This window comes from Triturus cristatus, chromosome 7 (assembly GCF_964204655.1).
Source record: "Triturus cristatus chromosome 7, aTriCri1.1, whole genome shotgun sequence".
NCBI lineage: Eukaryota > Metazoa > Chordata > Amphibia > Caudata > Salamandridae > Triturus > Triturus cristatus.
The window spans coordinates 497,889,380-498,033,558 of record NC_140590.1 but is presented as its reverse complement, the minus strand read 5'-3'; positions in this window follow the sequence as shown (position 1 = coordinate 498,033,558).

Sequence of the window (144,179 nt, the reverse complement as noted above, 5' to 3'; positions counted from 1 at the left end):
GTGACACAGCAGACGTAGCCAGGATAGATCTTAAGCGTAATTTATTAAGTTAGTAAAGTCCATAGATTAGCCCCACCAGGAGCAGCTTGCTAGCTGCTCAGCCCATCCTCTCAACTGTCTCACACCACACCAACCTCCAACATTCCAGTCACGTCAACATTCCACATGGAACTCTCACACTGGCTGAGCAGCTAGTTACAAGATACAGGAGAACAGTAATAACCTTACATGAAGATACTACACTATGCCCGTATGTGGTGGCACCTGGGAATAGGTGCGGATTTGAAGAAAAAGGGGGTTGTTCATGTGGGGGCAGAAGATGCATCCTAACACAAATTGGGCCCATCAGCAATGAAATGAAGTTGGCCCAATGAAGGGTGTAGGTAAATGGGGTCCATAGAGTAGGCGGCTCATGTGGGGGCTCCCCAAAAATCGCGGTCAGCAGTGAGCATGGCGCATGAGCAGAGAGTATAATGACTGCATGCAAGAGAAAGGGAAAGACTTGCATTGGTGATCAGGCACCGCTAGGAGCACGCTGGGTGCCAGGGGAGATTAGTGTGTTTTTGGGCGCAGTGACTCAGGATTGCCTGATAGGCGAGGGCACAGCGGAAGGGGAGAAACTCACATGAGTAAGCGGGTAGCGTAAGGAACTGGGCAAGCAAGCAAGAGAAAAGTGGGGGAGGGGGGATTCAGAAATTAGGGCGTGATCGCGGCTTAGGTCTAACGTGAATTGAGAACATTATCCCAGAGTGTGGGGCAAATAATATCGAGGGAATATGTCACAGGGAGGGAAAGTAGAAAAACAGTTAGTCTGGGTGCCGAGCATGGTCATGGCATGGATCTAAACACAGCACGAGCATGTAGCTTGACGGTGGGGCACAAAGTTAGGAAAAACAATACAAGGGAGTAGAGAAGCCGAGCGTGATCTCCGCCAGAGTAAAAGAAAAGATGTCAGCAGGGGGTCCGAGACCTGGGGCCGGGCAGAGTCAAGTTGTGGGAAAACCAGCAGAGAGAGGACGTACCTGAATAGCTAGCAGCAGCCGCCGGCTCCGTTCATTCGAATGGAGTGCCGGTGTAAGAGGCTGTAACTTATATGTGAAAAAGCACGGGGAAGTGTCAGTAGCATACGTGATGTAAAGGAGTTTAGTGGGAGAGGGTGATGTGAGGTCTACTAGTGGGTAGAGAAGAGGCGGATGAGTCATGAACCTGCAGGATTATATGGGGGAAATATCACGCCAACTAAGTGACCAGCAGTGTTATGAATTTATCCAACACAACCCCATCAACACATTACAAACTTTGATTAACACCAGACTCACAGAATGGAGGGAGGAGTGTCTACTCACTGAAAATGAGTACAGATACCTACACGTCAAGAATGCATGTCACCCGTGCATCTACATTCTGCCCAAGGTACATAAGGGTGGCCCATTTCCACCAGGTAGACCGATCATCTTGGGTATAGGGTCCCCCACTGAGCGCCTGTCAGAGTTTTTGGATTTAGCATTTCAAAAACACGTCACTAACTTACCAGCTTACCTGAAAGACAGCAAGGACATTCTGGCCAAATTGGAAGGGTTCACATGGTCAGAGGAGCTCAGATTTGTCAGCTTAGATGTTGTGGGACTTTACACATACATTTGCAAAAACTATGGCATGATGGCAACACGTTACTACTTAGACGGTGAGGGGGCAGATGCATACAACAACATGATTATGGACATGATAGAGCTGATGCTCACCAACAACTTTTTCAAACACGACAACAGGTGGTACCACCAACTACAGGGGACCGCCATGGGATCAAGATTCGCGCCTTCGTACCCGGGGCTCTTCATGGGCTGGTATGAGAAGGAGCATGCCTGGGCAAGACGTGCCTCTCCCTGGACCAAACACATTGTTTACTGGGGGAGGTACACAGACAACATAATCTGCCTATGGTCTGGTACGGAGACAGTCCTTCTAGAATATCTCCAACACCTCAACGACAACCCATTCAATGTCCAATTAACCATGCAACACGATCAAGAACATATTGAATTTTTGGACATCTACTTTTTTGTTAAAGATGGAGTGGTTCAGAGCTCACTACACCTCAAACCCACCGCCTGCAACAGCATACTACATGCAGACAGTGTCCACGCCAAATCAGTCTTTAGAAACATCCCCTATGGAGAAATGGTCCAGGCACGACGCACATGCAGCGAAGAGGAGGGTTTCAGGGAGAATGTATCAGACATTAAAGAACGCTTCAAATCGAGGGGTTATGACCAAGGAGTGTTAGATAAAGTGGAGCAAAGAGTACTAGCGCTGCCAAGAGCGGACACAATCATTAACAAGAACCCACAAGGGGCGGGCAAACATCACAAGAAAGAGTACCACAAAGACAAGATAGCCTTTTTTACTAACTACACGGCACATAGCGATCGAATATTCAAGGCCTTCAGAAAACACTGTCACCTACTGGTCGAAATACCAACACTATGTCCCCATATCAATGACCACCCTTCACTGATCTTCGGAAGAGGGCGTACCATGAGAAGCTCTTTATGTCCCAGTTACATTACAGCTAGCAAAGCAACCACCAACACATGGTTACCAAGTCTGCCTGCAGGCTTCTTCACCTGTACCAACTGTAATGTTTGTTGTCTAGGACAAAATAAGCGCAAGGAACTAAGTTACAACTCCAACTACACGCATAAAATCAAATATCACATAAACTGCAACACACAGTTTGTCATTTACATACTGGAATGCCCATGTGGCATGATATACGTGGGCAGCACGGTCCGCAACCTCAAAACAAGAATACAAGAACATCGGAGGGCCCTCATCAATAGGGATGATAGGTACCCCATGACAGAACACTACCGCACAACACACACTGGCCCCATCAAATTCAGCTTTTTCGGCATTGACCACATTCCACCAAGTAACCGAGGAGGAAACAGGGAACTGACACTCAGGAGGGTGGAGGCCAAGTGGATTTGTAGATTAGATGCAGTTAAGAGGGGACACAGCACTGACCATGAGTTCCACTACTGTCTTAGATAACATCGCCTTCGCCGATTAGGGGGCAAACAACTCGGTAACGTGGCCCAGGGCGCTTCTGTTTTTCTGTATTCCACTGTTACCCAACTGGGGTACGTGCACGGAGATCCTCTGTTTATGTTGGCCACTCCTACCCATTGGGGCTGTGTGCCATGGTATAGCATGTGGGTCCCCAATGTCTTCGTTTGGGGTACATCCACTTGGGAATGTGGCCTCTGTGGCTAACATAACCGGGGTCCAAACGGTGTGTCTCGAACTCTAGGCCTTACTCCCGCCTGGGGCTGGGATTCTTTTGCCCGGAGTGAGTCCTTTTCGGACCCACGCCAGTGCGTTGGGTTCACATCTCAGCCATATATTTGCATCTCATCATGGTGATGCCAACTGACCACATCTTACGCTTTGCCTGGCCACTTTGTTTTGCCCCACACTACTCGAATCCCATCGTGGTGATGCCAACTGACGACATCTTACTCTTTGCCTGGCCACTTTGTTTTGCCCCACACTACTCGCAGCTATCGTCACACTGGTTGAGAACCTTTGGGGTCTCTTTTCACCGAATCTTAATATATTTGCCAAGGAATCTCATGGATTGCCCACTGACTGGTGGCATCTAGCATTTACACCGATGCCAAAACTCACAGCACTGACAGAGTCCCATATTCTGACCAGTGCTGCCTCTACCGGGTCACCGGCCCACGAACCTCGCTGTGGCTAACTGACTGGTGGCATCTAACACCAATGCTTTATTTCATAGCACACACATAGTCCATTTTTTTGACTTGTGCTGCCCCTATCGGGTCACAGACTGGTGACAGCTAACATTCACACCGATGTTTTATTTCATAGCACACACATAGTCCATTTTCTGACTTGTGCTGCCTATACCGGGTCACAGGCCGATTCATGCTACTCCCTTCTAGTCACCGCGTTGCCTGCCCAACATTCCCCTTGTGCTGACGCTGCTGATGCACAATCTGAGCCGCTGACCCATCCCCCTCTCCTCTAGCCACTAGTAGACCTCACATCACCCTCTCCCACTGTGCTCCTTTACATCATGTATGCCACTAACTGTTCCCTGCGCTTTTTAACATATAAATTACAGCCTCTTACACCGGCACTCTATTCGAATGAACAGAGACGACGGCTGCTACTAGCTATTCAGGTATGTCCTCTCTCTGCTGGTTTTCCCGCAACTTGACTCTGCCCGGCCCCAAGTCTCGGACTCCCTGCTGATATCTTTTCTTTTACTCTGGCGGGGATCACGCTCTGCTTCTCTACTCCCTTGTATTGTTTTCCTAACTTTGCGCCCCACCGTCAAGCTATATGCTCGCGCTGTGTTTAGATCCATGCCGTGACCATGCTCGGCACCCAGACTAACTATCTTTATACTTTCCCTCCCTGTGACATATTCTCTCGATATTATTTGCCCCACATTCTGGGATAATGTTCACAATTCACGTTAGACCTAAGCCGCGATCACGCCCGACTTTCTGAATCCCCCCTCCCCCACTTCTCTCTTGCTCGCTTGCCCAGTTCCTTACGCTGCCCGCTTACTCATGTGAGCTAGTCCCCTTCCCCTGTGCCCTCGCCTATCAGGCAATCCTGAGTCTCTGCACTCAAAAACCCACTAATCTCCCCTAGCACCCAGCGTGCTCCTAGTGGTGCCTGATCACCAATGCAAGTATTTCCCTTTCTCTTGCGTGCAGTCATTATACTCTGTTCACGCGCCATGCTCACCGCTGACCGTGGTTTTTGGGGAGACCCCACATGAGCCGCCTACTCTATGGACCTCATTTACCTACACCCTTCATTGGGCCAGCTTCATTTCATTGCCGATGGGCCCTATTTGTATTAGGATGCATCTTCTGCCCCCACGTGGACGGCCCCCCTTTTTCTTCAAATCCACACCTATTCCCAGGCGCCACCACATACGGGCATGGCTGCTTTGTAGGAGGCATTCCTTATCAAATACAGACAGCGGATGCTGCCTCTTTCTTGCCTCCACTTTCCAAACCCCCTCCCTCTCTCTCTATTCTAGTGTAGCATTCTTCTATATTCTACCTTTCAGCTGACTCTGCCACCGGCATCGCCAAGACCCCACACGCACCCGCCATCTCATCCTCTGTCTCGTCCCCATGTCCCCTCCCCACACTTCTTTCGTGAAGGTGGACCTGGGCTCATACTTATCCTTTTCTCCACCAGAATCAGCGCATATTGGCCCTTATCAAGGAGGCCTAGACAGTTACTTTAAACTGTGCTACTGCAACTTCAATGTGCCACAACACCTGTTTCTGGACCAAACCCACACTGTACTCACAGGATAGACCAGGGGGAACTCGGCACTTTCGCCCTCAAGACCGTACCTCACATTAATGGTATGTACATGTGCTGAGCACACCTTTTGATCGTTCTTTCCTTCTACCTTGCTTTATGACATTGGTATCGCCTGGAACTGTCCGCAGACTGTATAGGTTCACTGTAAATAGGACTAGAAACTAACACAAACACAGGGGCACTATGTTTTATCAAGCCCGAGCTCACACTCCCAACAATTGTACTCACACCCATGTAGGCGGATGACTTATAGTCAGAACACGTTCCCCAACCAGGGTTAAATATTCTCGCACACGAATGAGGGCGGATGACTTATTGTCAGAACGCGCTCCCCAACCAGGGTTAAACATTCTCTCTTGTACAGGCAGAGTACTTTTTAATCACACTTGATATCACACATGTTTTTATATGTTTTTATATGTAATATGGCACTGTGCTTTTGAGAGTTTTTGTATGATCACACACTCACTGTATTCATATTGTGTTCATGTTGTTATGTGCTTTGGAACCTAACGTGGTCTCACCACAAGGGTTCCCTGCTCCCTCCAGCCCCCTACCTCCTCCTTTACAACTTACGTTTCCCCTTCCCCGCAGTGTTTCTTTCCCTCGCAGTCACAAGAGTCCTGTGCCAAGTATTTTGTATTTTTTATTTGATCTTTTATTGTTTATTTGTGTGCATGTGTATCATATTGTAATTTACAGCCCTGAAGAAGTTCATTGTATATGAACGAAAGACGTTGGCTGGTAACTTTAATTGTGTGGATACCTATGAAAATAAAGGATTTATTAAGACAAAACAAACAAGACTATATGACTTATTGAGAAACAAACTTTGCTTCAGACTAGTGCACCACTCCAAACTTTCGGTTCATTTTCCCTCTGCCTAGTAGCTGGCACCCAACGACGGCAGGTGCTGGAGTTGTTTGTGCACACCCGTCTGACCATAGCAACAACACAACTATGAAGGGAACACAGCAGGGGAGTGCAGTTACTAAGTCCGCCGTCGTCCGCAACTGTTCTTACATATGTTGCAGCACTTGTCCCAGAGAATAGAAATATTCAGGTGCATCTGTATTGGCATGGAGAGCTATGTCACTGGCCAGAGTTAGCAAATTGTGCATTGCCTGTTTTGGCATTGCCCATCTCAAGTGCCAATGTTGAGAGGGATTTTTCACAGATAAAAGTTTACATGGGAAGGAAAGAGTGTGCATGCATGATCAAAGACTCACTGAATAAGTATTGTACGGTGTACTACAATAGGGTTGATTTGTAAAAAATGTATTTGGACCACATATAAACTGTACGTATATTGTCTATAAACCATGCACTATCAGAGCAGAAAGCAAGTAATAATAAAAGCAAAACATTTCATATACACTGGAAAAACAGTTTCTGTTGTTTATAATGGCGCGCCACTGATAACCACTGTTTTAATAAAGTATTGAGATCACTGGAAAACACTGGGGAAAAAACACCAGCACTTAACCAGAAATTGAAACTGGAAATAGAAAAACCTATGTGTAGACCAAAGGAAAATAAATCTCAAGTGCAGTTGACAAGTTTGGGAATTAATTGGAGATGCGGCCTAGGATTCTCAAAGGTTCTTTTGGTGGGCATAATAGGGCATTGCACTTAGACTTTGTTCAATTCCCTTTAGACTCTAAGAGGTACAGACCTCTTTATGACCTCTCTGTTATCTGGCTTAATGCTATACAATGTACTTTACTTTTGAAAACTTCTTGATAAGTTCTGCTATGATAACAACTTTCTCTGCTTCCCCAAATTCATAGGATTTACCTGATTCCATGTTAGAGTAGGGTTTGGTAGGTCTTCGTAGATAACCTCATGTATAGGCAAGAGGATCAAAACGTTCAATCAACACATCAGACTGTATTTTTCATTCTTTGAATTGCAGCTACTGAATTCCTCAGCTGTTTTCTGTTACTGGCAGCAGAGAGAAACAGGAGTACGGGTGCACAGAGGTGTCCCCCCACACTTAAATTAAAACACTTGGAGAATGGGGGAGTAATGTGGGATGGGCAGAAACAGAAGCGGGCCTGGGAAGCCAAACGCATTGGCTTGATGGGCCCACTCAGAGTAACAAATTAACATACTCAAAAGCTGGAAAAATGACCGAAGTTACAGTGGAAGAAACGATGAGTGGGTGACTCTGTGATTGATTTTGTGTTGTGGTGACTCCTTCACTTCAAGTTTGAGCCAGCTGCAAATATGAGGCTGATCTGTGCCTGCCTCAGGTGCCCTCCTCAGGCCCTGAAATGCTCTTTAGGCAGTACAATGGCATGAGAGAGGCAATGCTGGCATGTGTGGGCAGAACTCGGGATTGTGTTGTGCAGAAGGATGCAAGTCACAGCTGGGGTGGGTAACTCCTCAGTCTGTTCGTCCTTGGCACACAAGCCTCTGTGATGCTGACATGACACATGATGCACGGTCTGTGTTAAATTCCGGCAGATGGCTGGTGGTGCAGGTAAGGGTTCCGGCAGGGCCACGACATTCCACAGCCAGGGCTCCACAGCAGCTCCGGTCTGAGCTCCTCCTGTAATAGAAAGTGGTCTGAGAGACTCCTAGGGGAGGAAGAGGAGAGTTGGTTGCACCCATGCACAGTCCTAAGGCCTTGGCAGTCGGCCCTGGCTCCAGGCATCAGGACCTGTGAGCCCCCTTGCAAAGTGTGGGTGCCAGGGGCATAGCTTTCATTGGTTCAGCAGGCTGTAGGGGTACGTGCTCCAAATACACCAAAAAGTCAGATGTCACACAAAGTTAGGAACATTTAGCCAATCAGGACACAACACACACAGTACACACAGTGATCACATGCACCCGATGCTCGACATCTGGGCACAATTTCCACTGGCCTCATTATGTCCATTCAAGGTCGAGGCCCACCTAGATTTCCAAACAGATACATTAATTTACATCTCCAAAACAGCGGTTCACATTCCTTACCAAAAAAGGATCTACGGAACTGATTATGACATTCAATACCTTTTATAATAACCCATTTAATATTTAATATTGATTGTAAGTTGAGACAGTACTACGGCCCCATGCCTGTAATCAGCCGCACTTGTTTAATTAAACAATCTGTTCCTATTTTGCCAAATGCCTCTTGTCTCTTGTTTTTTCAAGGTATTTCATGCTCAAGCAACACTCTGGAGATTTTGTAGTTTTATTCTATGTTTCTAAAACTGATTTATATCAGCTTGGTTTTAAATTTATAAGAAATCCATACTTAACCCCATCAATCGATTCTGCGCTTTACTGTGTTGCCAAATGGGTTACACTGTAATTGGTAAATTGTAGCTGATCCTAATTCCTTTTATTCCTCAGGCACCTAGCACCTTCCATTGCAGGGGGGCCAGGAAGAAGGAGTCCACAGTCTATGCGTTCTCAGAGACATACAACAAAGCATATCATAAGTCTCTGGGCCTTCTGACGTGCATTGCAAACATCGTCACCATCTTCTTGAAATTTCAGTGTGAACCAAGGGCAAATGGGCTGCCCAGATAGTGGATGATAAAGTAGCCCATCAATCCATTTTTAAGGATTATTCTAATCATAAGCAGATTGTTCTTCACTCTTAACCTGCAGTGAAAATCAATTATGATTGAACGTGGTGATGTTGATCTGTTACTAATATGTGGAAGCAGGAATGCGCTTAAATATTTCAGCACTCAATTGCACGCACATTGAAATTAAGCACACCTCATAGCCAGCATAATTCCCAGATGCCTCATCTCTCTTAAAGGGGATTTAAAGAACTTCTGCCTTCCACAAGTACCTGGAGACCAGGTACTCCAATTAACAATTTGCTGCATAGCCCTCACTTGTGCAGAAAGTAATAACAGCTTGGTGAATACTTCAAAATAGAAGCATCATAAAATATTAATATGATAGGCCAGTAATCAAGTTCTATCCAGAAAGCAGGATGTCTGCAGTGAGAATACATATCTGCGTTCTAACTCTCTGATGGCAGCACAGAATGCTAGTGTCCTCTCTGCACTTTAAGGGCATCATTTATGAGGAATTGGCATAGGGAAGCACCACAAGTCTCCTTGCTGTGCTGTTTATGCCAAGGTGAAAGGGAAGGAATGCACCATATTTATTAAATACAATGCATTCCTGACCTTTAGCCCTGTGCTGGCCCAAAATCTGCTGCCTAGTGCCAACGTAGGCAACCATGCACCATGGTGCAAAGGTGCCTTCATTGCAGGCAGGATTGTTTTTTGCAGACAGGGGCACCTTCCTGCACAAAACAATCCTGAGAGGCATTTTCCTTCTTCTATGTCTGCTGCAGAATGGAAAAAGGAACAAAATAGGAGAAATTAAAAAATATTTCTCCTCATTCAGCCTGCTCTGGGGAGGTGTAAGGTTTACATGATTAGGAAAATCTGGGGAAGTGCCAAATCAATGGGTGTTGCATGAGAAAACCAGCCGAAACACCCATGGAACGCCTTTTTGAGACAGAGTAGGGCAGGGCAGCGACTTGCGCTGTTTTGTGCTACTCATATCCAGGAGGCCATGCAGAGTCACGCCGAGTGGCTTTGTGTCACCCCGGTCCATCAAAAAAAATAATGCTCTGGCTGCATAAGCCACTCATTAATAAGCCCTAGAGTGAATTATGTGCATTCAGTTCAACTGAACAGCTGTTAGGTGCAGATAAACCCTTATACCTGATTCAATGTGTGCCTTGCTGAATTGCTACCTCCATCTCTAGTCAGCATTTTGTCGGTCCAAAATACAAGAAAGATCATTAATGCCTATTTAAAGAATGGTGTTTTTGCTGGAAATAGGTGTCAATGGTAATTGGAGCTTCACTAGGAACAGCGTCATCTATGTTTTAAAACTCAGCAGCCCACTACAGGGAAAAAAGATGCATTATGATTTGTCATTTCAAAGGTTATCAAAGAAATAAACCAGTAGATGAAAGCATTTTACAGTACTAAGCACTAAAGAAAAAATAAAAGATTTCCAAACCAAAAGCAAAGAAAATGTTTGCCATAATAGTCAGAGGGCAACAAAATATCTTGTACTTAAGATAGTGATGAAACATTATTGAAGGTAAAAGAAGGGAGGCTACCCGAAACCCACCCATGTGCTGCTCTGCACAATGAAAGTATCAACATTTTGCCATTGAATGTTACCAAGCAACATCGGGCCACCAAAGCCCTCATTTACTGGATTTTGGCATAGGGCTTCGCAGAAAAGCACATTGCTGCGCTGTGTAATGCCAAAGTGAGAGGGCAGGAATGCTCAGTATTTATGCTATATGTTGCATTCCTGTCCTTTCTCCCTGTGCTGGCACCTGTTTCGGCAGCCTAGCCCAACACAGGCACCCTTGCACCATGGTGCATGCAGGATTGTTTTTCTGCAGGAAGGGGCACCTTTTTGCACAGAAACAATACTAAGAGGTATTTTCCTTTTTCTGTGTGTGCTGCTGAATGCAGCACACATAGAAAGAAAAAAACATAAAGAAATCACAATATTTCTCCTCATTATGCCTCTCCTCGGGAGGCGAAAGGACTTGGCACTTCTCCGGGTTTACATGATTTTTTAAATCTGAGGCAGCATCAAAATCCATAGGTTTTGCGTGGAAACACCCACTGCAATACCCATGGAATGCCTCCTGAGCACAGAGTATCAAGATTTATGAGGCCACTCATAGCCATGCAGGGTGGCTTTGCATGGCTTCATAAATCTGATTCAGAGCCCTGCATCACGCATGTATCACTTCACATGCTGCAAATGTGATGCAAGGCTCTCGTAAATTACCCCCTCCATCTGTAGCCATTGATTGAGCTCAATATCTCTTACCTTCAATCTTTGTTTGTCACTGGTATAGGCATGGCCACACCAAAGGGTCAGCAGCAACCGTGAACATGGCTACAGACTGCTTGGCAGTGAGCCCTCTCATTGGTTCATGAGCATCTACAAGTCTACAAATGCCTAAAGGAAAAGACAGCCTTCCAAGATCGTGTGGCCAGTCTTAGACTACCATGTCATGGTACCAGCACTCTGTTGGGTGCACAACATCCGCCTGAAGAATTCTCAGAAGAGTCTTGTGCATTGGGATTGACCTCTGATACCACTGTATGACTCAACCTTCAATGCATCATCGTAACCAAGGGCAACCAGATCTTCAACATTATGTCTACTTTAGCAAACACTCCACACACAAACCAAAGTAAAACTGTATCACTTGCTTTTGCTTCTCCTGAAATGGATAAACTTGTACTCAACTCTGATAATTCATCTAGCTGTATTATGCAGCTGTACAGATTATAGACTCTGGGGGCGCATGTAACAGATGCTATGGGTGAGGTGGATTAACAACTGCTTCATGGAACAAAGCCAAGAACATCAAGCTGAATACTACAGTCATTGGGAAAAAGAGAAATGGGGTGCACAAACAATGACCAGCCTGATAATTGCTTTGAGTAAACCTCCTCTAAAGCCAACCAGAGAAACAAAAGTTGGATCAGTGATACATTGAGTGACTCCTCCTGACAACCTGGCCCCTTTGGAAGTTTCTAATGACAGTAGCATCAACAGGAAGAACGCAGCTTATAGTGCTGAATCGAGAACTGGGGCAGAAAACACTTAAAAAATGCTAGGTGCCCGGTCCAAGACGTTCACCATCAGAAAAGGGGCAATCAAACTTTCGGACAAAGGAGTTGGTCAAGCGGCTTATGATAGAAAAACATAGCAAGACTATGTAGGAAGCTAAAGAAGGATGGGTTATAATCTAGGAATATTGCTAACAAAAGTAACAGAAATACACTAGGGTAGAAGTAATGGGAGGGGCTAAAAAGCCATCCATTGTCACCAGCACCTGACGCTTTCAACAACATGTCATTAAGTGTTCAGAATGAATGAGTGATGGATGCTTTCCTTGTATAGAAACTGGGAGGGCCATAAAAGTGAACAATAAAGGACAAGTGGAGGAACCTCATTGGGTGCCATATTTCAGCTGGTTAAAACACACAGAGATGAGAGGCAAGCACACTGTATACAGGGCGAGGCCGATAACCAAAAGACATAACAGTCTATAGCTGAAGTCCCTAGCAAAAATTCTTGCATTGAAAGAGTGAATGGTCAACCTTGACAAATGTTTTGCTGACACAAAATAGGAAACAGCACATATGGCAGCGAAGGCACAAGACATGGGCATCAAATACAAGATATTCAATGGAAAGAGATGATCTAAAAAATCAACAGCAACAGGACAATTCATGTGTGCTGGGGATGCCAAAGTGGGCAGAAAGGAATTGTCATTGACAGTACATTATTCATTGGCTTATTTTGAAAAGCATTCCCCAACATAACTGACTGGAAATTTGACTGAGAAGATCAGCGTGCGCATCAACTTCCCAGCCAAATGGACATACAATCTAGTTCATATTCAGCCACTAGACTCAGACCAATCTTGATTAACATTGGCAATTTTTACTACGCCAAGCAATTTCTTTGAATGCATACCTAACTACCTTGTTTATTGTAGGTCCTGCACCATTTTTTGTTTGGTACGATTTCTGTCATTTAACAGTAGAACAATGATGGCAGCTGCGTCAAGTGATTGAGCCACAAAAGTAAGACAAGGCCCAGGTATTCTTACAAGAAACAGCAAGGCTGGAGTTTTTGAGATACAGCCACACTTATTTCAGTTTATCGGAAAAGATAGCAATGGATGTGCTGAAACAGTGAGAAAAGAACCAAAACAGTTCCCTAAGGAATAAGCATGGCCATAATATCAGTGATATAGTATAGGAATATGAATACATGCTAACTGCACTGTGGAGACCTGCTTTAGGAATGGTTAAAATTTGGCTGACAAAATCCTGCACATATGTGCTATGTTACGCTATATTGGTTTGTATTGTGCACTATTCACACAAGAAGGTACCAAGACACATAGTGTGGACTGGTCGATGGGTGGATTTGGGCACATATACTGCCTATACCTGCCTATACCAGTTAGCAGCAAAAAAGTCTGATATTTGTTCCCTATGATTTGGGGAGGGGGCAATGAGAGAAGGGAGAAAAGAGAGAGAAAAAGGTTTTTTGTTGGCTGACAAGTGGGGTTGGAGGGTTGCACAGCTTGAAAAGTAGGGCCAAGCAGAACAAGACAGCAAACAAGTGGACATGCCTGAGAGCTGTGATTTATATGAATGGATTGGTTGAGTGGCAAAGCAACAGGAATAACAATATGGCCCCTATGAGTTTAACATTTTGGAATATATGTTGGCTAAATGACTCCCTGACATGGTGTTTGATCAAAGCAGAATAGAGAAACTCAAGTCAAGTCAAACCACATATAGCTGACAAAGAGCGTGCAGTATATTGTCAGGGACGCTCTGATCTGATTGTCTGTGTGACACAACATTCCCCCTTTAAGTTAGTACAAATTTTAAGGCAGAGATCAAGCACATTGAGAGAGATTAAAACAGCAACAAATTGGCTAGGGACATGGGTCATTGGTCAGCTAGAGATTGACCAAACATTGTAATGCTTATGTGCAGTCTATGGCCCCAGATTGGATGACCATCAACTGTCTATTAAACTAGCCCTCAAATTGTTTGTTTGAACCGAGGAGATACTAATTGTTGCCAATTTCAATTGTGTGATGGATTCTAAAAGTGATTAGATCACATATAAATCTCCCCTAGATGCTGAAAATCACAAATGCCATCAATGTGATGAATTTGATGAAGATTCATGATGGTCTTTTTCATGAGCAACAAATTGAAAAAAATGGACCACCCTGGTTACACATAGTTCTCTTATGCTTATTAAAACGACTCTCTTATTGACATGCTCCTGGCTGCTCATAAAGAATTCCTACTAAAATATCGCACTTTGTCCTAAGGTGATCTCAGATTATATTCTTTTACTAATTAGGATAATAATGCAGGATACAACTGCATATTAGAGGTGCTGGAGGTGTACATTTGAGTGATTCTTACTGCTTGATGTGGAATTCAAAAAGGTGACAACTATCTCCTTACAGGAGTATTTTCATTATAAATACAGGCACTGCCCCGGGTGAAATTGTTTGGTATACCCTCAGTTATATGTTAGGGAAATACCCATAAAGTTTGCAGATAACTGAACTAAAAACCAATGTGACAAAGAAAGACAACAGCATACTGACTTTAGAAACAAAACTTGCCGGTTTAATCCACATTAGGGATTTAGGGATAAGGGACACCTTTTTGTAAATGGCTGAATGTAAGATTGGGTGACCATTCAGAAAGAAAACTGCTGCCACTTATAGGTCTAGAAAGAGTTTAGATTATGAGTATGGTGAATCCATTGGTTAAGTCCTATCATATAAAATCAAAGAAAGGTCTAATAAAATGGTCCTATTAACCATCAAGAACAGTAACAGGTGCTGTACAGACGAGCTGATAGAGATAATGCAGCAGTTTATGATTTTATTTAAATAATTATATAACGAGGATATTTTTTATTCGCAATGGAGACATATCTAAAAGCAGTACATTTTAAGTAGCTAAATGAGTCACAGGGCACTCTCTGATGCACAGATATTTCATTAGAGGAGGTTATGAAAGCTATAGTATCTTACGATCCTGCAAAGCATCAGGAAAAAATACTCTTTCGTCTGGGAAAGCTGCAGGAGCGGATACTTTTCCTTTTGAGTATTATAAAACATTTAAAAGATCTGATAGCTCCTATTCTTTTCTAAATAATTATGAGTATGGTTATATCTGCACCATAGAACTTCATAAACATTTTTAGTAAAAAAATGGGAAATCTGCGAATGAAAGAGGATCATATCCTGCCAACATATACGCATAAATCTTAGCAACACACCTTGCATCTGCTATTGGAATACATGTTTGTGCACAACAACATGGTTCTATACATGGATGTGATACTACCATAAAAACACACACGGCAATCTCATTATTTGATGAGTCCAATGCTTCACAAAATATGGTGGTCTGATCCTCCTAAACTCTGAGAAGACATTGGCAAAGTCTCTTAGTATTTCTTATGGGGCATTATGAGACTTATGGGAATTGGCAAAATGTTTTTAAACCATGTTCAGGTACTTTCTAAAAATACGGAGGCTAGATTTATATTTTGTGATCAGATTTCTGAAACGTTTCCAATTAGACGAGGTACTTATCAAGGATGTCCATTATCCCAACTGCTGTTTGCAATTAATTTAGAACCCTATCTACAGCACTAATGAACAATATATGCATTATTGCCATGCAGCTTAATGGAACAGAGGATAAAATCACAGTTTATGCTGATGATGAGACTGCATACTCCTCAAATGCTATACAAATGATCTTTCATTTTGAAGCTGCAACATTGAGCTTTAAAAAGAGATGTTGGCTACAAATGAACACTAAGAAGACTCCGCTCATTTTGAACTATAAGCCTGAAAACAAGGATAGTCATGTCACGGAGGTGGCAACCTATTTATGCATCAAAGTAACCCTCTATGTGGGGCACATAATTCTGCTAAACAATGAGCTAAGCATAGTTTCGTACGCCGATGACAACCAGCTCATTTTCTCCCTCATGAAGAACCCTGAAGACACCAGACTCTGCTTCCAAGGAAGGAATGAAGGACGTCGCAGCCTGGAGGAAAAACAGCTGCCTGAAACTCAACTCGGAGAAGACTGAGATCCTCATCCTCAGACCTTCCACCTCCGCTTGGGACAACACCTGGTGGCCCGCCGCCCTCGGGAGCCCACCCACCCCTATTGACCATGCACAGAACCGTGGCATCATCCTGGACTCCTCCCTCACCATGACACGCCAGATCAACTTCCTTACCTCCACCTGTTTCAACTGCCTTTGCATCCTCTGCAAGACCTTTAAATGGATAACCCCTGAAGTCAGAAAGCCTGTCACCCACGCACTCATAACCAGCAGACTTGACTACGGCAACGCCCTCTACGCCAGAATCAACAGAACTTTCTTACACAATCTCCAAACCATCCAGAACACCGCAGCCAGACTCATCCTCGGGACCCCATGGCATGAACACATGACCCAACACCTACAAGACCTCCACTGGCTCCCCGTCAAGAAGAGAGTAACCTTCAAACTGCTCACCCAAGCCTACAAGGCCCTCCACAACATTGGACTGAAATACCTCAACGAGAGAGTCTTCTTCCACATACCCAAAAGAAACCTCCACTCCACAGACCTCGCCCTGGCAGAGACTCCCACATCCTCAGAACAGGCGGAAGAGCCTTTTTCTATGTCACAGCCAAGGCCTGGAACGAGCTCCAATCAACATCAGACACTCCTCTACCCTGCACATCTTCAGGAAGAAGTTCAAAACCTGGCTCTTCGACTGAACTGGAGTTCCCCCCCCCCCCAGCACGTTGAGATACTCACGAGTGAGTAGCACACTTTAAAAAACCCTGATTGATTGATATATCTCATATTCAACACTGATGCTGATTTCCTACCTGGCTTGTTGGGTGATGTAGCATGATGAAAATGAGTATCCTTCCTAAACCATTATACCTTTTCTTGGAAATCCTCCTTCATGCCTCTAATTCTTCTTTTAGACTGCTAGACTCTGCTATTGGTAGTTATATATGAGGATACCAAAGTACAAGGAGATCTATGCAGCTAATAAAGCTTAACCCTTACCTCATTTACCTCGACCTACCTCCTTATCCTTAAAACACCCATACTTCACTTTACCTCTACCCACCCTCAACCCTAAAATTTGCCTTGCCCTCCCTTAACCTCTACCTACCCCTTAACCATAAAATCATCCTTACCTCCCTTTACCTCTTTCCACCATTTAACCATAAATTCATCCTTACCCAATTTACCCCTAAATTTACCCCTACCTCCCTTTACCTCAACTGTCCCTTAACTCTAAAATCACCCTTACTTTCCTTTACCTCAACTATCCTTTACTCTAAAACCACCCTTAATTTCCTTTACCGTGATCCACCATTAACCTTAAAATAACCCTTACCTCCTTTAACTCTAGCCACACTATTACCCCTTACTTTTCTTTCACATGAAGTTAAAATAATGTCATTTAAAAAAGTACTGCATGGTAAACGATGTGGTGTAAAGGAAATAATTAATTAGCATTGCTTGCCTACATGATACTTACATGCATGGTAAAGATTGTGGGATATATATCATGAGAGGTAAACACCGCTGGGTGAAGGTTGCATACCTCTCTCCTATTCATTCTGCAGTGGCTGTGCCTTAATTTCTGAGGTACAAATATTAGACAGTTGATTTTTAACTATCATAGGTCTAGCTGATTTCTGAAGAGAAACCTGAGCAGGGAGGCTTTGCAAGGGATAATCATCACCCTTATTATCAAAGCCTTTCCACAGTGCTGTGGCAAAAGTCACATACTTAAATGGGATTATGTGGACATGCCTTCTGAACAATTTGCTGGCCTCAGAAGAAAATAGGTATTTATCTGGGTCTTGGAGTTTCCTAATCTGTGCTGGTGGCTGCCTTCTGTGATTTAATATACTTTAATGGGAAGCAGCAAGCACTCTTTAAGCTCAGTAATAGCAATTTGAAATTATCCTTTAACATCTTTCTTTATATTGAGGATAACAAGAGTGTTTATTCTTTGCAGATTTTCAAAAGCTTCTGTCTTCCATTGTATATCTGCTAATTATCTCTCATGGTCCTCAACTACCAGTGAATCCTGTGTCAAGCTGTCTCAATTAGCTTGGTCTTTGCTTCCATCTGGTTTTTTTTCATTGCCATAGCTCGAAAGAACCTATGTATCTTTCGTACTAAAGCTTGTGTTTTTCAATTGACATTCTTCAGGGCCGTATAGTTCCATTCCGTTTCTTCCCTTAATTGTGGTAGGCATCAGCTGATATATAGTCTAAAGTGTAACCTCCACTTTTGCTTATTGCCCCCCTTCAAGCTGGAGGAACATGTCCTAATTGCCTCCGGTAGGCTGGCTTAAAGAGCAAACTTTGATGCTGAGTGGTCCAGTTTGAGAGTGTCTATTTGTTCACTGCCCTCACATCTGTCTTCGTCAATATCTAAGAGTGAATCTCCTCAAGATTTCTTAACCTCCAAGAGGGCCTTCACTGTCCATTTACTATCGCCTATAAAACTTAACTCACATGCACACTGAGGTGCTCATTTCATGATTACTGAAGCATCGCTGCAGCAAGGCAGTGATGTGTCAGAAAACGTTGTGCTGCGGTACAACAGTTTCAAACACAATGGATGCACCATATTTATGGTACTGCACACCATGTTGTAAAGTCCCAAGGTGCATCAAAAATATTGACACATTTGAGGGATGGATGGCGCAGCAAAAAGTGATGCATTTGCAGCCAACGTGGTGCTAAGATTCTTTGTGGGTCATGAAGCTCTGCTTATGTCCTGCATATCACGTTGTGTCACAATGGAGTGCATCATGTGTCAAAATTCACTCAAAAAGCAAAGCACTTGGGGCGTGGCCAGCCAAGATGGCTGTGTGGACGTAAACCACAAAGGCTCCGCTACCATTTCTCAAAGAAATGTGGGATTCTTACCGATAGGCCTAAGTTACGGGGCAGAATCGTTAAGGAACGCTCAACGACCCTAAATTGAGTTGCTTGATGGCACATTTACTAAGACAAAGCACGGATGTGGGTGGATGCGGGCAGGTGAGTCCAGAAGCAAGGCAGAGAAGGAGCAGACACCGCGGCCAAGGCACAGGAAGCCGATAAGGAGTGGGCACTGTGACTGAGACATAGACACCAGGAAGCCTCTAGCAAAGCACAGTTCTCAGACCCCATGGGGCGCTGAGGGTACAACACTGGTCTAGGAGAGCCACAACACAGATAACACAACCCCAAGAAACTCACACCGAGGGTGGACCAGAGGCATAGCAGAACAGGATGCAGAATTTGCCCTCACCTCGAAGAAAGTAGGTGCTAAAAAGACCGGAGCTATTGAAACCTGACAGGAAACGGAGTGGAGGCAGCAGGAAAATCGAGGCATGAGAAACTACCGGAGGCACTAACGGTAAATAGGTGACATGCCTGACTTAAAGATGGCAGATGGAGGCAAAGCACAGAGGTGACGAGCGGAACAAGGATTACAATTGTGGGGGCAGAGGTGATCTGAGACCCGTGAGGAAATGGGGAGAATGCTGAGACCTAACAGGATGCTGAGGGTACTGTAGTTTAGTTCCTATATCCCTGATAGGCTCTGCGCATTGGAATAATATACACTATAGATTTGACATAGGACTGAGGTCAGTATGTCTCTATCGAGTACATTAAACTTAATTACTTGTGTGTGCCAGCTAACTCAGAGGTCACTAGAAACTTCTCAAATATTCAAGAAGGGATTAGTTTCTGACAACCGCATAAACAAGTAAACATTGTTTCCCTTAGAGTCGGAACAATCTCAGAACCGTGGAAACAATAGATAACAGTTTCACTCAGTCAATCGTGCATGCTTCATTTCTACAAAGTTGCACAGAAATAGAGAGACGGGCGTTTCAATAAAAAAGGTTTATTGAACAGTCTTATTTCTCATGCAAGAGATATGAACTGCTACAATCGTAAGACAGGCTGCGAAGTACAATATGTTCAGAGTTAGCAGTAAAATAAAATAATACTGCAATAGCATGGTTTGTAGCTATGACATATATTAACTAAAATACATACATAAATAACACAGGCTAAAATGTGGATACTCATCTGATGCTTCTAAATAGTTTTACCCCAGTGTACCTAACCTAAGTGTAGTACGAGATAAGAAGTAGGTGCTGTTTTCTGAAGTATAGCTAGCTTTAGCTATAGTTTTAGTTCTGCCAAGAGTTGCCAAAAGTTTCTCTATGTTCTAGTCTGCTCCATACCTTAGAATGTGTGAGGTTGGAATCTCTTTTCCAGGACTCGATATCTTATTATTATTATGGAATTTTGTAAAGTGCATGGTTACGCGCCCCGGCGTGTCCCCACGCTGAGTGAGAAGTATGAAGTGGCCAGAACAGGGAGGTTACATCAGTATTGAGCGAAAGAGGTGAGCTTGTAGAGCTCTGCGGAACTTGGCCTCAGAAGGTTCGAGGCGCAGCTCCATCGGAAGCATATTCCAGCTCTTGGCTGCAAGAAGCCTGAAAGATCTGCCCCCCATTCGAGCTTTATGAATTTTGGGGACGACTACCAGTCCGGTGCCAGAGGATCTGAGCATCCGCTCCGGTCTGTAGGGGGTGATGAGGCTGTGTAGGGGAGCGGGCGCCCTGCCCCCGATAATGCGGTGACACATGCATAGTGCTTTGAAGGTAATCCTTTCTCTGATCGGAAGCCAGTGTAGGACTTCAAAGCAGCTTTAGAGGCCATTCTCCTAGGAAGCCTCAGCACCAGCCGGGCTGTGGCATTTTGAAGTACCTGGAGACGATTGAGGCTTCTAGCTGTTATTCCCAGATAGAGGAGGTTAGAGTAATCAAGTCTAGATGTGACCAAGGCATGCACCAGAGTCTGCCTGGCACTAACTGGAAGTAGGTCCAGGATCTTCCTTAGACTCTTGAGTATACCGAAGCACATTCCGACAACCCGATTAATCTGGGGAGCAAATGACAGGTCGGAGTCAAACATCACCCCAAGATTTTTGGCCTGTTGACAAGGCACTGGAGTGGAGCCCAGGCATGCTGGCCACCATGCCAAGGACCACACATTCGGACCACCTCCCACCACGAGCACTTCAGTTTTGGACCCATTCAGCTTCAGGCAGTTAGACATCCAGGATGCAAGCTCCTGCATGCAAGCACTGAAGCTGGATGCCGCAACATCAGGTGCCCGTGACAGCGAGATGACCAGCTGTGTGTCATCGGCATATGACACTAGTTGGATGCCATGATTTTCCACAATGGTGGCTACAGGGGAAGCATGTAGGTTAAACAGGGTGGGGCTCAGGGCGGAGCCCTGGGGAACCCCTTGATCAAGATTGAACACACAAGAGTAGTGTTCTCCCTGTCTGACCTGAAAACCCCCATCGGTCAGGAAAGATTGGATCCACCTCAGCGCTGATCCAGTGACTCCACCTTTGTTGAGACACTGTAGCAAGGTGAAATGTGCTACAGTGTCAAAGGCTGCACTTAGGTCAAGTAGAATGAGGGCCATAGTATGCCCCTCATCTACCCCTTGCCTGATGGTCTCAGTGGCCATGAGCAGCACAGACTCCATGGAGTGGCGTGCACGAAAGCCAAACTGAGTTGGATGGAGCAGGTTGGCTTTCTCCACAAATGCCATAAGTTGAAGATTTGCCACCTTTTCTGCTACTTTGGCCAGGTAGGGGAGGAGTGAGATAGGACGGAGATTGTCCAGCCTGTCCCAGCTAAGATTCGTTTTTTTTTTAAGCGGAACTACTACAGCCTGCTTCCAACTTTTGGGTACGGTGCTGGATCTGAAGGAAAGATCCAGAACATCCCTAATATAGGGTTCAAGGATCTCGATGCTCTCTCCAAGAAGTTTCGGTGATGCCGGATCACGGGGGGATCCTGACTTAATGGAGCGGCAATTCTGCTGGAGCCAGTTAGGGGATGGAGTGAAAAAGTTGTCTAGGCTATTAACACTCACATCCACCAATATACTCTCACTGAACTCTGTTCCCTTTTTCTTTCCTCCTGAAAAAGTGGAGTAGATGGTGGCCACTTTATCAGAAAAGAAAGCAGCAATGCGGTTACAGGATTCCTCTGAGACCGAGGACGGGTCAACAGATGAGCCACAGAGAGAGATTTCCTTATAAATTTTGAATAGCTCCTTGGTAGAGTTTTTAGCTTCTCCTATCCTACCTGAAAAGTAAGTTGTTTTGGCACGCCTGATCAAGCTATAATATACTCTGCGTTTGTCTATATACCTCTGTTTTGCTTGATCGAGGTAAGCCACCCTCCACTGTCTTTCTAGTTGTTTGCATTCCGCTTTAGCTAGGCGAAGTTCATCGCTGTACCAGGGGGCGGATCTCTGGGGTCTACTACAGGGATTTTTATGACAGAGAGGGGCTATGTCATCTAAAGCATTATTAATGCGGCCTTCTAGTCTATCCGATGCAGTATCAGCATCCTCACCTCCTGGTCTGCCGCCTTTAGTCAGAGCAGTATCGAACTTGGCTTTGGAAAAAGCAGTCCATTTACGGCTCATATATTTAGAGTTGGTACGCTTTTGGATATTGCTAGCAGGGATATTTATTATAAAAGGCACTAAGAAGTGGTCGGACCAAGGGACTGGGACGGGGGCCTTAACTTCAATGTCTTCCCAGTTGGCAAAGATAGGGTCCAATAAGTGGCCCTTTTGGTGGGTCAGGGCCTTAGATCTGATGTGTAATTGGAGGGATTGTAGTTGCTGACAGAAGTCAGTGGCTCCTTTGTCCTGTTGGTCATCCAAATGGATGTTAAGGTCACCTAAGAGCATAAACTTGTCCCTACGCAAAGCGGCTTCTGTTATACCTTCGGTTAAGCTGGTAGTAAAGTGGGTAAAAGGACCAGGAGCTCGATAGACCAAGAAGCCCTTCACCGTGTTACCAGCGTTAACCTTAATGGAAAAGGCTCCTGTCTCACTGTCAGCGATAGCGAGAGGTTCAAGTTGACAACATAGTGGCTGCTTAGATATTATAGCTATCCCACCACCTCTGCCCACAGTTCTGTCCAGTTGTACCATGGTATAGCCAGCTGGGAGAGAAGCAACTATATCCGGTTCTGAGTTGGAGTCAAGCCAAGTCTCAGTAAGGAATAGGAGGTCGAGTTTCATATCTGTGAGCAGATCGTATATATCAAGATTATGCTTCCGCATGGATCTGGTATTAAGTAGTCCGCATGTAAGCCTAATGTTCTCAGCCTTAAGCGTAGATCTATTGTGCCAGTTATACTGACACTCTTTACAGTTGTTAGTATCTTCCGCATTAAGACTATGGAGACAGACTTTAGCAAATGCAGGACAGAGGGCACGAAGTTGTTGCGCGCTCCAGCATATTACTGACCTATTTCCGCCAGGGGTCGTGGCCCCTGTCCCCGGCCGGCTGCGGACAGGCGCAGATGGGCTTGCCTTAGGCGCGCCTTCAGCGCGCTGTCGGCACCCCCGCTGCGCTCGCCCGCTGCACGGTCGAGTTGTCAATACCAAATATAGGAGGCTAGAGGAAGTGATGCAGCAAGGGGGAGGAGTCGCGTCCCTCCGTTCAATCGGCACAAAATCGCCGTGACGGGGCGGGGACTGAATCAGGTGGGTGCCAAGTGCAGACCAGAATGACAATATCAGCACACAAATTCACCCCCCATTAGAAGTATTAACACCCCGCAAGGGGAGTCAGAAACACTGGAGCTCGATTCTCTGCGAAGAGGATGACAGAGTCTGGTCAGTGCGTCAGGCTGGAACTCGATTTCCTTCCGAACTTGCCTTGACAAACCGCAAGTAGGCAGTCGAGCTGGATCATGCTGGAACCATGGTTTGCCAGGGCAAGTGCAGGTATGTTTATACCTTGAAGGTGTTTAGGAATGCCTGTATTGACGTAAAAGTCGGGCATCGGAACGTCATGAATGAACCCCTAAGGAATAGATGTTCATGCATACTAAATGAGTTCTTGGAGAAATCAATATCCAAGCAAGGGAAATTCCTAAAGGCTTAAGAGTCCGGTTTTCCAAGAACTCGTTGTAACATGGATGGACAGATGTAGGAGACCATGCCTGTATTTGGTTAGCATGGACAATGCCTAAATAAGGGCTGGATTTTCTATGCCTAATTAAGGGCAATATGAATTGTACCTATATAAGGGCATAAATCAGGAAACCTATATACGGAATCTAAATCTACACACAACACGCACTCCAGTTTCGTATGAACGACATTACTAAATCCTAAACATACTAAACATGTCTAAAAGAGAATATCGCATGATAATCGAAACATGCTAAAACATATCTAAAAACATATGTCCTAAAATGTATTACAAACCTATTTCTATGCATAAGGTGCTGTACATATTAAAAGCAATGTTTCATTCTAAGCACATGCGTGCATTGAAAATGCCAACAAGAATGAATCATAAATATATACATATGATGAAATGGCTTGTTAATACAGATGAAAAAAGGGCCGAAACCAGGTCAACACAAATCAATTGTTGATGTGAGAAGTTGGCATAATGTCTTTGGAAGTTCTCAAAGAATTCTGTTCTCTATGAATAGTTCTACTATAAGCAGATTACTGTGCCAAAAATGAAAAATACAAATTTGGAGAAAAAAATTAATCATAGGAAAAAGTTCCAAAGTCAGTCCATTGTTTGAAAAGATTGAAGGCCAAATTTAGAGTCTCTTCGGAACACTGTGTGCCTAAACCAAAAGTCAGTGTATGGGTCTGGAGAAAACATGAAATCTTCTATTTCTGTTGACAAAACTTTTGTCTACCGTTGTAGGTGAAAGTTGGAATACCTTGTTTAGAAGATTAACTGCACATAGATGTGAACTATCGCCTTCAGCATTGGTCGCATCAGTAATGTTCGAATCAGATGTTACCTGCGTGCCTGTTGTTTCCTCACGTACCTCAGCAGTAGCAATTTGCGTCTGTGAGATCTCAATGAATGCTGTCATCAGGATTGGTAGCCGCTGGAGACAACACAGAGCATGGGCCGTTACTGGGTCCAGCTGATTTTCGATATCCGTAGGCATGACTGATGGGAGTGTTAGAAAGATGTCTAGCATGCATTCTTCACCGCAGAACAGGCAGCGTAGAACAGTTAAGATGCAATCTTGCCAGATTGGTCTGAATGACAGAAACCATGTGGTGTTTAATTCTCATAGACGAGGTAAACCCCAAATTTGGACGATGCGCTCATGACACTTCATCTCCAATAGAGCTCTCTCTGTGGTGCCTGGAGTGACACTGGTGATGAGGCTTGCCATATCATAGCAGGAGTAAAAATAGAATCCCTGCAACAAGTGCTAAAAGGAGCGGCAGTCCGCCAAACACAGAGTGCACGAAGTTTGGAAAAATTCCGAGGACTGCTTGAAAAGGTACTAACAGTCCTGCACACACGTTCTTAAATACATGTACAATACCGCTCGTATCAGATATGTGTAAGATACGACCTAACATTTCTGAGAAATGTACAGGGCAGTTTGTATACAAAAGGGTATGTATCTCCGCAGAAGTCCTTACAACTTTGAGACCATAGGTTTCTTTGGCCGAGGTCAGTGGCACTGTTGTTTGTAAAAGAAGGGCTTTCATTCTGCTTAGAGTATCAATTTGTATAGAAGAGATGATCAGTGAAGGCCACAAAGGCAACTCCCTGTCTGTGTCTATTTGTGGAAACAAGACTTGCATACAGCAAGTGACCTTGGATGTAACCGTAACTAGATATGGAATACCTGGCAACATGCCACAGCAGCTGTGTTCATTCAACATAATGTAACTCCCATTAGAAAGTTGGCCAAAAATTGGATTAATCACTGCTGCCGGTGATCCTTGCAGGTGACAGGACAAGTTTGTAGTGGAACCATCACAGGCCCGTGTAAGTTAATACCTTGACAAAGGAGAGAACCGCTTAGTGTGTGTTCACAGTTTTCACCTCTAAGAAACACTTCACGTTCCCCACTCCAACATATATGTGTGTAAGGTAATTCCCAGGATGTCTTGATGTATCCTTTACCCAACCTTTCATATTTGCCAACTGGTATATGTTTTAGGCAATACTGAAATTGGAAAGTTGTAGCAGGCAGAGTAATTTTACCATGTATGATCCACTCAGTAGCTGGTTTTGCCACCACCGTGAATGGTAATTTTTCCAGTTTTTCAATGCTCAGCATAGTGTAGTCTGCTCCCCTTTGTGGCAGTCTGATCTGTTTATCAGTGAGATTGAGTTCTGAAAACAGTGACGTAGTATTGATTAAACGCCAAGGCACATAGCCTGCACGCAAGTTTTGTAGCGTCCAGCCTAATAGCATGATAGAACGTAGCTGAGACTGACCATGTTGCAACACGACCAAGTCTTGTTCTATGATGTCTATGACAGAAGACACAATGCTGTCCAATGAATATATTCTGGACGACAGAGTCGTTAACCCATTGTCTACTACAGAGAGAGTTTTCTCTAAATTAATACGATCAATTTCTCATATTCGTTCTGCAGTTTCTGCTAGGGTAACCTTCCATCCTTCATTATAAACAGGGTAGATACCGGGATATATGAAACTTTTTTGACACGGTTTTGTTGGTCCTAGCAAGAATTCCCTAAGGTCTGCACCTTCTTGAAGTAAAGTTAAGTGTTGTTTAACATCCTTCAGTGTAGCTTTCTGTAGCCAATCAAGGCAGAGTTTCCCTACACTGTATGCAGTTACTACCCCTGGATGCTGTCTTTGAACATAGCGTGGGTCTGGCCTAACCCTGTGTTTTATTCAGGAATCGATCTTGACAGTTGTTTGTGTCAGTGGGCCAGAGCAACCATTTTTTCCATTCTGGATCTGATCTGTTGTGATGCAAAATATTATGTACGTAGACCTCCCCCCTTGTAGTGCTATTTCTTGTAGGTATAGGTATAGTCGGTGTGTTCATGTCTTTGATCCTGGCTAATCCAAGGCAAGACGTTTACTGGACAGTGTCATTCAAAAATATAATTTGCTCAGGGATGATACAGGCTCTAAATAAAGCTTCTACCCCCGGTACTTGCCAATCTTTTGTACTCCAGACAGTTTTTGTCACAATGTTGTCTTTCCAAAAGTCGAAACCCTGTCTAGACAGTTGGGCAATAAAGGCTAAAGAATAAATCTGTTTTGTATTGGTTAACATATTTTTCGTTCCTGTCTTGTTCACAATTTTAAAGTAAAACGTTTCTGGTTTAGACAAATTGTAGCCTGAAAAATATGGAAACTTCATTGCAAAAGTTTTTGAGCTACCCTTTGGAGGTGTAGGACAATGTTCCCATTGGTTATACAAAAATATATTTCTAGGCGCTGCAGATTTATGCAAGAAATGATGACCATAGTGGTTATAACAATACATTTGTACATAGTCCGATGAACCCTCTAAATATTCATGATTTGTGAATACAGTAGACATCTCCAGATCAAACATCATGTTATTAAGAGTCTCGAAGTCCCAATCATCAGAAAAGGTACAAGAGGTAATAAAGTCACTTAATGAAATCTCGAATAAATGTGGAATCGTTAAAAGCTCCGACGGTCCAAAAATGTCATATTAAGTTTGGCCCCAAACTATACCATCATGTATAGGAACGGCTGTGATATTCACTGCTGTCTAGTCTCTTGCTTCACGATGGGATGATTTGTGTGACTGGAGAAGTAAGTTCACTCTTTTACTTGCTGCGTCCATTTGAATATATCTTCCATTGATCAGCATACCCAAAGTCAATACCAGAGCTAACCAAAGTACAAAGAAGAATATTCCCAAAACAATCCATAGTTCAATCCATGGGGAAACCAGATAAGTCTTTTTCAGGAGAGGAAAAAAGTGTGTTGCTTGTTCTTTGAAAGTTCTTTTCGCTGGCGTCGTTTCTGGTTCACTTGGATCCTCAGAAAGCTTATCAAAGTTCATGAAATAGCCAGAGGCAGTTCTGTCAATGGTTGGAATTGCATCAGGATTTGTTGAATTCGCTGGAACCCGTTGATCACTTGTTACTTCGTTGTAGACATGTGTATCACGACAAACTGTTATTTGGGTTTCAAGAGGGACAAGTTCCATAGCTTTGTTGCTTAGTCCTTTACTTCTCACTGCAGAATCTTCAAAGCTGATGAGTCTCTTAGTTTGAACCTCTTGGATTGTAGCCAGCGGAGTGCGTCTGCTACATTGGCGGAGTCCACTTGGTCTACTGCTTAGTATCGGCCACATAGTGTGGTTTGATCAGGTCAATGGACACAAATCTTTTCTCCTTTTTACCAGCAAGAGGCGGCAAAAGTACTATTCTTGATCCGTGGATTGCTAGGACAGGTACTGGTTGTCTGTAAGAAGGCCCAAATTCCTTCTTGTCCGTGATCTTTTCTCTGACTAGGTCACCAAGCTTTGGGATCCAGACAGGACTTGCTGGGACGGCCGGTTTTCCCTCAGTGATGGTTGGCTTCAGGAGCACGTTGCTTTGCTTTGCTTTGTTCTTAGTTCATTTAAGTCCTGTAAAACAGCCAAATGATCTTTGATATCAGATGTCTTATTTTCCATCACTGTGCCTTGCATATGAAGGTACCACTATTCCCCCTAGAGAACTTCTTGGCAAGCTATTTAGTGCGCGTTGGACCCCTTAAAGGTGTTTGACCCACCCATCACCTGAACCTAATACCCTAGCTATTATAGACTGCTTTATGTCCCGGTTTTTTCTTTCCACGACAGAATTTCCCTCTGGATGGAATGGAGAAGAATACCGCAATGCTACTCCCAAACTGGCCATGGCTTCTTTGTAAACGCAGGATCCTGGTCACAATGTAGTGTGCCAATTGCATATGTGCTGATAAAGACTGAGGCACTGAGGCCACATCCATAGGAACCTTGATTTAGTGTTTGTGGAACTGCATTTGTCCAAGAGGACGCCTGCACCTAGATAATCTAATGCTGTCTAATAATGGTGTCTGAACTGGGCTGGCTATGTTGTAGTCCGGTATCTGGTGGCATTCTGTACTGCGATCTCTATTGCAGTCTACGCAGTTATTGATCAAGATATGAATCAGTGTATTAATTCCTAGCCACCAGTACATCTCTTTTAGTTCTAGAATTGTTTTAGAGATCCCTTGATGTGTCAGACCCTCTCCCAGATGTGCTTTGTAAATCAAAGCTGCTCTTCGATCCATGTTTGGTATTACCCTATCCCCCACAACAGGGATTCGAGCAAACGGAACATCGTTCACATCAATTATATATGAGTATTTGAGTGGAAATTCTTTAGGTAATGCTGCACCGCTGCCTTTGCTTGAAGCATTGACAGCCAACATTATTTCACTGTCTATTTTTGTTTTTGAACGAGTGATTGCAGCTACGGAAGCCGTTTGCACAGTTCAAAGTGAACGCCATCACGTTGATGGCTCAGCGTGTGTATCACGTGAGACTTTTGTAGTCCATTTCGCAACTGAACTACTTGTTCCCAAAGCATTTTATGCTTGATTGTGCCACCTTTTGCATCTTTGAAACCATTTTGCAGCCAATTCTGTAAATATTCATTGTAGGATTGAACACAGTAAAAAGAATCGCACACTATGAGTGTGAGGAATTCGCGATCCGTGTTTTCAAGTGCCATCTTGAATGCTTGTAATTCAGCTCGCTGAGCTGTACAATCTCCTAGAGATTGCGTTTTTGCGACCATTGGTCTGAATTTGCCATTGCCCATAAGACCTTTAACGATCGCCCATGCTGCACTGTAAGCTTGTTTACTCTCCGTAGCGGGTTGTGCAGATCCGTCAGTATAAATTATAAATTCGTACTGATCAAGAGGGAGAATTTAATTAGGCAGAGGACATTCGTGTTCATATTGCAGGAATGCTTGTGTTTTCAAATAAGGATCAAAAACATATTCAACATCAGTTGCAGCAAGAGAATTAACCCATTGTATCCATCTTGGATGTAAAGCTTTTGCATTCGGAATGCTAGCTTTAGTAACTGCCTCTAAGGCTGGTACAGGGGTGATGACCATTATTTGCTTCCCCTGTGCTAGGGCTCTTTCTTTTGCAACAGCGGTTTGAGCTGCTGTTAGAATCTTTTCTGTAGAAGTGAATTTCATATCTGCTTGTGTATACAAGTGTGATTTGTATGCAATGGGTACTTTTTCACCATTGTTAAAAGTTTAGTAGGTGAATCCGCATTGAGCCGGAATGATTCGGATCACTAAGTTCCGTTCATTTACACGTGTTTGCAAGTGTTTAGTTGCTAATATTTCTGTTTGAAGTGAACGCAGAATTTCTGTGTGTTCTTGTGTCCCAGTAGTGGCTTTGAAATCAGGTTTGATTAATTCGTAGAGAGGTTTAACCCTCTCTGCGTAGTTTAGAATGTATGTTCTTCCAAAATTCAGGAAATCTAGAATCAACTGTAAGTTTTTCAGCGTTTTTGGAGGTTGGAGCAGCGCACATTTTTTTAAAAAGTTGGCTGCCAGGCTTTTGCCTTCACTTGAAAGTTCATATCCTAGAAAAAGGACGTTGAGATGGGCAATTCTGGACTTTTTAAAGTTGAATTTGTAACCCTCAGAGGCAAAGCCCAATATAATGGTGTTCACCCTGTTGAAGTGTCTGTCCTGGACATCGTCTGTCAGATAGATATCATTGACATATGACAGTGCCTCATCATCATAAATTAGTAGTAACTCTGTTACTCTTGCTGAGAATAATCCCTGGCTGTTTTTCAACCCCTGTGGTAGTCGGAAAAATTGACGGTGGGTCCCAATTATTGAGAAAGCTGTCAAATATCTACTTTCAGGTGCAATATTTTGACAAAAGAAACCATTTGAAATGTCTAATGTGGTTTTGTACTTTTTACGCACAATGTTATTCATTAATGCTGTACTGTGCGCATTTTGCACTGCAAATGTTTTACAACATGAGTTTAGGTGTCTGTAATCCAAAACTAGATGATATGTATTGTCTGGTTTGGAAACAGGAAATAAGGCGAAGCCCCTATCGCCACAGGATTGTCAGAAAAAGTGACATTCCTGTGGCGATAGAGGCTTGTACATATGCCCCTAAGTCTTTTCAAAAGTTCATACTGTTCCTCCTTTGAGCACTCTTTGGCTCTGTCTTCTGTGAATTTGCAAGTGTCTGCAGTAATGACCAAATCGCTGCAATAAAGCAGTCCACAAGCACTCTGTCCTAAATCGTTTATCAACCAACAAACAAATAAATTGCTAAATGTGTGGTTCATCCTCACACGTCTACTGCTAGGAACTGCCTGGTTATTGGTCAACAGTGCAAAATGTGTGGCGAAATAGAGCTTTTTTTAGTGTTGCGATCTTGGAAAAAGCAATGTGCGTTGTGTATTAGACAATATGGATGGGTGTGAAGAAAGAGTGGACCAACTGGTGGAGATAGATTCATCGGGAAGAATAACCATAATATCCATGGGCAAATACAACTTTTGGAATAATTCATTGTTGCTTGGAATTTGAAGGCAGAAGAAATGACCTGATTGCGTAGTTTTGGGATGTTCTGAAAATCCTGGACAAGAAAATTAAAGGCATGTTCCATGTCAGTTATCTTAGCACAGACCCTACTCTCCAAACCCCGCACAGCTGTATCTCTTATCTGTTTTATTAAAATTTGTTAAAATAACGTCAAAGCGCCTCTGTTTTTTGTCACTGGGATCCATGAAAGGATTTACAAAGTAAAATAAAAAATCTGGGCAAATGAAAAAGTTAAAAAGAAAACAAGTGACCTTGGGACTTCAAAAAAACAAACATGAACATTATGAAAACGTCAAAAAATCAAGTGAATCTATATCAAAGTTCTTACAGCAGAATGCATTGGTAGGATAAAGAATGAATGGGTCAATCAGCTTTGGACAGAGGCACCTGCACTCCAGTACCTTGATTGGACCCCTATCTCACCGTCTGCCCGTGACGAAAAACAAGATTTCACACCAGAAGATAAACTGTTGCTTTCCCGAGTCAAGCTAGACATGAAACCAAGACACACTAGCTATTCCTGGTGGATGAAACAAGACAAAGCTGTTATATCCCCCAGAGACGCATCTGATCATCCCATACCCGGCTATGTTAGCAAAAAACGGGACACTTCAGTCCATCCTTGACTTTTCCCTCAGGTGCCCTCTACAGATAGAGGTCATTCACGGTAACAGTCAAAGACCATGAAACCCTTTGCGCCAGCTGTGCGATAACAGTTTATTTCAGATCGATGGAACTTGGCTCGATCAGATTCCCTTTTCTCTTGTTTCGGATCAGCGACCCGAAGAATGTGCATGGTTGAAACATTAAGGTTTTAGAGTTGGAATGAAAGTACAACGTCCCTCAACCAACAGAGAAAACAGTATCTCATGTAGGCTTAGAACACAGGCCGTAGACAGTTACTATTTACAAAAGGCATTTTATTTCCTCATTTTTACAAAATTGCATCTTTTTTTACGATTGCAGGTGTGGCTAAACCTATGAAGTCTAGCGAAGAAACAGACCTGTTCTCCTATCAGGGCGGCTTTAGCGCAGGTAAAGCTCAGTGCAACAATCTTTTTTGGTGCCCCCAGCCATGACCACCTCCTCGCATTTCCTCACTGCTACCCAGCAAAAGTGCCCGTCATCTCTCCATAGCCCCTCTCTCACATACATTTAAATTGTGTGCACTGGTAAAGGCTGGCTCCACCAATCCACTCAGTGATCACCGTAAAATACAGATCTGTTCTTTGCATCAGGCAGATTAACCCTCTGGCTTCTTCATGGCTAGTTATTGACCCCCCAAGGTCAATCCCTGGCCCCCCGTGCAGCCCCCCTACTGGTCTCACCACCCAAAAGCCAGCCCCGTCTCCTATAAAATCTTTCAAAAATATGCTTCTGGATTATACCTCCGATAAATACGGAACTGAAGTTCCAGTGCGAAAATACGAACCTGTACCCAAAGCTAAATGCCAACTTATTGATTAAAGCACCCGTCACAAATTCACAATGAACGGTTAAATGAATCAAAATGTGGACACCGAGGGGCATATTTTAGGGCTGGGCTAATATTCCGTTCGCTCACGGACATTGCGATAATTTGAAATGTTCTCGTTCCGCGGAGAGCGCGATCTGCATCTTACCGGAAATTTTTTGCTTGTTCGCGCTGTAAAATAATACATTCTCGCGTGCGCGCGATCGCCTTACCTAAATCTCCGCGTTCGCCGACAAGTTTTCCCGATCCGGTCGCGTTCTCCACGAGATGTTGGATTGTTGGTAGCAATTTGCGCTGTCTCGTGACAGTTCGCGCCCACAGTAATGTCATTCGTCGCGCGATCACGTCTTTCTTCTCGCGATCATGCACCGCGAGACAAGTGAAAACAAGATGGCCGCGCCCGCGTGCAACCACATGGGTAAGTTGGCGAGCCGCGACCACGCAGAAAATACCGGGAACGGGCGGGAAAAAAACTTCCGTATCTTCGTGATATTTCCACGTGTTTGCGGAGATTTTTTACATTTTCGCGATAATTTGCGAAAGTGAATTTCGCAAATTCCGCCCACCCCTAGCATATTTGCAATAAATGGCGCATCCCTGCATATCAGCATGGATGCGCTAGTTATTGTGCGCCACAGCTCCGCCACCATGGATGCTCCACATTTACAATGCGGCGCACCATGGGGCAAAACCGGCACAGATGCGTGACGCATCTGTGCCGTAAAAGTGGCGCATTACTGAAGTTGCGTCGCAAGCGTGACGCAGCTCCAGCAATGTTCTGGGGGGCCCTATCTTGTTAATGCTGCGTCAATCCTTACGCCTGCTTCAGGCAGGCGCAGGGTTTTGACGCAGCATCGTCCTAAAAGTGACTGAGTGAAATCTTGTAGATTTCACTCAGCCACTTTTAGGAGGCTTTCCTGCGCCGGAACGCCCGCCCTGCGCAGGAACGCCTACATGTGGTGCAGTGCTTTACAACGTGATGCATCTCCCAGATGCGTCACTTTGTAAGTACCCCGCACTATGGCGCAGGATTTGCGCCGCCGCTGCGTCACAAAAGTGACGCAACGGCGGCGTAAATGAGGCGCAAGGGGCTCGTAAATCTGACCCACAGTGTGTAGAATCCTACGGCTCGTGGCTATCCACTGAACCTTTTATTTTAATTCGATTTCTCAACCCCAAGAGACACTTTTCGCACGCAAGAAAGGCAAACCTCATCTCCAAAAAGGTCAAAGCCCTGCAAGTGAACTGGTTTAATTAAGGCAGGTAATCAGACTACCTCTGTTTTAATTCCAAAAGACGACTCTCCAGCGCTGAACATGTTCTGATATTTACTCACTTCAACTCACTTTAAAATGCTGATGATGGAGCATTAAACCCCTGACCATGACACACTGACGAAGACACCGCTCCGTGTTCAGTACTGCAATGACACCTTAAGGGATCCCCTGTACAGTGAAGTGACGACCCACCAACAATCTCCAGAGCACCTTCCATGGTCAAATTATCTTATTCCGAGATATAAGCAGGAGTATTAGTGGCAAATTCTTATTAGTGCTTGTGAGGAATACTGTTTGGGTAATGTAGGAATTTCAGAGGTCACATTGTGATTACTGAGGCATCATAGAAGTAGCTGTACCCATTCAAACACCGCCTCACTCAACTATGTCCATTCAAGCAACTGCTTCCTCCAGTCACTCAACTCACTCTCTCTCTTTTTTGCCTTCCAACACAGTGCAGATAGAGTGAATCAGTGCTTCTAAAGCCACATTAAAAAGATGGACAACATTGCCAGTCTCCGCAAGCTAATCAACTTGCTCCCTGTAGGAGAGTAGGATCTGCACTTATGTTGCCCCCACTTTTTTTCTGATGTATACACTGGTTTCTGGCTATAGTCTGGCTCGGTCCCTGCTAATCAGGGCCCCGGTCTCTCTGTTCTCTCTAAATGACTTTGTGAGCATATTAGATGCACTAGTGATTGGATACTGTGGTACCTTATGAGCCCCTAGTATATGGCACCTCAGGTACCTAGGGCATAGGGCATAGGCACTTCACAGGCCTACCAGGGGCTGAAGCATGTATTATGCCACCCCTGGGAAGCAGACTAAATCTGACACCACAGGCATGCTACTGCAGCCTGGGTGGGGTAGTGTTAGCACGCCTCACTGAGGTATGGGTGCCTATATCTCACCATACACACACATATAAACCTATCAGCCACCCCGAAGGCAGGCCCAATCAATCCTGAGGGCAGGGTGCTTGGCTTACAATGTGAGGGGGTGCCTCTGCATGAGCAGGGCCCCTCTGCAGCTGGCAGCGTCTATTCCTTGTGGCTGTTTGTGGATGCGGTTAAACCATATACTCTAGTGCATTATAACCTCCCGGTTAATGCTAACTTTGGAATGACTGCATCAAAACATGTTGTGTTTGGTGTCAAACAACTTGGAATCATATCCCCACACCAGTAACTGGTGTGGGAGTATGATCCCACCCTTCTAGAGGGGACGACATGTACCTACTGTGGTAACACGGTAGAAATCTGAAAGAGCCCTGGCATCACAACATGGATGCCACCAGCACAGACACTGGGCTGCCCTCCTGCTGCTGACTGAAACTCGCAGTGGAGGAGGCCCAACAATAGGCATCCTATCACAGGGAGGTGTCACTACCTTCCAGACAGGATTTAGTGTATTGGGGCTGGGTGGGTGCACTTCTAGAGTGCTTTGAAGTCCTGCACTGGGGGAGCAGTAGGCTCCTCTGTGCATATGCCAGCTCAAACCGGTTCAGGGGCTACCTGTCCCTGCTCTGGTGCAAAACGGGACAAAGGGAAGTGGGTGTAACCACCCCCTTCCCTGACCCTCCCAGAGGAGTGGTCTTAGAGCTAGCCCTTACCTATCTTCAGTATAAGATAGGAAACCTTGCCATTGCAAAGTAGATAACCCTGGATGATGCTCTACAAAGAAGAATCCTGGTCCTTCGACATTCCCCTACCTTTGGAAGACAATAGAATCTCCCTTGGAGTCAAGGAGTGACTCCCCTGCTTGGCAGGCACCAGAAACTCTAATCAACAATCGCAAACTTTCCCGCTCCCGCCATAGTCCAAAGTCCCTGCAGCCCCAGAAGTAGATTTCCTGACTTCTGGATGGCCATTGTGAGTCCCCAGCAAAGCTAAGGCGAGTGGACTCCACGAGTGATGTGGAACAGCAATACACGGGTACCGTGCACTATTGTCAAGTACAAGCCCTTCACGACAATCTACGAAATTGTGCTTTAGACCATTTGTGGCCCAAGCCTGCAGCAGGTTTTGCAGTGAAAATCAGAGGCCTACCCTGTCCCGAGTGACCGTGGGCTCCTGTGAAGCATTTCCTCAAGATGCCTCTTTGCGATCCCTTGACTGTTGGCTTGTGGGTCCCCCGAAGACTTTCTTATCGACTCAAAGTGCTCTCCTGGCTGCTCCAGTCCTACCCTCACTCACCCTTGCTGGGTGAGTCCCTCAGACCTTGCTAGTCTGCACCATCGACTTTCTTCACTCTACACAAGACTTTGCTGTTGCCAAGGCTTGTTGGCTCCAATCCAGTTGCTGACACTGCAGTCAGCTGCAGACGTTGTGGGACACTCCGAATCCAGCTGCTGGTCATCGTCGATCTCTCCTGGACCTCGTGAGCGAAGAGTCAAAACACCCTTGATCACCTGAAATCACCCGACATCCGTAGGCATCCATCTTCATGGCCAAGGGTCACTGGCAAGTGACTGTGAACACTGTCCCTTCAATTTTCAGGTCATCTGCATCTTGAATCCAGCCTTGGATTCCACCGGACACTTCTTCAGTCGCCGCAAGCAGCAAGTCTTCTTTGGTCTCCATAGAAAACAGCGACGCAACCCGACACCAAAAGACACCTATGCACCCGGCTTCCCTGGGTGAGGTAACTCGTGCTCTCCGGTGCTCTAGTGTGTGTTGGCACTAGAATTACTTACCTTGTAAGTGGCTTGCTTGTAGACTTCCTCGAAGTACCCTAAATCTTTAAAAATCAAACCGCGACTTGCTCCATTGTAATCAGTAGGGAACCGGCTACAGAAATACCAGAACGCTAGAACACTCAGATCTAACAATCTTAACCTCCTGGTTACTCCTCGCTTCAAACAATCAAGGACGGGAGGGCGTGATTTCTCCGTGAGAACTGCGACCTTGTGGAATACAATGCCCAATGATCTGCGGCAGATAGGGGCGGAACTGCCTTTTAGGAAGGCCCATAAAACTTGGCTGTTTGGCCTTCCTTAGTGACAATTTCGCCCTTTAGTCTTTCTCTCTGACCCCCTCATTGGATGGATGCTAGCGCCGGTACACCTCCGTAGGAGGTAGCTGTTGCACACTATAAATGTAAATGATAATAATAATAATAACCCGCGGATGTGTTCACACACTGCATGCGTCTCCTGTGGGTCTGTTACTACTTTCACTGCAGTAGTAAAGCCCCAGCGATTCTACAGGCCCTAGACCTTGTCATTCTGCAAGGCGACTTTCCTAAACCTCTTTTTTAGTATATGGTCTGTTACGCCCCTAGGGCCCCAGCCATATTTGTGCTTAACTTATTGTGAAACGTTGATATTTGAATGTGTTCCTGGCTTCTAATCTCATAAAGAGATTAGTAGAGTGTGTCTAGAAATAACTACATATATATTTGATATATACCTGTGTGGTGTCCATTCATTTGGTAATTCAAGAGATTATAAGGTAAAACAAGCCGCTTTACATTCCTATGAGACTTAGCCTGAGGGCTGCTCTCCACAGCTACCACTAGGATAGCTTTCTTTAAAAGGTTGTCTTAAACCTATCTACCATAAGAGTCGAATTGGACCGGTGCAAGGTGGCCACTATAACTAGTGACCAGCATATGCTAGGCCAACTTCTCACACTCCCTCTTTTTCCCGCCTTCCCACCCAGTACAAATAGGACCAATCAGCAAACGCTATGATAAGACACACCCCAGAAGCCACCATGGCAGTCCAATACCAAAGCTAAGCTATCTTCGCCAATAAGACCACTGTTTCCCTTTCTAATCCTCTAAAATGGCTTCTTCCTGTGCTTGTCTTGCCTGTACATCATCACCAGCTTAATGACAAGGGTGCTTCCTGTTTGGGCCTTTTACGGCTAGGTAGGGTGCAGGGCTAGAACCCCTACCTCCAGATAAAGTAGCCTCACTACATGCCTCAAAAACAAGCACTTATACCCAGCCCATGCATGCACTCACATGATACTCTCCTTGCAAACTTCCAGATTTATATCCACATCCCACACCATCATGCAGTCCCAATAAGCACAACATAACCAGCTTCCACTACTCATCAATATACATTCGGCAGTTTTCTACACCTCTGGTATCAGAAACATCAACACACAATTAATCCTTAATGAACTAAAAAACAGAAAAACAGAAAAACAGAAAAACTATAAAACATGTCGCACATTTCACTTCACATACACCTTAGACATCCTCATCCTTACAGGCCACAGCATCCAAGCACTGATCACACACTAGTGACAGGTGAGAGTACTACCGTTCAACTCAGGTCCACCTGGCCCTGCAACCTTACAAAATCTTTTTCACTAAAATGATTTGAATACCTCACCTTCAATTTAAAGTCTGTGCATCCAGGACTGCAACATTCATCCTGATCTACAGACTAATCTGGCCTTGAGGACTTCCAAAGAACTCTCTGACCTTATCACCTCTACCCCTCTAAGTACAAATCAGTCACCCTTATAAGCCAAAAGGGACAGGGTAGGTAAACCAGTAAACAAACAATTTCTCTTTAGTGCTATAGAAAATCAATGCAACCTCAGTATATCAACTAGTAGTCCAGGAGGTCTGCACTGAATGACTTACAATATTTAACATGTCTATCTGTGTTACCACTTATGACTGTCTCCTTATATTATTAAAAGATAATTATTTATTTGAATTGTTCAAAAGGTTTACAAAATACAAATCATTATTCAATAAAAAAGACTAAAACCATGGAAGAATGTGACTGTAATCTTAATATACACCAAATATAATCGAAACATTGTACCAGAGTTGCAGAATTTCATGAACAAATCCTCCGTTGTTCATAGTCACACTTTATACATCCCACATAAAAACTAGGGGTGGGCGGAATTTGCGAAATCCACTTCCGCAAATTATCGCGAAAATGTTTAAAATTATCGCAAACAAGCGGAAATATCGCGAAGATGCAGAAGTTTTTTTCCCGCATGTTCGCGAGATTTTCTGCATGGTTGCGGGTCGCCAACTTACCCATCTGGTTGCTCGTGGGCGCGGCCATCTTGTTTTGAGTTGTCTCGCAGTGCATGATCGTGAGAAGAAAGACGTGATCGCGCGACGCATGACGTCACTGCGGGCGTGAACTGTCGCGAGACAGCGCAAATGGCTAAAAACAATACAACATCTCATGGAGAACGCGACCGGATCAAGAAAACTTGTCGGCGAACGCAGGGATTCAGGTAAGGCGATCGCGCGCGCGCGAGATTGTATTATTTTACAGCGCGAGCAAGAAACAAATTATCGCCAAGCTGCGGAAAGCGGAAATTTTGACATTTTCGCGCTTTCCGCGGAACGCGAAAATTTCAAATTATCGCAATTTCCGCGAACGGAACTAAATTTTAGCCCAGGCCTAATAAAAACACACAAACAAGAGAGTCCAACCGACCGAGTACGATGCATCCGAATGCTTCCAGATACGATTTGGTTGGACTCCCATTGACTTCAATGGAAGCCTTTGTGCCGACCGTATGCATAGGCTCCCGTTGAAGAAAGGGTGGCTGGGGAAAATCGGGCATCCTGTGATGGGCACCCCCTGGTGCCTGCCACACTGTGCATGGCTGGTAAGGGGGGACCCATGGGTACCCCCACAGGCCCGGTTGGGAAGCCTCTGGGTGCAGGCTTGCCCACTACTGGCCCCAAAAGTCTGCTTTCGACTGACAATTCGAGTCGGACGGCACGATTCAGAAAGACTGTCCAAACCCAGCATTGAAATCAGGCCTCTAAATATTTATTATTGATATATAGATTATATATATTTGCATAATGGTAATTAAAATGTCTATTTTGAATTTGATTTTTTTTGTAATGTTTTATAAATAATACACTCTCATTTTGGATTTTATACAGTTTCTGATTTGTGTCTGAATTATAATTTTTTATATATTTTGAAAATTGTGTGAATATTTTTCCTTTTTTGGCTTTCTATGGGATCTGGGTTGCTAATATTATAATAACTTTTAAATGTAAAGTAACATTTTGAATTTGAATATTGTGTTTTTTAAATATTTTGGCAATACTGTTAAATTTTGTGATGTTATGGTAAAAGTTGTATAGATTTAAATATACTCAAAACATTTTTAAAAATATATTCAATTTATTAAAAATGAATCATATATTGTAATGAGATTTTAATAATATATGTAACTTCCATAGTGTTCACAACCTTCCCCAAAATAGTTTAGATGAAATTGGGAATAGTAAACCTAACCCCAATAGTGTCCAACACATCCCCTTTTTGATTCACATTGGAGTAGGAATAGTATTTGAAACCACTTTAGTGTCCTACACCTTCCCCATTTTGGTTTAGAATGGAGTAGCAATAGTACATCTGATCCCGGTAGTGTCCAATGACTTTCTCAAAATGGTTTACGTGGGAGTGGGAATTGTAAATGTAGCCCCTTTAGTATCTAATACCTTCCCCTAAATGTATTAGATTGGAGTGGGATTAGCAACTGTATCTCCTTTGGTTTCCAACACCTTCCTCAAAATGCTTTAGATTGTAGTGGGTTTAGTAAATCTGACCACAGTAGTGTCCAATGACTTTCTCAAAATGGTGTACCTGGCAGTGGGAATAGTACATTTTGCCCCTTGAGTGTCCAATATACCTTCCCCTAAATGTATTAGATTGTTGTGGTATTAGCAAATGTATCTCCTTTGATGTCCAACACCTTCCCCAAAATGGTTTAGATTGGAATGGGAATAGAAATCTGACCCCGGTAGTGTCAAATGACTTTCTCAAAATGGTTTACCTGGGAGTGGGAGTAATAAATGTAGCCCCTTTAGTATTCAATACCTTCCCTACACTTTTTAGATTGGAGTGGGATTAGCAAATGTATCTCCTTTAGTGTCCGACCCCTTCCCCAAAATAGTTTAGCTTGAAACCCATCACCTTACCCAAAATGGTTTGCCGTGGAGTGGGAGTAGTAAATGTAACCCCTTAAGTATCATACACCTTCCCCAAAATTGCTTGGAATGGAGTGGAAAGAGTAAATGTAAAGCCTTTAGTGTCCAACACCTTCCCCAAAATGGGTCACATTGGATTGGGAACAGTAAATGAAGCACCTCTAGCTTCGACAACTTCAACACAATTAATTATATTGGAGTTGAAATAGTAAATGTATTAGGGGTGAGCAGAGTTTGAGGAGTTTTACTATGCGGTATTCTGTGGCATCGTAAAAAAACTCAGCCATGCTATGGGGAGTTCCGTGTTCGGGCGGAGTTTGCCAGCTCACCCATTCACGTTGCGTTGGGAACATGGAGTGCGTCGGAGTGCACCAAAATCACACGCGAACACCACTACATGGTCCTGAAGTGTTCTTACATTCTAAATCACGCACAAACAGCACCACGCAGTCAGCATGGGCGCAGCCGTTTTATTTTTCTACTCTCTGTTATGGTGCTGGGCCTAATTTTTAATCTCTTGTTAATCTTTTTCATCCTCCTCCTTCATTACTTTTCTACATTTAATTTTTACTTTTTACAATAGTATGCATCTTTATGGTTTACCTGGGAGTGGGAGTAATAAATGTAGCCCCTTTAGTATTCAATACCTACCCCTACACTTTTTAGATTGGAGTGGGATTAGCAAATGTATCTCCTTTGATGTCCAATACCTTCCCCAAAAGGGTTTAGATTGGAATGGGAATAGAAATCTGACCCCGGTAGTGTCAAATGACTTTCTCAAAATGGTTTACCTGGGAGTGGGAGTAATAAATGTAGCCCCTTTAGTATTCAATACCTTCCCTACACTTTTTAGATTGGAGTGGGATTAGCAAATGTATCTCCTTTAGTGTCCGACCCCTTCCCCAAAATAGTTTAGCTTGAAACCCATCACCTTACCCAAAATGGTTTGCCGTGGAGTGGGAGTAGTAAATGTAACCCCTTAAGTATCATACACCTTCCCCAAAATTGCTTGGAATGGAGTGGAAAGAGTAAATGTAAAGCCTTTAGTGTCCAACACCTTCCCCAAAATGGGTCACATTGGATTGGGAACAGTAAATGAAGCCCCTCTAGCTTCGACAACTTCAACACAATTAATTATATTGGAGTTGAAATAGTAAATGTATTAGGGGTGAGCAGAGCTTGCGGAGTTTTACTATGCGGAATTCTGTGGCATCGTAAAAAAACTCAGCCATGCTATGGGGAGTTCCGTGTTCGGGCAGAGTTTGCCAGCTTACCCATTCACGTTGCGTTAGGAACATGGAGTGCGTCGGAGTGCACCAAAATCACACGCGAACACCACTACATGCTCCTGAAGTGTTCTTACATTCTAAATCACGTGCAAACAGCACCACGCAGTCAGCATGGGCGCAGCCGTTTTATTTTTCTCCTCTCTGTTATGGTGCTGGGCCTAATTTTTAATCTCTTGTTAATCTTTTTCATCCTCCTCCTTTATTACTTTTCTACATTTAATTTTTACTTTTTACAATAGTATGCATCTTTATGGTTTACCTGGGAGTGGGAGTAATAAATGTAGCCCCTTTAGTATTCAATACCTACCCCTACACTTTTTAGATTGGAGTGGGATTAGCAAATGTATCTCCTTTAGTGTCCGACCCCTTCCCCAAAATAGTTTAGCTTAAAACCCATCACCTTACCCAAAATGGTTTGCCGTGGAGTGGGAGTAGTAAATGTAACCCCTTAAGTATCATACACCTTCCCCAAAATTGCTTGGAATGGAGTGTAAAGAGTAAATGTAAAGCCTTTAGTGTCCAACACCTTCCCCAAAATGGGTCACATTGGATTGGGAACAGTAAATGAAGCCCCTCTAGCTTCGACAACTTCAACACTATTAATTATATTGGAGTTGAAATAGTAAATGTATTGGGGGTGAGCGGAGTTTGCGGAGTTTTACTATGTGGAATTATGTGGCATCGCAAAAAAACTCAGCCATGCTATGGGGAGTTCCGTGTTCGGGCGGAGTTTGCCAGCTCACCCATTCACGTTGCGTTGGGAACATGGAGTGCGTCCGAGTGCAACAAAATCACACACGAACACCACTACATGGTCCTGAAGTGTTCTTACATTCTAAATCACGCGCAAACAGCACCACGCAGTCAGCATGGGCGCAGCCGTTTTATTTTTCTCCTCTCTGTTATGGTGCTGGGCCTAATTTTTAATCTCTTGTTAATCTTTTTCATCCTCCTCCTTTATTACTTTTCTACATTTAAGTTTTACTTTTTACAATACTATGCATCTTTATGTTTGTGTATTTTACAAATTTGGTGACATTTTTGTGTGTGTTTTTGACTTAGTTTATTTTCCCCTACTTCTTTCCTTATTTCATTGTTTTTTATTTTCCCTTCCTTTCATGTCTCAGTTTATTTCCCCACTCAGCGCCATGGCAGAGGGGCTTCTTCCATGCGTGCTGTGCCGCTGCCCAGGTATGCATCAGCAGGCGATCTTTGGAGAGGAGGAGGTGGCAGCCTAGTTTTTTTGTTGCAGTGCCAGCTCCCCACTTTGCCGGCAGAGGGGGCAGGCCCGGTAGTGGCTACCCCCTGCAGGAGCATCAGTGATGACGGGGGTAGTGGCCAGTGCATGCGATGCACCAACCAGGTTTGGCGCACTGCTGGACAGACAATCTCGACTGGGAATAGGACCTGCTTGACCTGCTAGGTATTGATATTCCGGGGCTCAGTGAGTATTAATTATTTGTTGTGTTTGTGTACTACAATGCTAAAAAAAATTCTGAATAGCGTGCTGCTCACACTCAGACGTAAGTTATGTTTAGTAAAGTTTATGCTGGTATATTATCATTGTGTAATCCAGTTTCTAGTTTCTGCTAGGCAGATGCCGCTACCTATTCGCATTCATCAGTGTCTCGCTTTGGCTGATTAATTGAGAAGCCATTCCAGGCTGTTTCTTCTGTCACTATAGTGAATCACTGAGTAGTGCGTTTTCTCTGTGACTTTGCTTATGTAGCGCATACAGTTCCTGGTTATTTAATTAAATTCACAGTGATGATGTGAAGCATGCATCTATCTATTGCAAAAAAGGGAGAACGAGTTGGCTCATCAAGGGTGTTAAGAAATGGAAATAGAGTAAAATCAAAGATAATTAACTGCAATAGGTTAGTTCCAAATGTAGTTTTTGTTAAGGAGATTTGGATTATGGAATTAACGATAGCCGATAGACTTGAATCGAAAGAACCTAGTAGTACTATAGGTGATCTGTTTTACTGACTGCATTTGCTGTTAATAAAACATTATGTGGAGATTATTAAGAGAATCACTAATCTAAGGGGAAGCACCCAAGGGGAAGAAGAGGGACAAGGGTCCGGGGCAAGCTGGTCAGTCGGCGCCAACCACCAGCGTCGCTGCAGATTCCAGTAAATTCTTTTATGATTGTTGTGGACTTCTTAGGGTAGAAGCGTAGAATCTTGGGGTATTTTGTCTATTGGAATGTTGGTGCTATCTATCATGATTTGTGAAGATTCAGATAGTAGGCCCAAGCAAGCTAGTATTTTAAATAAAAAATATCACCAATGATGTTTGTTCAGAAAGCTTTACTTTTCCTCCTTATGCCTAGCTCTAACACACTTCAGTTCATGAGAAAGTGGTCATAGTTATCATGGACCACGCCCCACACCCAGTGAAGTGTGCTGTAGATCAGTTCATTTATAGTTACAGTGCACCACCAGTTTTCAATGACAGTGCAGCAAGGCTAGAAAATAAAGTATCAGGTCTCACTAGGATTGCATTTGCCACACAACTCCTTAGGTTATTTATTCAGCTATATTCCATGCCTTGCTTGTCTAACTTTTGAACCAACTGATCAAATGCCCAGAGTGATATTTGGAAGATATATGCTAACTGAGCTGTAGTGCGGCATTGTTGCTGTATTTGGGGTTGCGTATCTGGGATCTAAATTATGTGTAATGTTTTATATTCTAGCCACACAGAACATCTGTGATGCTAGCTCCAGTGCCACTGCAGGTAAAGACGGAGATGGCTCAGTTACAGGGGGAGAAGTGGCAGCAAGGACGGGCACTGGTAAGTCATATATTTCTTGCAAAAACTATGCTCACTAGCTGCTGCCATGGCGTCGCTCATCATCGAAAATGACTGTGAGGTAAAACCCCTCCCCCAGCTTTACCAGCCACAGTGATCGTTGTTATGGACTCTTCTATCTGCAATGCAGCAAAATCTCACATAATGCCCTTTGATGGTTTCAGGGAGACATGAAAGGACGGAAGGCAACTGAAAAAAAGAGGAAATGGTATATGAGTGAAGGGGGGTGAGCCATTCTTGGCATGTGCCACATTTAATCATGCGATACCCATGTGAAGTGATTCCAGAACATATCGTGGCTTCCCATAACAGATTAATTTACACTTGTTCAGATCCTTCCCTTGTTTATTGAACCGTGACTGAATAGGCCAAAGATGAAGAATCGATGAGCAATGTAGTGGCCCCTCTATTATATATATTTAAAAAAAAGGTCTCACTCTACCCTACCCCTTGCAGTAGAGAAAATCAAGTTTTTTCTTTCCTTGGTTGTTGCCCAGCAAATGAATTTGTTGGAAAACGTGGTGGCGGGTGAGACCACAGAGTAAAGTGGGACAAAGTGCATGATTTCATATCAAGTTTGGCATTTGGGATACACAGTGACGAATGTGCCAAATATAATCTATATAATCTGTTCCTTTACCTGTAGTACAGTCCATTAGATTCATTTTCCTCAATGTCTACTTACGACAGACAGGACAATATATTAATATCCGCATTCCATACATGAGGTTTGTAACTGATATAGTATTTTATTTATTAATCATCAGCATCTTTGGAGACAGGGTAGAAAGAGAAATGCATTTGGCGAAGACCAGGGCCATTGGAATTAGATAATGCGTGAACTACAGCTGCAGCCAATAGCAAACTAGCAGAGGCCCTGGCTAGCAATGAGCTTGGCTTTATTATTTTAGCACCACACACACCTTGGACTCCAAAATAGTGCATAATACTGTATTCATCAATGAGAAGTAATTTACTTTTCAACTCAAAGTGCCTGACTTTGTTTATAGTTACTTGAAAAGCCTTTAGAAAAAAAAACGAGTCCAATCACTCTTTTTATAATCCTGTGATGTTATTCTGTTCCAGTCTACCTGTTACCTTTTTTGCCACACAGTCACTGCTTTTTTATGTTTGGCAACATGTGCGGCTTAAAGAAAACATAAAATTGAGCTTGTGATTATCAATGTACTGCTACTGTGCCACTCAGTAATTTAAAACAATTGTTTGCACAGAACATTGCTTATAACATTTGCGGCGGCAGAGGATGGAGTGTATCCAGCAGGAATTTCAGCGGCTGGTGGTCCTGGAAGAGGAGGAGGAGGAAATCAATGCACAGTTCCGGGCCCCAGTGCAGCCGGTTCCCCTCATCCTCCAGCTTCCCGGCCATCTCATCGCCGACGCTGCCAGCAACACCGCCAGCCAACTGCTGCCACCCCCAACTAAAATGGCAACAGGCCATTGCTGCACCACATCCTGCAGCAGCTGGACACTATCAAGGGCTGGCTCACCTCGATGGAGCAGAGCATGGACCAGCTCCAGACTGACGTCCATAATGCCCTCTTCTAACCCTTTTTTGATATTTTGTTTTAGTGGGAGGGATTTGTTGTTTATTGGGGCTGGGTGGAGAAGGTGGGAAGGGAGTTATGAGTGGGACTCAAGAGACTTTCTTGAACATTTTGAGTTTTGGGGCTTGGGTCAGTTTTGTTTGGGAGAGGGGTGGGCATGTTGTTTGGGTAGAGAGTGCGGGTTGCTTTGTAAATAAATAAAGGGTGAACCTTTTGTTTATAATCTAAATTTATGCATGAAGTAATTTATTTTAATTTTACTTTGCACTGCTGCAATCAAGTAGGTTTATGCAGCCTGTTTATGAGCTTTTAACTTAAAACTAGAGATACCGTAGCACTTAGTTATAGAGTCTAGGTTTACACTTCACTAACTATCTGGACCATATGAGATGACCTGGGCTACATTGTGTCGAGGGTCTGAACTATCTAGATAAAAAACTGTACAAGTTAATGTATTTCTTTCTAAGTTAAATTACATCCATACTAGTTGTCTTCCCTGAAGATACGTGCAGCAATAACAGTGGAGGCATCATAACTTCACAAGCGAGGTCCGACTTCCATTTCCACCCAGGTGAGCTCCAACTGCAGGATTGTTCTGAATGAGTGATTGATGATTATTTATTGTAGGCAACTTAATGGAAGTAGAAAGACTAAGTGAGTGGGTTATATATATTTATCAAAGATTTGCAAACAATTGATACCGCCTAAGTGCTACGTGATGATGATGACACAATGAGAATGCCTGATTATGTTAAAAAAGAAAATATAGCAATACTAGTACATTTGGCTAATGTGGAGCTACCAGTATTATTTGTGAAATCCACAAGTTATCAAAAATAGACTCAAAGTCTGGAGTCCACAGGCAACACAAGGCCTTAAGGATGGTAATGTTGATGACTGATCTTCTTCATTTAATATCTAAAAACTATAGATAATTTTTAATGCGCTGGTCGGTATTGGCCTGTGCTGGTGTGGGCCACTGCTTCGAAGATTCTAAAGTAATTTGGTGTTGCTTTCACCACACATCATCCCCACCAAGTGTGTGATCGATTGATGGTATAATTTAAGTCACAGCTCAATAAATCACACAGCTCAGGGGAAGAGGGTTAGGAGTTTGATGAATAGATGAGTAGTTGCCTTTGGGGAAATGTTTGACAAAGATAAACACTATAACACAAGGCCAGCAGGGAAACAGACACATTGCTTTGAAATCCAGGGAGCTGCATGTTAGCAGCCCCCTGGGTCTCAAAACAATGCCGGCTCACGCAGGAGGCGGGGAACCGACAGGGACAGCACGGGCCTTCAGGCTTCCCCACAGTCCGCAATGTTAGAATGTGGGTGCCGGGCGGGACGAGGACATCCACACTACTGGCTGGGCCCCGGTATGGGGTCTCTGGGGCCAAAAATGGCCTGGGATGGGGGACACGTGGGCCTCCTCCCTATTTAAAAAAAATAAGGAACAGGACAGGAAATAGGGGTGGGCCTGGGTCTGTCTTAAGTGTCATTTCCTCTTTTAAGACAAGTTTGGCCACGTCACATCTCTTCAGTGCAGTTTGGCTCAGCCTGTGAAAGGCTGGACAATCAGGAAAGGCTACTAGAAGGCTGGATTTTGGCACAATAGAAAATTGTGTCATAGTTATAATAAACCTAACCTTGTCAAATTGTTGGATTTATTTTAACTATTATTCAGACACTTTAAGGTATCATTTTAGCTCACTCCTGTAAATAGATAGACATTATTAAAATTTAGTAAAGCCTTCTCATGTTAGCCTGTAGAGCTAATGCCCTTTGATGAGGAAAACAAAATTGCAGTTTTTCCCTCACCAGGGCTTATAAAACAACTTTTATAATGTCCCAGCTTATATTTACAAGGCACCCTAACCCTGGAGCACAAATGGGAGACCTTAGGGGTGACCTATATGTAAAAATAAGGTCTAAAAGCATAACTTAATATTATATAGTACTATTTATTATAATATAAACTTGCTAAGGTTGCAAAAATGCAAACTTGTAACAAATGTATATGTTAAAAATAAATATGTACCATTTTGAAAGATTTTTTACGAATGCAAATATGTTAAAACTGATTAAGAATGTGTTATATGAACAATAACATGTAATAAATGTTATACAACTATAATAATTAAATGTTTTATTTTTTATTGCGAAAATGTATATATATTAAAATAAATGTACACTTAGACATTAAAAAAATATTAAACACACAATAAACTAAATTGCAAAAAATATAACATTTTGTTAATTTAACAAAATAAAAAACATAGTACACAAAATAAAACACTTTACTAATCCTACTCCAGTGTAATTAACTTTGGGGAAGGTGTTGGACACTAAAAGAATTACATTTACCATTGCCAGTCAAAGATAAACCATTTTTGGCAACATGTGGGGCACTAAAGGCTTTAAATGTATTATTCCAACTCAAATTTAAACAATTTTGAGAAAGGTGTTGGGCACTAAAGGGGTTGCATTTAGTATTAAAACTCCAATGTAATTAATTGCAGTGAAGGTGTTGACACTAAAGGGGTTAGATGTACTATTTTCACTTCAAGGTAAACCATTTTCGGAAAGGTGTTGAGCACTAAAGGAAATATGTTTACTATTATCAATACAATGTAAACCATTTGGGAAAGGTGTTGGGCTCAAAAGGTTTTAGATTTACTATTCCCACTCAAATCCAAACCATTTTAGGGAAGGTGTTGGACACTAAATGGGTTATATTTACTATTCCCACTCCAATCTAATTCATTTAGGGAAAGGTGTTGGATACTAAAAGGGCTTCATTTGCATTTAGTATACGTTTATATTCACTAGTCTCAATCCATGTAAACCACTTTATGATGGAGTGGGAAAAGGTGTCAGGTATACCATTTTCACTACAACGTAAACCATTTTGAAGAAGATGGTGGGCTCTAAAGGCGATATATTTTAACCCTGTCGGTAAACTTCGCTCAGCTTGCGGAGTCTGCAAAATTTGGGCGCTCCATGGTGGAGCGCGGAAATCCTAAATCGGGCATGAAGCAGAGGTTTCATTTCTGTTTGCATGCTCTAGTTTTTTGGGGGCGCTCAACTGTGGGTGCGAAGACTCTCAGGCCACTTGCAAGCATGCGCAAGACTTCTCACACCGCTATAAAGAACCTGCAAGACTTTGCGCTCACTTGCATGGTTTCCAGCCGCAATGGCACCAATCTAGCATTCTTAGAGCCGATCGCAATCTCAAACGGAGCGGTCAAGCAGCTTTTCTGCTTGAGAATGCAGCTGAGAGGCATTTGGAGTGGATTTTCTTCTCTAACTGGCCGTAGGAGTTATTTGTTTGTGTGAGAAGCCTTTTTTTGTTTTACTTTTTTTTTCAAACCAAAAGGAAATGCCCCAGAGACTCCAACTTCCTGTTCCTGTCCAGCAGGCTTCTCCCAGTGCTTTGTCCCTCTCCTGTTCACTTTTCAGTGGGATTTGGAGCTGGAACGTTCACCCTCCTTGTCTGCTGCATCTATATCATTGGATTTAGAGACTTTGGGCCATATGTATGAAACAAATTTTTACTCGCAAACGATGCGAATCGCAAAAAACAGCGTTTGCGACTAAAAATTAGCTAAGCGCCATGTATGAGACATTCTCGCATCGCAAAAATAAGGAATCGCTAATATAGCGATTACTCATACTGTGAACCAATAATTATGTGATTATTAGTGCGAATTCCAAAACTGCGATTTTCAATTTGCGAAAATCGCGATTTGAAAAATCGCATTTTCAGAAAACGCAATGAAATGTATGAAAAAATCGCAATTTGCGATTTCACGAAATTCGCAATTTTGAGAATCGCAATTACCACCAAGTCTGAGCAGGTGGTAACCAGGTGCAAACTATTTAAGGAGGCCCACAATGCAACAGATTTTTCCACAATGGCTTGTCTGTATGTGATAGCCAGGAGGCTGCGACTCAGAGCTGCTGCACAGAGGAGGAGATGCCAGGAAAGGATCTTTTGTGCGCGCATAACCCTGTTCCAGCGGACTGAGGAGGAGACCCATACAAACTACAGGCTGGATGAAGAGAGCATCCTTGATTTAATTGAGGAGCTCAAACCTATCCTTGAACACCCCACACACAGGACACACACCATCCCCACCCACATCCAGGTCCTGTGCTCACTGCACCTCTTGGCATCAGGTAGCTTCCAGGGGGTGACAGCCTCAGCAGGAGGGGTCTCACAGAGTGCATTGTCGCTCTTTTTCCACGTTTCTTTGATGCCATGGTACAAAGGCTGCATCACCACATCCACTTCCCCAGCACACCACAGGCACTAGACCAGACCAAGCAGGAGTTCTATCAAATAGCACAATTTCCCCACGTCATTGGATGCGTAGATGGGACACATGTCGCCATATCCCCCCCTCCCAGAATGAGTATGTGTTCAGGAATCGCAAATCCTACCATTCCCTGAACATACAGGTGGTGTGTAATGCCAAGCACATCATCACCGACATTGTCGCAAAATACCCAGGCAGCACGCACAACGCTTTCATCTTCCGCCACAGTGGGATGCACCGTCGACTCACAAGTGGGGTGTTTGGTGAGGGATACCTACTAGGTAAATGCATTTGTACAAAGGACACACTAGTAAAGGATAGCCTTGGCAGGACAGTGTTTAACCATATTCCTCCCCCCCCACAGGTGACAGTGGGTATGTGTTCCGTGATTTCATACTGACTCCCTACCAGAATCCTGCCAACGCTGGGGAGCGGAGGTACAACAGTGCCCACATAGCAACCAGATGTACCATTTAGCGGACCTTCGGGATACTCAAGAGCAGATTCAGATGCCTACATAAGAGTGGAGGGGCACTACAATACAGCCCCCAGACCTGTTGCAAGATAGTGGTAGCATGTGCTATGCTGCACAACATTGCCACCAGGAAAGGCACCCCAGTGGAGCTAAGTGATTCGGATGCATCAGATGATGAGAGGCCAGTGCCAGGACACATGCCAGCCGGTGTAATTTGTGCAGCTGCTGGGCGCCAGAGGCGAGATGAGATTACACGCAACTATTTCTAGGTAAGACAATATGACACAATGCTAAATATCAGTTGTGAGACTGTGTTTTATTTCCTTAACTTCAGGATAAATGACGGCACACAGCCTTTATACCACACAATGTATCGTCCAATGCCCAGCACATGTTAGTATCACACTGCGATTGTACAATCAGGAGCAAGTGTCCATGTAAACTGGGTTGATGCACCCATCTCCTGGTCCAAGTTAGTGCACCTCAAGTGCGGCGCTGTCGGGTCGGAGCTCCTTGCAGGGGGTGCACAGTGCCCTCCTCACCTGTCCCAGTAGCCCTACTGTGACGCCCACTACGGCGCCTATCCGAGGGGGGCGTGGGGTGATGCGGCTCCTGCCTGATTGTGCATCATCATCTGTTGGAGTGAGGACTCCTGGGCCAGTAGTGCGAGCTGCCCGCAGCTCATCCACCGCAGATGTGATCTGTACCAGGGCCCTTGCCACGTCCTGGCTGTTGTGTGCCACCTCACGCTGCATACATATGCTGCACCTTAACAGCACATTTGTTGCTGAGGTCAGGAGGTTAACCGCCCGGGTGTAGAGATCTAAGCGTTGCATCTCCCTGTCCCTAGCAGCACAATCTGCCTTTAGTTCAGCACAGAGTGCCTCCAGGGCACCCATCATTCCCATGAAGCCAACCCTGATTTGCCTCTGTAATAACTTTATGTTTTTCGCCTGCAGGGGCTGTACTTCCAACATGTGCCCCTCCAGCCCGCCGAAGACTGTGTCCTCTCCTGGGGCTGCTGCACTGGTGGATGCACATGCCCTGCGCCTGGATGGAACTGGCGGGATCGGATCAGCACGGTGTTGTGGCTCTGGCTGTGCTGGAACTGGTTGGACATCGCCATCGGTGTCCTGGCCTTCATCCTCCAATGAGGGCTGTGGTGGCACTACAATCCGCCTGCGGCGTTTTGGAGGGATTACTGGGCTGTCCTCCTCCTCCGTTTCCTCCTCTTGCCCTGTTGCCTCTGGGTTAGGGGATTCATCCTCTCCTCCTCTGACTATTTCCTGTGTTTCTGATGATGCTATGGACCTAAAGGAACACATTAATTTTCTGTCCTGACTTGCAATTGTCATGCATTAAATTTCACTGTTTGGAATTACATGGGTCCTGTCTGTCTGTATTTTGCCTTTCCTGATGCGCACATGCTGTTAGGGACTGGCTGGGTGTAAATGCACCACTGTAATGTGCATGTGACTACATCTCCCATAATGCATTGCTGTGTGTGCTTGTGTACCTGCACTGGAGTTTTAGTTTTGTTCTGGCCATGGGTTGCTACTCGGTGTGTGGGGGTAGTTGGGGGGTATTAGGGGTGTGATGGCATGCTTCTTACCTTGTCTTGGTACCGGGGGTCGGAGCTGTCCAGGTCAGACACGCCCATTACACTCTCTGGTAGCAGGGTCCCCTCAACCAGTTCCTCTAGCCACCTTCTCCTTGGAGTGCTGGCGCATATCGTACCAGCACTTTCTTAGATCTTCCACGCTTCTGTGGGTGACGCCAACTGCGTTTACTTTGCGCTGGATATCAGCCCAAATCCTCCACTTGCTTGTCTCAGGCACCCGCAGGGACTTTTTGCCGAAGAGTTGCTCGTGGCTTATCACCATTACCTGGATCAGGACCTCCAGCTCAGTTTCCGAAAACTAATATTTTCTTTTCCTCTGTGTTTCCCCCTGCTGCTGTTTGTCCTGGCTGGCCATGTCTCCAGTATCTGCCATTGTTTCTTGCACTGCAGAGTTCCCTCACCTCCACTCCTTCTCTCTCACTGTGCTTCAGAAACTCAGGTGCAAAATGGGTAGTCACACTTCCTGGTTGTGATGTCATCAAACTGCACCTGAGTTACCGATTCTCAAATTTGCGATTTATACTAAATTGCGATTTTTTAGAATAAAGAATCGCTATTTGAAATGTTGCAATGAAATAGAGATTTTTAGAGAATCGCTATTTTATTGCGATTTTTTAATTACATACCGGTTTGCAATTCTCAACTTGCGATTTGTAAAAAATCGCTAATTGAGAATCGCTAAAGGGGAGTTTGATACATATGGCCCTTTGTTTTTGAGATATAACACGTTGATAAACTGGTGTATAAGGGTGTTGTTTGTTTGACTGGGTCATGCACCTGGATTTATTTGTACTTTTATTCGATTTTTAAAATGTATTGTGGCAGGTGGCCTGCAGCTTTACTAGGGTCTAGTTTTTTTGTGCATGAAATTTATCTTGATTTGTAAAGCAAAAAAATGCTGCACAGTTCAGTACATTTTCGTCTCCATGTTTTTTAATATGTTTGCAATATTGATAGTTTTAATTCACTATGTGGCCTAGTCTGCCAATGGCCCTTCCAGCCAGTAGGCCTTGTACTATTCATGGGTGCCTGATACAACTGTTTCTGTGGTGTGTCTAGAACTGAAAAAAGGGGGGCAGAAGTGATGGGAAAAAAACCTCTGTTATTTAAAAGAACCCTCACTCACCAACCTAGTTGGTGACATGCCTCATCATCGGGTTCCCACCAGGGAGACCGAATGTCCCCCTGGTGTGCTACAACGTCTGAATTACAGCGGAGCTAGGTTTTTTTTGACAGTGTGGTAGTGCAAAAAAAGGAAGTGGAGTTTTAAAAGATGGCAAGCTGCACCCAGAAATACTTTTAATAACAGGGTAGCTTCCAATCGTTAAAAACAGGTGAGGTGGACACGTGCTGGCCTTTACAATGAGCCAACTGTATCCTAGATTTTACTATAAAGGAGTGGTCGACATGTTTCTGCTTATGACTGCTCTTTTAGCTAAGCTTTAATCAGGACCAGAAAACTCCCCGGCGGTATACGCACACTAAGTCGTACCCTAACCTGAGGAGTATGTGTGTATGGTAAAACTCACGGTTTTACCAAAACGGGTGCTCCCAGGATTTCCAAGGGCCCCAATCTGAAAGAGAGATAGACAAAAAATACAAAATAAACACATCCATAGGTGTACACTTATTTCTCTTATGGTTTGTCGAGGTATATTTACATCAGTGACCCCGTGTTTGTGGATCACATTCAAGCCCCCACCAGTGCTCATATTTGCTGTAACACTAGTGAAAAAACTCTGTTACCTGGTCATACCAGAGGTTACTTGTAACATGCCATATTGTGCAATTTGCGACATTGAGATTGAAAAGTTTCTTTGAAAAACAGACCCTTGAGGGGTCCCAAACATTAGCGAGTGATACAGGACTTAGGCTTAAGTCTACCTTCACTCCTCCCCCTCATACAATACCCCCAGAAATCATAGCTTTTGAACAAGCAGTTTTTAATGATGTAGAATCACTTGTAGAACCATCCACTTTCAAAAACATGAAAGCCACTGAATTTCAGGCTTTACAAGCACTGCAGACCAACACTAACATTGTCATTAAAGCCGCTGACAAAGGGGGAGGGATCGTCATCCAGGATACAGTAGCCTATGACGCTGAGTGCAGACGCCTCCTTAATAACCAGACCAACTATGTCCGTCTCACGAATGATCCCTCATCACATCTCCGTGACGACATTTTAGAACTGGTGGTTAATGCAGAAACTAATGGCCTCATCCCAAAGCAAGAGGCAGATTTTTTAACAACCACGGAGGGCAAAATACCTTACTTTTACACGCTGCCAAAAACTCATAAGAACAGAGTACCACCTCCCGGCCGACCCATCGTTTCAGGCATTGGGTCTCTATTAGAACCTTTGTCGAAATATTGCGATTTCTTTTTGAAATCACTTGTTCAGTCAACCAGCACTTACATTAAGGATACCAAAAGCCTGCTCTCAGTATTACGGGAAATTGAGATTCCCAATGAACCTTCCTTTTTAGTGTCTTTAGATATTGAAAGTCTATATACTTGCATCCCACAGGATGACACCATCAGGGTAATAAAAGAAACCCTTGAACAAACACCATGGGATTTCAAGACACCAAGTTATTTTGTAGTCGCTTGCGTTACACTGGCACTCAAGAGAAACTTTTTTGAATACCAAGGTGAGATCTATTAGAGAAAAGTAACCCCCTTGAAAGTTTTATTTTAGGTCAGGGATCAGGGGGAAAATACTATAAACAGAGCTAATGAGTATCCCTCTGGACCTATATTTCTTTTACTTGCCAATTAACTTATTGTGGGTTCACATAAAGAAAAAACCACCAATTGTATGTTTACATTCCAACTACTGAATTTATTTTTATAGATTGTTTTTTAGATATTTTACTTATTTATATACATTTTTACTTATTTATATACATTTTTCTCAAATATACATCGGATTCTTTACTTGTTACTAAACACAACCTATACAGAAATGTTCTGATTTACTCTGCGCTCATTCAATTTTATCAACACAATACATAAAGGTAAAGGCTAATAATCATTCTGAAAAACATCTCTCCTATGATTTGAGAGAAATCCCCACAGCAATCACTCCTCTACTCATACTACATGCATATCACTATCATACGACACATTCACACTGCACCCCAGATAAGCACCAACGATGTTGCTGGACTGGCCAGGACTGGGCCAAATGCTCGACCCTTTGATTATGATGCAAAATACTGGGGTGTATCACTCTGTCTGGTCGACGCACGTTTCGGTGGATCTAACTTCTTTTCTTGCCACCTTCTTCAGGACCTGTTGTTTGCGAGTTTTTTATCGCGGGCAAAGGTGAGGGGATTTTTATTCTGTAAATCAATTGGATAGTATTAGAACATAGTTTCACACCATATATTATTTATGTGTCCCACAGGAGAATGCTACATTTATTCTCCAATATATACAATTAAAAAACCAAGAGTTTACACTTCTGTCAAGATTACAAACGTGCCTTTGACTACATAGCTCTCTGAGAGTTTGAAAGAAATATATAGTGGTTGCTCAGAGAGTAGAAAGGATAGGATAGATGAGAGGGATATATACTTCAAATAAACTTCATTTTATCAAAAAACTTTTTTCTCTACGGGCCTGTGTCCTATTGGCTAATGTTCTCTGTTTGTGGAGTCTCACTGAGATTACTCCATTATGTTACTTCTTATTCGTGGACATACAAGAGAGAACCCAGAGCTACCTGTTCTGTGCTGTTATTCAGGTAGTGAAGGTCTTCCTCTCAGTTGATATTTCATGTGTCACTCTTCTTTTTTCCCGATATGGCCAATGCTGCAAGGAGATTTCATATTGTCGTTACACTTTATGCTTTTTCTGTGGGAACACTCCCTATTCTGCGTATCTGCTTTGTATCTATATTGTATGTACCTTTATCAGTCCGGATTGCGATCCTAAAAATCAGTATCACAGATCGTCGTAAAATTGTTTGTTCTTTTTTTCCATTTTTTCAAGCCTTTCTCACAGTGCTCATGGCTAACCAGCCCTCGAAAAATATTCCCGGTGCTGTATAATCTAGTGAAAGTTAAAAATAATTAGCTTTTTTAGGTCTTATTATTACTCATACAGCGTAATTTAATTTGTGTGTGATTACCTACATAGTCTTTTTTGTAAACTGCGAGGTATTAGTTCTTCCCGTTTCTTATTTCTTCGTGTAGTTGCGTTGTACCGTAAGGGGATGGCTGGTTCCAATCTTGTTTTGTGCTCTAGTAGATAAAAGAATTTTTTATATAATGAAAAAGTAGGACGCTTTATGAGGCGACTTCTTATTGTTATTCTTATAATATTGCCAAGAAAGTCTCATTAAAGTTCGTATCTCACTAATATCTATGATCGTCGTATTTTTACTAGAGACTAACCATGTGGGATTGCAGGTCCTGTATACTCTAATTACTATTTCTCTCTTCCCCCAATGAGAATCTTTTTTATATATATATATTAAGGGTTTCCTAGTTTCTTAAGGTACTAAGGCGAAGAGAGTAAGATTAAATCTAACAAACTACAAAAAGTTCTAGAATGTCCTCTTTCTTGGCGCAGTATCTTACCTATCGGCAATTTCGTATTCTCCTTCGACAACGTGGTAAACAGACTCCGGCTCCGATATGGTGGCCGTGAAGCCATTCCCTTTTTATACAGTACAAGCTTTCTAATTACGAACACCTGTGATGTTAAATCACGTGTTCCCCTGCGTGCCGGTATACGTCTCGCTCAGTGTGCCTATGTTACTGTCGGTTCCATCTTGAAATGGTGATCGCGTAATTAACCTACCTGAGGCAAATCATTTACTAGAGCCGTTGTGCAATTAGGATTGTCATTTTTACTACGATTACACCGGAGATTTGTTGTCCAATTTATATCGTATATATGTTCCAATTTCTAGCAAATATAGAGATATATTGGTGGTCAAACATTATCCAAAAAACTCCGCCGCCATTTTGGATCGGGTCATATCCAACTGTTCAGCAGTTTACCTACTCGATATTAATCGGTTGGTATTGGGTTTTATAATTGGCGATACTTACTTTTATCACCATTTCCCCGAGGCACTGTTTTTCAGGTTTGTATCGTGTGGTTATTCTACTGTTTGACAGACGTCGAGGGAAATTGCTACACATCCATAGTGCAAGGTAATCTGCCACCATTTTGGTACGGGTCCTGTCCAGCTGTTCAGTATGTTTGCCTGCTGAGCCATTATCGGGCGTGTTTAGGCGTACTGGTTGCTACGCAAAACGTAGTCAGCATTTTTACAACATGTACGATCTAATCGTTCAACCCGATATTTTCTTAGTGTGTATCAGTCATATGTAAACGTATGTAAACAGTCTAATGCCAGGTGCAAGGTGGCATATTGCCCAAAGGGACAAGATTAACATAAAATTATTTTTGTCTATGCATATTCAAATCTAAAAGCTCCACGAAATTGCACCAATGTCACTACCATATATGTTATTTTACATGGTTTCCAAGAGGGGATTTTGCGAATTGTTACTTTTACCCCAAATTTGTAGAAACACTATGTGTAGTTTAGTCAGATTTAGTATAGTATAAATTAGGTTATAATCCATACTATCTATAGTGATTTCATACATTCTCTTATCCAGTCGTTCGGAAGAAGGAAAATGGTCTGTACAGACCTTATCTTGTGTACCACAATATTTCTTCGTTGAGACCCATTTTGACTGTATCTAGGGTATAGATCCAGTAGGTCTCTCATGTTTTTCTGACTTCTTGTATATCTTTTCCTGCGATGTGTTTGACTTTTTCTAATATTAACCATCTTAGTTCTTTCTCACTATGTTGAAAGTCAATGCAATGCTGTACCATTGGACTTAGTAGTTTTTTTGTTCTGATGGCGGATCTATGCTCACTATATCGTGTTCTAAACTCCCTGCCCGTCTCGCCTACATAGCCTAAGGCACAGGGACATAGTATAAGGTATACAAGATTTTGGCTTTTGCAGTTAGTGAAATCCCGTAGTTTGCCTCTCTTACCTTGGTATTGCCAGAATTCAGTGACAATGGCACTGTCACATGCCACACATGTACCACATTTGTGATTACCTAGGATATGTGGTCCTATCAAGGTTGTTTGTGAATTTGACTGTTGTCGTCTAGGCCTAGTATGCACAAGACTATCCCTCAGGTTCCGATTCCTACGGAATGCAAGGATGGGTTTCTGAATGGTCTCGGATCCTTCCCCGGTATTTAAGATGTGCCAATTTTTGTTCAAGACCTTTTTTATTTTGAAATTTAAGGTCGAATGATTCACGACACACACCAACTTGTCATTCTTGGGGCGAGAATTACCTGCTAATAGGGCATCCCGATTATAATAGCGTGCCCTTTTGAATGCTGTTCTAATCAACCGTTTGGGATAGCCTCGTGTGAGTAGTCTCTGTTTCAGGTCTTCTCCATGTTTGTCAAAGTCCTTGATGTTTGAACAATTCCGCCTGATGCGTAAAAACTCTCCAAATGGGATAGAATCCTTTTGACAGTTTGGATGGTAACTGGTGTGTGATAGTATGGTATTTTTGGAGGTGGGTTTTCTAAAGAAACCGACTGAAATCCTGCCTTCCTCTTCCTGTATTGTGATGTCTAGAAACTCAACTGATGTGGTGCTGGTGTTGCTAATGAATTTCACATTTTTATCACTGGCATTCAGCCAGTTGATGAAGGTGTCTAGAGTCTCTTTGTCTCCACGCCAAATAAAAAAAATATCATCGATGAATCTATGCCATTGACTGACATTCTCGTAGAAGGGAGCAATTTCGTTGAAGATGTGTTTGAGTTCGTATTCCCCCATATATATATTGGCCACACTAGGGGCACATGATGCCCCCATGCTGGTACCTTTAGTTTGTTGATATAGGTCCCCTCTGAACTCAAAATAATTGTTTTTGAGCACTATTTCCAAACATTCAATTATAAACTTGTTAGGTCTTTCTCCTGGCGATCTTTCTAGGAGTGTTTTCACCGCTTCTATTGCCTCTTGTTGCGGTATATTTGTATATAGCGCTTCGATGTCTAAGGTGACCAGGATTTCATTCTTGGGGTCATAGGGTACATTCTCCAATTTTTTAATGATATCCCCTGTGTCTTTGATATAAGATTTATATTGGGTGGTGAGAGGACATAGAAACTTATCCACATACTTAGACAGTGGTTCAGTCGAGGAATTGATTGAAGAAACTATTGGACGTAGAGGTGGGTCTTGAATATCCTTGTGTGTTTTAGGCACACCGTATAATGCTGGAATTACTGCATTCATTTTGTTCAAAAATAGATATTCTTTCTCACATATGACTTCTTCCTTATAGGCCTTACTAGTCGTGTGATCAATGGTTTCTTTCAATTTTGTAATGGCTCCTGATTTTATGGGTTTGTAGTGTTCAACTACATTCAACATTTGGTAGACTTTTTCCTCATATTTCTTAGTGTCCATAAGGACTATGCCTCCCCCTTTATCACAGGGCTTTATGGTAAGCTCCGGTGTATTTTGCAGTTCCAGGAGCGCCTTGCTCTCTCCGGCTGTCAAATTGGATTTGCTGTGGTAGTTGTATTTCAATAATTTATTCATGTCATTGAGGACAGATTTCTCAAAGATGGATACTTCGGCACCCACCATTTCCAGGGTAGGTGTAAAGGTGGATTTCAATTTACACCCTGAAAGGTTGCCTTCTGGCTCACCTTCTTCTCTACCCAAGAAAAACTTATTCAGGCGAATTTTCCTGAAGAAGGAAAAGATGTCTTGCATAAGTTTGAACCTATTGCAGTGCGTATTGGGTACGAAGGATAGTCCTCTACTTAGGACGGCTGTTTCTTCTGGCTTTAACATATGTGTTGAAATATTAAAAATAGGTATAGTATCTGTTCTAGATTTGACCATCAGTTCCTCCAGTACTGCTGGTTTCTGGTCCTCATGTACATCTGAGGAGGTTGAGGGTCCATAGACTGGTATCCTCTCCTGTCCGACTTCGTATAACGGAATCTGTTCCGACCCCGACCTCTCCCTAAAAAAGGTTGGGGGGCTTGATAGTATGATTGATATTCGCCTCCTCTTCCTCTATAGGATCGTTGGCCTTGGGGAGTGTCCTCATAGTTATTGGGGGCATCACCTTCCGATTCTGAAGAGTTTGTGTCTGAGAAAGTAACCACTTTTCTCTTGTTGTTCTGTACATATGCGTGAGGGTTGCTTTCATTTTGCCACTCTTGATAGTAGTTGGCTCTGAGGTACGGGTATGCCTTTTCTTGCGTAAACCATTTGATATCTTTCTTAAGTTTTTCAGTTTTCTTTTTTAAGATATATTCCTCAAAGTCATGTAGGTCGGCATTAATACTATCTAGTTTTAACTTAGCCTCATCTAAAGCTGTGTTGTTCTTGAGTTTGTCTTCTAATTCTTGAATTTGTGTATTTAGAGCTGCCACTAGCTCCTTCGCTGTCTCGATGATTAAAATCATCCAATCTCTTGAACATCTATTGCTTATGTGGGACCATCTCTCTAGAAATTTCCGTAGCTCCACAAATAATGTTGGAGTGTTGTGGACTCGTAGGCCAGATGGAATAACTCCCGCCTTGAGATACTCTAACATATAAGTGGCATGAGATTCCATTCTCTTACATTTTTTTCTTAGGGGCATCATGTGCCCCTAGTGTGGCCAATATATATATGGGGGAATACGAACTCAAACACATCTTCAACGAAATTGCTCCCTTCTACGAGAATGTCAGTCAATGGCATAGATTCATCGATGATATTTTTTTTATTTGGCGTGGAGACAAAGAGACTCTAGACACCTTCATCAACTGGCTGAATGCCAGTGATAAAAATTTGAAATTCATTAGCAACACCAGCACCACATCAGTTGAGTTTCTAGACATCACAATACAGGAAGAGGAAGGCAGGATTTCAGTCGGTTTCTTTAGAAAACCCACCTCCAAAAATACCATACTATCACACACCAGTTACCATCCAAACTGTCAAAAGGATTCTATCCCGTTTGGAGAGTTTTTACGCATCAGGCGGAATTGTTCAAACATCAAGGACTTTGACAAACATGGAGAAGACCTGAAACAGAGACTACTCACACGAGGCTATCCCAAACGGTTGATTAGAACAGCATACAAAAGGGCACGCTATTATAATCGGGATGCCCTATTAGCAAGTAATTCTCGCCCCAAGAATGACAAGTTGGTGTGTGTCGTGAATCATTCGACCTTAAATTTCAAAATAAAAAAGGTCTTGAACAAAAATTGGCACATCTTAAATACCGGGGAAGGATCCGAGACCATTCAGAAACCCATCCTTGCATTCCGTAGGAATCGGAACCTGAGGGATAGTCTTGTGCATACTAGGCCTAGACGACAACAGTCAAATTCACAAACAACCTTGATAGGACCACATATCCTAGGTAATCACAAATGTGGTACATGTGTGGCATGTGACAGTGCCATTGTCACTGAATTCTGGCAATACCAAGGTAAGAGAGGTAAACTACGGGATTTCACTAACTGCAAAAGCCAAAATCTTGTATACCTTATACTATGTCCCTGTGCCTTAGGCTATGTAGGCGAGACGGGCCGCGAGTTTAGAACACGATATAGTGAGCATAGATCCGCCATCAGAACAAAAAAACTACTAAGTCCAATGGTACAGCATTGCATTGACTTTCAACATAGTGAGAAAGAACTAAGATGGTTAATATTAGAAAAAGTCAAACACATCGCAGGAAAAGATATACAAGAAGTCAGAAAAACACGAGAGACCTACTGGATCTATACCCTAGATACAGTCAAAACGGGTCTCAACGAAGAAATATTGTGGTACACAAGATAAGGTCTGTACAGACCATTTTCCTTCTTCCGAACGACTGGATAAGAGAATGTATGAAATCACTATAGATAGTATGGATTATAACCTAATTTATACTATACTAAATCTGACTAAACTACACATGGTGTTTCTACAAATTTGGGGTAAAAGTAACAATTCGCAAAATCCCCTCTTGGAAACCATGTAAAATAACATATATGGTAGTGACATTGGTGCAATTTCGTGGAGCTTTTAGATTTGAATATGCATAGACAAAAATAATTTTATGTTAATCTTGTCCCTTTGGGCAATATGCCACCTTGCACCTGGCATTAGACTGTTTACATACGTTTACATATGACTGATACACACTAAGAAAATATCGGGTTGAACGATTAGATCGTACATGTTGTAAAAATGCTGACTACGTTTTGCGTAGCAACCAGTACGCCTAAACACGCCCGATAATGGCTCAGCAGGCAAACATACTGAACAGCTGGACAGGACCCGTAACAAAATGGTGGCAGATTACCTTGCACTATGGATGTGTAGGAATTTCCCTCGACGTCTGTCAAACAGTAGAATAACCACACGATACAAACCTGAAAAACAGTGCCTCGGGGAAATGGTGATAAAAGTAATTATCGCCAATTATAAAACCAAATACCAACCGATTAATATCGAGTAGGTAAACTGCTGAACAGCTGGATATGACCCGATCCAAAATGGCGGCGGAGTTTTTTGGATAATGTTTGACCACCAATATATCTCTATATTTGCTAGAAATTGGAACATATATACGATATAAATTGGACAACAAATCTCCGGTGTAATCGTAGTAAAAATGACAATCCTAATTGCACAACGGCTCTAGTAAATGATTTGCCTCAGGTAGGTTAATTACGCGATCACCATTTCAAGATGGAACCGACAGTAACATAGGCACACTGAGCGAGACGTATACCGGCACGCAGGGGAACACGTGATTTAACATCACAGGTGTTCGTAATTAGAAAGCTTGTACTGTATAAAAAGGGAATGGCTTCACGGCCACCATATCGGAGCCGGAGTCTGTTTACCACGTTGTCGAAGGAGAATACGAAATTGCCGACAGTTAAGATACTGCGCCAAGAAAGAGGACATTCTAGAACTTTTTGTAGTTTGTTAGATTTAATCTTACTCTCTTCGCCTTAGTACCTTAAGAAACTAGGAAACCCTTAATATATATATATAAAAAAGATTCTCATTGGGGGAAGAGAGAAATAGTAATTAGAGTATACAAGACCTGCAATCCCACATGGTTAGTCTCTAGTAAAAATACGACGATCATAGATATTAGTGAGATACGAACTTTAATGAGACTTTCTTGGCAATATTATAAGAATAACAATAAGAAGTCGCCTCATAAAGCGTCCTACTTTTTCATTATATAAAAAATTCTTTTATCTACTAGAGCACAAAACAAGATTGGAACCAGCCATCCCCTTACGGTACAACGCAACTATACGAAGAAATAAGAAACGGGAAGAACTAATACCTCGCAGTTTACAAAAAAGACTATGTAGGTAATCACACACAAATTAAATTACGCTGTATGAGTAATAATAAGACCTAAAAAAGCTAATTATTTTTAACTTTCACTAGATTATACAGCACCGGGAATATTTTTCGAGGGCTGGTTAGCCATGAGCACTGTGAGAAAGGCTTGAAAAAATGGAAAAAAAGAACAAACAATTTTACGACGATCTGTGATACTGATTTTTAGGATCGCAATCCGGACTGATAAAGGTACATACAATATAGATACAAAGCAGATACGCAGAATAGGGAGTGTTCCCACAGAAAAAGCATAAAGTGTAACAACAATATGAAATCTCCTTGCAGCATTGGCCATATCGGGAAAAAAGAAGAGTGACACATGAAATATCAACTGAGAGGAAGACCTTCACTACCTGAATAACAGCACAGAACAGGTAGCTCTGGGTTCTCTCTTGTATGTCCACGAATAAGAAGTAACATAATGGAGTAATCTCAGTGAGACTCCACAAACAGAGAACATTAGCCAATAGGACACAGGCCCGTAGAGAAAAAAGTTTTTTGATAAAATGAAGTTTATTTGAAGTATATATCCCTCTCATCTATCCTATCCTTTCTACTCTCTGAGCAACCACTATATATCTCTTTCAAACTCTCAGAGAGCTATGTAGTCAAAGGCACGTTTGTAATCTTGACAGAAGTGTAAACTCTTGGTTTTTTAATTGTATATATTGGAGAATAAATGTAGCATTCTCCTGTGGGACACATAAATAATATATGGTGTGAAACTATGTTCTAATACTATCCAATTGATTTACAGAATAAAAATCCCCTCACCTTTGCCCGCGATAAAAAACTCGCAAACAACAGGTCCTGAAGAAGGTGGCAAGAAAAGAAGTTAGATCCACCGAAACGTGCGTCGACCAGACAGAGTGATACACCCCAGTATTTTGCATCATAATCAAAGGGTCGAGCATTTGGCCCAGTCCTGGCCAGTCCAGCAACATCGTTGGTGCTTATCTGGGGTGCAGTGTGAATGTGTCGTATGATAGTGATATGCATGTAGTATGAGTAGAGGAGTGATTGCTGTGGGGATTTCTCTCAAATCATAGGAGAGATGTTTTTCAGAATGATTATTAGCCTTTACCTTTATGTATTGTGTTGATAAAATTGAATGAGCGCAGAGTAAATCAGAACATTTCTGTATAGGTTGTGTTTAGTAACAAGTAGTTCAAAACAACTTTATTTCGATTCATAACGAATCATAAAAAGCACGTAGACATAAAATACATAATTAAGGGGTACAGTTACATCGGGTAGCAGTCACTATAAAAATAGAGCAATTAAAATATTTACAAGATTTTTTTAAAAATGCGGAAATTTATCGATAATTACATCGGGTGTTGTCAAAACTGTTAAGTTATCTATTTCCAGAACGTTTTTTAAGGCGAAAGGCAGCTACCAGAAAGTTAGCAACACTAAACATAGTTAGTGGTGAATCTAACTTTTTTAAATGTAATAGTGCAGGCTTGATTTGCACGAACCCCTTGTTCTTGAGCAATGGAACAATATACTTTTTCCTGGGCAGATCGTATATACCACAGAAGAACAAAAAATGAGCAGTGTCCTGCAGAGAAAAGCCATCACATTTACAGGCCGCTAAGACCTCTGGCTTGGCCCATACCTTCGAGTCATTTAACAGAAAGTGAATCTGGTTAAGTCTTAGTTTGGTTAATAACCAGCGATGTAATGGAATCGACACTACTGTTAAATACGGTTCAATGGCCGGTGTAGTTTTGGAAATATAATGCTCCCTCACAGTAAGTTTCGCAAGCTCACAGCTCTCCCGCTCCATTTCTCTCGCTTGGGAAAAAGTCACTTTGAACCATTCCAGGTCATTCTTAACGATGCAGTCTGGTTTATGAAAGAGATCTGGGCGGCCCAGGGAAGTTAATGTTTTTTTAATATATGCTAGCCACGGGATATTTTTCATATTGTCCAGAAGTAGGCAGTCTCTCATAATTGTGTGGTTCAGAGTTAAATTGGAATTCAGCCATGTTTTTAACCACATCAAGATAGGGGATTGTTTGATGGTGTCACTAATGTACCCCTGGCCTAGTTCCATATGGACAGAAAAGGTGGCTGTGGATTGAGGTAATCCTAAAAGCATACGTAAAAATCTGTTTTCTTCCGTCTGTATTGGTTCTATATTGTTGGAATAACCCCAAATGGAAGCCCCGTACCTTACTACTGAGATTGATTTTGCTCTGTAGAGTGCCAGCATCGCTTCCGTTGGCTTTCCACCCAGACGTTTTGAGAAGCCGACAATGGCGGCTGCTGTTCTTTTCATGGCGTCAGTTTTAACGGATATTTGAGGTGCCCATGTGCCCTTTTCGTCATATACTACCCCCAGGTAGGTGAAAGTTCTCACATAAGAAATAGAAGTATTAGCAAAGTAGAAGGTCTTCAAGTCCTTATTTTTTCTGCCGCCTACAGCCATAACATGGGACTTGTCTGTGTTGATTTTTAAGTTAAGGGAGGTCATAAAGACATCGAAGGATGTCAGCAGTCTTTGTAGCCCAAGAGGAGTACGTGCCACGAGTACCGCGTCGTCCGCGTAAAGGAGGACCGGGGTGGTCAGTCCGCCAAAACGCGGGACGTCGAGTGTTGCCAGCTCCAGTGTGGATTTGAGGTGGTTGATATAGAGTGTAAATAGCATTGGGGCGAGAATACACCCCTGTCGCACCCCTCTGGTAGACTTGAATCCAGCTGTACAGACTCCTTCCGGCGTCATCCTAATGGACGCCTCTAGGTCCCGATGAGCCTCAGCCAGAAAATGAACCAAGGTAGGGTCCATCCCCAGTTCCAGGAGGATGTCCCACAGCCTGGACCTATTCACTAGGTCGAAGGCAGTGGACAAGTCCATGAACCCCAAGTAGATTGATCCACTAAATGCCACTGTGTATTTGCCTAGGATCAGATGTAAGTTGAGGCACTGGTCCTCCGTCCCTCTCCCCTTACGAAACCCGTATTGGGCATTTGATAAGATGTTATTGCTGGCAGCCCACTCGTCAATCCTTGCCAGTATCACTTTCCCCAAGATTTTGAAAGACGAGTCGATTAGTGAGATGGGGCGGTAGCACCTCGGGTCTCCCCTCTGGCCTTTCTTGAAGATTGGAATGATGGTGGCATGTGACCAGGAGACAGGCAAGCTATGTTTCATGGCGGCATTGAAGACGTTCAGAAAGAGACATTTGCCTTGAACATATCTGCTGGGACGCCATCTGGGCCTGGCGCTTTTTTCCCTACTGTGTTGGTTATGGCTTTTTCAACTTCTTCCGTATTAAAGGAGAGTGCTGGCTTAGGGGAGTTAGAATTGAGGATAGTAGGTGTTTCGCATATTTGATCACTCCCATAGATGATTTTGAAATGAGCTAGCCAGTCCTCCTCACTGATGTTGGCCTCTAGGGTATCATTAGCTTCTCCAGAGAACAGGGGATTGTTTATAATGGCCCAGAAGCTGGAGCTATCTCTTAAGGTGGCCTTTTCCATTAGTGAGGACCAGGCATCCTTTTTAAGAACTTCTTTACGTTCATGAATAATATTATAGTATTCTTGTCTTAGTCTGGCAACTTCCCCTCTGTCCCTTTGTGATTTTTTTAGTTCATTCAGGAGGCGAGTGTGTGCTTTCGAGCAGGCTTTGTTGAACCAGCCCTTGGTCAGTTGAGTCTTTTTCCTGGATTTAACTGTAAGTTCATCAGAAATTAAAACACACAAAGTATCAAAGGCGGTGATTACATCCTCCCCCTGTTTGGAGTTGTCTTGGCAAATGTCTAATTCATTGCGGGCTTTGCTGCTTAGAGTCTTGAAGAACTCAGTTGGAACTACTTTGGACCACTTCAGCCTTCTACCTTGGTCCGTGGGCCGCACGGCCAGCTCAGGCATTTTGATTGTCCCCTCCTTGAGTAGGCCCGCAGAACTGGCAAGCTCAAGGATGACTGGGTTATGGTCACTAAACGCGGCCACAACTGCATTGTAAAAGACGACCCAACTTAATAATCCAGGGGAAACAAAGATGTAATCAATGATCGATTCGGAATTTCTAGCACTGTATGTCATAACCCTTTCACTGTAGGCGTTAAACCCCGGTTCGTAGAGGTCCACGTTCACAAGGAGGTTTTCTAGTGCCAGTCCTTTAGTATTGTGTTCAAAGTGTTGGTAATCGCCTGAGGTAGGGCAGTCAGTGTCTTCAATGTGGCAGGAAAGCCTGCAGAGATGTGTGTTAAAACCCCCCATAATTATAGTGTGCAACAAAGTGGTTTGGCGTTCTTTAAAATTAATCAGAAAAGACTGTAGAGAACAGAGATGCTCAGTGGAGTGTCCGTCTGCTACAGAGTTATAAAAATGTATAAGAATATATTTATGACCATTGGCTAAGCTGATCTCTAGACACAAGAAATTGGGGGAGTTAGTGGTTATTTGTTTAATGGTTCCCGCCAATTGGACAGTAATCAAGATCATAAGGCCCCCTTTGTCCCTTCCACTGGAAGATCCAGTAGCTGGGACAAAGTAAGATGTAAACCCAGGAACCCAGAAATCGCCATTGCAGTCCCAGGTTTCTTGTAGGGCTATAATGTCATGTTGGTTCAGAAGGTTCAGCCAGACACTGTCCTCCCTTTTTGAGCGAAGGCCGGCTATGTTCCAGCTTATGAGTTTAGGCCTTCTGTTGGGAGCTCCTAGAGGGGGACAGTTCCCTGTAGGTTGTCTGGGCATAGGGGTATTGGTGACTGGGCGTCCGCCTGAGTCAAGGGCATGAATCTATTATGCAGGGTTAAAGTGCTATTGAGGGACATTGGAATGTGTGTGACCGCCTTATGATTACTCAACCTATTAATCGTGGACCAGCTATAGTCTGGTTCTGGTTGAGTATTATCGAGATGGGAGGGCAAGCTAGGTGTCCTATCGAATCCCCTGCCTTGGTCATAACCCAAGTTCGAAAAAGGGTGAGGTCTAGGTTTGGGATAGAAGAAGCCCAGGGGTACGGCACGGGGCCCAGCAATTAAGCCCTCTAAGGGTGAAGCATCCCAGAGTAATCTACGGGCCTCTCCCGGATTATTGAAGTTGATTATCAAGCAGTCTCCCTCAGTTGTTTTATTGGTTCGCCCGATCCAGCCCACCCGCCGAACAGAGATAATGGCATTGGAAACTTCGTTGTCTCCTGAGCAGGTCGAATTTGCCCAAGATTTAGCCCTGGCTAGCAATTGGGGCAGATGTTCATGTTCACCTGATTTGAGTGGGGGAACATTTACCAAGATGGCTACAAAAGGGGCAGCCTCGGGAGGTAGGTTAATAAAAGGTTGACGAACAGGTTTGGGTGGGCTAGGTAGGTTCTGTTGACCTGTAGTACCAGGAGCTGCAGGCTTATTTGTTACTCCTGTTATACTAGGGATGTCTTTCGTGGTAGTTGCTGGTCTAGAGGACGAGTTGGATGCAACACTCCTGGCAACTGAGAAATCTTCCCTTGGTCTTTTAGTACCAAAGTTTGGTTGAGGACATTTAGAACCTAGGTCCGCCGGTGTATTACCTTTAAAAACAAAAGTTGCTGGGTCGGCTATTTTGTGGTGTTCATTTAGTCGTTCACATTTCCTTAAGATGCCATCGATGCACTGATGTAAGACGTCTATGATGTCTGAGGCTATTTTTGTAAGTGTGGGCTCTATCTTGTCAGTGATTGCTTTTTCCACCATGTCTCTGATAGCCTTTTCAAGTGAACCCACTGTGCCCTTTCCTCCCTTGAGATTCTGCGTATTCCTTTTTTTATACTGTCTTTTTGCCTGCTTTGTGCTTGATGTTCTGCGTACTCGAGCTGAGCTAGGAGGTTTGGGGGTAGCCCCATTAGAGTCAGCAGTAGTAGGGTGAGGAGGTAACGCAGACACCTCGGCGATAACAATTTTTGGTTCAAGGGGAACAGATGTGATACCGAGTTGTGGATGGCTTGTACTCTCCTTGCTGTTCAGCGATGGTTCTAGCCCCAATTTGCGTTCGGTTCTTGCAATTTCGGTAGTCAACTTCCCCACCTCCGAGGTTAGAAAAGAGAGAATGCTATTAGATTTCCTGGGGACTTTCTCCTTGGGTGTACCACCCACAGTGGGGGAGGGTAGCTTTCTCTTACCCATTTGAGCCTGAGTCCTGGATCCTGGGCGAAAGGGGGGTGGCCCGTCCCGTCCCTCGTCGTCCCTAGACGGCCACAGACGGCCCGCCCTCTGCCCGGGCTCCGCCCGGCTCCGTCCGCGCGCGTCCGCGACGCGGAGGAAGCTGTTCCCTTTTATGAGCCTCCTGGGGCTTTCCCACAGGAAGAGGAAGCGGTGATGAAGCAGAGCAAGCTGGGAGCTGTAGTCCAGTCACAGCGTCAGGAACCCAGCGGCGCTGCGTGGTTGAGCCTGGCAGGTTAGTGCAGCGTGCAGCATGCAGTGTAGCGCTATGACCCCTCCTGGAGCCGGTATGCGCTAGCGGTGTCCCCCGCTCCTCTGTGGGAGCTGTTCCCTTTTATGAGCCTCCTGGCGCTTTCCCACAGGAAGAGGAAGCGGTGATGAAGCAGAGCAAGCTGGGAGCTGTAGTCCAGTCACAGCGTCAGGAACCCAGCGGCGCTGCGTGGTTGAGCCTGGCAGGTTAGTGCAGCGTGCAGCATGCAGTGTAGCGCTAAGACCCCTCCTGGAGCCGGTATGCGCTAGCGGTGTCCCAAGTAAAGAATCCGATGTATATTTGAGAAAAATGTATATAAATAAGTAAAAATGTATATAAATAAGTAAAATATCTAAAAAACAATCTATAAAAATAAATTCAGTAGTTGGAATGTAAACATACAATTGGTGGTTTTTTCTTTATGTGAACCCACAATAAGTTAATTGGCAAGTAAAAGAAATATAGGTCCAGAGGGATACTCATTAGCTCTACCAAGGTGAGATCTACCTGCAGTCTACCGGTACATCTATGGGCAGCACCTTTGCCCCTAGTGTGGCCGGACTGTATGTGTATGACTTCGAATGCAGGTATGTCCTGTCGCCACTCAATCCGTATGCATCCTATGTAACCTTTTGGCAGAGGTACATAGATGATATCCTTGTAATCTGGAAAGGGACAGAGGACACTCTGATCGAATTTCAGGATTGGATCAACACAAGTGATCCTAATTTGAGTTTCACCTACTGTTATGACAAAGAAGAAATGATCTTTCTGGATGTTACCATCAGCAAGGTGGGGAATCATCTGAAGACCAAAACTTATCACAAACCCACAGCAAAGAACAATCTATTGCATTTCTCAAGTTTTCATCCCCGTCCACTTAGGGAGAACCTCCCCTTTGGGCAGTATTTGCGCCTAAGATACAACTGTAGCGAAGTGTCAGACTACAGGACGCAAGCACCGGATCTTACCAACAAACTACAGAAACAGGGTTACCCTGACCGTATCTTGAAGAAAAGCTGCCAGAGAGCCAGGAACCAGCACAGTGACGCCCTTTTGGAAAATATCCCCAAAACAGGATCTGAGAATGTCCCATTGACATGTGTAACCACGTATAATTCAGCATCCAACGCTGTGAGCTGCTCCATTAAGAAACACTGGAAGATTTTGGAAAGCAATAAACATGATTGGGAGAAACCTTTGCTCTCTTATAAACGGGCAAGAAGTTTAAAGGACTCTCTAGTTCACACACGCCCTAAAAATCAAGAGAGAGAGGAGGAGCAGACTGTTCTTAATGCCTGGGGGCTCCCCCCAGTTACTGGTCATTTCCCATGTGGGGGCTGTAGTGTGTGCCATTTGACCACCGCCACAAAGACCCTGAGTTTGGAACCCGATAAACAATGGCTACAACGTACACACACGAACTGCAATTCAACCAGCGTAATATACCTGATTAACTGCCCCTGCGGGCTCAGGTATGTGGGCATGACCACAAGGAAAATAAAACAACGCATCTGCGAACACCGCAGTAACATAAGATGTCGCAAGAATACCACCAAACTGACTGAACACTTTTTGCAACTGAACCACACCCCCAATGACATCAGGTGGACAATCATCGAACAACCTCAACTGAACACTAGGGCGCAAAATGTGCTCTTCGAGAAGGAGCAAGGTTGGATTTATCGTTTATCCACTCACCAAACCGGGTTGAATGACAATATACCATGGGGCTCAGTGATGCGACGTTAATCTTACCTGAATTACATTGCACAACAGACTAAAACATTGAAAAGGGATGAACATCACACATTGGGATTGTGTTGTTCTAACCAAGATTGCCCCCCAACCTTTGTAACATTCTTGGGTCCGTGTAAACAGGTAGCGCACATATCCGCAGTGTCTCCACTACTGAAAAGCTTTACTAACACCCGAGGGTTGCTTGTTCTTCCAAACACTAGCCTCAATAAAGTTTTTAACATAATAATGGGCTCTGTCACTTTAAGATTTACCTAAAATACGTTACGTCGCACGTCTCCCACGTGACCCTAGAGCAGTGTTTCATTCAGCGTTCAGCGTTTTCGTGGCAACATTCAGGCCGTGGACGACCGTAATGTAGGTCTGGTGAGGGATCCCCCCTGTATACAAGTAAGTGGGTTTGTGCGCGTTAGTGCTTCTGATGAGCCGTCATTTCCCATTCAGGGACGCACCTAATTTACTCAACCACTGTCTCCCTTTACTTTAAGAAGTTACATGGCAATATACTCCTCCGCCGCGGATCCCATGACGTGAAGCCATTCCTATCTTCACGTAAGCCACCTAACTTTACCGATATTCTTCCATGCTACGGTGCACACAGAAATTTGGTAGAAATCTGTGTAGCGCGAAGGCCTGACCATGCCTTTTAACTTTTGAGGGGATAGCACTAATTGAGCACGTACTCCGTGGTTGGTTGCACTCATGTATCACTTGAGTACGCTCATAAAAAAAGATTATTGCACAATATAGCATGTTACATGTAACCTCTGGTATGACCAGGTAACAGAGTTTTTTCACTATTGTTACAGCAAATATGAGCACTGATGGGGGCTTGAATGTGATCCACAAACACGGGGTCACTGATGTAAATATACCTCGACAAACCATAAGAGAAATAAGTGTACACCTATGGATGTGTTTATTTTGTATTTTTTGTCTATCTCTCTTTAGATTGGGGCCCTTGGAAATCCCGGGAGCACCCGTTTTGGTATAACCGTGAGTTTTACCATACACACATACTCCTCAGGTTAGGGTACGCCTTAGCGAGCGTATACCACCGGGGAGTTTTCTGGTCCTGATGAAAGCTTAGGTAAAAGAGCAGTCATAAGCAGAAACATGTCGACCACTCCTTTACAGTAAAATCTAGGATACAGTTGGCTCATTGTAAAGGCCAGCACGTGTCCACCTCACCTGTTTTTAACGATTGGAAGCTGCCCTGTTATTAAAAGTATTTCTGGGTGCAGCTTGCCATCTTTTAAAACTGCACTTCCTTTTTTCGCACTACCACACTGTCAAAAAAAACCTAGCTCCGCTGTAATTCAGACGTTGTAGCACACCCGGGGGGCATTCGGTCTCCCTGGTGGGAACCCGATGATGAAGCATGTCACCAACTAGGTTGGTGAGTGAGGGTTCTTTTAAATAACAGAGGTTTTTTTCCCATCACTCCTGCCCGCCTTTTTTCGTTGTTACTTTATTTCTACACTAATAGTCACTCTTCTGTTGATTAATAGTATTGATTAGGGGAAAAAGAGGGATTTTTTCTCCCTTTCTCTCTTGTTGTTTGTTACGTATCTAGAACTGAAACCTCATTTAGGCCATGGGTGGATTTGGATTAAAAAATAAAATGTCGGTTTTTTGTGGTTTTTCACATTTTTCCCCCTGCAAACAGTGTTTAGGTGGGGTAATGCCTTTGGGGGATGTGTATTGTTGTGAAATTTTGTAGCCCTGTTTTTTTTTGTTCATGGCATTGCTGAATTAATGCTGTGTTCAAATGCCTTGATTGTCTCCTCACTCTGTGTGTTTATGTGTGTTTTGTCGTAGGCCACCATTTGACTTTGTAGTTCAAGGTTCATTATGCCATGTGGCCAGGGGCCATTTTGTATAGTTGGTGCCCAGCCAAGGCCTGCATGTGTTCTTTGTTTTCCAGGCCACCTGCTTGTTGTGAACAATGTGGCTAGCTGCCATTTTGTGTAGCAAGCCAGTGTGCTTTCCCCATAGGCCTGCATTTCTTCTTTGTTTGTGGCCATGCCCCCTTGCTGGTTGTTGTTGTTGTGACTAGGCATGTGGCTGCCTGCTGGTGCCCATTTTGTTTAGCCATTCCCATAGGCCTGCATGTCTTCCTATTTGTTGCCATGCCTCATTGCTGGTTGTTGTTGTTCTGACCATGTGGCTGGTGGCCATTTTGTGTAGCCAGCCAGTGCAATTTTGCCATAGGCCTGCACGCCTTCTATGTTTGTGACCATGCCTCCTTGCTGGTTGTTATCTGACCATGTGGCTGATGGCCATTTTGTGTAGCCAGTCAGTGTGCTTTCTCCATAGGCCTGTATTACTTCTTTGTTTGTGGCCATGCCCCTTTGCTGGTTTTAGTTGTTGTGACTAGGCATGTGGCTGCTTGCTGGCAGTCCTTTTGAGTACCCACCCAGTCTGCTCTTCCCATATGCCTGCATGTATTCCTGTTTGTGGCCATGCCTCCTTGCTGGTTGTTGTTGTTCTGACCATGTGGCTGGTGGCCATTTTGTGCAGCCAGCCAGTGCGCTTTTGTCATAGGCCTGCATGCCTTCTCTGTTTGTGACCATGCCTCCTTGCTGGTTGTTGTTTTCTGACCATGTGGCTGGTAGCCATTTTGTGTAGCCAGCCTGTGTGCTTTCCCCATAGGCCTTCATGTCTTGTTTGTTTGGTTCCATGCCTCCTTGTTGGTTGCAGATTCTGACCATGTGGCTGGTGGCCATTTTGTGTCGCCAGCCAGTGTGCTTTTGCCATAGGCCTGCACCTCTTCTCTGTTTGTGGCCATGCCTCCTTGCTGGGTGTTGTTGTTCTGACCATGTGGCTGGTGGCCATTTTGTGCAGCCAGCCAGTGCGCTTTTGTCATAGGCCTGCACGCCTTCTCTGTTTGTGACCATGCCTCCTTGCTGGTTGTTGTTTTCTGACCATGTGGCTGGTAGCCATTTTGTGTAGCCAGCCTGTGTGCTTTCCCCATAGGCCTTCATGTCTTGTTTGTTTGGTTCCATGCCTCCTTGTTGGTTGCAGATTCTGACCATGTGGCTGGTGGCCATTTTGTGTCGCCAGCCAGTGTGCTTTTGCCATAGGCCTGCACCTCTTCTCTGTTTGTGAACATGCCTCCTTGCTGGGTGTTGTTGTCTGACCATGTGGCTGGTGGCCATTTTGTTTAGCCAGTCAGTCTGCTTTCCCCATAGGCCTGCATGACTTCTTTGTTTGTGGCCATGTCTTTTTGCTGGTTGTTGTTGTTGTTGTATGACCATGTGGCTGTCAGCCATTTTGTATAGAAAGCCACTGTGCTTTTGCCAAAGGCCTGCATGTCTTCTCTTTGTTCCCCATGCCTCTTGCTTGCTGTTTGACCATGTGGCTGGTGGCCATTTTGCGTAGGCATCCAGTGTGCTTTTTCCATGAGCTTACCTGTGTTGTTCTTTTATCATTATGTTGCGGCCATGCCTCCTTACTTGCCATGTGGTTGGTCGGTGGCCATTTTGTGTAGGTAGCCAGTGTGCTTTCTTTTGCCGTAGACCTGCATGTCTTCTCTTTGTTCCCAATGCCTTTTTTCTCTGTGATGTTGTTGTTGATGACCATGTGGAAATGGCAGGTAGCCATTTTATGTGTCCAGCCAGTATAGCCCTTTGCCACATGCTTGTATGGATGGTTGGGCAATTAGACGGCAGATTAATTAAAAAAAATGAATGATAAGCTTGAGGCCAATGTTACTTATTTATAAAAAATGTAATTTTAATTTATTAACATTTTAGTAAATTTTCATTTTTTTATGATTTTGTAATTTTCTAATTGTCATTCTTTGCAAATTCTAATTCTGTTATAACATCTGGCATTAATGAATCAACTCTATGTCTGCAATAAGTGCACAACTGCAATCATTGTGTAAGGATTATTTGATTATCAATGCATTTGTCATTTGCACCTCCCTGCGTGCCACATCCCACATGATACATTGCAAATAAAACAAACAGTTACAGCTGTATTGTTTTGTTGTTGTTGCTCTGTCTAATCCCCCTAATCATTCATCTGTTGGTAATTAATTTGTGTCATATAGTGCTACATATTTTAAAAGTTTTTGGTAAAAACTACCATCTATCTGGTCGAATATTGTACTAAGTTAAGTCAACTGTAACTCCTTGTTCACCTATTTCATGAACAGCAATTTTTGCTGCTTTTTGTATTTATCTCATAGGTTATCACTAATTATGAATCATGATACCAATTGAGAGGTAGGTCCTCTATTTATATCTAAGCCCACCCAGCACTTACTAATTGAAGTGTGGAGGGCATAGACACGGCCTTGAAGAATGCCTTAGACTCATGGCTGATTAGAGGCAGAAACATGTTGGCATAATTATTTGTACAGTGATGCATACAGGACATTAAACCTAAGTGTGCCTTCCGTATTTTACCCCTTGCTAATCTTTCAATCAACTGGCGATACCACCAAATTAAACCACATTAACCAATACTTTAGTGGATTATCCCATGTTTTAAAAGTCATAAACTGGACCTAAATCATTGTCCTGAGAAGAAATATCTAAGAACTCCCTCAGAAAAGCCCAATTCTGAGGTTGAGTCTGCCCTGGTAGTAACACCGTACCAGGGTGAGACATGGTGGCAAATGATGAAACTTGTCACATTATGTGAGTGAGCCATCCTCATCCAATTCTCGGAATTGCCTTGAATTTAGGTACCAACAGCTAGCAGCACACAGAGAACAAATTGGGACTCTGGTAGTAACCTGCTGATTAAGCAAACAACATTTCTCTGAGGGTATTACGCCAATTCTTGTATTTGTTTGAGTTAGTGAGGGCAGGCATGTGCCCCATAACGCCCCTCATGTCTCCCCTTTGTTATAATATATCTTCAGACACCAGAATAGTCACTTTAGTTGTCAAACAAAAGCCTATGCAAAATACTGCAATTCTGATTCATTCAATATTTATTCTTCAACAGCAGTGCACTGCACTCCACATCTATCTTGCTCGAGTCCTCGCGATTCATGATGATGATGATGACTGGTCTGGTACGGGGTCACTCACAGTCACTCAGGACTGGAGGAGTATCATGGAAGAACTCAGGGTGGGACTAGGAGCTACAGGACTACCTCATCAACAGCAAGAAGCAAAAAGCAAGAAGTTATTGAGTATCGTCTGAGGCCTGAGGTGACGTGTGCAAACACGCCCCTTGGCGTGTTTTAAGTTGGAGAATTAATTCCCCTTCAATCCTGAGGGCCCCTCGGGGCCAACTAGCCCACCAGGTGCTTCCAGAAGTGCCACTGCGCTGCGTTGCAGAGAGGTGGTCCAGGCCGTGCCCCTTTTTACACCTCTCTGCAACGCAGCTCTGTGGCACTTACTGGAGGTATCTGGTGGGCTAGTTGGACCCCAGGGACCCTCAGGATTCAAGGGGACTTTATCCCCCAACTTAAAATGGGCACGGGGCGTTTGCACACATGTCACCTCAGGCCCCCCCTCCCTTCACCAGTGTGCAAATGTGCCCCCGTGGCACATTTTAAGAGGTAGTTTTAATCCCCCTGCCCTATCATGTACAAGGGTCTTACAAAGGAGGTCATGTTAATCACAGGGGTACTCCAACGCATAGTGTTCCCTAGTGTATGTAGGTGTTTTAACTGTATTCTAAGTGTCTTTTAGCATAGCACTGGCTCTAGGCCTGGTTAGTCAGAGTCAGTTACCAACAGCACCCGTCTGTAGAATTTGTGGGCACAGGAGGACTTTCTGCTCCTCTGTTGGTTCTTCCTGCACATCTCTTCTTCTTCCTGCACTTTTCTTTGTCTTTGTGAACTTCTGTTGCTTCTTTCTGCATTTCTTTTTTTCTTTCTGTACGTTGTTTCTTCTTTCATCACATGTCCTACATCTATAGGCATAGCTAGAAACTAGCATTTAAGAAACCTTTGAAATTCACTGAAAAAAACATAGGTTTCCGGCACGTTATAGTTAGAAATTAGCATTTAAAAAACCTTTGAAATTCACTGAAAAAACCATAGGGTTTAGGGAAAGTTATAGTTTGTTGGACATTTCACTTTTACAAAACCATAGAAATTCCCCCGTTATAGTTAGTTCAGCTAACTATAACTCACGCCCCCGCAATGCACTGCTGATGATGTCACATATTACATCACTCATGACATGGTCAGTGACATCACTGATGACATCACTGATTTTGTCAGAAAGCTAAAATTAAACAAAATGTATAAATTGAATAATAAGTCTGTTGTCTCGACCAATACATCAGTATGTAATTTGGCGATAGTGAAGCTGAGGGACTTCTAGCTCTTGAAATATTGCACAGAGAAAGTAAGGTTTTGGATCCCAAAGTGGACATGGAACATCTGATGCCTCATTTGGGGATCGAAATTAGATCTGCCAGTATGAGTGGCTTCAAACCTAAGTCTGGATCTATTCCCATTACAGCCCACGATAATTTGGATTGCTTTCATGAACTGGTCATACATGATCTGGTCGAACTGAGAAATCATAGCAGTGGAATCTATGATGATTTAACACCTGAACTAAGAAAGGCTTTAAAAACCTTAAAAGAGGATACCTCTATTGTAATAAAATACAGTGATGAAGGGGGAAATGTAGTAACTATGGACGCAGTGCAATATAATCAAGAAGCTATGAGGCAATTACAGGATGGGGAGTGTTATCAGATTATAACACTTGACGAATATGGTGATTTTGTAAAGAGATTCCAAATGCAGCTTAAGGTGTGGCATGATGCTTGTATTTTGGATCCAGATGAGTTTAACTTTTTAAGATCAGAGCATCCTAGGATCCCTTCCTTTTATTTATTACCCAAGGTCTATAAAAGTGTATTCAATCCCCCAGGTACACCCATTGTTTCCTCAAATGAAAGCTTTTTAAAAAATACTGCTATATATATTAATTATTTTCCTTTCTCATTTGTTAAATCATTACCATCGTACCGTAAAGACAGTGGGGATTTCCTTACGAAAATTAATGATCTGGCAGGGAATGATTCATACACAATGATCACGCTTGACGTGACTGCTCTTTACACCTCTGTCAGTCATGAATTAGGAATGCTAGCATGTGTGTACCATTTAAAAAGGAGGCCAGCATGCTTTTCAGAACATACACGTCTGTTGCTTGACATGATCCGTATCTGTCTGAAGGACAATATTTTCTTGCATGATGGAAGGGTCTAAAGGCAGATCCTGGGCACTGCCATGGGTACCTGCTTTGCCCCCACATTTGCCAATTTGGGTATGGGCTAGTAGAAGAAGCAAGTGGCATGGGCAGATGACAATGCCAAATATTTCAAACATACATTAGCTTGGACCCGTTCATCAATGATGTATTCTTGTTATTGAATGGGTCCAAACAAGAAGTAGAGGAATACTTGGCGATCCTAAACAACAACTCTTATAACCTACATTTTACTGCAAAGATGAGTGTGAAGGAGATATCATTTTTAGATATCTTACTACAGGTTAAAGATGGTAAAATTAACACCACTGTATTCGGCAAAACAACTGCTGGCAATAGTATCCTACATTGTAAAAGCCAACATCCAACTAACCTGAAAGCTAGCATCCGTATGGCAAAACTCTAAGGTTGAAAAGAACTTGCAGTCAGGAACAGGAATTCCAGGGACAAATACAAAGGATGAATCAGAGATTTAGAAAATGAGGATACCATCCCAAAATGTTAGCGGATGCCAAACGGAAGTCAGAAACGGTCTCTAGAAGCCAGTTGCTCTATCCCAATGATGAAGTTCCTAAGAAAGGTATGGCGGCCAAATTGATCACATGATTTAATCAAATATCTTCTAGAATCTATCAGATACTAAAAAGACATTGGCAGGTTGTTAGAAGAGATAGTGTAATCGGTAAGGATCAATCTATGACACCCCCAGTGACGTACAGGTAAGGGAGGACACTGGGTGACAACCTCACACATAGTTACTTTGACGGAGGCTGCAAATCAGGGACATGGCTTTCCACTGCTAGAGGGTTTTATAAATGTAACAGTTACAAGGCCTGTAGGATGGTGAAAAATGTCCTCACGTTTAAATCTAGTGATGGACATGTAACCAAGATAAAAGGCTTTTTTAACTGCAACACTGATCAGTGCATTTACGTTCTCAGCTGCCCATGCCAACCGATGTACATGGGGAGTACGATTTTTTCCATTGAAGAAGCGTATGCTAGAACACCAGCAAGCAATTTGGAACCAGGATGTCACGTACTCGGTGGCTAAACACTTTTGTGACAAGCATGACATTGATCCTGGTTTACTGATGTTCTTTGCAATTGATAGGATTCCGTCCGAACATCAGGGGGGGGCAACAGATACGAAATTCCCAAATGGTCTAAACAGGGATGAGGAGCTTGAAGTACATCTGGGTTGAATGGTAATTTATACATCCCCCGGCTCCTCTTCCTATATTTCTCTTCCATTGCTATGTTGGAATATGTTTTGGTTAAGCGTACCAAAATACTGTGCATTAGAAGACTTTTGTCTTCTTTGCACCAGAGTATGTGAGATGCAGGGTGCCCCTACCTGGAAATATTATGAGTGTTGCACTTAAGGTGCTATCTTATAGCTACGTATGATCACGACTACTGGGTGTCATTCTTGAAATTCGAACTCATCTGGAACTTAACATTTTTTTATAATGTTATATGGTTCTATTCTCATATTGTAGTGTCTTTAGGATATCGAGGAATTCCTATTCAGAGGTTACTTTGCACTTGGGCACTTTATATATATTTAGCAATTTTGCACATTGGAATCAGGCTAGGAGATTGAATAGAAATTGTACTTTCTATCTGAAATGGATCTTTTCTTCCCACAATAGAGCACTTTACATATTGTTACCCTGACAATTTCTGGCTCAAGTTTGCACAGCACCTCAGCACTTTTTGCTTATTATTTTAGCACTTTTATCATTAATTATTTATTGGATCTGCAGGATTGATCAGATGTATAAGATCAGATATGTTGTTTCATTATGAATTAATGTGTACAGATTAAATGCAATATCTATTTTTTAGACAAACAGATTAATTGGTGATCATTTTTTACTATCTTACTGTATATATGCATTAATATCCTCTCATCCTTATGTTAATTAATGAATTGGAATGTTCAAGTGCTTCTTTGTGTTAGTTTCGTATATGAGGTTATCAGACCATCTGTTACTTCTTTGATAAGTTTTGACCTTGCAAAGTTATTATTATGCTACTTATCAGATAATGGGCAGTGGCCCAATAGTATACCTTCCGTTAGCAATCCTGGTCCAGGGTTTGTTGTATTTGTTAGAATAATGCTAGCGTGATTATTTTTATCAATATATAATCCATTGAGAAAAATACCCACAAATTGTGAAAACAAAATGTTAAATATGTCCAACAAATGGAATTGAATTCTAAAAGTTTATTATGATAGTTGATGGCACAGGATGCATTAAAAGGGGGCATAGGAAGGATGTTTTTGATGACATTATGCCCTGTACCTTTAAATTGAAAACAATTCATTAAAAAATGACTTTGACAAAGGCTGGCATCAGCCGAAATGCGTCAAGAAGGACATAGTCTTTTTGATATGATTCAATAAAAGAATTTCAGCTTACCGGGAGTGCCTGCGTGTGCTGTTGTTCGTGGGGGCAGCTGAAAAAAAAAAAAAAAAAATATATATATATATATATATATATATATATATATAGAGAGAGAGAGAGAGAAAGGGGGTACAGTTTGACTAACAAGGAAGAGTATAGAGCTAGTCTTACAGCTTATTAAAAAATTCTTCAAGAAGCAAAAAAGGCCTATTTCTCTGAACAGATCGCCAGAGCAAAGTCCTCGGCGAAGGAACTCTTTAGAACAGTAACCAATCTCATGACTCCCCCAAACCTATCTCTCATAGTAATCCAGAATTCTGCAATACCCTAGCCTCTTTTTTTCTAAACAAAGTGGAAGTCATTTTCTCCTCCTTTAGCAACCAATTGGGTGAGGCTAGTGACCGTGCTTTCGGGACAATGGTAACTGATAATGCCCCCACGCTTAACATCTTCACCCCATTGGTGAAAAAGGAGGTTACCAATCTGCTGATGGGGTGCAGATCCGGTTCCCCTAAGGACCCTTGTCCAGCTGCGGTAACCAAAATGTCCTCGGAAGTCATTTCCAACACCCTTACCCCTCTACTGAACCTCATAATGGGGACAGGCCACTACCCTTTATCCTGGAAAACGACCTCAATCCTACCACTTATTAAAAAACCTAATCTAGAGCCAAGCGATCCAAATAGCTACAGACCCATCTCCCATCTCCTTTTACCAGCTAAAATCATGGAAAAGGCCATGAACATGCAACTAAGCTTGTTCCTGGAGAAAAACAACATACTGGACCCCTCGCAATATGGGTTCCGTGCGGGGCATAGCACGGAGTCAGCACTGATTAAAGCCATGGAAGAGGTCCGTGAGGCTGTGGACCAGGGAGGCTCAGCCATTCTGATCATGCTGGAACTGTTGGCGGCCTTCGATACGGTCCATCATGAGGTGTTGATGGCTCATTTATCGAAGGCTGGGATCCAGGGCATGGCCTGGAACATATTGAAATCCTTTTTGGCCAACAGAGTACAAACAGTAGATCTAGGAGGGGACAGATCAAAACCATTCACCCTCCCCTGTGGTGTCTCACAGGAATCCTCCCTTATCCCGATGCTTTTCATTATATATGTGAGACTGCTGGCTGCCCTTATAAGATCTTTTGGGCTACTTATAACCTCTTATGCAGATGATACGCACATTGTGGTATCTCTACTGAGAAGTGAAGAAGCGGAAAAGCCCACCAACTGCCATGACTGCATGGCAGCCCTAACTGGCTGGATCGCCAGCTTGGTGGCCCAGTGAGTTGGGCCTCCCCCACCACCTGCACTTAAGGTTAAAAATCTAGGGGTGATTGTGGATAACACTCTCACATTTGGGGACCAGGTTAGCGGAGTGGTGTCAACCTGTTTCTTTATCCTGAGAACACTGAAGAAAATTAAGCTCCTCCTCACTTCAGAACAGTTGTCTCAGCTCTCATTCTGTCCCGTCTGGATTATTGCAACAGTCTGTATTTGATGATTAACAATAAACATTTTAACAGAATACAGATGGTACAGAATGCGGCAGCCAGGCTGCTTACGGGCACTCCGAGGTTTGTGTCGGTCAGAAACGGCCTACGTTACCTTCACTGGCTCCCAATCAAACAACGAGCCCAATTCAAGGCTCTCTGTAGGTCTTCAAGTCCCTGGGGGGGACCGGCCCGAAGACTTAAAAGAGCGCATTCAATGGTATGCCCCTGGGAGATCGTTCTGCTCAATGGAAGCGGGTGGCCATTCCTAGGGCAAAAAAGGCCAACTGGGGCGGAAAGATCCAAGTTCTTAGAGCCACCAATGCCTGGAACAAACTTCCGTTTTATCTAAGGTCTGAACTCCTTGTATTTAGGAGAGGTCTGAAGACTTGGCTGTTCTCAGCTTAGTCTTTGGCAAAGCTCTAGGGATGGAGGGTTTCCAGGTAAACAGTGCTCAGCGCCAGGACACCCTTGGGTAACAGTGCACTGTATAAACCCATATAACATAACATAACATATCTATAGATATATTTATATATATATATTTTTTAACCACAGAAGGATGGCATTCCCAGGTGACTCCCAGGATTGGGAAGATTTGGGTAATCTTGCCATTTCTGATTAAAAATTATTGCGGTATATGGATACCTTATCCAGAGGAGAAAATAATGAGGTCACTGATGACAGGCTTATTCAAGATCAAGGGCTTAATGTTTTTGAGTGACCAATCACTCCATTTAAACAAAAGTCAATTTTTCTACCCAAATGCCATGTGATTCCATAGCTATGTTTGCAGAATTTGTGGTACATGACCTTAAAACACTGCAAAGGATATATATATATATATATATATATATATAGCTGGTGGGAGAAGCAGGTGGCCTGGGCAGGTGCCAATGAGAGGTGGGTGGAGAGCGTGGTCTTATGGGCGAACTATATCGATGATTTTTTCATCATAGGGAGAGGCACCCAAAGAGAGGCAAAGGAATATATCAAATCACTGAATAACAACGAGTTAAATTTAAGGTTTACCAGCTGCAATGACAAACAAGAGGTAGCTTATCTTGACCTGAGGGTGTATGTTAGAGGATGACACATTACATACTGCACTTAAACCTACTGCGGGGAACTCGATCCTCCACTCTGATAGCTTTCATCCCGAAGTGTAATTGATAACATCCCTTTTGGGGAATTTATGAGAATGAAACTAAACTGCTCCACCCCACATGAGTACAATGCAGCTAAAGACAAAGAGAGACAAAGGTTTCTCAAGAGAGGATACTGCAAGGGAGTTCTAGACAAAGCTGAGGCCAGAAGTGATGTGATAAAATGGAATCATCTTCTGGTAGAGAAAGAAGGGGACTTGAGACAAGAAAGGAGAGTGACACAGGAGAATAACAAGATAAGAGTAATTACAGATTATACAGAAAAATCTTCAGAGCTATTCCACATTCTTAGAAGAAACTGGCGCATCTTGAAATCTGACAGTAAAATTTGTAGCCTAATATCAGAGGCACCATTGGTAACATACAGAAGGGGGACATCTTTGAAAGATCATCAGTCAGGAGCCCCTACCGAGCTAAACCCCCAAAAAATGGATCTCGTTAGGGGTTTTCATCCATGCACTAGATGTAAGGTGTGTAGGAAGAGCAGTAAGGTTAAAGAATACTCAATACTAGGCATGAAGTCTAAAATGCAGCTTAATAAATACATGAACTGCAATTCTGATCATACAGTGTATTGCAGAGAATGCCCTTGCGGCAAACAGTATGTGGGCAGCACCATTCATCCCACAAAGAAAAGAATTCTGGAACATCTTCGGGCAATTACGAAAAAAGATCCAACTTATCCGGTTGAACAGACCTTTGAGCTGGAACATAAGTGTAACTGCAGCCTACTCAAATTCTTTTGCCTAGACTAGGTAGAAAAGGAAGAAAGAAGTGGAGATAGGGTGAGGAAATTACGTACCCTAGAGTCAAAATATATCATCTTCTATACAACAAGGAGCTACAGAGGGAAAATTCAGATCAGGTCGGCCTCCACTCAAAATCATAAACAACAACAATTAGACCTAATCTACTAAGGTAACAATTCTATTCACTTCATGAGTGGGAGTGGAAGTATATTTTCTTCCTCAACAGCAACCCTTCATATTTTATAGGTGCTGTCCCTACTCATACTTGTCCTATATCTTTATTGTTTAAAAGAACCAACCTATGAGTCAACAGTCACTGTGTTCAAACAAAATACCCTACACTTTAACAGGTATATATAACACACAAATGTGCACCAATGTGGAAAAATTGTGAAAAAACGAGGTTGCACCTTACGTGCGCAACACCAGAGGAGCTTGCTGGTTAATTATCACCAGTTATGCCCACGTTTCTCATCATTGGTCGCTACCTCGTTAAAATGAATACTGTTGGTGTCCAGAAAACCAGTGAAAACAGTGAACACGAGTAAAATATTAGCACAAATCAACCACGTGTGATTAAAATTGAGATAAGCCACACAGTCACCAGGGAACCACTTTTATTCTCAACTTGTGGGCTTATTCAAAATAAAAACATACTGCATGTTTGCAGACCATGTAATGATGGCCCGACATGTTTTATTGCCTGTAAATTGTAGTGGCAATTTCTTCAGGGCACGAGGACTTTGTCCACCTTTTCTGGACCCTTATTGTAAGCACAAAGTGACTGTTTAAACAAAAAGAAGGTTCATTAAAAGCACATCCAGCAGTACAGAATTCTTCTTACTGCATTCATCCTTGTATCTTCACACCCAAAAATGCATATTTACCCGGTAGCAGCCAAGACCCCTCGTACCAGCTAACCACCTTGTCACACAGGGACTATTTAGTATTAGTAGACCTGTTACATAAAAGAGGACACTTATGTTGTCCGTGTTCTGCAAAGACAAACAGGCATTAGCGACTTCATGTAGAACAATTTTTTCGTAGAACAATTTTTTATATGTAACTATGCATGAAACTGATCCATTGTCATCAATATGCGAACCCAGATCCTGTTTGGTATTTCAACGATGACTGTTCAGCATACCAGTTTTTTTTTTCTTCTCAGTCGCCTCTGATCCCAACAAGTAGTCAGCAGGTCGCCACTGCTTCTCACTTTGGAGAGGTAGGTTTTATGGGGTGCTGCCCCATCCCTATAATGCCCACCTACCAGTGGTTCATCTGCTTCGTACCCGTTGTGACCTCTCGTTGATTAATGAGAGGGTGAATCATGCTCTCCAAGGAATTCGAAAGACTGAGGACTACGACTCAGTCTGAGAGCTTCCCAAGAGGCTTAATCATAGGAAAGAGACAAATTGGTTTTGTAGAGAACTAGGCCGAAGACCAATTTAACATGCAGTCCCTTCTTACTATTTTTTAATCTGATCAAGTCTATTTTAGATGTTTTATACACAGATGAGAGACATTCTGAATGTGTGGGAGCCAGGGCTGCAGCCCATTTCTTGCAAATTTCTCGACTGGCCAGCAAAATGGCATAAAAAAGAAACCCTCTGGTGTGGCCAGTAATATCAGATTGAATGCCAAAAATTATTAGACTGACAGTTATATGTACTGGGTAGCCTAGAATAGATTTTAAAGTAGAGCTCACTTTTTGACAGAATTCACAAATAGCAGGGCAAGTCCAAAACATGTGTGTGTCGGGGGCCCTTTCCATGCTGCATTTTTTACATCTGGCCGGTGGACCGTTGGACATCTTTGTAAGCCTAGCCGGGGACAAATAGGCCCTATGTGTGGTGAAATAGTGATTTCTTCTTAGCCAGGCTGGTTTCACAACTGAAAACAATGTGCTATAAGAGACCCGCCATAATTCCACCCAATTCTCGTCCAAAATCAAGTCTTCCCATAGCTCGCCTGCTAGTCTGAAGTCCCCGTCTATAGACTTCTCAATTGCCCAATAAAAAAGGCTACCTCCTTTTGGTGGCTTTTTAACAAGATGTTCTTTGAGGTCACTCCCACACCCTATCTTTTTTTTATAATTTTGAACCCAACTGTTTAATTGTATATTTTTAAACCTAGACATTCTACCTTCCAATTTATCATCAAAGGTCGCCCAAGAAAAGAGAGAACGATCCTCCGTTAAGTCTCTCCATTTTGATAAACCTGCAGATTTTAATGGTATGGCCAGCATGTCTTTGAGACAACTTGGGGTCCCCGGGCTATCCCATAATGAAGCTAATCTCGAGTAATACTCCAGACCAGTTAGGATTTTAATTCTAGCCCAAATTTGAACTGCACCCCAAAGAACCTTCAGCCTAACTTTTTTGAAGAATTTTTTGTCTCCATATTTAAAAAGAAAACCTTCATAGGGGAGCCCTGCCTGATATAACATTGCTGCAAACAGCTTTCCTCTATCTGATGAATCTGGGGATTTCAACAGCATTCTTGAGTGGGTTAGTTGAAAAGCCCACGTGTAATACTGGACATCCGGGAGAGCAAGACCACCCTTTTCTCTTCTCCGTCTTAATTTTTTCCAGGAGATTCTGGTTCCTTTATAAGCCCACACAAATGAATTTATTGTCTGCTGGAATCTATCTATCAAATGTTTTTCAAAATGTAATGGGATGTTATTAAACAGAAAAGTTACCCTTGGTAGAATTACCATTTTAATCAGGTTAACCCTTCCTAAAATGGTCAGTGGGAGGTGAGCCCATGATGTCATTTGTTTTTGGCTCTCTTTAAAGATGTTAAGAAGATTCACTCCGGCTATCTCCTCAATTTTTGGGACGATTTTAACTCCCAGATACCTCATCTCATCCTTGGTGTGATATCGACCCTTTGGCAAGTTCCAAGTCATAATTTCGGTTTTAGCTGCATTGACTTCATAGCCAGAAAGTCTACCAAACTTCTCGGCTAGCCTGATGACTTGAGGAAATAATGTTTCTAAGTCAGACGACAAGATTAAAATGTCGTCTGCATACAGGGCCACCTTCCTCTCCCATATGCCACTTTTGAATGGTGATATGGCCAATTTCTCCCTGAGACTTTGAGCAAATGGCTCTATATACAGATCGAAGAGGAGGGGGGAATGGGGGCAGCCCTGTCTTGTTCCTCTCTTTATGCTGAAAGGCTTGGTTAGTTTATTATTCACTATCAGCCTTGCCGACGGGTAACTATATATAAGTTTAATGATTCGGCAAAATCTTGGGCCAAAGTTAAATTTCTCGAGGACGGCATCCAGATAAATCCAATTCACCCTATCAAAGGCTTTTGTTGCGTGAAGCATCATAGCAGCCAGTGGTAGAGTGAAATTTGAGGAGAAATCAATCGCACCTATCAGGTCGTGCGTAAGATCAAAGAGATTTCTACCTTTTAAAAAAACCCTTATGGTCAGTATGCAGCAGATCTCCTGCCACTGCTCCTAACCTATCAGTCAAGATCCTAGTAAAAATCTTATAGTCAGAGTTAAGGAGTGAAATGGGTCTGTATGACTCTCAATTAGTGGGGGGGTTTACCTGATTTTAAGATCAAAGTGATGTTTGCTTCTCAGCATACCAGTTTACTCATGCTAGAATGTCATTCTTATCATCTGGCTATCAATGTCGATAAACACCCACAGTGGCCTCAATTGCCATCCCACTGTGCTGCTAAAAGCAAATTCAAAACACATCACCTCATTTTAACCAGGTTCCATTAACGTCAATTTTCTTACAATCAATCTAATGAAACCGGTAACTCAGGCTAAAACCCCAATCTGCAGTGTATAACTCCCGATGTTCTAACGGCGTCTGACAGAAAAGGAGCATTATCTCGTTCCTGTTCCAAGCACGGAAGAAACATCCACATTTAGATACGGGGTTTGGAAAGGCACACAATTCCCAGTCTATATCTCTCCCGGTGTTCTTACAGCGTCTGGCACACGATGAGTAACCCTGGGCTGACAACTACGCTTCGCCCACGTAGTGTACGTAGCGCTGCCTGCTTCGCAGTTTTCGAAGTAGGCGAAGCAGGCAGCGCCTACACACACGCCAGGGCGAAGCGTAGCTGCCTGCCACCCACCACCCACCTCTCGCCCGCCCTCCTTTTAAAAGATAACATTAATTTATAATAAAGAAAATTAAAAGGCACTTACCTGAAGCGCGGTGTCTCCGGGGCGGATGTATGACGTTACAACGCATGCTATTACAACGCATACCTTTACAACGCATTTTTTACACCGCAAGTACTACTACAACGCATTACTTTACAACGAATACTCTTACAACGCAAAACCTATTAAAATACTGAAAAGTGCTGTTACAACGAAATCTATTACAACGCATACCATTACAACGCGATTTTTTTTTTTAATTAAATTAAAAGTACAATAAAATCTGGCACGGGATGCAGGGAAATTAGGGGTTTTAGGGTGGGGAAGTGTATTAAAATGTGGAGAACAACTGAGCGTAAATCTACTGAAATGCTTAACCAAATTAATACTCGAGTATTAAAATTAATACTCGAGTAGTAAAATTAATACTCAAAATCCCCAATTAAATTCCGTTTTCACACATTTCAAAGATTAACAAAAAGAACGATAGTTAAAACAACAGTACTAACACAATTTTTATCATGAATAAATCGGAAAGTAAGTAAACAGAGTAAAACACACATACACATAGGCGCCATTTTAACCATCTCACTTGTAAAACTTGTCCTATCACAGTTTCTATGTAAACAATACCAAAAGACATGTTCCAAAATGGATGCCAAAACGGAGCAAATGAATGAAAACAATATTTTTTAAAAAGCATTTTTAAATTATCATTTTCCACAGTAAAACAAAGCATTTAAAAAAACACAACGAACGCAGTTTTAAAAAAAATTAATAGTGACACAGAGTAAAACTTATAAATACAAGGAAGACACCATTTTGCACTCAGTTGATTATCAACTAGCAGAGAGACCAGACGTGAAAAGCTGACCCTCTGTCACCTCCACTGCGACCTCCTCAGAGAGAGCACGGAATTCATTCGTAAAAGCATTACAATAGAGCAACTACTAGTAAGTCATAATAATATTTTTAAACGTTGGTTTTGAGGAAAATATATTTTCTTAACCCAAAAAAAATTTAAGTAAAATTCTTAATAATAACTTTTAAAATGTACTGTTTCTAATTTATTATCACTAAAAATATACACCAACTTAAAACAAGTATTTTATTTTCCAAAAACAGAAACTCGGAATATATTGAGATTCAACAATAGGTGTACCTAATTGAGCATCACCACCACGTAAACGACTGACATATAAAATTGTGAAGGTAAATGTAATTTATTTGTAATGGTTTTACTTGTAAAACATATTTTTAAAAATTACCTAAAGTGATGTATGGCAATGGTGTTTTTTTTTTAAACCTCAATCTCACTACATCATAAACGAAAAAATAGCATGATGCAGGAGTAACAATTACTAATAAGACTTCAGTTGGGTACTACATCTGAAAAAGCGATTCATATTACTAGGGCAACTATTTCTATTCAAAGTCCTAGAATATTCTGCATTTTAGTAATTTAGTGATAGTATCGGATTAACCTTTTTTTTTTTTTGAAAAATGCATTAAATGTGTAATATGTTTTCTTTCACCCATTGTTACTCATACTCCTTTGTCATATATCAAATTGTTTATAAATTGTATTTTTTTTCCAACCAACGTTGGCTAAGGAACATTAATTTATTCAACTTTTTTTTCCCCCAGAGTACATCTGTACCAAAAAAAAACTTTATCCTGCTGCAAGCATTAGCTTAAAGGCACGAAAACAAGCAATAACAGAAAAAGGTATGTTACCTTTTCAGTCTTATTTTTACTATACATTTTTAAACCTTCCTTTTGCAATTATTACTCCTCTAACGTAACAAATTAGAAAATTAATGGATAGTTTAGAGTAACAATATACTATTTCTACTCCAGGAAGGTGCAACATTAGGGAGATTTTTTTATAGTGTAGGGGTACATATCTCTATTTCAACTACAGGAAGGTGCATTGGTTAGTACAGTGTCATGTAGTATTAGTTATATTGTATGTCATTATTAATTTAAATATACTCAGATTTTACATTTCAAACCAACGTTAATTTTTTTTTTATCTTCTTTTTTTTCAAAAGACAACAATTTGATTCCTTACAGAAAGATTCTTTCCACCACACACGTTAAAACTAGAACCAACAGACCAAATCATCCTCCGAAGCCTCATCCAGAAAAGCAAGTTCTACAAAACAAGGTATTGATTTTCATGATGGTTTCTTAACCTTCAATATATTTGACTAGCTATCTCATTGCTAATGTTGAAAAAAAACCCAATTTAATTATGGTTACATTTGCAGAATTCAGAATTTTATTTTATGACTAAAGGATGGTGTAGCATTAGGGAAAGTGTTATCTACTGCAACTTATAACAAATATACAATTTAAAAAAAATTATTGTAAAATAGCATTTCTCAACATCGTTCAGTTTTCTCATTCTTTTATTTTTTCACTTTTTCAGACATTTATTTTTCCATTCGAAATCCAATCACCTCATAAGTGTCTACTCCTGCCTACACGCCATTCCCAATTAAGAAGAGTCAGCAAGAAAAGAAAATTCGAAAGAAAAAGGTAATTTTATCCAACATTCTAATGTGCACCAGTTGTAAAAATGTACCATGCTGTAGGGGTAACAATTACTATTCTAACTCCAGGAAGGTGCATCAGTAGGGAAAGTGTCGGATGGTGTAGGGGTAACAATTTACTATTCTAACTCCAGGAAGGTGCATCAGTAGGGAAAGTGTTGGAGGGTGTAGGGGTGCAATTTACTATTCTAACTCCAGGAAGGTGCAGCAGTAGGGAAAGTGTTGGATGGTGTAGGGGTGCAATTTACTATTCTAACTCCAGGAAGGTGCATCAGTAGTGAAAGTGTTGGATGATGTAGGGGTGCAATTTACTATTCTAACTCCAGGAAGGTGCAGCAGTAGGGAAAGTGTCGGATGGTGTAGGGGTAACAATTTACTATTCTAACTCCAGGAAGGTGCATCAGTAGGGAAAGTATTGGAGGGTGTAGGGGTGCAATTTACTATTCTAACTCCAGGAAGGTGCAGCAGTAGGGAAAGTGTTGGATGGTGTTGGGGTGCAATTTACTATTCTAACTCCAGGAAGGTGCAGCAGTAGGGAAAGTGTTGGAGGGTGTTGGGGTGCAATTTACTATTCTAACTCCAGGAAGGTGCAGCAGTAGGGAAGTGTTGGATGGTGTAGGGGTGCAATTTACTATTCTAACTCCAGGAAGGTGCATCAGTAGGGAATGTGTTTCATGGTGTAGGGGTGCAATTCACTATTCTAACTCCAGGAAGGTGCAGCAGTAGGGAAAGTGTTGGATGGTGTAGGGGTGCAATTTACTATTCTAACTCCAGGAAGGTGCAGCAGTAGGGAAAGTGTTGGATGGTGTAGGGGTGCAATTTACTATTCTAACTCCAGGAAGGTGCAGCGGTAGGGAAAGTGTTGGATGGTGTAGGGGTGCAATTTACTATTCTAACTCCAGGAAGGTGCAGCAGTAGGGAAAGTGTTGGATGGTGTAGGGGTGCAATTTACTATTCTAACTCCAGGAAGGTGCATCAGTAGGGAAAGTGTTGGATGATGTAGGGGTGCAATTTACTATTCTAACTCCAGGAAGGTGCATCAGTAGGAAATGTGTTGGATGGTGTAGGGGTGCAATTTACTATTCTAACTCCAGGAAGGTGCATCAGTAGGGAAAGTGTTGGATGATGTAGGGGTGCAATTTACTATTCTAACTCCAGGAAGGTGCATCAGTAGGGAATGTGTTGGATGGTGTTGGGGTGCAATTTACTATTCTAACTCCAGGAAGGTGCAGCAGTAGGGAAAGTGTTGGATGGTGTAGGGGTGCAATTTACTATTCTAACTCCAGGAAGGTGCATCAGTAGGGAAAGTGTTGGATAATGTAGGGGTGCAATTTACTATTCTAACTCCAGGAAGGTGCATCAGTAGGGAATGTGTTGGATGGTGTTGGGGTGCAATTTACTATTCTAACTCCAGGAAGGTGCATCAGTAGGGAATGTGTTGGATGGTGTTGGGGTGCAATTTACTATTCTAACTCCAGGAAGGTGCATCAGTAGGGAATGTGTTTGATGGTGTTGGGGTTCAAATTACTATTCTAACTCCAGGAAGGTGCAGCAGTAGGGAAAGTGTTGGATGGTGTAGGGGTGCAATTTACTATTCTAACTCCAGGAAGGTGCAGCAGTAGGGAAAGTGTTGGATGGTGTAGGGGTGCAATTTACTATTCTAACTCCAGGAAGGTGCAGCAGTAGGGAAAGTGTTGGATGGTGTAGGGGTGCAATTTACTATTCTAACTCCAGGAAGGTGCATCAGTAGGGAATGTGTTTCATGGTGTAGGGGTGCAATTCACTATTCTAACTCCAGGAAGGTGCAGCAGTAGGGAAAGTGTTGGATGGTGTAGGGGTGCAATTTACTATTCTAACTCCAGGAAGGTGCAGCAGTAGGGAAAGTGTTGGATGGTGTAGGGGTGCAATTTACTATTCTAACTCCAGGAAGGTGCAGCAGTAGGGAAAGTGTTGGATGGTGTAGGGGTGCAATTTACTATTCTAACTCCAGGAAGGTGCATCAGTAGGGAAAGTGTTGGATGATGTAGGGGTGCAATTTACTATTCTAACTCCAGGAAGGTGCATCAGTAGGAAATGTGTTGGATGGTGTAGGGGTGCAATTTACTATTCTAACTCCAGGAAGGTGCATCAGTAGGGAAAGTGTTGGATGATGTAGGGGTGCAATTTACTATTCTAACTCCAGGAAGGTGCATCAGTAGGGAATGTGTTGGATGGTGTTGGGGTGCAATTTACTATTCTAACTCCAGGAAGGTGCAGCAGTAGGGAAAGTGTTGGATGGTGTAGGGGTGCAATTTACTATTCTAACTCCAGGAAGGTGCATCAGTAGGGAAAGTGTTGGATAATGTAGGGGTGCAATTTACTATTCTAACTCCAGGAAGGTGCATCAGTAGGGAATGTGTTGGATGGTGTTGGGGTGCAATTTACTATTCTAACTCCAGGAAGGTGCATCAGTAGGGAATGTGTTGGATGGTGTTGGGGTGCAATTTACTATTCTAACTCCAGGAAGGTGCATCAGTAGGGAATGTGTTTGATGGTGTTGGGGTGCAATTTACTATTCTAACTCCAGGAAGGTGCAGCAGTAGGGAAAGTGTTGGATGGTGTAGGGGTGCAATTTACTATTCTAACTCCAGGAAGGTGCATCAGTAGGGAATGTGTTTCATGGTGTAGGGGTGCAATTCACTATTCTAACTCCAGGAAGGTGCAGCAGTAGGGAAAGTGTTGGATGGTGTAGGGGTGCAATTTACTATTCTAACTCCAGGAAGGTGCAGCAGTAGGGAAAGTGTTGGATGGTGTAGGGGTGCAATTTACTATTCTAACTCCAGGAAGGTGCAGCAGTAGGGAAAGTGTTGGATGGTGTAGGGGTGCAATTTACTATTCTAACTCCAGGAAGGTGCAGCAGTAGGGAAAGTGTTGGATGGTGTAGGGGTGCAATTTACTATTCTAACTCCAGGAAGGTGCATCAGTAGGGAAAGTGTTGGATGATGTAGGGGTGCAATTTACTATTCTAACTCCAGGAAGGTGCATCAGTAGGAAATGTGTTGGATGGTGTAGGGGTGCAATTTACTATTCTAACTCCAGGAAGGTGCATCAGTAGGGAAAGTGTTGGATGATGTAGGGGTGCAATTTACTATTCTAACTCCAGGAAGGTGCATCAGTAGGGAATGTGTTGGATGGTGTTGGGGTGCAATTTACTATTCTAACTCCAGGAAGGTGCAGCAGTAGGGAAAGTGTTGGATGGTGTAGGGGTGCAATTTACTATTCTAACTCCAGGAAGGTGCATCAGTAGGGAAAGTGTTGGATAATGTAGGGGTGCAATTTACTATTCTAACTCCAGGAAGGTGCATCAGTAGGGAATGTGTTGGATGGTGTTGGGGTGCAATTTACTATTCTAACTCCAGGAAGGTGCATCAGTAGGGAATGTGTTGGATGGTGTTGGGGTGCAATTTACTATTCTAACTCCAGGAAGGTGCATCAGTAGGGAATGTGTTTGATGGTGTTGGGGTTCAATTTACTATTCTAACTCCAGGAAGGTGCAGCAGTAGGGAAAGTGTTGGATGGTGTAGGGGTGCAATTTACTATTCTAACTCCAGGAAGGTGCAGCAGTAGGGAAAGTGTTGGATGGTGTAGGGGTGCAATTTACTATTCTAACTCCAGGAAGGTGCAGCAGTAGGGAAAGTGTTGGATGGTGTAGGGGTGCAATTTACTATTCTAACTCCAGGAAGGTGCATCAGTAGGGAATGTGTTTCATGGTGTAGGGGTGCAATTCACTATTCTAACTCCAGGAAGGTGCAGCAGTAGGGAAAGTGTTGGATGGTGTAGGGGTGCAATTTACTATTCTAACTCCAGGAAGGTGCAGCAGTAGGGAAAGTGTTGGATGGTGTAGGGGTGCAATTTACTATTCTAACTCCAGGAAGGTGCAGCAGTAGGGAAAGTGTTGGATGGTGTAGGGGTGCAATTTACTATTCTAACTCCAGGAAGGTGCAGCAGTAGGGAAAGTGTTGGATGGTGTAGGGGTGCAATTTACTATTCTAACTCCAGGAAGGTGCATCAGTAGGGAAAGTGTTGGATGATGTAGGGGTGCAATTTACTATTCTAACTCCAGGAAGGTGCATCAGTAGGGAATGTGTTGGATGGTGTTGGGGTGCAATTTACTATTCTAACTCCAGGAAGGTGCATCAGTAGGGAATGTGTTGGATGGTGTTGGGGTGCAATTTACTATTCTAACTCCAGGAAGGTGCATCAGTAGGGAATGTGTTTGATGGTGTTGGGGTTCAATTTACTATTCTAACTCCAGGAAGGTGCAGCAGTAGGGAAAGTGTTGGATGGTGTAGGGGTGCAATTTACTATTCTAACTCCAGGAAGGTGCATCAGTAGGGAAAGTGTTGGATGATGTAGGGGTGCAATTTACTATTCTAACTCCAGGAAGGTGCATCAGTAGGGACTGTGTTGGATGGTGTTGGGGTGCAATTTACTATTCTAACTCCAGGAAGGTGCAGCAGTAGGGAAAGTGTTGGATGGTGTAGGGGTGCAATTTACTATTCTAACTCTTGGAAGGTGCATCAGTAGGGAAAGTGTTGGATGGTGTAGGGGTGCAATTTACTATTCTAACTCCTGGAAGGTGCATCAGTAGGGAATGTGTTGGATGGTGTTGGGGTGCAATTTACTATTCTAACTCCAGGAAGGTGCATCAGTAGGGAATGTGTTTGATGGTGTTGGGGTTCAATTTACTATTCTAACTCCAGGAAGGTGCAGCAGTAGGGAAAGTGTTGGATGGTGTAGGGGTGCAATTTACTATTCTAACTCCAGGAAGGTGCATCAGTAGGGAATGTGTTGGATGGTGTAAATGTTATGTTTTAGGTAATTCATAAATTTATTCAGGCTAATTTTTTTGTCTTTTCTCCTCTTTTCAGATAATGTCTAGCCTGGGAGCTGCCAACTTTATTAAATCCAGGAAGGGGAAAAATTTGTTAAACCATGGTGGATACATATATAGTAAGGAAAGAATAAGTTTAACTAGAAATCATTGGAGGTGTGTGCAATACTACACTACCCATTGCAGTGGCAGAGCGGTTACTGTTGATAATTTGGTTGTGAAAACCACAGAACATAACCACTCTGCCTCTGCAATGGATGTAGAAATTAGAGAAACAATAAACGAGATGAAAGCTATTGCAAGCACCTCCAATGATTCAACAGGATCAATTTTAAGAGAGGTTGCACAGCATGTCCCCAGTCATGTTGCTAGTAACATGCCTATAATACCTAATTTGAGAAGAATTATTCAGAGACAAAAGCAGGCAAGTAACATTCAATTATCTACACCACATACTTTCTCTGACATTAGAATTCCAAATGATCTTTCTATTTCTTTTTCTGATGAACCTTTCCTTCTGCATGACAACGAAAACCCTCAGAAACGTATTCTAATTTTTAGTACCCCACTTAACCTTGCTAAGTTAGAAAGTAGTGAAATTTGGATGATGGATGGGACGTTTAAAAGTACACCCCATCCTTTCACTCAAATTTACACTATACATGCTAAAATTAACAATAGTGTAATTCCCTTAGTTTATAGTTTGCTACCTGATAAGACTTCTGCAACATACACTGAACTTTTATCAGTGATTAAAAGTAAAACATCTTCAAGTCCTCGAAAAATAATTATTGATTTTGAATTGAGCATGATCAATGTGATCACTAAAACGTACACGGATACCCAAATTCAGGGATGTTTTTTCCATTTTTCGCAGGCATTTTGGCGTAAATTACAGAAAACATCCCTAGTTGCAGAATATTCTCGGGATAGCAAACTACAATTTGAACTTAAAAAATTAACTGCACTTTGTTTTGTTCCTCCCGATAGTGTGGACGAGTACTACACTGCAATTATAGAATCTGTTTATTATACGAGTAACGAAGAAAAATTGGCACCCATTCTAAATTATTTTGAGGACACATGGATTGGACACCTAAGCAGATCGGGTCGCAGGAGGAAGCCACGATTCCATGTGGAGTGGTGGAACTGCTACACGAGTTGTTTAGAGGGAGAAGCAAAAACAAACAATGCCATTGAGGGATGGCATAACTCCTTCAACCATACAATTGGTAAACCACATCCTAACTTCTACTCATTTTTGGAAACTTTGAAGAAGGAGCAAAGTTTCCAAGAAATGAGAATAGCACAAACACTCGCAGGTAGTCTAAACCCACGAGTAACAGTCAAAACAAGGGAAATGTCTGAGAGACTATTGGCAATTCTACAACAATTTTCGTTGTGTGTGGCTATAGACTACCTGGAAAATCTTTCTAACATTCTTTCTTTTTAAAATAATGTAATTACTTACTTTCCTGCTTTGCTTTAAATTTTACTAATTTTCAAATTACAATTGGCATACCAAGGTATTTTCTAAAAATTTTTTCAAACAAACAAGTCGGGTTGTTTTTTTTAAAAACAAATCTTCATTTCAAGCAAAAACTACCAATGTCTACAAATTTACTGTCCCATAGTATTTTAACTATTGTTCGACATCGGAACTCCATTAATTAAATTACCGAAAAAATCCAATTTAATTACCTTCGAAACAAATCACCAAAAATGAAACATATGTAAAATCTACAATTCAAACCATATTCCGAAATGCACTTTGCAGCTTAATCATCATTTTAATAACAATCGTTATTTTTCAAAATTTGAAAGTACGCAACTTTTTTGCAGTTAGAAATGAAGATCGACATTACTTTTGTAACTTCCTAAATAAAAAAATCAACTTTCTGAACAGTAACTTTTAATTTTTAAACAGTTACATACTTTTTTAAACTAAATAAATAACTTTTAGCGACCCGACATAGGCATACATTAATGACATTAATGTGGACATGTTTAAAAACAATTAAGTAATCAATTAGTTTTCCCGCAACATCCCCTTATTCTTTCCTCACTATATATGTATCCCTTTTAAAGGTTTATTCTACAATTACAAATGAAAATATTTCCTACCTGGCCGCAGATCAGCATCCTGCTGCTTCCTCCTCCGATGCTCTGCAAAATGGCGTATTACGTCGACGCTCACGTCATTACGTCATCGCGTGCATCTAAATTTAAAGGGGACTACTTTATTTAAATAATCTGTAAATAAATGTTTATAAATGTTAATAAAATATTTATATTTTGTTTCAAAAATGTTACTTACATTGCAAAATTCATTAAAATTATGGTTTATTTTTTCATGATTTTTCTATAAATAAAAAATGTGAAAACAAAAATTGTTTGCTGTCATTATTTTTTAAATAGTTATTTAAACTTCAAAATTATAACTAATTAAATGTTAATTTACTAAATATGTTCCTTACCTCGACTCTATTGTCTTTTCCTTTCAAAAGTTTCTCTTTCTTCACTTTCTGATCCTTCTTTTCTTGTTCCGCGGGTTGTATATTCTGATGCTGCCAAAATAAATAAAGGACAAAGACGCTCATAGACTTCAATGGAAAAGCGTGGGAATTTTTTTTAAAAAGTAAGTAATTATTTTCTTTTTTTGGTTTTTAAACTATTATTGTTTTTAAAATGCATTTTTTATTACTCTTTTAATATTTCAAATATTATTATATTTTTAATTATTTTTAATAAATTTATCAAATTTTTATAATAAATAATTCAAAAGTACTCTTCTTTTTTTTAAAAAAAATGTTCTCTATTTTTTGTACTTATAAATACTCTAGTATTTACATATCTGATTACTTAAATTTCTGATAGATACTGTAGTATTAATATTTTTAAAAAGTACTCTCAAACTTTAAATAAATTAAATTTAAAATATGCTGTCTCTTAATTTGAATAAACCAATAAACTAAATTAATTTAAGAAATACACTTTAATATTTTAAAAATACTGAACTATTAAAATTTATTTCCTCACTCTTATTTTTTTGAAAAATTATATTAAATACTCTTTCAATTTAGAAGAATTCTCAATTATTTATTTAACTTTAAAAATACTCACTATTCACTGTAATATGTATAAAATTAAATATAAAAAAAATCATTCCATTTTCAGAAATACTCAAATATTAATTTAACTATCCAACAAAACATTCCTAGTAGACAAAATACTCAAGTATTAAGTATCAAGAATTAATATTAAAATACTCAAGTATTAATTTAACTATCCAACAAAACATTCCTACTAGACAAAATACGCAAGTATTAATATTTAAATACTCAAGTATTAATTTAACTATCCAACAAAACATTTCTACTAGACAAAATACTCAAGTATTAATATTTTGATAAACTACTCACTTTTTTTCAAATACAATTCTTTTTAAAAAAAATTATTATACGATATATATTTATTTTAATTAAAATACCAACATTAAAAAATGCGTTGTAATAGTATATGCGTTGTAAAAGTACTTACCATATAACATCTTGCGTTGTAAATGCATGCGTTGTAAATGCATGCGTTGTAAAGGCATTTTCAAATAATACGTTGTAAAGGTATATGCGTTGTAAAAGTACTTACCATATAATAGCATGCGTTGTAAAAGCATGTGTTGTAAAAGCTTTTGCGTTGTAAAAAATGCGTTGTAATAGCATAGCGTTGTAAAAGTTGCGTTGTAAAGGTGGTTCCCCCTCCGGGGCTACCTCTTCCTGGTTTCCAACTTTTCTGACAAATGCGCATGCGCGGACACCCGCGCATGCGCATTTCTTGATGGTTGATTATATTACAGCCAGTTGGAATTGAAACTGGCCGGTCATTCCAGTTGGCTTTCGACAGGCTCCAGGAGCCCATCTGCCAGTTGGAAACTGGCTCATAATCCAAATGGAAGGCTTTTCCGCCTTCTGGATTACGATGCACGGTTTCCTGTAGGGTTTCCATGCTGGCCTTTTTGACATGGAAACCCTGACAGAAAGCATGTTTGGAGGCCCCTAGCAGGACCCTCTTCTGTTTTCAGCCTCCAGGTGGGGGCTGAGGGGGCACCTCAGGTGCCCCTTGTTGATCCCTGCACCTTGTGGCAGGCACCTTGAGGTGCCTCCCACGGGGAGCAGGGATGAACACAGACTCCCATTTCTCTATGGGAGCTTGTGTTAAGGCTGGTTTACGCCCATAGCACAAGCTCTCTTAGAGAAATGGGAGTTTGTGGCCTCACTATGTGCGGTCGCATCGTGATTAGGCGCTCGGGACCACCAGCCAACCTGGTCCCGTTTTTGTGACTGTGTCGTCCACCCAACATCAAAATAAGCCCATAAATGTAACCATACTTACTATTTCACAGAAAAGCTCATTTCAAATGTTTTAGATTTCATACTCACATATGTTTTGGTGATTGTAATTGCAGTACATTTTCTGTTTTTAGTTGAAGATGTTGAGATGTGGGTCAAGTGGATTGTTTTCTGTCAGGGGAAAGACATTTGTTTTAGGTTTGGTTTGGTTCATTTTTAAGGGTTGTGCGGTTTCATTGTAAGTTTTTTAAGTTACTTGATATTTTTATTTTTCTTACTTTTCATTACTTTTAACATGTGTTTGTCCAGGTAAATGTGGAATCTAATTAGTCATTGTACAGTGATTTTATTTTGATTAGAATCTAAAGATTGATAGAGAATGAAATTCAGAGTGTGTGTTTAATTATTTACACATTTCCTTTTAAATTAAGGTATATTACATTGAGTTAGTTTTAGGGTCCATTTATGACTTTGGCGGTCCGACCGACCGACCGACTGCCATTGCAGCAGTCAGGAGTATGCCGCCAAGCCGGCGGCATCCCAACCACAGCATTATGAGTTAACACCTACATTTGAGATGTTGCATTGGTGTTGCCACAGCAGTGGCATGCTTCTTCTAATAGAGAACCTGCTGCACATCCCGACGCTGCGACATCGCCTCTTGCATGTCGCTGCATTGTGTACCATGCACCATATTGTGTATGGCACACAGAGTACGCACAACAGTGCACGAAGAGGGAGGCACAGCATGTGCCGTCATGCACAACCCCTATGGGCTACAATGGCCTGAGGCTCTGTTTGGGATACCTTCTCTGCCTTTTCCCCCAACCTTTTCATGGCGTGGTCCCAACCATGAAAAGGTCGACGGTAAGGCAGGTTGTAATCTGCACGGAAATGGCACTGCTCCCAGAGACAGATGCTTTCCTGCACCACCACCCCGTCGACCCAGGAGGTGTTCTTGTATTGGGCAGTCCAACTGCCGTACTCGTAATCAGGCCGTAATTTTTGTAACTTACTTGTTAAGGCAGTTGGTAATTTTTTTGCGGTCTTTACTGTTGTTTAGGGAATTCAACAGAGTGTCTTTCCATTGCAGGTGTTGTATTTCTGTACCTTTTATATTGTTTTGTTCAGTAACTTAATGTGGCATATTCTCAAGGACTTATCGCCGAGTTATCGGCACTTCATCGCAGCCAAAGTGGTGATAAATGTATCGCCCTAGTCACATGCTGATGCTAAAAGCTCATATCACCAGTTTTCCTGCGATAGCAGCCGCAAAAAACATCGCCACGGATGACACCGGCAACTAACGCTAATGATATGCAGAGTAGGCATTCCAGTGCAAAAAGCTGTGACTACACCACTTCGCAACTTTCTGGACAACCAGCCAGATCGGCGATAAGATCACAAAACATGCAATAAGGTGTGTTGGACCTGCGGTGGGCAAGCCCAGCACAAAGGGGGGTAGCTTGGCTCGAGTGACAAGGCGGTAGAAGGCTGTTGTGTTAAGCCGGCTATGACCAAATAATAACTTCCTGCACACCACATAAAAAGAAGGACACCACACCACTGTTATAGAAAAATATGTTTTGTTTATGTAAAAGTTCTCTGGTTTGGAAGAAGTTCAATTAGTTAATCACATTCACCTTTCTTACATGGGTTTGATTAGCTGTGTACTGGTTGCGTAGGAATAAATGGTTGGACTCTAATAAATAAATATACTGGATAAATATCAGGATTCAATATATTTGGAATAAATATCAGCAATGACTGGAATAAATATCAGCAAAACATCACAGTTGCATAGCAAGTTAGATACCGATCGTTTCACATAAATATCTCAGGGTCATACTGGTATCGCTGCCACCAATTAATCACTTTCAGGGTAAACACATTTAGATTGCCATTTAATGCGGAATGCGCGCTCTTACAGTTTTTGAAGTGTTCACGGGTTCGGGCTCTCTGGGCACAAGATACTCGTGATAATCCTTTAGTTGCACTTTAGCATATTGCGCGTGTATCTGGAAGATAAAGACATACAATGACTACGGCAATTACACTCCGCGGCCAGCCGGTTTAATACTACTGCGGCCGGAGGAGTCTGTGCGCTTCTGTCAACGCAGGCGGGGTCTCCGAAGGCAGCTTCAGTTCACGAGTCCTCAGACCGTTGAACCGGCTGCCGGAGGGGTCAAACTACCTGCGCGCACAGTTCAAAATTGGAGCCGCACCTCAGTCCCGGAACAATGCAGCAACTTCAGGGGAAGAGACGGTCCCACCTCTCTTTAGCTGCGCCGGTAAGCGCTCCAGTCAGTATGGCCCTTCTCCCAAGGGCGAAGGGGGGTTCCAGGGGCTCCGCAATTCTCCCTCCGATCTCACTCACGAGGGGGGGCTCCCGCCCACAACAACAGTCCCCAAGTCACTCGGGCAGGGCAGAGACGGTACTCTCGCCCAAATGAAGGCCAGCCTTTCCCCGCCCCAGCGCAGCACCTCACCTACTGTCCATGATCAGCGCTTCGACGGCGGTGGGTTCGGAGACGTCCGAACGCCCGCCAGGAGGCACTTAAGTTGAAGGGTCCCTGTCAAGGGTCGCAGTCGCGATCTCACCACTGGGGGAGGCGGGGAGGCTCTAACTATGGCCAAAGTCTCTGAGGGGCAATTGGGCACTCGCTGGTCAGGCGCTGAAGGCGAGAGGTCACTGCTCGCGCTTCTGACTGGAACGCCAGTCAGGGTCCACGCCAACAACCTCGGCTGTACTTCTGCCTGCGCTATCAGCTGCCTCAGGGGGGGGAACAGGGCAGGTGTCAATCTGGTGTCAAGTCCTCTTCTATGTTTCTTCTCTTCTCCACTTTTTCTCATCATGGCCGCCAGGGACTGGGTCTTTTATAGCCAGTGCCCTGGGGTGCCAGCACGAGCCAGAAGGTTCTAGAACCTTCCCTGGCTGTGTCAATGACATGGCCTTTCCAAGGTGTCTTTTTGGTCATTAGGAGCCACCATACTGGGCTTCCTAAGGCAGCCATTTTGTGTACTTGTAACTTCTGAGGGGATTCCTGTCAGGTTTGCAGGTTACACAAAGTGCGCCAAAACCTCCAAAGGGTCAGAGGTCAGAAGGACTCCAATGGGAGTCACTCTCATAGGGGACAATGGTGTCCACCATTTTAGGGTTGACAACCTCAGTGTGTAATGCCACCGGTTCCGTCAGGCGCCTTGTACATAGGTGCCAGGAACTTGGTGAGCAACTGAGCGTCAAGGAGCATCTAACCCCATGGGACAACACACAAAAAGGTCCTGGTAGACAAATAAAAAGCGACAAATTTTAGGAGGCACGAGGGAACAAAATAAATCATGGTGTGAGGGGACTCTCAGAAGCAGACAGGTCTAACAAGGTGCATTAGCAGCAGGGATTTAACACCTGCTCCTACCTGGTGTTAAGTCAGATGACTACCTGCAGTATGAATGGGAGCACAGCCTAGAGCCACGCCTGAAGAACAACAGATGCCATGGAGCTACTGATCATGCGGCTCGGACACCCAAGAGGGCCACAACACCCAAGACCACCATCCCCAGACCCGCCACCCCCGTATCCCCTGCCACCCCCCTGGACTACCACAGAGGCAGCGCAGACAAAGGCAGCGGACCTTCAGAAAATGCACCAGGCTCACAGACTTAACACCAGCGGATGTCATTGCCCACTACAGGCTCAAAAGGACAAACATCCTCCACATCCTGACCATCATTGCCCACAGGCTGACGGTACCAACAGAGCGGACAACCAAGATCCCTCTGCAGACAAAGCTGCTGGCTGTGCTGCACCTGCTGGCCTCTGGTACCTTCCAACCAACAACTGCCAGAGTCGGAGGAGTCTCACAGCCAGCCCTATCAAAGTTCCCCTCACCTGTCTTGGATGTCCTCATCAGCTTGGTACCCCAGCACCTTTACTTCCCACACACTGTACATGAACAGCTGGAGACCAAGCAAGGCCTCTACGCCATAGCTGGCTTCCCGCATTTATTAGGGGCAATCGACTGCACACATGTCCTACTTGTGCCCCCTGCCGACACTTCACACAATTACCACAACAGAAAGCACACGCATTCCATCAATGTGCAGGCAATAGTGGACCACAGGGGACTCTTCACAAATGTCGTCGCCAACTACCCAGGCAGTGTGCATGATTCCTTCTTCTTCCGACAGTCCATCATCAACCAGCGTTTTGAAGCTGGCACCTATGCAAATGCATTGCTTGTTGGTAAGTACCAAATGAACACACCACACACCTCAACTCCACAATCATGCAACTCACAACTATGGGAATGCACATGTTACAAACTCACATACAACATGCCAAACAACATGCCCACCTACCAGACACGATAGCACAACTTACTGTGGTAACCTGTGCTAGCCATGTACATAAGCCTTCAACGGCATGGCACCTCAGCCACACAATAGCATATTGTGGGGAGAGGTGGGAACTAGGCATGTGCGAAGGAGGCAAGTGACCCATGAATGAGAATGTACACAATGCCAAGTGTGGCGTGGATGTGCTGGACAGACTGCAGTATGCAGACCACAGACATGTCGACATATACTGCTGGTGTTTGGAGTGTAGTGAACAGTAGACGCAACCATGTTACCCCAGGCAGTGGGGAAGAACGTGGAAATGTAGCTTGTTATGCTCCCCCCTGCAAGCGTGAGTGGATTGGGCTGGCCCGGCGTACGCCAGGCCAGCGTAGGGGTGTGAATAAAAAGCCCGTTGCTCTGGGCGTGGTCCTCTTCCGGAATGGCCAACATGTCTGCCAGGGCGGCGCCTCTCACCCCGCCATGAGGCCGACGCCGTGAGTGGCGGTGCCTGCGATCATGTGTGCCTGCTGCAACCCAGGCCGCAGGTCCCCAGACCTGTCTTGCCCTCCCCTGCACAACCAGACCACACTGATCACCTGCCGACACCGGCGTGTGTCAAAGAGGGCCCACCACGTGCCTGTGCAAGCTTCAAGCCCAAGTCCCGTGACCTTGGCAGCCTCCTCAGACCATCACGGCCTCCGTGACACAGGCCCCCAGCACTCCTTTGTCGTTGACGTACTCCACCGGCCTAAACTGCGGTCAAGTAGGTCACACATTTGGAACTGAGTCTTGATTTATTATTGGCAAAGTTAATATCATTTTACGCAAGGAGAGGAGTAAGAGGAAGACGCGGTTCAGTCAAGAGGGAAAAAGAATCCTCGCTACGAAGGTGATCAAACACTACCATCAAATGCTCTGGTGCCACTGACTCTGTGAACCGCATTCCAGCGACACGTGTCTGTGGGCCCTTGCTGACTACTGCCTTCAGCCTACACTGCGGTCCAGCAGACTTCACAGTAATCCAATCCAGCCCGTACCAGGCAGGACACGGCATCGTCGCAGGCTGCACACATGCTCAGCTCAGGTGCTTCTACCTCCGTCAACCAAAAATCATTGCCACATGCCATTTCAACATCGTGTGTGAGAGTTCCAGGAGGAGCTGGCCCTTGCTGACCTCTGCTTCCGGCCTACACTGTGGTCCAGTTGGTCACACATTTGGAACTGAGTCTTCATATCATGATGCCCGAGTTAATATGTTAATGGGACGTTTTATGTCACTGTACTCCCTTCGATGGGATGCCACCAACTCTGTGCATAGCATTCGAACGACACCTGTCTGTGGTCCCTTGCTGACTGCTGCCGTTGGCCTACACTGCAGTCGAGTAGGTCACACATTTGGAACTGAGCCTTGATTTCTTTATGGTAGAGTTTGTCATTGTACAGGCCTCATCGCAGACTGCATCCCCTTTCAGCTCTGGTGCCACTAACTCTGTGCCCTGAAATTCATAGACAATCTCTGGTTGAACTTTGGTGGCGTCTGAGTATATGGCCTGGGGGTTGTCTTCATCATCATGTAGTTGATACTGACTTGGTGTTAAGAATAGTCTGTAGCATTCATCTCCTCCATATTGCCTGTTTCTGCTTGGTTCTGCCCTTTGCATCATGCCCTGGAAGAACACCTTCCACTGTCCCCCGAAACACTCCGTGACATTCACTTTGGACATTGAAAAGGACCTGCTCAGCTCTCATGGCCCTACCTCAGTGAACCGCAAGTCACATCCTGTAGAAGTGGGCCTGTGCCGGCCGCAGTGCACCCGGGGCCACTAACTCTGTGCAGCTCAAGTCATGGACCCTTGCTGTTTGATCTTTGAACTTCTGATTGACTGATCACTGTTGTAGTTGTTGCAAACACCAACCACTTCCTGAGGGCTGACTTACACTCATCCTACACCCATCCAGCACAGGCGTCACTGGACATGTGACCCTGGCAATAAAGGGGGCTTGGCGCACGTGCCCGTAGCCAGTTCCACAAACTATCTGAGTGTGTCTGTGTGGTCATTATGTATGCATGAGGGCCCCGGGCCCTACCACATAACAATGTGCTGTGTACATCAGACGCAACCATGTCACCTCAGGCAGTGGGTTAGACCTGGGACATGTAGCTGTGTCGTACCCCCCTGTGAGCGTAAGCGGAGTGGACTGGCGTACGACAGTCCAGCGTAGGGGTGTGGTTCATCAACCCAGGGCTCTGGGCGTGGTTAAGTTTTGGCCTTGCCAAGGCAGTAACTAATGCATGTGGCTCTGTTATAGTGTCGACGCCACCCGTCCCGCAATGAACAATGTTGCAATGTAGCATGCCCCCGGAGTGTGGGCTCGGCCGAAGAGAGCCTGCTCAGGGTCCAGGATCATACATGCCAACTGTTCTGTGTGTCGCTGTTACCGCAGCATTAGCCAAAGGTCTACCCACAACCGCATCGCAAGTTCAGCCAGCCATGAACTCTACATGTGTGACCACCCCATCCTTACCATAGGCCTACACACATGTGGCCGCCCACCTTCAACGCAGAACATCACAGTGTCGTTCTTAGGCTTGTGGACATGCGCAGACAGGCATGACAATGTTGTGCCGTAAAAGTGCAAGTGATGCAACCGCGCTGCGCACAATAGTAAATAGGCTCGGGTGGAGGGAGGAGCAGCAGTGAGGCTATGTAGTACACATTGATGCCGCTCATTTGCTCATAAGCACATAGTTTATGCTGGTGAGAGAGGTTTTTTGACGATATGATAATTATGTTTACAGGTCAATTGTTTTTGTCAATCAACAGTATTGCCCCTGCAAGCATTTAATGCAGGTAAGGACATATACATAAAAGTTGCAGCTGTAGTTAGGGTGGTTTGTGGTCACTTAGTAAGACAAAGTCATTTTTATGTCTTTCAGCTACTCTGGTCCTGATGAGAATCCCTGAAAGAAGAGGGATTCGAAACGCGTAGACCGTTTTGTTATAGGCCAATCTAAAATAACAAAAAATGAATGGGGTTTTATTCTTATCTGGGATAAATGGATGTTTTTGATGGCCTTATTTAAGAACAACCACCGGCGGGAGATCCTTCTCCCACCTCGCCGCCAAGACATGGAACACCCTCCCACTGAGCCTACGACAGACCCAAGACCTGCTGACCTTCAGGAGGATACTCAAGACATGGCTGTCCGATCAGTTGCGCCCCCCCAGCACCTTGAGACCCTCGAGGGTATGTAGTGCGCTTTACAAAAGATTGATTGATTGATTGATTGATTGATGAGCCCAATACAAATTTACAACACATGCTGCTGGTGTTTATGGAAATATATATGAGTAGACTATGTGAAAGGTCTCTTTCTAAGTCTTCACTGGAGTAAGTAGTCGTTTGGAAATATCAAAAACTGCTTTTGGGAGCAACAAAAAATTTAAACAGATTAGTACCTATACCCTAATATTATTTAGGGAAAATTAGTGAAAACATTATTTAAAAGTATCCTTTAACATTCCTGAGCTCACAGCAGGTACCAATCTTGGCTAACAGGTTTTATCCATATCAGAGTGTTGCTCAACTTGAAATTATCATCAGAGTTCTTAGTGACTCTTGGTAGTATATGGATATTTTGAAATACTTCACGGTTCAAGTACAGTTCATCTTCCTCAAAACGTTGGTTTTCTTTTTTTTTCTCCAAACCCTCGCCAATGTTGGAATCCATTTGAAGTCCAGAGGTAGCCATGTTGCAGTTTATATGAAGATGGTTTATTAACATTAGTTACAGGTTTAGATGGTAAGTAGAAGCTAGGAAGTCCAGCCCCACCAGGAGCAGCATCCTTGCTGTTCAGCCCACACAGTCCACCTGTCTCTCTGCCAACCACACCTGGCACTCCATTGTTCCACTACCTCATCAAACATTCCAGCATTCTACACACATCACATTCATACTGGCTGAGCAGCACGGAACAGGTAACTAAAGGAAAGGATGCAAATTAACAACACAAGTCACAACAGTATAGTAGCTACTAAGCCTCGATAATCATAATTTATGTTTGTATGAGTATTTATATGTATTTAAAATAATAAAGCAATTATGCAATATTATAATCAAAACACAAGATTACTACACAGTTATACAGCATAGTATTGCCTTTTTCCGCATCTCTGATGTCATTTAAAATAATTGTCTGAATATTCAAGTTAACAAGTGTGGCACGTAAAAATTTATTTTTCCAGAAACTACCATAAAATACTGAGAAGATATCTATGAGATGAGCCATATTCCACCTCATAATATTTAAAAGTATTTCAGGGCCTTTTTATGTGGCCCAATTGTTTTTGACGATGGTCTGGGAGCAATAAGTTTAGGAACATTGATAAATATCACACTTTTTTATTAATAATATTTTGGTGCACAGACCTAAAATGGGACATTATAAAAGGATATTAATCTAATGTTTGCAGAGTAATTATGATGGAAATGATGTTCTAGCAGTGTGCCTTATTGTCAGAAATTGAGGCTTGTGTCTAGCAGAGTATACACCTTGTCCAAACAGGAGCTACAATTCTAGTTAAGGTAAGTCAGTTACACAACCTAAATTAACCTGTGCAAACCCTGTGGTAGCTTGGCACAGAGCAGTGAGGCTTAACTTAAGAGGCAATGTGTAAAGTATTTGTGCACACTTTAATTACAGTAACACAGTGAAAACACCATGAAACGCTACACACCAATTTAGAAAAATAGAAAACATTTATCTGTATAAAACAAGACCAAAATGACAAAATCCAATGAGTAGAGCTTGAGATGTGAAGTTTTAAAGATTAAATGTGAAAACAGTGCTTCAAAGTCACTAGCTGTCAAAAGGTTACTTGAGGTCACGAGGGACCTGTGCAAATCCAAAGTTCAGACCGACTGAGAGGAAGGGCAGGCCGGCTTCAGAGCCCATGCATGGCCTGCTGAGAAAGTACCTTGAATGGAGCAAGGCATCGATGTGGAACACACTATGCGTCAGAGTTTTCAAAGCAGTCTGGTCACTGCGTCGTAGATGAGCCTTGCAGAACACCATTGAATATTCGTTGCTGTGTCATTGTCAAGCCTCACAGATGGTGTCAAAGAATTGGAACTGTGTTGTCACCGAGCCACGCAGTCAGGACCCTCGTTGTCATCGATTCGGCACTGCATCAACAGCGGGGAGCAATATGTTGATTTCTTTCACACAGTGGGGTGAATATTCCAGATTCTGCAGAAAAACACCTGCAGAACCCACTTCTGAGGCCTAGGATAGGAGGGCCACCTCAGGAAAGGGTATGACTCAAAGATGTCAGAGTCCAGCAGCACTAGCAGACTTGCAATAATTATGTTTTGTCCCTGAGACTTCAGAAAACAAGAGGCAAGCCAGCAAGCTCTTGGAGAATCTTGGGTTCAAGGATGTAGATAGCAGGTCTCACTCCCAGGCAAGAAGCAGCAGCCAGCAACAGCAGGGCAAGTTGCAAAGTGGCAGTCCCTCCTGAAGTACAGCAAACAGCAGGCCAACACAGCAGTGTAGGTAGGCAATCCCTCCTACATCACAGAAGGTCTTCTTCCAGACAGAATGTCCTTGGTTCCAGAAAAGTATTCCTTTTTTAGTGGCAGGAGTTCAGTACCTATACCCAAATGTGTCTTTGAAGTGGGGGAGACATCGAAGAGACCTTTGAAGATCACTAGGTCCCTGCCTTTCCTGCCCTGGCTCCAGACTCACTACAGGTGGTAGGCTGTTGGACACAAAGGGGTGGGGACAGGCATAGCTTTATTCAGGTGCAAGTGTCAGCTTCTCCCTCCCAGTCTGCCTCAGGATGGCCAAGCCTGCAGATGGGGGGATAGAATGTAAATGTCACACCCCATCTCTCTTTGTGTGACTGTCTGGAGAGAATGCACAAGCCCCAGCTGTCAAGGAACTTGGTCACATCAGCAACACTGGACACAGTCACTGAGCCATGGCCTGCACCGTGACCTGTGGGCATGCCATGTTGCATCATCCTATTTCGCATTGCAGTCCCAAGGCCATCAACACCAGCACTCCTGACTTCAACCTCACGTAGTTTGATCTGCAAAACGTGTGACTTCAAGGCCCTGACGACTCCTGCAACGACCTCCGGAACCAACGCCTGCAAGCGAGACCAATTCTTTGGAGCTCATCACAAGGTCCATGATGCCCTGCATTTCCAAGGTACTATTTACGTATCTTCCCAACACCATAGCTGGCCTGCTGACCTTGCAGTAAGCCTGAACTGTTGGATTTGTTTGTTCACAATGCAGTGATAGCCCCGGACAGAGCTATTAACTTCATGGAACTGTATATTTTAAGCTTATTTTTGGAAAATTTGTATCTTGAGTACTGTATGTTGGATTTTGATCGCTTTGGTCTTGTATCACACAGATAAATATTGGCTATTTTTCTTAAACTGGTGTGGTGTCATTTTGTAGTGTGTTCAGTGTGTTACTGAGTGTTATTGGCAAACGCTTTACACGTTGCCTCTGATATAAGCTTGAGTGCTCCTGCCAAGCTACCAAGGGGATGAGCAGGGGTTGTATTAGAAATGTAAATCGCTTATCCAGACTAGAAGAAATGGTCTCTACTCAGACAGGGTATAAATCTCTCAAATAGTGACCCCATTTCTAATAGGTCCCTTTTGACTGGAATTTTAAAAATGCTCCAGCCTGGCCGGAGCAAACACAGGTTTCTGTTTCCACTCCGGTGCAGGCAGAGAAAATGCTGTGTCCTGGGGTGGGCTCCCTGGGACACAGCAACTGAGCCAGTCCTGTGGGATGGGGGGGACTCATGCCAAAAATGACACAGGGAGGGAGATTGAGTGCCTCCCTCCCATTTTGTAAACTTAGCGACCCAGGGGAATGGGGTCCCCTGGACCATTTCAAGGCTCGGGGAGGGGGGTCAGGTGCCCCTCCCTTTTTTGGGAATTTCAGGGATGGGCTCTCAGGGGCCTATAATGGCTTGGTTGGGGAGGCCACATGACCCACTCCACTTTTTGAAAGAATGTTTGCCCCTGGGGTGGGCTCCCCGGGGCACATAACGGCTAGAGGGATGGGGGACTATCGCCCTCCTCCCCTTATTAAATATGGCTGAGAAGGGGTGCTCCATAGGGCCTATAATGACATTGGAGGGAGAAGATGCTTGCCTTCTTCATAAGAGCAGGCTATTTTGAAATCCTGGCATGTCTCAGTGTCAAAGCACACTTTTTGTGTGCTTGTGTGACTCAGAGTAGTGATTAAATGTCTGGACTGCGAGTGTGACCAGCTGAATTTGTTTCATCCAGAAGAAAGACATGGACTTTTGTTGGACCTGGCACCTTGGCGTGGGTCTCCCTTCCATTTTTTTGCTGGTGCCTCATGTGTTTTTGCTGGTGTTAGATGCTTTGGGTACTGTGCCACTGCTATCCAGTGCCACAGTGCAAGTGCTCCCTATTGTAAATTGATGTATGGATTAGTGATTCCATGATTGGCTGATTTGGTTTACTTGTCAGACCCTAGTACAGTGCACCAGGAGTGCCCAGGGCTGGTAATCCAAATGCTGCTAGTGGGCTTGCAGCACTGGTTGTGCCACCCACAGAAGCAGCCTGTTACAGTGTGTCTAAGGCTTGCCATTGCAGAGCCTGTGTGCAGTCTGGTATATCCATGCTGACTGGACAAGTGCACCCACTTGTCAGTCCCCAAACTTCCCTTTTCTTCATATCAGACACCCCTATGGTAGGCCCAAGGGCAGGGTGCATTGTAAGTATAAGGTAGGACATGCCCTGGTGTGTGTGGCATTGTCCTAATAGTAAATTACAGCCATTTTCGTTTTTCACTATTGCAAGACTACCTATAGTCCAGAATGGGCGGTTTGATTATTACATTTTATAATCCTAACTGACTCAGAGAACTAGGTAGAAATTCGAGTTTAGTATGCCTGAACTCAGAATGATAAAATGCATCTTTTAGTGAAGTTGGTTTTAACATTCTGTGTTTGAAAATACCACATTTAGAAAGTAGGTATTTTCTTGTCTAACCATCCAAGCCTGCCTCTGCTAGGTTGTGTATTCCTTGTCTGGAGTTTGAGTGACAGGGGCTGAGGGATTCCAGGAGACAGGGTGAGTCAGCACAGGGCTGAATAGAGAGATCTGCATGTAGATGGGTGGGAGGAGTCACACCTGGGACCTGAATAGGGCTGTGCCTTCCCTCCACAATGCTGGCTCCACCTCCTGTGGTGTGTCTGATGTCTCTGCCCTGCGCTGTGAAAGGAAAGAAGGAGTCATGTAAACAGAGTGCTCCAGGACTGACCAGAACTGCTTTGCACTAGGCAAAGGCCTCTCTTCCTTCAGAGAACAAAGAAAAACTGAGTATAAATATTGGGACCCAAACCCAAGAACTTTACATCACTTTTGGGAAACAAGAAGACACCTTTGCTGAGTAGAGGAACCAGAGAGACTGAGGAGAGACTATCCCTAATCTTGAAGGATTGGCCTGCAGTGGCTGCCTAACTGCCAAAGAGAGGAGAGAGTAACTGTGTGTGTACTTTCATCAACTTGTGAAGGATCTTCAAGGGCTTGAGAAAGAGCTTGCCTCCTGCTGAAGTCTCAGGGACAACAGACTTCAACTACCAGCTCCCCAAGAGTTCTTTGGAAGTGCCTGCAGATGTGTTGGGCTTTCTGAGGGACTGCGGGTCGCAAGGAGCTGGAAGTGTGACTCACAAAGAAGAAGTGTGTCGCCGCCGCAGCCTCTGTCGTTGCATCACTGAACAAGGGTGTCGCCGCTGTAGCTCCGCATCGCAGAAGCATCTCGCAACACCGAAGAAGAGTATCGCCGCCGCAGCCGCTGTTGTCGCATCTCTGAAGAAGGGTGTCACCGCTGTAGCTGTCGCATCACATCGCAGAAGCATCTCGCATCACCAGAGAAGTGTGTCGCCGCCACAGCCGCTGTCGTTGCATCACTGAACAAGGGTGTCACCGGTGCAGCTTTCACATCGCATCGCCGAAGCGTCTCGCATCACCGGAGAAGCGTGTCGCAGGGCCTGTCGCGGCTCAGAAGAATCGTTGAGTCGCTGCACGGCCTTCGGGCATGCCTGCATTGTGTCGCATCAAGAAGAAGACGCCATCTTTGTTTCATTTCACCGGATCTTCATCGCATCACGACGTTGCGGGCCGCATCGCCATAAAAGCACAGTAAGAAACCGACGCATCACCGTTCCTGCATGTATGGAATTGACGCATCACCTTCCCTGCAACACTTCCGTTGCATAGCGTTACTTATCCAAAGGTACATTGAACTCAAAGTGTCGCATTTTAACATCTAAAGAGAACTAAGCTAATTCTACCATTTTAAGTACAGTATTGTGGATTATTGTCGTTTGTGGTCTTGTGTTAAGTCTATATAAAGAATACTTATTTTTAATATACAACTTGTGTGGTGTCCATCTGTAGTGCTGTCACTGAGTTACTGTATGTGTTCACAAATGCTGTACACTCTGCCTCTGATATAAGCCTGTCTGCTCGTGCCAAGCTACCAAGGGGGTGAGCAGGGGTTATTTTAGGAGTGTACCCCCTTACCCTGACTAGACGCAAGGGCCCCTATTTGGTCAAAGGTACCTACCTCTGCAAACTAGAGACCCCCAAATCTAACAACTTTTAAATCTAATTTCGAATTTCTGCCCAATGGCAAAACGTCTGCAGTTTCTCAAAATATAATTGTCTGAGAAATATTTACAATAAATGGATTGCTCGTAATACAAAACTGAAAAAAAAACACTGGCTATCTGAAATGAGAATATGGGTTAAGAAATGTCACCTAGGGATATTCCGTAAAATGAGCTGCTATAGTTGGTGAAAAGTAAAACATTGTGCACATTTTATACTCACAGTTTCTGCACTAGCTTCACCTTCAGGTGCTCCCACGCTGTATTTAGTGACACTCACATGGCTGCCAAAATGTCCTCCCCTTCCTTGTTGTTCCCTGTCTCCGGCTCCACTGAACCCTTCCTTGGTGCCAGGGAAGGGCTGCTAAAGTTTTGGCCGGCCTAGGGTGGTACTGGGGCTGCTGGTATTGTCTTTCCCACCAGCGCCTGAAGCCTCCACAAATGTAAACCGCTAAGAGGAGGTGGGAGGGGAAGAGGAGGCTGTAAAGTGTGGAGAAAGCCTAACCACCAAGTAGGAAAGGAACCCAAGACAGGATGATAGGGAGCGGGTCGGACACTTTTCAATCTGTCGATTTGCGGAATAATACTGTGAGTGACAATGCAACCCACATAATTTATGATTTCATTTAACCCTTAATAGGGTTGGACGGTAAACTCTGTCATGCGGCGGAAAGCGGAGTTTTTGCCAAACTCTGCACACCAAGCTGAGCAACCCTACTTCCTGCCAAATTTGGTGTAATTCTGTTCCACAGTTTTTGCTGTAGCCTCTTAAAGGAGTCTATGAAAAATGCATGGGGATTTTGCATTTTGGTACGCCCCCTCTTTTTTGGTCCCCGCTTAACAGACCATCCCAAACCTTTCCATGCACAAACTAGTCAAAAAGTAGCACCTTTTTGGAAGGTTTTGTGGATATTCATCAAAGTGAGTAGCAATGCAAAAAAAGCTTTTCATATGGAACAGCTGACCTAATTCTAACTCACCAGTGGTGACCACCACTGGGTTATATAAATATATATTTGTGGTAAAGGCATATGCTTAATAAAGGCATGCATGGTAAATGATGCATGGTTAAGACATTCAGGCACATGCATCAAGGAGTCCTTAATTGCGAATAGTAAGGATTTGCAATTAAGGACTCGTAAAATCCTATGCATGTAGGAATCGCTATAATAATAGCGATTCCTACACATTCCTTATTTGCGACTCGCAAATAGAGAGTCGCAAATAAGGAATAGCTTCCCATTCATTCCTATGGGCCTACAGGCCTATAGGAATGAATGGGACATTGCAAGCGCAATTTGCGAGTACCATTTGGTACTCGCAAATTGCTCATGCAATTTCATGGGTGCAAGGGTGTCAAAAAGCACACCCTGTTGCACCCCTGAAATTGATCTGTGCACAAATCTTGCGCACACACATGTCCCGAGGACATGTGTGTGTGTAACCTAGAACTTTGAAAAATGCAGTTTAGTGCATTTTTCTAAGTTTTTGCAAATTACCATGAAGTTCAACTTCATGGTAAAATTGCGCCCTCTAATAGCGAAATAGCTACTTCAAAGTGGTTCTTGCATTGCATTTGAGCAATCGCAAAATGCGATTCCTTAAATCCAATCGCAATTTGAGAACTCGCAATTAATTGCGAATTCTCAAATTGTGAGGGCCTTGACCCTTGATGCATCGCAAAAGCTAATTTTGCGATCGCAAACGGACTATTTTTGCGAATTGCACCGTTTGCAATCGCAAAGAGCTTTGATGCATGTGCCAGATTGCGTGCTAAAGACTGTGTGGTAAATTATGTTTCCTAATGGGCAGGAGCTGAAGCCCTACCGTCAGTGTCGGGCTACATTACAATAAATGTTGGGGTGGCACGCAGGGTTCATATTGCCAATGCAGCATTGTGGACCCTAGGCCTGTATTGATGGAAAGGACCACAGAGAGGTATTTGTGCTGTGGATAACTGGAGTGAGGGCACATGCGCCTAGATCCTTTTTATTAGCTTGTTCGCCCGCCAGGTGACGCTTGTGCAAAGATGGGTGTGTATGAGTTTTGGGACAGCCCTGAGAGAGTGACGGCTGCAGTGGTGTGTCCTTATAACATGGAAGGCCCTGCCTGAGCTGCATTGTGAGTTCCATGCAACTAGATCTTGCTACCCAAATTGGGAGTCTGCAAACCTGTCCCTTCAATCTGTGCAGATAAATTTGTAATGTATTCCTTTAAGGAGGAGACACCTATTTGTGTTGCATGTAAGATACAATAGTTTGACCACATTGAAGCAGTAAATCAACATCACACAGAACTTGACCCATCCTCCTTGGGCTGCAACTGCAATTGTGTTATGCATTATTTCAGGGCTCTTTACAGCTTCCTGTGGAACTCCAAAATTACTGACCACAAGCTGGAGGCCCTCTGTAACATGCAGCTAAACCAAAGCTACTGAGGACAAAACACTGCCCCAGCTATTATTCTCTGAATTGGCCATGTGCCCATTTTGTTTTATTCATTGCTTTTGAAACTTGAAACCCAAGTGATTTCAAAAACAGCTTGAGGCTAAGCTATACATCAAGGGTGCAGTCAGACATCATAAAGCAGGAGTTAGGACCACAACAAAATGCAGCAAAGAGTAGACGTTAAAGGTGTGCAGAATACGCATGAATTGGGCAGGCAAACCATGAAGAGCTATAGAGGGTTTGAACTATTTTACAGATACAGTGATTTAGGCAACTGTTTCCAGCTCAAGAAACCAGACAGAAGTAGGTTCCGTAGGTGATGATAGAACATAAGAACAATAATATATTAACATCTTTATTTTTATGAATATATTTGCATTGTGATAGGCTTATTTAAGAAATTCCAAATTTTGATGGCACTGACTACATCTCACCTGTGCTGATTGAATTAATTTGCATCAATTAAGTTTGTTTTTTAAATATCTCTCACTCTGTGTGCTGTAATTACTCTTTCAAAAAGACTGCTGAGAGCAAGGACGTGTTGGACACCTGTGGCTTGCCTATTACGTGAGCTGTTTTGTTTTCTATTAAAGGGCTTTAATTTATCACGCTCAGGACTGCAGTTTTCTTTAACTATGATTACATGTTATGGAGTGCCTCACCCCTGGCAAGTCTGCACCATCCACTGTGAAGCTGCTGTCAGCTACAAAGTGCTGCGTGGGCAGATGTGTTTAGACTGCTCATTTAAAGACCACAACTCACTCTAAATGAACTAATATGCTGTGCTTGATGCAATGTCTATTACGTTTGCCCAAAGACATTGTTATTCCTTCTTTATTTGCAGATTAGATTATGGGAGTGTTATGATTTCATCATTCCTCCTCTGGAAGGCGCTGTACATGGATCAACACCAGTTTGGAGATCACCACTAAGACTCATCCAAAGTCTCTTAATGTGCACATTGGCAAATAAATGCTTACTTCCAAGGACCAGTGATCCCAAAATGCACTGCCAAGATTCGCAAATTCCCAGTATCCACTGTGCAGTGTGTTTAATGGGAGTAGTCCTGCTGTTCTCCAGCACTGGATTCTTTTTTACAGGACTTGTAGGAGATGGGAATTGAACACATCTGTGACTAGTCTTGTGCAGCACAATCATGTAGCTCCACTTAGGGCTTGCTGCTGCCTGGAACTGCTTATAAGCTGCCGCTGCCTGAAGCTCCTTATCTGTCAACTGATGTTTGAAACTCTATGTTGGGATGGAAAAGTCCTCTGCATTGTACTGGACACGTATTCATTCTGGATCCCTAATGGCGGATTTTTTTTGCCATAGGCAAACATGGATGATGTATGTGCACCATGACATAAGCCTGTTTTACGAATTGCAGTCTTGTTGGAATGGGAGCAGTGCCCAAAGCTTTACCCTCGTCGTGGTGGAAGGATACTGCCTTCACCAAGAGTTCAGCAGCACTAGTGCAGTGGTGGCAGCATACCATGTAGTGATCAGTAAGAGTGAACAGGTCCTTTTTAACCTGTGCCACTGGAATGATGCCCACAGGCTCACTTCCATTTTTAAAGTTTCGCTTACATAAGTTAGATGTAAAGTGCTGCCCCGTGCAGCAGTAGTGACTCTGTGATAGATATATGTGTGCCTAGGAAGGGTATAGTACAGGGATAGAGCAGTGCTGTGCAGTGTATGCATGTTGAGTGCAAGTATTGAGTGTTTGTAGACTAGAAGGGAATACATTACATGAGAGATGTACTGCTAGGCAGTGTGTGTGCAGTGAAAGGTTGTGCGGGTATATGTGTGCTTGCAAGAAGTGCAATTCATGAAATGTTGCGCAGTGCATACATGGTGAATGTGTAAACTAGTAGTGAGTGTGTTAGCATGCACCACACCGTGGCACAATACAGAAAGGATACAGTACTTAGCAGTGCACACAGAGTGATTGTGTGTGCAGAATGTATATGTCCCTGTGGTGGCACAATACATGGAGGTAACAGTACTGGACAGTATGAGCCCAATTCACAAAGGTAAACTTAGACCTGAAGTCTATGTTTAGGCCTGAAGTTAAAGGTTAGACCTGAAGTCTAAGTTTAGACTTTATTTATTTATTTTATAGGTTTTTGTATAGCGCTAGCTAGGCCCAAAGGTATCAGAGCGCTTTCATGTAAGATCGTTTGAATTGAAGTACATGCATATATGCAGACAAAGAAAATCGTTAGGGCAGTCAAGGTAGATGCAATATGCGAATGTTAGAACAGCATAAACTCAAGGGGTGAATGACATAGTAGACATCTGAGACAATCAATCGAATGATACAATGGGTTAAACTAGATTGGATGTGAGCTTATTTCCAGAGAATGAACGTATCTGTGAGGATTTCATTTTTGCAGATTGGGAGGTATGAGAAGAAGTGAGTTGGAGCTTCTCAGCATCCTGGCTCTTCCTACTTTCGAGAGTTTGGTATCTAGATAGTTGGTGTTATGGGTGTGAAGGGCTTTGTGGGTGATGCAAGCAGTCTTGTATGTAAATATTCCTTCAATAGGAAGCCAATTGAACTTCTTGAGAGCCTGTGAGATGTGTTCAAACCATTTAAGACCTGCTAGGTGTGGACCACCACGTTGAGAACTGTTCTTAGGGGTGCAAGGTGACTTTTCAGAGTACCTGTGAGGATGGTGTTGCCGTAATCCAGTTTTAAGAGAACTAGGGATTGCGCTACCATCTTAAAATCGTCGGGGAAAATGAATGGTTTAATTTTGTTGTGGTATTTTAGTGTGTAAAGTGCTCCTTTGGCTGAATTGTTGATGTGGTCCTTCATTGACATATTTTTGTCCAGGGTGATTCACAGGGGCTTTATGGAGCTGGACAGAGTGAGAGAACAATTTAAGGCATCCAAGTTCTTGAGTCAATCTTGGATTGGTAGAGGGTTGCTTCTGTCGGTGAAAAGTAGTAGTTCAGTTTTGGTGGGGCAACTTTAAGTGGTTGTTGTTAAGCCAAGTTTGAATCTTGTTTAGTGTAGTGTTCTGATGTAGGATGTCATTGGGTGATTTAATTTTGTAGTAGAGTTGGGTGTCATAGGCATGTAGGAGATATGTGACCACTGTTTGGTTCAAGATAACAGTAAGGGGTTCCATGAAGAAATTGGAAAGGGATGGGGAGAGAATTGAGCCTTGGGGTACCCCATGAGGAACTAGTGTAGGTTTCGAGACAGATGATGATTTTTATTTGGTGTGAGTGATGTTGCATGTAAGATGTGAACCATCTTAGGACTGTGCCATTGACACCGGTGCAGTTCTTGAGTGTCTCGAGTAATGCAGGGTGATTTACGGTATCACAAGCCACAGATAAGTCAAGTAGGATTTGGAGGCATGCGTCACCTTCATCTAAGGATCTGTGTATGTCATCTGAGATATTGAGCATAGCTGTTTCTGTGTTATAGCCTTTCCTGAATCCTGATTGAAAGGTGTCATGCAGGTTAAATGTGTCTATATGTTGGTTAAGTTTGAGTAGGATGCACTTCTCTATTGTTTTGGCTAGGAACAGGAGGTTGGTAATAGGTCTGAGGTTATTGAGATCATTAGGGTCCCCATATGGTTTTTTGAGTATGGGTGGGATTTGGCCGCGTTTTAGGGAGTTAGGTTCAAGGCCTGAAGAGAGAGATTTGTTGATTTTGTCTAGAATGGGCCAATGATATCGTTGAAGATTTGAAGTATTGTGGATGGGAGGGGGTCAGTAGTGTGAGATGTGGGTTTCAAGTTTGCAATTATATTGAAGACTTCATTTTCTGTCATGGGTTTCAAGTCAGACCAATAAAAATAATTTTTTAGTTGAAGGAGAACATAGTTGACATTAGTTTCTCTTGGGGCCATTCAGACATTGGTTAAATATGGAGGGAGGGCTACCTTGGAGGGATGTGAGACAGTGGGGAGTTTGGTAGGGAAGTCAGATTTGTGAATTGGATGATGGGACTGCTCAATTTTCTCGACTTTATCAGTAAAGAAGATGGTAGTTTCTTCCCAGCACTCATTGGTGGCTGTTATTTTATGTGAGGAGGTAAGGGTGGTATTTTGTTTAATGATGTTGAAGAGCTCCCTGTGTCTGTTCTTAGCACTGTCAAGTTGGTTGTGGAAGAAATTGCTTTTTCCCGAAAGATGTGTTTCTTATAGGAAAGTCATGCAGTTCTTAGGAGGGACAGTTGCATTGTAGAGGGGTTCTGTTTCCATACCCTTCATGGCTGCCTGAGTTATCTCCTCTCATTGTTAAGATCTGAGTTATACCAGGATTTAGATTTGATTTTTCTAGATTGTTTTAATTTGAGTGGTGGCAGTTGGTCAAGAACATCAGTCATCAAATGTAGGCACAAAGAACGCACCTGGAGTACTGACTATAGCTCAACCCATAGGAAGGACTACTGTCTGGCTCTTGAGGAATATAAGACCGCCATAAAACAGGCCAAAAAAGCCTATTTCACTCTAAAAATTCAGGAGGTCTCTAATACCTCGAAGGAGCTATTTAAAACTGTCAATGCCCTGTCTAGATGCCCAAGAGATGCTGTATTTGCACCGCATAAAAACTTTGTGAACAATCTGGCTGTGTTTTTTCAAAGCAAAGTTCAGAACGTCTACAACGAATTTGCAAATACAGTTGAAGTAGATGGGACGATCTATCAGGGGGAAAACGTAGAGAAGGCTCCACAAGGAAGTCTCAGCCATTTCGCTGTTTTAGAGAAAGGAAAGGTACAAGACCTATTGCTTCAAATTAAATCTGGGTCCTCACTTGACCCTTGCCCCCCTCATATTCTACATCTGGCCGCAGAGGAGATCACTGTCTCTCTGACGCAGTTCCTAAACCACATTACAAATTCCGGGATCTCTCCATCTGATTTGAAAAGGGCTTGTATAAGACCTATATTGAAAAAGCCCACGCTCGATCCTTTAGAGGCAAAAAACTATCGCCCCATCTCCTGTCTCCCTCTGCCTTCCAAGGTTTTGGAGAAAGCCATGAATACAGAATTAACATCATACCTAGATCACAACAACATACTAGACTCCGCTCAACATGGCTTTAGATCTCGGTATTCCACTGAGTCTGTCCTGATCTTGGCGACTGAGGAAGTTCGTAAATCAATGGATGGGGATGGGTGGGCGGCCCTTATTCTGCTTGACCTCACGGCAGCCTTCGATACTGTAAATCACAAAGTACTGATACGAAGGCTGCAGGAGGTCAGCATCAGCAGAAAGGCCCTGACCCTACTATCATCATTCCTGTCAGCCAGGGAGCAGTTAATCCACTGGAACGGACTCAAGTCACACTTGTTTACTATTCCTGGTGGAGTCCCTCAGGGCTCGGCATTGTCACCCAATATGTTTAACATGTATGTTGCTCCCTTAACCAGATTGCTACAGAACCACGGCTTCTTGCTTGTGTCCTACGCTGACGACACACAGTTAGTGGTGGTTGTGACACATAGCGTAGATGCAACAGCGGTATGGTTTCGAAACTGCATCACAGACTTCATGACCTGGATGAACCGCAACTTTTTAAAACTAAACACAGGTAAAACCGAGGTCATAGAGTTTGGCACAAAAGCATCCATTTGGAGCAAACCACGGTGGCCCCCTGAAGCTGGAATCTGCTCGGTGCCTGCACCCAAAGCTAGAAACTTGCGTGTCTTGATTGACAAAGACCACACTCTTGCCCCACAGGTAAACCAGGTGTCTTCAGCCTGTTTTTTCACTTTGAAGGTCCTCCAGAAGATCTTACCCTTTATCCCTTTTTCACTGAGGAAAACGGTGGTCGGAGCCTTAGTGCTGTCGAGGTTGGACTATTGCAATGCTCTATATTTGGGAGCTGGTGTAGCCCAGCTTTCCAAACTCCAATCTCTACAAAACGCAGCCGTGAGAGTATTGCTTAATCTTCCAAAGCACCATTCCACATCTGCCGGCGTAAAACAATTACACTGGCTTCCAGTTAAACGACAGGTGGACTTTAAGGCCTTGTGTATAGTCCACAAAGCCATCCACGGAGGAGGGGCCTATGATTTACAAGCCCTCTTCCCTTGCTACGAACCATCACACTGTCTTAGATCTTCAAATACTGGATTGGTGCTTTGCCCCAAGATAAATAGAGTAAGGTGGGGGGGAAAGCGTTTTTCACACTTAGCAGCTAAATTGTGGAATTCACTTCCGATTCCACTCTGACTTCAACCAAGCAGGACACTTTTCAGGAAGCAAATAAAAACATGGCTTTTCTCTCAATGTTAACCGGTCACGTTGCACTAGCCTGTACTTGCGTGTCTCAGCGCCAAGATGCCTCGGCAGTAGTGCGCTTTAGAAATACCAAGTCAGTCAGTCAGTCAGTCAGTCAGTCAGTCAGACAAACCAATGTCCTTCTCACGTCCTAAGTGATTATGCGATTTCTAGCTCCATAAAACAGCAGTTTTTTTTCAGGCCTAATGAATACATGTCGAAAGACCCGATTCAGGCAGGAGACTCTCGATTTTTTAAACAAAAAATGGATTTACTTTTGCAGTCTAAGTAGTTAAAATGGTTTCAATAGCGCGCAAATACCCGAAGGTGTCTTAGCGTCGGCAGTAACCCATCAGCTGAGGAACAATAGGCGAGAGCCGAGCAGCTACCCTAAATGAAGGATTCAGGAAAGAGCCAGGTCTTCAATTTCTTCCTGAATAGTAACAGGCTGGGTTGGCAGCGTAGGGTTAAAGGTAGAAAATTCTAGAGATTCCCCACACAGTAGGAGAACATCCTTCCACCCCATCTTGTTTTCTTTATTTTGGGCACAATTATCGTTTTAGTCTCCCACCTGAAGTTGCCTCTCCTTCAATAGAGGTTAATGGGAGAAGTACATTCTCCTGATTATTATTTTTTTACTCTATCTATTTCCACTTCTAAAATGTTCGCATGTACTAATAATTAATTGATTTTGGAAAATAATGACTACAGATATTCGAGGCACACAATAGTATACATACTACACCCTTTCTGGTCATTTTTTCCCTATTTTGCCATGTGTTTACCACAAGACTCGAAAACACGTGATCAAAACTAGGACTGGGAGGTGGCATTTCGCTGCACGTGGAACTCCATGGAATTTCAATGAGTACCGCCAACCCCTACAAAAAATGACGAACTTCTACTGTTAAAAAAGGACTTAAACAAGAGCATAAGGGCGGTGAATAAGGATAAGACCAACCGCGCCCTGAAAGAAGAATCAAAGAATGTACGATAAGGGTATCATCATTGTTTCCATGAAGAAAACCAGTGAGCAAATGATGAGCAGTGGAGTGCCGTGTTTGAAGCAATCAAGTCTAAAACCCCCAAGAAATGTTGACAAATGTTTCACAATTTGTCATCTAGACATGCATCAAGAGAATTGACTAATATTTCGGTATCTGGATGATCATCTTATATTGCTTCTGTTAGAAATTGGGTTTTTGGTTGTCAGAGTATGCACCCTGTACAAGTAGGAACCACAATCCTAGTCATGGTAAGTAGATACTCACTAACAGATAACCTATGCCCATCTTCTGGTAGCTTTGCACAGAGCAGTCAGACTTATCTCAAGAGGCAATGTGTAAAGTATTTGTACAATACACACACACAGTAACACAATGAAAATACCACAAAAAGAATCCAGACAGGTTTAGAAAAATATATTCTAAACCAAACAAGTCCAAAACTACAAAAATCTAATAAGTACAAGTCGAGATATGAATTTTTGTGAAGATAGCGCTTAGAAGCAATAGTCCTTTAGGGCTTACTTGAGATTGCGCTATACCGGACCAAAGTCAACAATTCAGGCTGAACGTGGAGAAGCACAGTCCGGGGACGAGAGCCATCCAGGCCTAGGGAAGTACCTTGAGCCTGGTCGTAACAGCGAGATGCAGGATGCAGCAGAGTGATGTGGGGATATCGGGCCCGCAGTCGAGGTGATGAATTGACTTTCTTCACGAAGTGGTGGCGATGTGTCAAGTCTGTTAAGCGCACTGCCGGTTTCAAGTGCGATGGTTCAAAAGACAACACACCAGATTAACCCACACTGGAGAGACGATGCGTCAATATTCTCCACGCAGTGGTAGCAATGCATTTGTTCTGAAGTGGTGGTTACGGACGCGATGCAGCAGTTCTGAGTGTGATGTGCCAGGTTCCACACCCGCAACAGGGTAGATGCACCGGTTCTGCTACATGCACGCTGGAGATGTGTCGATTTCTGTGATGCAAATATCTGGTCTGCTTCCAGTGAACCAGGCAAAGGAGCAGGGGGAGAGACTTTAATATCCCTGAGTCTCAAGCAACAAGAGGCAATCCAACAATCCCTTGGAGATTATTTCATTGCAAAGCAGAGTCCAGCTCTACTCAGCAGAGTCAGAGGGCAGTGGGCAGAAGGGCAGCACAAGAGAAAAGCAGACTTTCCAGGTCAGTAGTGCAGCAGATTATCAGTCCTTGATGCAGCACAGCAGTTCTTCTGAGAGCATTCAGTTGTAGGTCCAGAAGTGTCTCTCTTGGTAGGGTCAGAGCCCCAGTACTTATAGCTAGTTGTGCCTTTGAAGCAGGGGTGACTTCAAATAAGGGCATTCTGTCCAGCCCTGCCTCCAGATTATCAGTAGGGGGTAATAAACCTATTGTGTAGAAAACAGGGCACAACCCATTCAGGTGAATGTGTCAGTTCCCACCCTCTTCCAACCAGGGAAGAGCTACCATAATGCAGATGAGTTATCTGTCACAGCTACCCTTCCTGTGTGTATGGCTGTCTGGAGGGAATGCACAAAGTCTAGCTATCGCCCACCCCAGACATGTATTGGAGACAGGCTACAGGCACGCAGAGCAGTAAGAGCAGAGATACGCCCACTTTCTCTAAGTGGCATTTATAAAACGCAACATTACCATTAAAGAGGAGTTATCATTACCATTTCAAAGATATGAAACATGATGTAGCTACTGCACCCTAATCATGAATTGCAGCTTGAAAGTATATTAAGGAATTACCAATGTTAGCCAATAAGAGGAGTAGGCCTCACAGTAGTGAAATGAATGTAGCTGTTTCTTACTATCAGTACATGTAGAACTTGAAAGTACATGCCCTACCTTTTACTTATGCAGCACCCTGCCCTATGGGCTATCTAGAGGCTACCTTAGGGGTGCCTTACGTGTAATCCTAGGGGAGTTTAAGGCTTGGCAAGTAGTTTTAAATGCCAAGTCAAAGTAGCAGTAAACTGCACACACATGCCCTTCAATGCAGGCCTGGGGCAAGTTTGAAAGGCTACATGTGTGGGTGGCACAATCAGTGTTGCAGGCCACTAAGAACATTTAATTTACAGGCCCTGTGTATATGGTATATGACTTTTCAAGGGACGTCAAAGTAAACTAAATATGCCAATTGTGTATGCACCAATGTTTCCATGTTTAGGGGAGAAGTACATGCACTTTATCACTGGGTATCAGTGGTAAAGTGCTCAGAGTCATAAAGCCAACAAAAAGGTCAGGAAAAGAGGAGGACGACAAAATATTTGAGATGACCCTTCAGAGAGGGCCATTTTCCAATAGCTTCGTTATATGCTGATTCTTCCATCCATCTGGCTGGCCCAGTGTCCACTTTAGTGATAGCCAGCACAGGCGTTCCTACCCCTGCACATGAGTTGTTCTCAGATGAGATGGTGCTTGACACATAGCTCAAGATGTGATCTGCAGGTTCCCGAGGTCCAAATGGCCTTTAAACTAGTCTTTTCAAGGCTGCAAGTACAGAGACGCCATCCCACAGCTCCCGCTGTTCAACGAACGCCTGGCTAGGAGCCAGGTCCCGAAGAGCTAGAGGGGCTCTCGTTTATTCCCAGTCCACAATGAGAGCTCCCATGAGAAGCCAGAGAACTTCTTTCTAGTTGCTCTACTTGACTTGGAGGGAAAGTGCTTTGAAAAAATCTTGAACAAGAAAATTGATGAATAGACGTCCATTAAGAAAATCATTCCCTTTTTACAAACAGGTTTTCGAAAGGGAAATCAGACTGAGGTTACCCTGTTATGCACTGTTATGCACTAATAGAGTGTGCCACAAAAAGTGGGGCAGGGTCTTTATTTTGTGCATTCATTGACTTCACAACAGCCTTAGGTAAGTTGGACAGAGGGCGGCAGTGAGCAAAATTACCAGCCTGAGGTATTCTCAAGTGACTTTTGTCTGCCATCATAAACCTTTACTCAAACACATGTGTTAGACCTGGCATCCTTGGTGTGGTTTCCCCTGACATTTTGCCTCTGCCTCCTGTATTTTTTGTTTTGATGCTGTGCTGGATTTCATTTTTGCTGGGTTAGATGCTTTGGGCACTTTGCCACAGCTGTCAAAGGGCAAGTGCTCCCTATGTAAATTGTTATTTATGATTGGTTCTCCCTGGTTGGCATATTTGATTTACTAGTAGGTCTATAGTAAAGTGCACTAAGTGTGCCAGGGCTGGTAAATCAAATACTACTAGTGGGCCTGTAGCACTGATTGTGCCACCCACATGAGTAACCCTGAGAAGATGTTTCAGGCCTGCCACTGCAGTGCCTGAGCGCAGTTTGTTAACTGCCATGTCGACCTGGCACCCACTTGCCAGGCCCTAACCTTCCCTTTTCTTACATGTTAGTCACCCCTAGGGTAGGCCAGTGTACCCATGTGGGCAGGGTGCAGTATGTGTGAAAGGTAGGGCATGCCCTGGTGTGTGTGGCATGACCTGATAGTGAAATACTGCCAATTTCGTTTTTCACTATTGCAAGGCTACCTGTTCCCATAGGATATAATGGGGAGTTTGCTTATAACATCTTATAGGCATAACTATTCATGGGAACAAGGTAGTAAAATCAAGTTGTTATACCTGAACTCAGAATGTTAAAATGCCTCTTTTAGTATGGGTGATTTTTATATTCTGTGTTTGAAAATACCACTTTTAGAACATAGGTATATTCTTGCATAGCCATCCAGGGTGCCTCTGCTAGGATGTGTATTGACTGTCTGGCTTTGGAGTGACAGGGGATGTGCAGTGGCTCCAAAGAGTCTGGATGAGTCAGGGCTGGGCTGAATAGACCTGGGATGCATTTATAGAAGGGGGAGGAGATTTCCTTTCACCTGAATGGGCCTGGTCTGCCTTCCACAATGCTGTCTCCACCTCCTGCCAGGAAGCTGCACCAGAGAGGACAGAACTGGATTTGCCTGGGCACAGGGCTTCTCTGCTACCAGAGAATAAAGAATTTTGCTATAGAAATATTGGGTCCCAGACCTCAGAACTTTAGATCATCTCTGGAATTCAAGAGGACCCTTCGCCAAGGAGAAGAGCTAAAGAAACTGAGAAGTACATCCCCTTTGCTGTTTGCTGTGTGGGGTTGGCCTGCAGTTGCTGTTTCTGCAAAGGAAAGGAGAAGACTTTGCTGTGTGCTTTGTCCCCTGCTTGAAGGAGATCTCCAAGGGCCTATGTGTGCTGGCCTCCTGCTCTGAAGTCTCAGGGACACAAAGAATTCACCCCCAGCTCCCCTGAACTCTGCTGCTGTGAGTTCTGACCTGCCTGTGCCAGTTTTGGACCTCTGGAGGATGTTGCTGCTGGTTGGGAGCTGGAATAATGAAGAAACTTGAAGAACTGCAAAAATCAACACATCGCTCTTAGTGCAGCTGTTTTTCCCGACATATCTCCACAGCGCAAGAAGAATTTCCACGTATCGCCGTGCCGCTGCAAAAATTAACGCAGCCCCTCTCGCTGCTGCAAGAACCGAAACATCGAAGGATCGCGGCTGAAGAAAACCGACGCAACACAGCTCGATGCCGCCACATCGATCACCGATGCATCCCGGATTTTTACGCATCGTCTCTATGCGGCAAGTATCGACGCATCACTCCCCATACAGACCGGATTCGATGTAACCCTTTCTCTGCATGCAGCGGGGATGTTGCATCGCCTCCCTAAGGTCTTAGGAGTTGATGAATCTCTTTGTTTCTGACTCTGCTGCTGCTTGGCCTTGTTAACTTTGATGCAACTACAGGTACTTTGTGTAAAAGTTACGTATATCTATAGTTTCCTATGGTATAAGTTCTTGAAAAATTTGAAAGCCATATTTTTAACTGTGTATGTTGGATTTTTGTTGTTTTGATCTTGTTAAGTTTAAACTGGTGGTGTGTCCATTTGAGGTGTTTTCACTGTGTTACTGTGAGTGTTGGTACAAATACTGTACACATTGCCTTTGGGATAAGCCTGTCTGCTTGTGACAGGCTACCAAGGGGGTGAGCAGGGGTTATCTAAAGTGTGTATCCCCCTTACCCTGACTAGAAGTAAGGGTCCCTATTTAGACAAAGGTTCCTACCTCTGCCAACTCTAAAAACGTGGATAAAGGTGTGAATCTGCAGGAAATGGGCAACTTTGGCAAAGATCTACATCTACAAAGGTCTGAAGCAAGGTTGCATCTTGGCCCCTCTCTATTTCAACATATATCTGGCAGATTTGAATGGTCATCTGAGCTCTGCTAAAGTGTTGGAACCAAAAATTGACAGTCCCAGCATACATCTTTTACAATATGCGGATGACACCTTCCTAGTGGACTAAACTGCAGTAGGGTTAAAGCGATGTCAATCTGTATTTGCTGACTTTTAAAAAGCCAATAAGTTTAGTATTAACTAGAACCAAACTAATGGGCATATTCACAAGGATATATTGCCGAGTCATCAGCACTTTATCGCAGCCAAAGTGGCAATAAATTTACCTCCCCATTCACAAGCTGGTGCTAACAGCCCACAGCACCAATTTACCCGTGATAGCAGCCGCAAAAAACAATGCCACAGAAGATCACCGCAACTATCGCTAATGAGAAGCAGAGTGGGCATTCCCGTGCCAAAAGCTCCAATCACACCACACCTCAACATTCTCAAATACCAGCCAGATTGGCGATAAAAACACAAAACAGGCAATAAGGCGCGTTAGTACCAGGAAATCTGCACCTGCTCTGACCTGCTCTGACCTGGTGTTAAGTCAGACGGCAGCCATCACCACAAAAGGAGACCAGCCCAGGTCCACATCGGAAGGGCAACAGATGTCATGGAGCCACCGATCAGGCGGCCCAGACACCCAAGAGGGCCACAACACCCACCGACACCACACCAAGGTCCACAACACCCCACCCCCCCTCCCCGGGCCCATTCCCGGACAAAGAAACTGCACACCAACACCACAAAGCCCAATATAAACATTTTGCCTAATGTCGCAGAATCAGGTAATCCAATCGACCTGCGTGGCCAGAAAATAGAGCCTCAGTCAAACAGCAATGCAATCACCAACACAAAACACCATACAGAAAAAAGCTGAGTCAACCCTTAGGATGAGCCCAAGTGGCTCCTCACTGGACAATCCGTAGCACACAGCCGGGAAGACCAAATTCAAGAGAAGAAGGTGTGCCATGCGCCCACCAAAGGAAAGAGAGGGATAGAGCGAGGGAGAGAGACGGAGTGAGATTGCACAAGCAGCGCAAGGCCCCTCGGGCCCCTGGCTCCACATGCCAACATGTGTGTGTGTATCACCATCCGTACACCATGAGCCCGAGGCCGTGTCCCAATCTCAGCATCAAAGCCACATCACATTCCTAAAACGCAAGTAGTAGTCAGACAAACATCAGGGATGAAAGCTCCATTGTTCCAATGAAGAAGGTGGGAGGACACCTGCACCTCTGACCTTGGTCCAGAACGTGCCTGGAACACCCTGAGAGAGATGCCATGGCAGACGGGGATGACTCCCACACCACACATTCCGCAAATGAACTATCCGATTCATACACACCCCACACACAGAAGCCCCTGCCTGTGGTACCCCCGCATGGGATGTCCTTGAAACACACGGAAACAGAAAGCCACTCTCCCCAGCGTTGCAAACACATTCAAATCATTGCTCAGAGCTGTGGCATATCCTCCACACAACTGCTGCAGTTCACAAGAGTGCCGGTTCCACGAGATGCACCAACACAATGGCAGGCCATACCGGGCACATGCACAACCCCCATCACGTGGAACAGTACCGTGCACGTATGCTGCATTTACTGGGCGCAGTGCCACTGGCAGTGCTGTGGATCAGTTATCGGCTCAGCTTCCGCATTACCTACGTCACATGCATCCAGCCCTGGTTCCACTGCCGAACATGCACATTCGAGTGTCCCATGGATGTCTGCCTATCCAACACAACTGTTGATAAATTGGACTATGACTTGTGTGTGCGCCCCCTGTTTTATCACAAACAAGAGTGTAACCGAGACAGCTGTGCATGGAATGCTCTGACATACTGCGCATGTATTGGTAGTTGTGCATGGGAGATTGCACAATTCCTCGTGTGCAGTGACCACATCAAGGCGCTCCCCTATTGGGCTGTGTTGCGGAATGGTGAAACGGCGTGGGCTGAGCACACCTGCCCAGACCACTTAATAGATTGGCTCACCCTGGTGTTTCTTGAACACGACAACAACATACTATTGGAGCACATTGCACATGAAGCTGCAAGGGCATTCATGGACAAGTAACAACGCTCCTGCAGCCACATTCGATTGGCACCCACAGCACATGTCCCAACAACTTGTTGCATCGTGGGGAATGCTCACACATCCCACCACCACATTGAAGACGTCTGCCTTAGTCTGGGCCCTGGATGCATGTGCGTGCTACAACGCCTGTGTACACACACCTGTGCAAGGTGATGCAGGTCCATGCTTGGTGCAACACAGCGTCATTTGGCAAAGTTGCCAATTCGGACACACTGCAGGGGAGAGCACACACATGGCAATGTAGCACGACATGTGAACCTGTCAGACCCTCACACCTGAGCACCGTCATCAGAGCAGATAATCTGCGCTCTCTGGAGGCAGACCAACATGCAGATCCCATGAGCAGTGAGTCATGCCCCCTCACACGGGGCAATGGTCAGACGCCAAACAAAATATGACTCATCCAGCAAGGAAAGGTGGACTAAGAGCGTTGCCATCTGTGATGAATGTTGCCCATTTTAGCCCCAACATTTCCTGAACCTCGACATGTACCCATGCTGCGTGTAAGTGTCTCAACCATGTCCCTGCCTGCTGTGTCTGTTGCCTCGTCCGTACTGACACGCACATGCCAATAAAGTAAATGCAACTCCACTGGTGTCTAACTGTGGGGTGTGTTGTTGGGTTTGTCCACTCGTGTGCCACAATGAGCATTGTCCCTACACATGGAGGAACTGACTGATGCACGTGCAATGTGGGTGTGTACCTTCGGAAAGCTCCACCTCTGTGAGCCAGACAGTGTTTTTGGATTGGTGCTGGACATCATGTGCACTTACGTGACTACAGCAATGTGAATATGGTGTCCAACCTCTGACCATGTTGAGCAAAGTCATATATAACAACAGGATGTGTCCACACAGCTCTGTGTGAGTAGGTATGCAACATGAACTTCTGGTGTCACATGTGCTGTAGGACACCACTCCTGGACAGCTTTTGTTTGGGTTAGTCCTACACAAAGTCCTATTCAGTACATGGACATGTGCCTACGTTGGGGGATGTGAGATTGTTGTTGATGTGCAATAGGGACACAGCTAGTACTCACCTCCTCAGTCAGCCAATTGTCCATGTGTCTCAGGGATAAACATGTGCATGGATGTCAGTTACCAGGGTGTACCTTCATGTGCAAACATTGTTCCTACATCCATCCACAACTCCATATGTGAGTGAACATAGTGATGACACATCTGTGTGATTTAGAAGGTTTTATTCACATTCAGGTTATTGACAGAGCTGGGGCTGTACATTGCCATCCAAACCCACATCACATGGGAGCCCAGCGGTGGGCCAACCAGAGTCCTTTGGGGATTGCAAATTTATTGGGAAGAGGGAGAGTGCAGTCCACAGCAGGATAGCTGTGTAATTTGCCTGCGGTGATGAAGTGGCAGTCCGTGTTGGGATCCGGGGGAAAGCCGCAGCGTTCGGGGGTCACTGGGAGGTGTTTCCCACGCCATGATGCATAGGTCATAACCAGGCAGGGAAAGGCCATACGTCGATGATGGCTGCTACTGCCTCATTCCTCACACAGTAGTTCACAACCCAATCTTACTCCCCTGATATGGGTTCTATGTCCGGTGTGTATGGTGTGGTGTGTGCCACTGGCACATCAGACTGCGAAGGTGATGGGGTAGCATCACTGTGTGCCACAGACACATCAGGGGTCGGAACTGTGTGTGTCGATGTTCTTGCTGCAGTCATCTGTGGCTGAGCATGGTGCAGACAGGGGGTGTCCGATAGGGACTTTACGTGGTTCCTGATGGGATTCAGACACCCACGTATGGCATCGAGTTTGGCTGCCATGAGCTTGAACCCCGCCCGCAGCTGTTCACCCAACTCCTCCTGGGAAGACCACACACGTTGTATGTTCTCCATGTATTGTTCATGGGGGTCCTGGGAGAAAGCCGTGGTGGTGTGTGTTTCCTGCTGTGTGGTCTGTGCAGGTGGTGGGGTCACCTCGAGGCAGCTGGCCTGCCCTGGTCCTGGGGATGGGGTGCAGAGGCGGTCCAGTATCCGTTGGAGGGTATCTTGACATATGTGCAGGTTGTCCTCTACATCATCAATGATCTGGTTTGTGTTCTGCTCTGCAGTAGGTGGTGATTGTCCCTCTGCAACGTTAAGGGGAGATGCAGGTTAACAGAGTTTCACATGTATGTTGTTGATTTTCAGATGTTTGCATTCAGACTACATGCCAATGTACATTGTGACTGTTTGGGAGGAGCTGGCCATTTGTTGTCAGTCAGTGTGTCTTCCGAATACATGACGGATGTGAGGTAGTACCCGTTCATTATCATCACACTGTGTCAGGCAATGCCAGATGTGAGTGGACAGTTACTACGCAAGAGCGGAAGCTGTTGTGAGCTCTGTCCTGTGATGCTGGTGTTGCACATTGTACCACATTGCCGTCGTTGCTGATGTGCTGTGATTGCTATTTGTGTGTACTGCATTGTGGGGGAGTTGCCCGTGCAGCTCTGATTTCGTGTGGCCTTCTCCCTTTGAGGCGGAGTGCCTTAGAATTGTGTGCTTATCGGGCTTGATTTTCTTTTGACTTGGCTCATATGTGCTCCCGGACAGATTTTGTGGCCTGGTGCATTGTTCGTCTGCTGGGTGTTTGTAGGGCATGGGTTGTGGGTGCACGTGGAAATGTCAGAGTGTGACCTGCTCCTTTACTGATGTGATCCGCACTGGGCTACCTCCATGTAGATTTGTGGGCCATGTCATTTTTTTGTCCTCTGCCATGGTATCGGACATGCAGTGTTACTTGCCTAGTCAGAGTGGGTCACAGATCCGCTGCTTTGCTGGATCCAGCACATGTGCATGGGTGGTGATGTTGGTGAGGGGGGCCCTGTGTGCACATTGTGGGTGGGGGCCTACTTGGAATTTCTATGTGTACTGCAGTGTGACAAATCAATCAGAGAAATGTTCCATGGTCATTCGGGGTGTGCAGTGTGCTATGCATACTTGTGCATGTGTGCCATTGTGCCCATCTGCCCCCATTCCCCCGTCCCTTGACATTACTTACCCTGTTGCTGTTGTGTCAGGTCGTATTGTGCTGTGTCCAGGCCCCCCAATCCTGCCACCGTCTTCTCACTGCTGACTGTGACCACCACTTGCTCCAGCTTATCCAGCTCCTCCTGTGTCGCAGGAGGCCCACCTCCAATCGCCGTTGCTACCTCCCTGTTGGCGGCGGGCTTATGTTTGGTCTGCCTTTTCAGATCATGCCAGCGCCTCTTGACGTCCTCCAGTGACTTCCTCGACACTCCGACTGCATTGACGTTGGTGACAATGGCCTGCCTTATTTCTGTTTGGGTTGCCAGTGCCTCAGTGGAGGTGCCGAACAGTTGTTGATGGTCTTGGGTCACCTCCGTGGTGATGATCCGGTCTTCCTGTGGTCTGAACCCCGTCTCCCTCTTCCTCTTATTCTTGCCCTTCCCGGATGCGGGGTTCCTGGCTGCTCGTCCGTGGGGCTTGTAGAGTTCGGCTTGTCCTCTGCACTCGGTCCGGGTGCATCCATGTTGCTACGCAGTTTGAATTGTTTTGGTGCTTTTTTTCTTGCTTTTATAGTGCATTGTTCTGACAGACGCGTGGGATTTGCAGGCCTGTGGCTGGTCTTTGCTGATTTCTGTACCGCGATTGGCCTCATCACATGTTTTTTCGCATTCACACTTTAACTAGATAACATGTTTTATCACCTCTGTGGACCCTTATCTTGACATGGTCGAATGATCGGTTATCAAACTGCCGAAGACTAGCTCGGTTTTTACTTGTACTTTCTAAAGCAACACTGAAATAGCATTTTGATGGACACCTTTGCATCCCCAATGATGCAGTACAGGCAAGGAGAGCTACATTGTTTGGAAAGGCTTGCATTAGTAGTAACAGCCATCAGATGAACTTGAGAGGGAGAGGGCCGCTTGCATTGTAGCGACTTTTGATGTGGAAAGTTTCATCCAGCGACAATCTATTTGATTATCAAAAGACTTTGAGCTTTTTGCCATTTTTTAGTGTTTATTGTTTATGAATCATGATGAGAATGGCTGCCTGATATTTACATCACCAGCATATTAATGGATTTAGATGTGGGAACTCTGCATAATATTTTTTGTTTTGGAACTTAATTTAGACTTCAAAGGATGTGAATTGTTTTTGCTATCTGGCTTGCTGGGTTGCATTTACAATAGCTGTTCGCTCTTTTAGTGAATAATGGTGAGTCTGGGGGCCATATTATCAAGAACGGCTATACCATTATCGACGGTTTAGCCAAAGCGGCGATAAGGGGCTTGATAATATGCCCTTGTGAATTCCAATAGAAGCCCAGGTTTTGGTGTCAAGGACATCAAACCTGGGCTTCTATTGGAATTCACAAGGGCATATTATCAAGCCCCTTATCGCCGTTTTAGCGGCAGTTTCCTGCCGCTAAACCGGCGATAATGTTAGCACCATTCTTGATAATATGGCCCTGGGTTCTTTATTGTCCAAACGCCACATATTATATTTTGACAGGCACGGTGCTGTTTTTTAATGATTGCTGATGTTAAATTTCATGCTCTTTATATATGTTTTTGCTATTTCTACTAATACTATCTGTTGATTTACAATGATTTTGATTAAAAAAAATAAAGAACTTCGAATCTGGCTGTCGAAGGGCCTTCTCTCCTGCTCGGAGCTATTTTGCTAGAAAGTCACACCCTTCACAGAGACCTCGTCCAGCAGCCATCCTGCAATACGGAGCCCTCCTTAGACACAGCCTGCTACCTTGCCCTGTTGAGGACTTTTCACTTCCATTTCGGACAGAAGCAAAAGTTTTCACTGGTATGAACCTGGTCCCTTTATCTGACGCATGCTCTATTGCAGGTAGCTTTAAACCTTAACCATGTCCCTTTCAATTACAACTCATGTCCAAAGATGGCGCTAATCAATTTTCGCACCATTTTGAACCTCAAACTTTTACAATTCTTATCTCAGGTTATACTGATTTGATTTTTCCCATTTTAGTGTCATGTTATTTATGAAAACATAAAATGTACTCTATTTTTCCAAAATGGTTTGGAATTTTTAAGTAACCGCCACAAACAAGAGACTGGAATGGAAATGAAGCAAGAGGCTGAAAGGAGAAACAAAGAGAAAGTGCACACAAAACCAGTGACAAAAATAAGGAGATGGGAGAACAGATGAGAGCTAGGACTTAAGCAAAAGGAAAATGATAGCAGGATCAGAAATAGGAACAATTAGGAAGGGAGCAGCCCAGGGACTGTACCTGACTGAAGACAAAAGAGACAGAAAAGGGAGTAAGAAAAATGAAGGCAGGGTTGGGAGAAATTCTGTAACAAGCTGCACAGGAACAGGACACAGGCTTTCACTGTAGCAGAGCAGGAATTTGTAAGAAAAACTGGCAACAAGCGTTCTGGGTCACAGAGGGCCCAGGGGCATGCAGGGGCTACTGGGCCCAACCGTGAAGGTTGAAGCCTTTTACTCCTGATGTCCATTGGCCCGACCAACAATGGATCCTGAGTAACTGGGCCAAGTACCCCTTCTGCACTTGCCTCTCAGTGGTAACTCTTGACGAGCAGTCAAATGTTCCCTTGGGGAAGCGTAAATGCAGGTTAATGAACATGACTCATAACTCAAAAGACATTCAGTAATGTCACTAAATCAATGTTCAGTCAAATATTTGTTTTAATTTGAAAAAGAAGCATTTTATTTCTAACTCTTTGATTTCAAAGATGTATTATGACTTTAATAGGCAATAACACAATCCCCTTGAGGACGGGGCTTTAGTGTTTAACTGGCAAGTACCAGTCTCACCCTTTTTTGTAATGTGGTGGGTGCTATTTCCCATTTACTAATTTCCGCTTCCAGGGAATTCTCACTAGTAGGCCTTACTAAAGAGTCCATTCTGACTCTTAGGAAAAGTGAAAAGTGTTTATAGTGCTGCAACACTTATAGCAACAAGTCTTACCTGCTCCAGCAGTAAGGAAGCATCCGGCGTTTAAGCAGGCACCCCAAACGGGGCCACTTGCAATGCACCAGTCCTGCTCAATCAACGTGTTCTACATACAGGACTCACGGCAGCACCTGTCAGATGCAGGCTCTTCTTGAGCTATGTGACTGGGTCCAACAGTGATCGTAGGTGCTCCTGGCTTTCACTGTTGTGGTAAGTTCAGTGCTTCTCCAAACAGGAGTAGGAGGTTGATCCTTGTGCTCACGAACAGGTCTCAGTGATGGAGCGATGTCCACTCGAAGTTTTTCGGCATGTGGGGTTGCTACAGTAGCTGCTAGCAAGGCCTAGGTCTTCACTGTGCTGGCATCTAAACAACAGGGGACCGCTCCTGGCATATGTGGTCACCGCAAAAAGACAGTATGGGCTTCCTGCTCCCCGCTCAGCACTAGATTCACGTCTTAGTTTACAGCTTCCCTCTACGGGCATACGGGCATCACTGATCTGATCCTGCACATGGTCAATGACCCATTCTGTGCACAGCCATCTCCTCACATGTCGTGTAGTTCCTATAAACCTATATAGGATCTGCACGTTCAGACAACATACACTGTAGGATTGGTGTCAGACTGATTCTAGACACCCCCACCAGGTATGTTGGCCTTTGTACCAGCTAGCTCACAGTGCCACTAGAAACTCTTCTTACCAAGGACAGAATAGTTCTTGGCAACTATCGAACATGACAACCCTGATCCCACAGGACTGTGGAAACAGTGTACTACTTTTCACTCAGTCACTCGTGCTCACTCAGTCTCAGAGAGTTACACAGAATAAACGGTATGGACGTTTTTCAATAATTATTTATTGAACAGTTGTTATTCTAGTGTAAAATAGGTGCACTGATACAACCATTAGACAGTAAAAGATATAAATGATTAGAAGCACTAAGAAAGTAAAAGGATGGTAGATTTCTACCATCTTGCTATAACCATGAATACAGGCAAGTATATAAAATACATAACAATAGAAATGCGTACTCCTACGATGCTACCATATCTAGATGTACCTAAGTGTACCTAGCATGTATGTAGGTGTTAAGACAAGAATCCCTCTGGGATAAAGTCAACCCCATTACCTGAAGTGAGAGACTGTGGGACCCTGTTTTGGTCTCGAGTTGGACACCCCGCAAGGGATGTTAGACCACTGAGAGCTGGAGTATCTGCATGCAGGAACCTCAGTGTCTCGTGTCAGTGTTTGTCGGCAGGGAAATCCTGATCTCCTCTCCTTGTATTAGCAAGATGTGATGTTTATATACCCAAAGGTCTCCCCGGGGTCCTACCTTGCTCTGCCACTTGTCAGACTTAGGATGACGACGGGAATGAACTTTATACATAGTTATTATACATGAGATGGTAGTCCGGCTGAGTTTCCATGAATCGTCATGCATAATGTATGAGGCTTTTACAATGGAAAATGTCACGTTCTGTGTGAAGTGCTTTATCTAGGTAAAAGGTCAGTCCCTAATAACTGTTATGTATGTAATGTAGGGAAGAATATAGGTGAAGGGTTACGATGTTACCTGAGCCTATATTGGGGTACCTATATGGAATATAACACACATTTTGTGCCGGTAGTCCTCTCGTCAGGACTCCCCACTGGGCCTTGCTCACTTCAATGCTCTTCTATTCCTCACAGTGCATATTGGTCTTGGCAATCAGATAGGCACTGGTGCTCGAGGCTCCACAGCAGCTGTTTCTTAGTTTCGCTGGATGATGTCCCCTCACCCAGCAGTGAGGCTAGCAGGCCTTGACCTCCAGTCCTGGTCACAGGCAAAGTTTTCCCTCTGCACACAGCCCATCAGGCTGCTTGGCAGATGACAAATTTAGCAGTCTCAAGCTACCCTTCTTATAGTCTATTTCTAGACACCAAATCTGATTTATGGCCTGAGTCTTTGAAGTTTTATATTGGGGTACTGCTTCTTTTGAAGTGTACACTTTTCCTCTCCTCTGTCACAGCAGGAGAGACTCTAAAGATAATAGTCCCACACAGGCCATAGAAGTGACTAGAGTTCACACCTGGTTGAAAGCCACAGAGATATGTGCAACAAAAGGGTAATCCCAGGCTCCCAGCCCTACTCTTTATAATTCTATTATCAGCCCCATTTCCTTCCTGAGATGTGCCCAGGCCCTTTCCTTGTGATGTTTCACTTAATCAAAGAGCACCCTTTAAGTGCCCAGGGAGAGTCTCTCTGTCAGGATTCCTGCCACAGCTCACCTCTCTTGACTGTAACAATATACAGGCATGACTCATATCATTCCTCCCAACTCTTCTGGATGAACAAAAGTATTGTATCCTGAATTCTGACCATATTACATACAGTTGGTAATAGCTAGCTACAGCTGGTGTTCCCTGGTTTGTTTGAAAAGGTTTAATAGCTTTTACAAATGTTTGACCATGCATATGAAAGGTCAGGTTTCAGGTGCCACAGAAAATCCACGAGAATAAGCATCAAGCAACCAGCATGGAGGACCTCAGCATGAACTTTCCGGAAGACATCCCTCACCAAATTAATCCACTGCACCTGTTCCTTGCTATAAGCAATTAGAATGCGACCTTTGTGAACATTCTAAAGCACCTTCTAGAAGGCAGCCTGATCAAGCTAAATATCTGCACCTGTTCCTTGTTACAATTAGAATGTGATTTTTATGAATGTTCTAAAGCAGTCTTATTTAAGGACCTTCTACACTCCTCCCCTTCATTTAGCCTCTTCGCCTGCCACTTGCCTTTTTCCCGGCTTCAAGGGCTCAGTCTTGCCAGCTCCCTTGATCCTGTCGCTTTGACTTCACCGCAAAGGATGTCCCACATTAGTCTCACTCCTTGATGGAAAAAAACATGAAGAAAAGGAGAGACGTATTAACGGACTTGATTTTACTACGCGCTGAGCTCAGTCGCAACTTGGTGCTGTAAACAAAGGTAACCAGTGTTTTGTTCAACTTGTACTTACTGTTGGCAGGGCTCTGCCAGAGAGGACTTGGATTAAGCTATCCCCATCCAAATTTGCTTGTGGATTTGATGCGGAAATCATACTCACTACAGTTTTGAGGACTTTGATGAAGGGGCCTCTATTGACAATCTAAATGAAATTAAAACAACAAAACTAAAGGTTGGTTGAGATTCGAAAAGCTTTTGTGAGGAGATACCTTAAGAGATAGAGTTAATACAAGACTAAAGCCTTATTATTTGTTTGCTTATAGGTACCATATCTGCCTGTACCATTCATCAGACTGGTGTGAATGCCACCAGCAGTGTTGCTGTTGAGTAGATGAGCCACAGCATCTTGGACTCTACACACTCTCTCCATCCCAACCCCATTACCCCTGGGATTTGCCATGGGAGAAGTGTCTTCTCCTTTAAACTGAGGGCAAGTCTGGGACAATTCGGGAACTAGCATCACTGCCCTCATTTGAATCATCTGGGATCCAGGTAGGTGGCTTATGACTCTCTCTCTCACTTCTCCAGTGTGTCCCACCCTGTTCACAGGAAAGCAGCAATGCACAAATCTATCTGGGTGGATTCCTCTACTCCTCATGTCCTCACTATGCAGACCTGGATGTCCCAAAATGGAACCCGGTGCCCTCTATGATATATACAATTGCAGGCAAACCCACACTCAGTTTACATAAATAGCACATTTAGGGCTCGATTCACAAAGGTAGACTCAGAATTAAAGACTATGTTTAGACCTGAAGTCTAAGTTTAGACCATCGGAAGCCTGCATGTACCTTCCGACACTACTTTGCCCTGCTGTCTGGAGCTCCAGCTGACCTGCTGTAAACCATTGAGATGACCCTGGGACCCCCACTTCCGTTCTCGGTTCACAATCCTGACTGCGACCCAGTTTTGGTGGACGTCTGAGCACCTGGGATGGCTTCTGGACTGCTATTGGGTCGGTGCACTCGTCCCTGCCCCTTTGACCCACAGCCCCGTGGGTCTTGATTACTATGTACTGCTGTAAAACAGTCCATTATGCCCTTTCCCTGCTGCTGCAACAAGGGTCTCACTGGACAGGCAGTTACTCATAGTTTACTGTGGCACCTATCTCTTCTGCTTATAGATTGCAGCCACCAGGAGTCCAAATGATATGAAAACGCAGTTTATTCTTTCAGCGAGTGTAAGCCAAATTATCTCTGAGACTATGTCAGAGCTCTAACCAAAAGACATTACATTAATACTAGGGCTCATGGTTTTATGGTAGTTAGCTCCTTAACATTTTCTGTCTGCATTTACCCATATTCATTCTTTGTCCATCTTATTGGTAAGTATCTATATTTATCTTGTGTAGTGAAAATAATAAGAATTGCAAAATGGTATATTTCCACATCTTTTAGCTCTTTGATGACAGACACTTAAGCTTTGATCACTATTGAAGCACTCTTGTGCTTCAAATTTGATTACTTATTCACTGTGATACTCCTTCATAGTGCCCTTCCAACCTCAATGACACTGGCTTCCCCTATAGTGAAGCTCACTCACCTTCTTTGAACATAAGACCTGCCAATTATCCTCCCACTTTCAGAGATAGAAGCCACACTGACACACTCACCCAGCCCCATAACCGAATAGAACAAAAACTTGATTTCCTAGCTAAAAACATCTCACATGTAAAACAAGGACCTCTCGATCCAGGCCAAGTTAACCTGCTATCACACTTCTGGTATCGAGGAGATGTCTCCTCTTATAAGTTCTCCAAATGTAAGCCTACACTCCCATTGGTCCTTGATTCCCTTGAGTAAATCGTCCCACAGGCCCCACCAAGCTCTGAGCCCCATATCCAACTCTGGAAGCTGATGCTATTAGCGAATTTTTACATCACAATGAACAAGAAAATGATCCACAAGCCTCCTTCCACAATCCCAGTAATGGTGGGCACAAGTAGAATCCCTCATATGATCTCCTCACCTAGACCACCTGCTCAATACACCACCGTTCAGAGCCAACATACTACTAACAATAGTCCTAGCACTCCAACATGCATGCTCTTCAACTGCAGATCAGTAGTTAACCATGTCACAGATATCACCAAAGCTATACTTGGGAATGAAATCGATATTGCATTCCTCACTGAAACCTGGCTTAATGAACACTCGACCCACATGCTAGACCTGCTCACACCACCTGGCTACACCATCATTAGACAGGACAGACCAAGGAGAGTTGGTGGCGGATTAGCAATCATCCACAAAGAAGGTACGCATCTTTCTAACTTAAAGACCTCAAAATACTCGACTTTCCAGTACTTCGGCATAGAACTCACTGCCAAAGGCACCCCTCTGATCAAACTTCACAACATCTACCACCCTCCTGGTGATCGCACCCTCTTCTCAGAAGAAATATCTGACCTAGTAACACAGTTC